The sequence below is a fragment of the Colias croceus genome, chromosome 21 (genome assembly GCF_905220415.1).
Source record: "Colias croceus chromosome 21, ilColCroc2.1".
NCBI classification, from domain to species: domain Eukaryota; kingdom Metazoa; phylum Arthropoda; class Insecta; order Lepidoptera; family Pieridae; genus Colias; species Colias croceus.
This window is the reverse complement of record NC_059557.1, coordinates 4,773,415-4,884,183: the sequence shown is the minus strand read 5'-3', so window position 1 is coordinate 4,884,183 and position 110,769 is coordinate 4,773,415. Positions and strand designations below refer to the sequence as shown.

The 110,769-nt window shown below is 34.6% G+C and overlaps 6 protein-coding genes across 8 annotated transcripts; 3 read left to right on the top strand and 3 right to left on the bottom strand.

Moving 5' to 3' along the window:
* The first annotated feature begins 3,925 nt into the window (after nucleotides 1-3,925).
* On the top strand, nucleotides 3,926-12,350 carry LOC123701287 (probable pyruvate dehydrogenase E1 component subunit alpha, mitochondrial). Its single transcript, XM_045648709.1, has 8 exons — nucleotides 3,926-4,123; nucleotides 4,207-4,281; nucleotides 4,596-4,764; nucleotides 5,364-5,587; nucleotides 7,263-7,434; nucleotides 8,854-9,003; nucleotides 9,497-9,672; nucleotides 11,206-12,350. The coding sequence occupies exons 1-8, from the start codon at nucleotides 4,070-4,072 to the stop codon at nucleotides 11,383-11,385; spliced, it is 1,200 nt and encodes a 399-aa protein (XP_045504665.1). The 5' UTR covers nucleotides 3,926-4,069; the 3' UTR covers nucleotides 11,386-12,350.
* A 2,601-nt stretch (nucleotides 12,351-14,951) lies between these two features.
* LOC123701220 (multidrug resistance protein homolog 49-like) lies at nucleotides 14,952-44,694 on the bottom strand. 2 transcript variants are annotated; one of them, XM_045648620.1, is made up of 24 exons: nucleotides 44,485-44,694; nucleotides 31,944-32,123; nucleotides 31,310-31,355; nucleotides 30,017-30,210; nucleotides 29,467-29,611; nucleotides 29,058-29,158; nucleotides 28,581-28,752; nucleotides 28,083-28,207; nucleotides 27,609-27,798; nucleotides 27,021-27,242; nucleotides 26,426-26,667; nucleotides 25,917-26,004; nucleotides 25,342-25,550; nucleotides 24,715-24,887; nucleotides 23,837-24,117; nucleotides 22,982-23,133; nucleotides 22,333-22,447; nucleotides 21,922-22,171; nucleotides 21,188-21,383; nucleotides 20,283-20,445; nucleotides 19,364-19,558; nucleotides 17,738-17,947; nucleotides 16,998-17,144; nucleotides 14,952-16,588 (listed from the first exon to the last, which is right to left on the bottom strand). In XM_045648620.1, the coding sequence occupies exons 2-24, from the start codon at nucleotides 32,105-32,107 to the stop codon at nucleotides 16,349-16,351; spliced, it is 4,020 nt and encodes a 1,339-aa protein (XP_045504576.1). In that variant the 5' UTR covers nucleotides 32,108-32,123; nucleotides 44,485-44,694; the 3' UTR covers nucleotides 14,952-16,348. The 2 variants fall into 2 exon arrangements, with proteins under 2 accessions (XP_045504576.1, XP_045504578.1); XM_045648622.1 differs by having other exon boundaries at nucleotides 23,837-24,096.
* A 4,544-nt stretch (nucleotides 44,695-49,238) lies between these two features.
* Nucleotides 49,239-56,084, bottom strand: LOC123701219 (NEDD4 family-interacting protein 2). Its single transcript, XM_045648619.1, has 6 exons — nucleotides 55,878-56,084; nucleotides 55,679-55,778; nucleotides 54,368-54,498; nucleotides 53,782-53,911; nucleotides 51,167-51,352; nucleotides 49,239-49,442 (listed from the first exon to the last, which is right to left on the bottom strand). Exons 1-6 carry the CDS (start codon nucleotides 55,878-55,880, stop codon nucleotides 49,339-49,341), a joined length of 654 nt encoding a protein of 217 aa, XP_045504575.1. The 5' UTR covers nucleotides 55,881-56,084; the 3' UTR covers nucleotides 49,239-49,338.
* An 831-nt stretch (nucleotides 56,085-56,915) lies between these two features.
* On the top strand, nucleotides 56,916-67,647 carry LOC123701365 (DNA topoisomerase 3-beta-1). 2 transcript variants are annotated; one of them, XR_006752734.1, is made up of 15 exons: nucleotides 56,916-57,138; nucleotides 57,225-57,514; nucleotides 57,770-57,989; nucleotides 58,721-58,967; nucleotides 59,638-59,755; nucleotides 60,218-60,300; nucleotides 60,506-60,642; nucleotides 61,022-61,209; nucleotides 61,731-61,847; nucleotides 62,382-62,537; nucleotides 63,168-63,422; nucleotides 64,302-64,489; nucleotides 64,772-64,921; nucleotides 65,928-66,804; nucleotides 67,146-67,647. XR_006752734.1 is itself a non-coding variant. In XM_045648801.1 (14 exons), the coding sequence occupies exons 1-14, from the start codon at nucleotides 57,048-57,050 to the stop codon at nucleotides 66,124-66,126; spliced, it is 2,439 nt and encodes an 812-aa protein (XP_045504757.1). In that variant the 5' UTR covers nucleotides 56,916-57,047; the 3' UTR covers nucleotides 66,127-67,180. The 2 variants fall into 2 exon arrangements, 1 of the variants encoding a protein (XP_045504757.1); XM_045648801.1 differs by having other exon boundaries at nucleotides 65,928-67,180.
* On the top strand, nucleotides 66,183-67,277 carry LOC123701560 (DNA topoisomerase 3-beta-1-like). Its single transcript, XM_045649070.1, has 3 exons — nucleotides 66,183-66,229; nucleotides 66,591-66,804; nucleotides 67,146-67,277. Exons 1-3 carry the CDS (start codon nucleotides 66,183-66,185, stop codon nucleotides 67,275-67,277), a joined length of 393 nt encoding a protein of 130 aa, XP_045505026.1.
* Nucleotides 67,648-79,568: 11,921 nt separating the features above from the next.
* LOC123701427 lies at nucleotides 79,569-108,318 on the bottom strand. The gene is made up of 8 exons (XM_045648902.1): nucleotides 108,255-108,318; nucleotides 105,558-105,736; nucleotides 87,007-87,216; nucleotides 85,991-86,094; nucleotides 85,080-85,283; nucleotides 84,773-84,855; nucleotides 82,656-84,643; nucleotides 79,569-82,484 (listed from the first exon to the last, which is right to left on the bottom strand). Exons 3-8 carry the CDS (start codon nucleotides 87,191-87,193, stop codon nucleotides 80,617-80,619), a joined length of 4,434 nt encoding a protein of 1,477 aa, XP_045504858.1. The 5' UTR covers nucleotides 87,194-87,216; nucleotides 105,558-105,736; nucleotides 108,255-108,318; the 3' UTR covers nucleotides 79,569-80,616.
* Between the last annotated feature and the right edge of the window lie 2,451 nt (nucleotides 108,319-110,769).

Genomic DNA, 110,769 nt, shown 5'->3' with positions numbered 1-110,769 from the left:
TTCGTTTCAAGGCAGTTCCCGGAACCCGTACAAGGTCATCACTCCAACTTGTAGGATATAATAATAGTGGTGCCTAGATGAAAAAAAGTATGAAATAAAAGAAAGGATGAAGTATAAGCCTTTTTTATCTAAAACACAAATAAAATGTATGTTCAATAGCTATTTACAGAAAAGCAAATAGCATTTTTCGTCAGTAGCGATAATCTTTTCTTTAATGTATACGTATATTCAACATCATTTTTGCAAACAAACATTTTTGCCATCACGATTTCATTGTATATAATAAATATATATATTTGTTAATTACATGCACTGTGAGGATTTAAATATAAAAATAATCAAGTATTTACCCAAATCGAAATTAATAAAATAGCCGTTCTATTTTCAATAATCCTATCTACATGATAATCTTTGAACACAGTGTGCGCTAGCTTTGTCACACTAGTGATTGAAGAAATGTTTTATCCCTTTCATTATTTCAATACAAGTGTCAAGCAAGTGTCATTCATTAATAATTGCAAAATGTTATTTTTGCTCTAAAATTATAATATTTTAATACATTTACCTGTGATATGATATTCCTCTATCTTTCTTTATTTTACTATCGTAATTTGTGCACTTTCTGAACACACAAGAAGGCATTATTGATAATTTTAACGTTTATATCAGCATGTACGTTCGCTGTCACAAGTCACAATCTGACTGATTCCACTGGTCCCAATTAGGACCAATTCACGGTTTACGTTTTGGTGCGTTGGTAACGTATCTACCTCTTGTTTCTATATATAATATCATTGTTTGTAAGTATTTTTTTATTTTTATTTTTTTACGTAAATATCTATTCAAATGCAATTTCTAATAATCGTCGATGTATCGTTTAGCGATATGAACAAGACAAATAATCGAGTCATGTTTACTCGATTATTGATGCGGCCCCACGAGACTATCATGGAAAGAAAATATACAAATTTAATCTTTTTTGATCTAAGAGATAAAGTTGAATTTAAAACGCGACAATGAACCGCATTATTTACGAGACTATCTTGTAAAGAAATACAAATTTAATCTTTATGCTCTAAGAGATAAAGTTGAATTTAGAATGCGATATTGAACCGCACTCTCACGAGACTATCTTGGAATGAAATACAAATTTAATCTTTATGGACTTAGTGATAGAGTTGAATTTAAAAACACGTCGCTTAAAAGGTCGTAAATTTTTACGACTTTCGTGACACAAACTATTTTTGTGAATGTGTGATTGTGTTTCATTCTAAGAGCAATAAACCTATAGAGTACTTGTATCGAGCGTATACAATTTACATATATTTGTTTCTCTCTATCTAAAGAAAACGTCGTATGAAAGAATGAGACAGCTATAGACAACAAGCTACGTTTCAACATAGTCATGGCACCATTTTTACTATAGGTACGTATTTAGATAGATAGAAGGTGATAGTGATGGATGTGCTTCAATCGATAAAATCGTGAATGTATTTTGCATTTACGGTTTCGTGAAATAATAAATAATAAAAAAACAAAACTTATAATTAATTTCAGTTGAATACATTATTTGTTTAATCCTACGTATATAATAAATGCCAAATTATGCGAGAAGGGATGTTACTCTTTCACTGCGGAACCGATTACAATGAAATTTTGTACATACACACATAGGTTAGGTTTTATCCCGGAAATCCCACGTGAACGGGAACTGTGCAGGATTTTCTTTAAAAACGCGGGCGAAAAGCTAGTATATTATAAAAGAAATTTTAAAACTTGAAATGTAATTTAAAATAAAGAAGGAAATGATGATAAAGTTAAAGGAGTGAGGAGAAAGGCACAGTCAGCATGAAGGAATCATGCAGCATTTTAACAAGTTAATAAAAGGACAGTCTTAATGAAAACATTTTCCTAACATCCTACTAATAAAGCGAAAGTTTGTGAGGATGGATGTTTGTTACTCTTTCACGCGAATACTACTAAACCGATTACAATGAAATTTGGAAAATTACTTTTGATCCCGTAAATCCAACAGGAATGGGAACTATGCGGGTTTTTCTTTGAAAACGCATGTATATTAAGTATGTATTTCAATAGTAGTTTCTCATCTATGAGAACTGTCATTTAATCAACCGTTTAATTTTCACATAGTTACACATTTAAAGTAACTTATGTGTAAAAAATTTCAAAATAAAAATTCACTCTCTTTAATCAAATGTATTTATTATCTACAGGAACAAAAAAAAAAACGTAAGCGTAAGATTGCACAATTCTTCTAGAGTATCCATCTTGATAACACGCAGGCTCGAAATGCAGTGAACACAATATAGCAAATTGTGGCGGCGTTCAATCAACTCATGTCTCATGTTTTATACCCATTTTTTATTTAGCTCTGGAAATCTAAAACAAAATGAATTTATTAATAATCTGAAAGAGAAATTAATAAACAACAAACGAAAACTAAAACACATAAGGCAAATAAAACAACCAACAACAACGTGCTATGTTTTATTTTCCTGCGGTAAAAAATTTACATCTATTATTTGCAACAACAACTACATATAAATCTGATATAAGAAACAAAATAAATAAATCAACGTTAATATGAAATAGATTTTTTGTCATAAATCGATAATATACGCTAGATGTGTTACAACACTACGGTGGTAAACAAAATGCCAAACGTGATATTATTGTGACATTTTTTAAAAATTATTTCATTATTTTATATTCCACAACCCCATAAAGTGGATAAATGTTACAGTTACAACATAAAATTACAAAAAAGCGCTTGATAAAACATTCAAATAGGTTTAAAACATAAATATTTATCAATTTGCTGAAAATCACTTACCGACGGAAAGATATTTTTACATTGTTTTTATCCAAAACTTCCATTCGACTAGTGATAGCCGGTTGCTAAACATACAATAGTTATTTTAGCACACTGACAAATAAAAAGAAACACTGTACACTTTATATTTTCTAAATATTTCGTTAAAAACACTTGACGCACTGAGCCCACCAGCTGGTTGGAAAACAAACTGACTGCCGGCGCGCTACGTTTGAAGACAGTGCAAATACTCTATCGCTATCTCAATCTGGCTTATGCTGTTATTGACTAAGAGTAAGTAGATTAGAAAATATGTATTTTGTTCTGTCTCAATATAAGAACTCTATAGGTTTATTGCTCTTAGGTTTCATTAGTGTGAGTTACCCTCCCCGCACCAAAATCAGCAGAAAGTTTAAAGGAAGGCCAACGAGAAGCGATACGAAAAGTCATTCACCTTAAAAACAACTGTGGCGTTGACAAACTAATATCTATCTCTTTCCATCTTGTGCAGTTGCCGTAATGTCTCGTTCTCCCGGTTGTTCACATGACAAGTCAAGACGGGTTCGCCAACATTCGACCGGCCATTTAAAAAAAAAATATTTTGTTTCGGAACGCGCTCGTGGTGATACAAATTATTTGTTAAAGTTTTGTTATTGTTTGTTGTTTATTTAATTATTGTTATTATTATTAATTTGTTAAAATTATTATCTAGTTATGTATTTATCGATGAAAGTTATTCCTTTGCACTTTTCCGTATTATTTGTGCAATATCGTAACACACACGAAGGCACATTTGATGCGTTTCACTTTAAAACAAATAAAAAATGAGCGTGCAGTTACGCCATATGGCGTATGTTGAGCGGAACATAAGTGATGTAGGCGGTGTCGTCTCCATAATATGTATATCTCAATATTAAAAACAAGATTTTTTTAAATAAATACTAAGCAGAAAAGACATTGTTTACCTTTTTCAATATTTTTTATTTTGTATTATCATAAGGAATCTATCAATTTATTTATTTTTTATATTTCAAAACGTTTGTAAATGACCTCTAAATGACAAAAATGACATTAACAAGTGTCAAAGCAATGTTGACCGTCACTTCATGTCATTAACGAACAGCGATACTGGGGTTGGTTTTTAAATATCTTGATTTTTAAACAAAATTTAACGAAGGTGATCCTTTACTGGATCACTTAATAAATCTGGGCTTCATAGAAACCATAATAGAAAAAATGAGTAAGCTAATTCCCTCCGCTGCAAAGTTTATAACTGGCTCTACGGTTACGGTAGGTTAAAAAGTTGCCCAAAAATTTGTTTGGTTCCATATGTTTGATAAATTTGTAAAATCATATTACTTTTAACTTTTTAGAAAACAGCCGCCCCAGCTTTTGTTGCTTCAAAACAAAATTATAGTACGAAATCGGAATCTACATTCGAAATCAAGGTACCGGATTTATTTCGTTATATTTTAGGTTTATGATAGTGAAGGGATGATTGTGTTGAAGTTTTTGTTATATAAATCCGAACACAACTGTTTGCTTTAATATTTAATTAAATTGGTTGCTATATAACATTATGTAACATAACCTTCAAAATGTCAAGTTTGTCATGTTTTCCTTTGAACTTGTTTTGATAAAATTCTTAGCCTACAAGATTTTCAGTATAGTTAAGTATTTCAAAAAGTTGTATTCGAAAATTATCCAGAAATAAATAGTTTTGATTGTGAAATTATAAGCTTTTTTATTATATTTTTTCCAGCCTTATAAACTCCATAAATTGGATAAAGGCCCAGCAACATCAGCAACACTCACAGCGGAAGATGCACTTAAATTGTATGAGAAATTGGCCGTCCTCCGCAGGATTGAAACTGCTTCCGGCAATCTGTACAAGGAAAAGATCATCCGTGGATTCTGTCACTTATACTCAGGTATTTTATGAGTCTCCTTTTTAATTTACTTTTTATCACTACATAGTATAAAACAAAGTTGCTTTCTCTGACCCTATGTCCCTTTGTTTGCTTAAATCTTTAAAACTATGCAATGGATTTTGAACGGATTAAATTTCTCAAAGGATTAAATTACTAAAAAAGTTTTTATTTTTTGTAATCTATAATTTTTTAGCTTTTTAGTACATAAATTCTAATGTTTGGTAGAAAATAGCAGATTTCTTTTATATTTTCTTTGATTTATCTTACGCAGTGAGTTATTGTTGGTAATCAAAAATATCTTATTTACAATATTGTGATATGTGCTGATAAGCCAGATTTTTAAGACATGGCAAAGATAAGATATATCAATTGTGAAGACAAATTAATAAGATTAAAAATTTTTACTGATAGATGAAATTAAATCATGATGAAATTTGATGAAATTTTACAAATTTCTTATTTTTTTAAATGAAACTTTTTAGATCTACCCAACAAGCACACAGATTGTCACGAGAAATTGTCCAGTCGTTTTGTAGGAGTATTGTAACTATCATTGTGACAATAACAAATAAATAGATGTTTTAATCAATCGCTTTCAGGACAAGAAGCGGTAGCAGTAGGCATGCGAGCGGCCATGCGGGACGTGGACACAGTGATAACAGCCTACCGTTGCCACGGCTGGACCCACTTGATGGGCGTGAGCGTGCTCGGCGTGCTGTCCGAGCTGACGGGGCGAAGGACCGGGTGCTCGAGGGGCAAGGGCGGTTCCATGCATCTGTATGGGAGGAACTTCTTTGGTGGCAACGGGATTGTTGGTGCGCAGGTGTGTGGATGTCGGTTTAAGTATATTTTGATAAAGAAATTTATCAATTAGTTAGTGTCGAAGTTGCAAGCGAATATTTTGTGTTGACCAACTTCAATTATAGCTCAGCCTCTTTATTAAGCAATACATAGATATACATTGATATTAATAACACAGCAAATGTATGCAAATCATTTAAACTATAGTCCTTTTCAACTAGGATGATTCCTGTGACACATCGATTGTTGACACGTGTAGAGATTGCCTTTACTGAAATCGTATCAATTGTTTCCGATAATCGATAATATTTTATATGGAAATGAAATCGATTTGAATAAAGGACCAAAATCAGTTATTTCGGCATTTCGCCAACAATTAACTAAGGAATCTTAGCAAACAACAGCGACAAAAAGTGAACAATTACAATTAGTAATAATAACACAATACCACGTAAAGTATCAATATACAAGTGATAACTGCGTTAAAAACAACCGACTTCAAACTTGCACTTGCAAAATTTACAAATACCTACAGACAAAAATGCTCATAAAATAAAAACTACTGGGCCTATCCGAATAAAATTTTTATGGGACCAATTCGACACCATCCCGCATCGAACAAAAAAAGAATCACGTAAATCGGTTCAGAAACCTCGGAGTAATCGGTGTACATACATAAAAAAAAAAAAAAATTATACCGGCCGAATTGATAACCTCCTCCTTTTTTTTTGAAGTCGGTTAAAAAATGCAACTTGTATACAAAGCTGACGGACTCGTACAGACGATTGACGCGATTGACAAACGATCACAAGATGGGCGTCGATTATATGATTTTCCAACTCTATAATTTTTCAACGCTCGATTTCACGTACACGAATTGCGTAGGTATTATTTTTTTGTGTTATTTTATTTTATTTTTCGTTATATTAAACTAAACAATACTGTTTTTGTTTTAGTAGCTTAAGATGTTTAATTTTTATATTTTTGGTAATAATGCCGCCTTAAAATAAAAATATTATGCATTAAAATTATTTTTGCTTTCTAAACATAAAATACGTAATTCGGAACACAATGAAGTGTCACAGGAATCATCCTAGCTGAAAAGGACTATAGTGAACGAAGTGTTGAAATTACAGTAGTGAATTGACAGTTGTTTTTGAATTATTTATCCATTACAAACACAACATTTATTTATAGATTCCCATCTATTCATTTAATTTCATTTTAACTTAAAAAAAAGGGCGCGTGCGCTGTAGTGTTAAGAATCAACAAGTGATAACTGCGTTAAAAACAACCGACTTCAAACTTGCACTTGCAAAAATGCCCATAAAATAAAAACTACTGGGCCTATCCGAATATAATTTTTATGGGACCAATTCGACACCATACCGCATCGAACAAAAAAAGAATCATGTAAATCGGTTCAGAAACCTCGGAGTAATCGGTGTACATACATAAAAAAAAAAAACATACCGGCCGAATTGATAACCTCCTCATTTTTTGAAGTCGGTTAATTAGAAAAATCTCATCCTTTTTGATTCACTATGTATTCTCTCTTTTCTCACATTTTTTTTTATAATCTGTGCTTACAGTCTATTTGACACTTCATTTTTTTCTATAATCTGTACTTACAATCTGACATTGACATTTACTTTTGACATTGACATTGACATTTATTATTTCTTATCTGTGGCCAGGTGCCGCTCGGCGCGGGTCTAGCGTTCGCGCACAAGTACCGCGGTGACGGCGGTGTTGCGTTCGCGCTGTACGGAGACGGCGCGGCCAATCAGGGACAGCTGTTCGAAGCGTACAACATGGCGAAGCTGTGGGACTTGCCTTGCGTGTTTGTGTGCGAGAATAATGGATACGGTTAGTGTGATATTGATTTATTTTCTTTTTTGTTTTTGCATAATTAGTTAAAATACTAACTACTAACTAACTTCTCTCATGGGGTCCCTGGTTACATTCTTTTTATAGTTGTTCTAATCTAAGTGACCAAATAGATCATAGATGGTTTATGGTATGTGATTTTGATGTTGAATTATGTGTAACAATGCAGATCTTGCTAATTATTATAATAACTATTAATTAAATAGGAAATCAATTGGGCACATGAAATCTATACATATACATACATCTATATCTATACATATAATAAATCTGTAGAAGGGTCAATTCTGTACATTGAAAATATTGAAAAAATAAATATCAGGGGCTGGTACTGGATCGACACCAAACCCAAATATGTGATTAAATAAATTTTTGTCTGTCTTTCTGTCTGTCTGTCTGTATGTGAAGGCATCACGTAAAAACTAACGGTTCGATTTCGATGAAACTTGGTATAATTATACCTTATTATCCTGGGCATAAAATAGGATACTTTTTATCCCGGAAAAATACGTAGAAAATAAATAAATCTTAATTTTTCTTCGCGGAAGGAGTTGCGGGCGGAAGCTAGTAATAATATAATAAATCTGTAGAAGGGTTAATTCTATACATTGAAAATATTGAAAAAATAAATAACAGGGGGTGTTACTGGATCGATACCAAACCCAAATATGTGATTAAAAAAATTTTTGTCTGCCTGTCTGTCTGTCCGTCTGTCTGTCTGTCTGTATGTGAAGGCATCACGTGAAAACTAACGCTTCGATTTCGATGAAACTTGGTACAATTATACCTTATTATCCTGGGCATAAAATAGGATACTTTTTATGGCGGAAAACTATGTAGAAAAAAAATCTTAATGTTTTTTTAATTTTTCCGCGCGGATGGAGTCGCGGGCGGAAGCTAGTTAAGGATAAAAACAGTTACACATTTGCATATAAAAATACTTATTTTATTAAAAGTTTATAATTATTGAGGGCTGATTTTTCAATCCTTGGTTAAAACTTATTCATCGAATATCGTATTAAACTACCATTTCAAAAATGTATTCTAATTGTCCGTATATGACAGTTTACTGGTGACATTTTAAAATGTTCGTGTAATACTTTATTGGGCGGATAAATTTTAACCAAGGATTGAAAAATCGGCCCTTAAAGACGTAATTATTTATTTCTTAGAATATTCCTTATATTCTTATTCCTGTATTGGAACATTTTTCATTATTGCTCTAATCCTATTGATCATAATGTACTGTGTAATGTTAATAGGTACTATAATCTGAATGATTTTTTTTTAAATTTAATCTTAAGTACTTGAAAGAAGATCTTTTATATCCAAATAAATATTTTTTTCAATTTTTAAATGAGCCATTGCTATAAGCTAATAAAATATTAATTTATCAAGGTATGGGCACAAGCGTGGACCGTTCGTCAGCTAGCACTGAGTACTATTCGCGAGGCGACTACATTCCCGGCATCTGGGTTGACGGTATGGATGTCATCGCTACACGGGAAGCAACTAGATACGCTATCGACTATTGTACTAGCGGGAAAGGTTTGTTTCTATGTTTATTGTAATTATTGCTTATTTTCAAAAAGGTTTATCAAGAGATTTTGTTGAATGTACATAAATGGAAATTTAATTTGTATATTATATGTTTTAATTTACTTACATTTGAGTTGCCTGGTAGAGATCACTCTTATTGATATTGGCAGTCATGCCTTCTCTGGCATGATCATAAATTTAATATATGTATTATGTATTAGTATGTAATTTTATTTATTTATTTATTTTACATTGTTATGCTTTTAAAAGAGCATCTAAGGAGTTCCTTGCCAGTTCTTCTCTACTGTATCCGAACTGGTGGTAAATTATTATTTTTCTGTATTTTGACGATTCAAATGCTCCTAAACAAAGTCTAGTTTTATAAATAAAAGTTTGCATTTGAGTATTGTTTATATGTAGCTTAGCTACAATATTTTTAAATCATGTCCAATCGTATGCAATACATAATTTTTTTTCATTCAATACTTTTTCGCATCTCCAGGACCACTAGTAATGGAGATGGAAACATACCGTTACTCGGGTCACTCTATGTCTGACCCGGGCACGTCGTACAGAACCCGCGACGAGGTGCAGGAGGTGCGACAGACGAGGGATCCCATCACTTCGTTCAAGGAGAAGATTGTGTCCAACGAACTGGTCACTCCGGATCAACTTAAGGTGAACTTTAGTAACTTAACAAGGACTCAGAATGGCTAGGGTGTACAGAATACGCTTTTCTCCTTGAAGCGGCCTAATGTGATCAAATTGAAGTCCATACGGCTTCGATTTGATCACATTAGGCCGCTTCAAGGAGAAAAGCATAGTCTGTTGGAAGTAAAGTAAATCTCGTGCAGACACCTCATCTGCTTATAGTCTTACTAGCTTTCCGCGCGCGGCTTCGCTTGCGTTTTTCAAAGAAAAACCCGCCAAATAAAACCTATCCTATGTGATAATCCAAGTTACCCTCTATATGTGTGCTTAATTTCATTGTAATCGGTTGTAGTAATATTTGCGTGAAAGAGTAACAAACACACACACATCCTCACAAACTTTCGCATTTATAATATTAGTAGGATAGGATGACTGATTGCAGATAATGATGGCAAAAAAAGGTGGTTGATTCGTATTTAAAATATTTAGAAATCACACAAATGCTACAAACATATTTATTAAGATAATATATTATTCCGTCATTGGTTTCATGAATGTTATGTCAATCACTACATAGTATAAAACAAAGTCGCTTTCTCTGTCCCTATGTCCCTTTTTATGCTTAAATCTTTAAAACTACGCAACGGATTTTGATGCGGTTTTTTTAATAGATAGAGTGATTCAAGAGGAAGGTTTTAGTATATAATTTACTAGCTGTCCGCCCGCGGCTTCGCCCGCGTTTTGAAAGAAAGAGTTTTCCCGTTCCCTCAATATGTAGAATTATTATCAAGCGTAAATTCCGCACACGTCCATCACGTAGGGAGCCGACCGCGCGAGTAAGCCGCGCGGCAAGTTTATTTCGTGATCTTAACCCCCCTCCCGTACCCCTGCCCGAGTGACGCCTACAACGCATAGCTAGCCGAATACAGTTTATTTTTTAATTTTTTTTTAACTCGTGATATCTTTTGAATGGATTGTCAGAATCGAATAATTCAAAAAGTAATATAAAGATATTGAAGCAGTCTTAAATAATACATCGTTTATTTTGATAAGGGTTAATACCAAGGTACAAATAAAGAGCTTTTTGTAGCGGTGGTATTTTAATTTCTTTTTTTCAATAAAAAAACGCTTATTGTGACATGACTGTAATAGTTAGAGATATGCTGCCGCTGATTTTTTGTAGATAATGGTGTGTTCTAAAAAAATGTAGTATATCATTTTGTTCTATCATCAATAGTTTTCGCAGCGCACGCGATGTAAGGTAGTTTTTTGATATTTTTTTCACACCTTGGATTACGTTATCGTAATTTTAGTAAGGATGCCTATTTTTTTTGAAAATGAAATATAGCCTATGTCACTCAGAAATGATGTAGCTTTCCAACAGTGAAAGAATTTTTCAAATCTGCCAAGTAGTTTCGGAGCCTATTCAATTCATACAAACAAACAAACAAAAAATCAAACCTTTCCTCTTTATAATATTAGTATAGATTAGGTTTTAGACAAAGCGGGCGAAGCCGCGGGCGGTAAGCTAGTTTAATATAAAATCTATTTCGTTCACAGGAAATCGACGCAAAAGTACGCAAAGAGGTAGATGACGCGACGAAACAGGCGAAAACCGAGGCTGAAGTTGGCAATGAGGAGCTTTCCGGCGATATCTACTATAATAACTTGGAACATGTCATCAGAGGCATCCACCCGGCCGCTCCTTTACAACATGTTGAAGTTGTACCACGGAATTAAGTTTAAAACCTAGAGCGGAGACAAACTCGATAGTAACTCGCAAGAAACTCGACGGTGACTCGATTGTAACTCGATAGTGAAAATGGTTATTGTGGAGCGAGTGTATAACTTTAAGGCCTATTCTCCTGTTATTATTTTCGTCTTTTCCACCAGTTAAGTTAGTGAGGGATCGTTTTTATAAAGATTTTAATGTGAAAAACGTGATGATATTAATTTCTGTTTTTGAATGTCGATGGGAAAAGAATTGTTAAATTCTACGTGATTTTACTCCACTGTGAAATTTGTTAATATAATCGTATAGTAAATATATCAATTGGACATTTGTACCATAGCGACGTAAGGATAAACAGTTTCTTGTTATAAAAATAAGAAAGCTTTATCTATGTTTAAGTGCTGGAATCTTATTGGTTGTTTCATCTCCGCTCCGCTCTTATACATACCGGCTGTATGCATACGTACTTTCCTGTTAGGTTAATGACATCTGTCAAATAAAAATAAAGCATTCATTTCTTCAAATTAAAAAAAAAATCTTTTTATACGTTGAATAAAATGAACACATTCAATGTGTTCGAAAAATAATTTGAGTTGAAAATTATTTGGTTCAAAATCGATATATTATGTAGTAATAAAAACATACGTAATTCCTTTTGTAAAAAGTGTCCGTTTTTATTTTTGTATCTGGCAACTTTGTGCGTATTTCTCTATTTATTCAATATTATGTTGTTTGAATGTAACTAGGAAAGTATGAGAGATATATTAAAAATGAGTTTAAGAGTCAATTTTTACGTTACCTACTTTTTAGTTGAATGGCCACTTTTTACAAAGAATAATTTCTTAAATCATCATAGACAATGAATCTTGTGAATTTATAATTTTCTGAAAAGTTGCAATTGGACAATACCAGAAAATATACATTTTTAAATTTGAGACGGAATAAAACTAGCATATAGTAATTTTGAAATGGTTGTAGTTTTCAATTTCTGTTTGCCTTGCACTATTCTTTTACTTTTTTTTGTTGAGGGTAATATTGTATTAAAATTAAAATGATAAGTATTAGAGGGAATATAGTATCTTTTAAATTGTAAAAAAAATGTTGAATTGGAAATATTTATCATGTTACCATTATCAATACATATTTTAGTAAATGTTACTTTTACACTCCCTAAATAAGATATACATTTTATTTGAGATTATCATTTATTTTTATTCTTTTTGTTTTTATTCTTTTTGTTTTAGTTATATGTACATTTATTTTGTTATATGTTCATGTGTACTGCCAACATTTTAAATATTGTATCGTTTCGCACATTTTAGTTGTATGTAATAGGTAATTATTTATTTAAAATAAATATATAGAATTAATATTTTGTTTTATTTCTAAACCCTGTCATGGATGATTTGGAAGGTATTCTTGTAAAACTTTAAAATCACAAAATTAGGAAAACTTGATTCTGTAATATATCTAATATTAATATTTATTTATATAGCTTACATATGATTTTATAAATGAGATTTATTTAAAGAATAGAAAACATCGGTCAAGTATTAAAAAAATATTTAATTAATAAATTCTACAACGCCAACGCCACGACCCATTGATAAAATGAATTGATTGATTGTAATGTGTAATTATTGGTAAAGTAGAGCCATTTTAATAGGCAACATTTGACAGTTCAACAAAATTCAACAACGTAACCTAGTAACGACGACATAGAATAACATGATATTTAGTTTTGTTAGAACTGCATATTTGCTTAACTTTTTTCAATTATGATTACATATTAATAATAATGACCGATACAAGTAATTTTAAGATTTCATTTTACTGATAAACCCTACTAAACACAATAAATAATATCTGAATTCAAGAACTAACGTCGCTACAATTTTGTGTCAATAAACCTTTTTTCTTTTTAAATACCAGAGACGTTACTCTAAAAATCGAAATCTGACATCTAGAATCGAATGCATTGATTACTTGTGAATAAAAATCATCATAAATTAATAAATTCGATTGACAAATGTTTCAAATCCGTATCGATTAATTCACTTTAATCGATGTTTTTAAGCAGGTTACCTCTCTTCGAAGATAAAATTGATAGACGTCAAATGTTGCCTATAATTGGCTCGACTATAATAATTATAGTTGCCAATTATTGGCATAATGATTCGGTTGGTTGATAAATCATGTCAATAGATGGCGTGGGGTCTGGGTGTCCCAGGAAACAAAGCAATCCCAGAAAATGTCGCCTTTTTATTTTCTGGCGGTCATTAACCAAACTTTGTTTTTGTTAAATATAAAATACTGAAATAAACCAATCTTACTATGATATGTATAGTGTATACACTTTACATAATGAACACAGTCTGAACGATGCGATAATTAGAAGCACCACCAATTTTTATTTAATAAAACCAACGATTTACTGAAAACGCATTCCATTCTATGTATCTAAAATGTAAAACATAAAATAGCAAACTTCCAAAGTTCTACATGTCATAGTAAGTTTTGTTTATAAGTTATAACAGTTTTTTTTATATAAAAAAAACAAGGTTTGGTCGATGGCTGCCCCAAAAATAAAAAGACACCACTTGCATTTCCAATACTAAGGGCGTGCTAAGGGTGGTTTCCTACCAGTGCTATGCTACGATACGGATGCATTTGTAATTTGATATTCATATTGTGTTATCCACCAATCATATATTTTATCCATGCAGCATCTTCTACGCGCAGCTTCTTTGCGGCGACGCATTGTCCTAGTACCTACCTTACTCGCACCGCTACATAGCATAGCATCAGTATAAACGGTCACATAGTTTCTAAATAATTTCTCGTAGCATAGCTGCATAAGGGTGCTTTTCCACCAGAGATGTGCTACGAAAATGTAATATCTATAAACTTTGTGAACGTTTCTATCAAACTTGTAGAACAACTCTCGGTTCAAACTCACCAGTTTTTCGCTTATTGAGAACCTACAATGAATACCTCACTAAAGTTCCGAACCTTGATATTTTTCACGATAGTTTGCCAATGTTTAAACGAAAAGTGCACGGATCATATCACATCAAGTTTTAGAATTAAGCAATATTGAATTAGGTAATATACTTACTTTAGTTGTATAAAACATCCTCATTGACTACATTTATCTTTAGTTTTTCTTGTAATGCTGTGTACATCTATAATAGGGTCAAGCATTAGAATATTCTTACTTTGTATTTATTATTAAGGAATGATGTATGCGTGATCTGTCGATGTACCCTAATAAATAAATAAATAAATAAATAAATAAATGCTAAGCTATGTAGCGGTGTGAGTAAGATGCTCCGCTGGAAAGTAGCTGTGCGAGGAAGATGCGTAACTCAAGCTGTATCAATACATTGTCCTTTGCTTGCCAGGATCACGGAGGCTAGGCGTTGCCCTGGTATGGCGAAAGACGCGGGACAACGCCTGCCACGTGATCGAATTTTCTTTGCTTTAAAAATTTCTCATTTTTAATCTTACAGAATTTTTCAAATTTTATGGATTTGGTTGGTAAGTAGGTTCAGAGAATAAAATAAAACAACAGTTGATACTTAGGATTTTAATATATTTATTTACAAATAACTATTAAACTAATCAAAAACAGATTATTTACGTATAATATAAAAATATTCTTTACAAATACTGTTATTGAGCACGATTTTAAACATTCTCCTAACACTAGAAATGCTAATTACACGCATATAACTTTTAAAGCAAATGTTTTTTTATTGTTTTTACCAACAGTTAATGGACAAATTTTTTCCTAATCTATTTAGGCATTAATTAAGACACATGATTAAATGAAAGGCACGATATGATTAAAGCATTCGCTACAAACTTTATATTACATTTTTTATATAAAATATTATTTGAAATACAAAAGTATATAGCCTATATTTAATTATTTAGTAAGCTTGATATTCATTAAGGTTTCTGAAATCCTTAAGAACTTGCAGTTTTGGCTTCGGCGTATTGAAATGTAGGTACAAATTTACTACCTATAGGTACTTACTACTTAAATTTATTCTAATGTTGCAAATTTTTAATGTAGATTTTGTATTTCCCTTTTATGCTTTTATTACCTCTTATTTTTTAACCTACATTTAGGTAGGTAGTAAACTCAGGACTAAACGATCAAAAGCATTCTTCTAGTCTGAGTATTTATTTTAAAAGAAACTCTGAAATTAAAAGTTTATGCAATAAAAGGCATTAAAATATTGTCTCATTATGAAATTTTAAAGTGCATAGAAAACGTTAATAATGTTTCATAGGTTCTTTATTATCTTTAATGTTATACAAAATAATTTTGACTAGACAATATTGAAACAAATACAATTTCGCAAGTTTTATTTCGAGTTGAGACGCGACAAGAAAAATTTTAGTATTATTTCCGCTTGGTATCCTTTTTTTTCATCATAGGTACTGTGTTTGTTATATAGTTATATTCTTACCTAGTATAAAATGTATGCATTGGGAAATTTACAGATTAGGACTTAATTAAAATATATTTCTATTGCAGTCAAATCCAAATCTTTAACACAACTGACCATAGTTTCTGACAAGTTTGGGTTTTTCCCAAGTTTGAAATTATCCTGAAATATTAATTTTTAGTGTTCTACAATTATTGTCATATTGTGTAAAAAACTTATTCAAGCTTAATAAAAACAAGTCATCTCGATGCAACAACCTCGGATATTACCCGAAATACCCAAATATTGTTAACTTAAGTTTAAACATCGCAAATGTCATGGAAAAATCTAAAATATGTAAGACGCATGTTTGCTTGAACTTGAGCTTGAACGTTGATATTGCAATGGGGAAATTTTCAGTGCATACAGAGAAAAGGATATGGGTTTTTTGGGCAGATAATGTTCATATAAGAGGATATTTGCGGGGAGTATATAATATGTGAAAGTTTTTCTTTGTGAGAATATAGGAAATTCAGTTTTCAGCTTCCTCGCGTAGATTTTCTTCACTTTCTTCCACAAAACCGCATTGTAATTCATATAATCGTGCGTATATTCTCTTCAGGGCCATGAGCTCTTGATGCGTTCCCATCTCACTGACCACGCCTCTATCGATGACACAGATCATATCTGCGTTTTGTATGGTCGCTAGACGATGGGCTATTATGAGACAGGTTCGCCCTTCGCTAGCGCGGTCTAAAGCTTCTTGTACCACCTGTGGGTGGAAAAAGTAAGGTTTATGACAGCTGATGTATGACGATTTTTTGACATAGTGTTTTATGTTTTTATGGTTCGTACTACATTTTAACTTCTTAATAAAACAGGGGTGGTCCCAAAAATATTATTGGAATATTTAAATTACAACCAGTATGTCTGTTTACGTAAGTATTTATGTGTAAGCAATAAACTTCCCTTTCTCGTTTTATAAGTCTGTTGATTGTGTGTTGTCTTGCTGTTTTGCTTCTGTCTATATTATGTCTGTGTATTAATGTACAAATCTATGTGAAAATCTGTGTGTATATCTTCTATGTGTATGTATATTTGTGTGTACGTCTGTGTACATATATCTGTGTGCATATATCTGTGTGCATATCTCTGTGTATATCTGTGTGTGTGTGTGTCACCTTCTCGCTGTGCGTGTCGAGCGCAGATGTGGCCTCGTCCAGCAGCAGCACGCGCGGGTTGCGCACGAGCGCACGCGCGATGGCGATGCGCTGCTTCTGCCCGCCCGACAGCTGGGATGCGCGGGCGCCGATACGTGTGTCGTAGCCCTGGATGTAAACGGATCATTTACAATTTCGTTATTTTCTATTGTGTCTGTGGTTCCGGGGCCTGAGTTATTGACCACCGTATAGGATAGAAATTAAAAGTTAAATATTTATATTGAGGTCGCCTTATTAAATATTTATAATTTAAAATGCACAGGAGGTCGCCTTATCGATCTACACCAGGGAACTCAACTTAGGAGATGCATTGAATATAGGAGCATCTTTAAAACATATCGTTTTAGTGCAAGTATTAAATTTTTACTTTTATAAAGGGCGGAATAGCACAACAACCAGGCAACTCAACCGACAGGATTATTTTTGCACGTAGAAAAAAATAAAAAAAATACTATAGATTTTAATTTATTTTTATTTTACACTCACTACTACTACTATCATTACATAGTATAAAGCAAAGTCGCTTTCTCTGTCCCTATGTATGCTTAAAATTTTAAAACTACGCAACGAATTTTTATGCGGTTTTATAAGAGATAGATAATTCAAAAGGAAGATTTTAGTATATAATTTATTAGGTATTAATCAAAGCGGGCGAAGCCGCGGGTGGAAAGCTAGTAAATAATAAAAAAAACAGTGCTCACGCTTGGCAACGCAGCAATGAACGTGTGCACATTAGCCGCCATGGCCGCCTTGACCACCTCCTCTATAGGCACGTCCCGGGAATTGTCCCCGTACGCGATGTTCTCTGCTATCGTGCGGTCGAACAGCACGGGCTCCTGGGAGACAATGCCGAGGTTCGCGCGTAGTGTTGATAGACGCATGTCGCCCACTATGCTGTGCTCGTCCAGGTACTGCAAGTAGAAAAGTGAGTATATTTTAGTAACTTAGTAGTGAATTGGTTTACGACACGTCACTTACCGTTTGATGAATCAGCGAATTTACAGCAAGTTGACAGTGTCGCATGTTCGCACTTTTGATTCTTGGAAGTGCAGTTTACCTCACTGTCTTTCTGATTGCAGCAGTTATATTTTTACATTACCGGGTCGTAGAGCCGCTGCAGCGCTACACACTCACCACGGCACCGTCCGGGTCGTAGAGCCGCTGCAGCGCTGCACACTGACCACGGCACCGTCCGGGTCGTAGAGCCGCTGCAGCGCTGCACACTCACCACGGCACCGTCCGGGTCGTAGAGCCGCTGCAGCGCTGCACACTCACCACGGCGCCGTCGTCCGGGTCGTAGAGCCGCTGCAGCGCTGCACACTCACCACGGCACCGTCCGAGTCGTAGAGCCGCTGCAGCGCTGCACACTCACCACGGCACCGTCCGGGTCGTAGAGCCGCTGCAGCGCTGCACACTCACCACGGCGCCGTCGTCCGGGTCGTAGAGCCGCTGCAGCGCTGCACACTCACCACGGCACCGTCCGGGTCGTAGAGCCGCTGCAGCGCTGCACACTCACCACGGCACCGTCCGGGTCGTAGAGCCGCTGCAGCGCTGCACACTCACCACGGCGCCGTCCGGGTCGTAGAGCCGCTGCAGCGCTGCACACTCACCACGGCGCCGTCCGGGTCGTAGAGCCGCTGCAGCGCTGCACACTCACCACGGCACCGTCCGGGTCGTAGAGCCGCTGCAGCGCTGCACACTCACCACGGCGCCGTCGTCCGGGTCGTAGAGCCGCTGCAGCGCTGCACACTCACCACGGCACCGTCCGGGTCGTAGAGCCGCTGCAGCGCTGCACACTCACCACGGCACCGTCCGGGTCGTAGAGCCGCTGCAGCGCTGCACACTCACCACGGCGCCGTCGTCCGGGTCGTAGAGCCGCTGCAGCGCTGCACACTCACCACGGCACCGTCCGGGTCGTAGAGCCGCTGCAGCGCTGCACACTCACCACGGCACCGTCCGGGTCGTAGAGCCGCTGCAGCGCTGCACACTCACCACGGCGCCGTCGTCCGGGTCGTAGAGCCGCTGCAGCGCTGCACACTCACCACGGCACCGTCCGGGTCGTAGAGCCGCTGCAGCGCTGCACACTCACCACGGCACCGTCCGGGTCGTAGAGCCGCTGCAGCGCTGCACACTCACCACGGCGCCGTCGTCCGGGTCGTAGAGCCGCTGCAGCGCTGCACACTCACCACGGCACCGTCCGGGTCGTAGAGCCGCTGCAGCGCTGCACACTCACCACGGCACCGTCCGGGTCGTAGAGCCGCTGCAGCGCTGCACACTCACCACGGCACCGTCCGGGTCGTAGAGCCGCTGCAGCGCTGCACACTCACCACGGCGCCGTCGTCCGGGTCGTAGAGCCGCTGCAGCAGCTGCAGCAGCGTGGACTTGCCGCAGCCGCTGGGCCCCACGAGCGCGACCCGCTTGCCGCGCGGGATCACCAGCGACAGCCCGCGCAGCACCTCCACCTCGCGCCGCGTCGGGTAGCGGAACTTTATGTGCTTGTACTGGATCTTGCCCTCGGCTACCTGGTGTCGGATACGTCATAATTAGTATTGTTAGTAGTTTTCATATAATTTAGTTTTGAAGAAACGCATACGTTCGCACGCAAATACGTACGTAAACACGAACATATACACGCAAGTACACGCACGAATATATGCATGCACATATACATCACGTACAGACCAAATTAAAAAAAAATACTTCAAAACCAACAAGGGTTTTCGTACGTTTGTGCTTTCATGTTTGTGTCTTATGAAATTATTGTATTCTGTTATTCTCTGTTTGGTATTCATGTACAATAAAGTATATAATATGTTACAGTCAAAACTTAACCAGTCGATAACCTTATTGACCGGTACAATTAGTCAATAAAGTTATTGACTAAGGGCCTGATTTTAAATCAGTCAAGACCCTTAGTCAATAACCTTATTGACTAATTTTACCGGTCAATAAGGTTATTGACTGGTTCAGGGTTTTGACTGTAGCATATCCTACTACTAGATATTATAAAGGCGAAAGTTTGTATGGATGTATGGATATTTGTTACTCTTTCACGTAAAAACTACTGAATGGATTTGAATGAAATTTAGCACACATATAGAGGGTAACTTGGATTAACACATTGGATAGGTTTTATCCCGGAAATCTCACGGTAACGGGAACTATGCGGGTTTTTCTTTGAAAACGCGGGCGAAGCCGCGGGCGGAAAGCTAGTATAGAAATAAATAAGGTATGCATCGCACTCACAAAGTTCTCGGGCACAGAAGGCGCATGCGTGGTCTCCACTCTTGGCCTGCGCGCGAGCAGCGTCATGACTCGTCCCGCGGCGAGCACGGCCGCGCCGAAGTTGGGCGCGAACGCGAGCGCCTGCCCCATCATCCACGCGCCGAACACTAGCGCTTCCGACACCCTGTATTATGTACTACGTTATATTTCAAGAATTCAGCGTTAATACATGGAAGATGAAAATCTATGGAAGACTGTCGCGTAAGAACCACAGAACAGTTCTTTGGCATATTATGATATATTATGTAATTAGATATAAGTCACATATTATGTAAAATAAAACTGTAATATTAACATGATTTTAAAAGAGCAATGGAGTTTTTTGCCGGTTTTTCTCCATAGTTACTGCTTTCCGAATCGGTGGTAAATGTATGTGTATATGTAATAACGATCCGAAAATGCTTCTAAAAGATGTTTGAGTTTGAGTTTAAATAGTATATGAAGAAAAATTTTACTAAAGTGAAACTTGTAAATTTAAAAAAAAAGTACTGAATGGATTTCGATGGCACTTGGAAGCGTATTTCAAAGATACATAGCACTTAATATTTTTTAACTTTTAACTGTCATACATGCTTTCATATTAAAAAGTTTTAGTTTTCAACGCATAGGCCGATTGCAGAGCTTCAACGGTCATTAGTGCGTACGTCAGTCGCACTTGTCATATGTATGGAAATTAATAAAACCGTTCATAGCTAGACCGACCATACGCACGCGTATTTCCATACATATGACAAGCGCGACTGACGTACGCACTGATGGTCGGTGAAGCTCTGCAACCGGCCTAAGACCCGCGCGCTGCTGCGTTTGCACTAACGCCAGCTGCTTGCCAGCAACAACGTTACAACCCACACGGCCATATTACTTACTTGATGACATCCTTGTAGGGCACCTCCTTGTTGGCGACCTGCACGCCGCCGTACCACAGCGACAGCGCGTAGCCGGCGACGGGCGCGGTCTGCCCGAACGAGAACACGGCGCCGCGCCAGCGCATCGACCCGCGCGCTGCTGCGCTCGCGCTGGCGCCCGCCGCTTGGTACCGGGCTAGCACGCCTTCCTCTCCACCTGTACAGGTATATTACAACTTAATGACTTGCCTAGGCAAATTGTTAAATGTTTCAAATCTTCATCTATTTGTTTCATTTGTAGGTGCTGTGCTGACGCAGGATTTTCGGCCGCGTCGCACAGTCACATAGCGTCGCCCCCAGTTGTCCCGTAACTCTCGCCACCGACCCACGTATTGTAGTAGTAAATTAGAATAGTATATTTTTGTGTAATTTAGAAGAAATATAAAATTTAATTGGCCGCTATCTTTAATTTCATCTCCCTACACAGCTACACTAAACATTTTAAGATATGTATTTATAATGCTTTTAGTGGAAAATAGTATATTATTACGTTACAAAATATGTATATTCACAGACAGTTAATCTATAAGGACAAAAACTAATATAAAAAGTGCTAGTTGCACCACTTATAATTCAAGAATGGCTTTTAATGTTTTCAAGTGTATTGAGTCTTACTTAGATAAAGATAATTTGTTTAAAAAATACCCAGGTAAAAGCAAGTGATAAACTAGTTAACTATAAATACAAATACTTACAGAACGCAGACACAGTCCGTATATTCGTAATCGCCTCAGTCGCTATCGTGTTCGCGCGATTGCTCGCCTCGCGAACAGTAGCTATCCCCTCAGCTAACACTCTACTCTCAAGTACTACAGCCGCTATCACCATCGGCACCGACACCAATGACACGAGTGTCATCTTCCACGTGTAGTACAGTGAGAGGGAGATGCCGATGAATATGGTCGCTGTGGCTTGCATTAGCGCGCCGATGCGTGTGCCCGTCGCCTGTGTGTTATGAAAAGCAAGAAAATTGTTTGCAAAATTTTTAGAGAATAGAAAAAATTCAATTACGTGGCGGGATTGTGTATAATTGTTCACCTGTATTAAAACAAGACACAATAAATATAATATATTTATTTATAACATTATAATAAATAAATACTAACCCCCTGCACAGCAGCAGCATCAGCAGCCAATCTCCCACAGAGCGCACCGACACCATTGACCGAGTCGTCGAACCAGCCCATCTCTTGCTTCAGCATCGCACGGAACGCGCCCACCCTTGTACATGCGAATATGACATTTATTGTTATTGATATAACATAACATAACATAACACACATTTATTGATCAAAAACAAAACCACACAGATACAAAACAAAACATACATACTTAAAGAAAGAAAACTTAAAAACTAATAAAACTTAAAACAACACAAAACAAATGAAATAATATAAAAAACCTTGTATCTACACTTAAAAATAAATAAAGATATAGAGGTGGGATTCGAACTAAAGAACATCATGACACCAGAACTTAGCAGTAGGCTAAAGACTACGTCGTTCTGAACGTTAGAAAAAGGTATAATATAAATTTAATATAAGTTAGTTTATAGAAATACCTATTGTATAAAAAACAGACTGCCATATTACCGAAAAAATACAGAAACAGTAAAAAGAACGGTACAGGAACGGGATGGGGAAAATAAGAGAAAGGATAATGATAAGTAAAGGATAAGTTTGTAACTTAAAAAAAACACTTAACATATTTTATATATATTATTACCATTATATTGTTGAAAAAAAAATATATTACCTGAGTCGTGCAGTAAGTCTAACGCCTGTCAAATTGAATATGAATATCTGGAAGAAGATACCGAAGCCCGTGTACACACCGACGAGGAGGAAAAGCACCGCTATCACGTTCGTTCCTGAACGAACGTAGTCCTCGTCTTTACTTTCTAGAAGCTGGAAAAAGATATTGTAATTAGTAAACTTTTTGTTTGCTGAGAAAATTAATGTTATTTGAAAATTTATTATTTTAATTGTGGACAAAATCTACTAAGTGATAAATTCTGCAAAAATTATGCGACCCATTTCGAAGATCCTAATATTATAAATGCGAAAGTTTGTGAGGATGTGTGTGTGTTTGTTACTTTTTCACGCAAACACTACTGAACCGATTACAATGAAATTTAGCACACATATAGAGGGTAGCTTGAATTAACACATAGGATAGCTTTTATCCCGGAAATCCCACGGGAACGGGAATTATGCGGGTTTTCCTTTGAAAACGCGGGCGAAGCCGCAGGCGGAAATCTAGTTTTCACATATAAAAACTTAATGACATTCAATTCGATACACATTATTTTACAATTAATTATAAAGGTGCGGTTTTGATATTCTATGCTGGATAACCTGCATTGCAAAACATATACATATTCTTGTAGTTAATAATTAATAATTATTCTTTTTCTGTTCTCATCCCGCCAATTAGTGATTATTTTGCTTGTTTACCTTTTACCGCGGTTGCCTGGAAGAGATCACTATTAAGTGATAAGGCCGCCAAAATAGTTGTACTCTGCTCTATGTGTAAGCAGTTATAGGGTTTCTTAACTGTACAACTATTAAAGAGTTAAATAAATAAATAAATACACAGAATAGCACTTACACCATAAGTTTCACCGAACAGCACAGCGAAGCACGGAAACGACGAGCCCACAGCAACGGCCGCCAACACACCAATAAGCATCAACCACTTCTCAGGCTCACATAACTTCAATATCTGCCAAGTTGTTGGTTCGAAGTCCTTTTGCGGTGCTTCATCAACAACAACACTGTCTTCCGAACCAGAATCGTCATCAGCTGACGAACTCTTGATGGAATCAACAGACTCCAGCTTCTGAAGTTTCGCTCTACGAAACTTCGTATCTGCGGTTGGATCAAAGTTAGCTGCAAGGTTATAGAGAGTTAGTTCTACTGTTGGGTGCAAGAAAACCACAAATGTGCCATCGGGTTGAGGTTCACTTTTCCCTTGTGTATTCTGGACTCTGGTAGTAGAAGGATTGAGGACGGGAAAGGAAATTTCGCGGTATCTTGGTTCTTCTTGATTGCATGTGCATTTGTTCTTCTGGCTTTCTTTCCAAAAGAATCTATTGTATACGCTGTAATTATTGTTTAAAACTACAAACTAACGCGCAATACCTACTTAAAATTCGAAAAATATGATTAATCTTAGTCAAGATACGATTGACGTTTTTTAACATTTTCAGCTACAATTACAAAACTGCATTGTATATAATTATAAAACAAAGCAAACGAACTCAGTTTACAGTTTTTGCAACTAACAATGAACTCTCTGTACATAGAGTTGGTCAATTGCTAAATTTAAAGTGCGTATAATACTGTGACTCAAATAGTATCGTACTACACAAAACAATCAAATCGTCTATACATACAAAACGACATTACTTTGGGAAAGTAACTAAGGATAAGGTAGTGTATTAGTTAGGAAAAAGGAGATGGCATTTCAATATGTACTTCACTCACGTTTCTTTTGTTCTTCAGGCGCGTTGGGATTGGGTGCAATGCTTGGTTCGTTTTGCAATACAAGCTGGTAGTAGCGCCCTCTTAGGTCTAGTAGTTCTTCGTGAGTCCCTTCTTCTACTACTTCTCCCTTCTCGATAAATACTATACGATTTGCGTTAAGTACTGTTGCTAACCTAAAATTAGCATCATCGATCAAGAGAAAAATAAAATATAAAATGATATTCAGAAGAACAAATGGTTTGTATATGTAAAAAATGCTCAATTTATAAAGGAAAGAAAATATATTTGTAGTTATAACCTTATTTCTGATAAGTCTGATCAGGTGCCTGTTTATCATCTTATGAATTTATATTTTAAAAATACGTATGTAACAGCATCAATAGCTGATGAAGTGATGAGATTATATGCTTGATCGTGACATGAATGTTAGAGCGTGATTGTATGACGTTATAAAATACTGATACAATATTTCTTAGACATCTTTACTCGACCAAAGTTATCGATAGAAAAATGTGGTCGTTAAATTAAACGCGTTATAATTTCTTTTTATCATGTCTGCTAACTTAGCAGAGCACATCATACATCATATTCCTCGATGTCTGACCACATAGTATACCTATACATTACCTATGGCTGACCATAATCGTAGTCCGACCATGTGAAGCAGCATCCAAAGCCCTTTGTACTTTAGCCTCACTGTGCGAATCAAGCGCAGAAGTCGCTTCATCGAGTATAAGTATCTTGGGACGACGAACTAGAGCACGTGCGATAGCGATGCGTTGTTTCTGCCCGCCAGAGAGTTGGGCACCGCGCTCGCCTATCATTGTTTCGTAGCCCTGTATCGTATTATTATTTTCATTGAAATTAATGTGCTCATTACCACCATTGTAATCTCAACCACTAACATCATTATTATCACAATCATCATCTTCGTCAATATAATCATAATCAACATGGTCTATATCGTCATTATCAAGTTGCAGATTAATTTTGGAAAAATGATTTAAACGTTGTTTTTATTCAGTCAGAAATGAATGTATGAATGCAGAACGCTGCTTCTGTCCGCCAAAGAGCCTTTTATCTTTATCGTCAAAATAATTATTCAGCATAATCGTTACCGTCTTCTTAACATTACACATTTTTTTAATTTAAGTTACAGATTACATTTACACGGATAAAATTCTCGACACAAAGTTACTTACATTAGGTAAATTCTTGATAAAGCTATGACAGTATGCTTGCTTAGCTGCTACTATTATTTCTTCATCAGTACAAGACGGGTTACTCATTCTGGAAAAAATATCACGTTATAAATCCTCAATTAAAACTTGCAGACGCTCACTTATTTTTTTTATTTTCAAACTCAAACATTTATTTATTCAATTAGACTTCTTCGAGAAGCACTTTTGAAACGTCAATACATATTTTTAACATTTACCACCGATTCGGAAAGCAGTATCTATGGAGAAGAATCGGCAAAAAACTCCATAGTTGCTCTTTTAAATCATTTCAGTATTACAATTTAATTTTACAAAATATGTAAGTAACTGTACGTAATACATGTCTTAAAAGAATATTCCTTTCTTTTTTGAAGATAAACTTTTTTAGCTGCATTCGCATTCGCGTGATGTGCGTGACTGACATTCTTATATTATGAAATTTGATATTAAGACGGTTTCGTTCCGGTTACATCTCTTATTTGTTCACTCACCGTATATTCTCCTTAATGCTGCCCGCGAACAGCACCGGCTCCTGCCCCACGACGGCGATGTGCCCCCGGTAGTGCCTCACGTTCACGTTGCGCAGGTCGTGCCCCGACGCGGTCACTGCCCCCGCGTCCGGGTCGTACATGCGCTGGAGCAGCTGCAGTACTGTGGACTTGCCGCTGCCGCTAGATCCCACTAGGGCCACTGTTTCGTTCCGGTTTATTTTGAGGGATAGGCCGTTTAGCACCTGGAATTGTGTAATTTGGGTTTTAACGGTGTTTAAAAGTACTGGTCTATATCGAAAAATAATATAAGATAGCTGTCATTTTTTGTTTCTGTCACTCAATACTTATAGTAAAAAAAAACAGAAACTGCTAAATGTTAAGTATCTCTTCAATTAATTTTGGAAGATGTGATGTGTGATGTCATGTATAAAGCAATAGTGATTATTATTTGTGTACAATTATCGAGTATTATCATCTTTTTCCATTCACACACCTAACCTGAATGAATGCTTACACTTCAATTGTCTTTTCAGCAGCTTTTTTAGTACTAAGACAAAATCCCACACTAATTTAATCTCGATATGTCCAACCTTACCTGAACATCCGGTCTCGCCGGATACTTGAAGTACACGTCCTTTAACTCTAAATCCCCATTAAGTTCAGGTCTAGTGCCTTCAGTGGAAAGGCTATCGATTCGAGGCTTTCTATCTAGTACAGCAAAGATGGAAGCAGCAGAGGCTCTTGCACAGGCCATTGCTTCTAAGTGGGGAGCTGTTAACCCAACGTTTTGAGCACCTTGTAGGACGCTGAAGAATATCTGTGAATATATCGATTGTTTGGGTTGTGGAATGTAAATATGGTAATAAAATATGAACTAAACACTTCTGATTTGCATGGTATTTGCAGCAAGATGATAGCTTGAATTGACATAGATTTTTTTAAATCGGCAGCAGTGCGAGTAAATTAATAGTTGAAGACTAGTTGAAATCAAAAAGCTTTATTTAGTAATAATGTTTACAGTTTCTTTATTAATTGAAACATAATGCGCGTTCTTGGGAGATTATTTTAAAATCGAATTTGCTAATTTTTCTTTCGGGCATCTTAACTATAATTGAGATTCCACAAAACAATACAACTTTTTTTATCACAGATAATAAAAATACAGTAGATTTTAAATACATACGATCATCAGAACAGCTGGTGTATATACAGGCTGTTCCTCTTGCCGACTCTCCAAGATTAACCCGACCCCGTACCAAAAGGAGAGTGCGTATGTCGCGTAGATGATAAACCACATCACTCCACTTCCTATCCCGGAGAAGACACCTTTTCGAACACCCATGGATTGGGTTGGGTGCAGCCGTTTCGAATATCTATTGTAATAAAAAGTAATTTGGTAAAAATTTGCATTCTTAACTTTAGCAAAACAGGTGTCCTCAAAATTATATAATATATAATTCGATAAATATTCCTGTGCTACCAAATGAGACAGTAAATAGTGCATCATAAGTAAATAGTGCATTTTTCCGTAACGCGACAGCTAATTAACGGAAAAGTTACACGCAATCTAGTTTTTCACAGGCTTAGATAAGTTTAGAATTAATTCGTTTCATGCAAAATATCAAGAAATGGTTATATCTTTTTCACAAGAACATACCTTTCAATTTCCTTCTCTTCACCGCCAAACGCGACCACAGTTCTTATGGATGATAATACTTCTTCTGCGATGACTCCGGCTACGCTGTACGCTTTTAGCTCTTGGGTTGTTAGTGACGATTGAATCTAGTGAATAGAAATAAATATAAATATTACTGTTAATTATTTCTCTTGGGTTGTTAGTGACGATTGAATCTAGTGAATAGAAATAAATATGTATAAATATTATTGTTAATTATTTTGATTTTATTTATACAGACCGGCAATTTAATCTTTTTATATGGTCTATTTAATGACGAGTGTCAGTTCGGCGTAGTAGCAAGGCATAGGTGAATGATTTATTTTCATTTTTTCTTTCTTATATTATGACGACCGTCACGAATGACATCACGAGATACACCAGCATTGGCACTTTCTCGCTTATAACCCGGGTATTTCTCACATATTTATACAATAAAAGTTATTTTTTAAAGAAAACCAATATATATCAACTATTTACCTTAGCAACAACAGCAGTAGTGGCTATAATGACGGGCGCGCATGACAGAATGACGAGCGTCAGTTCCCAGCCATACGCGAACGATATTATGACGGCCGTCACGAATGACATCACGAGATACACCAGCATTGGCACTTTCTCGCTTATACCCTCGCGGTATTTTTCTACGTCACTGGAGGGAAAAAAATAATGACTTAAAATTTTTATTTTTCAATGCTTTATAATTATTTATAAAATATCTAATAAAAAGTAGGTAAGTATGCTCTATATAATATGACAAAGAAGAAACTTTTAAACTTAAGTACAGAAATGAGAATCTCCAAGAATATTTTTATGAGTAAATTTTTCTACTATCTAGTAGCTACATGATATCTTTAATCCTTACAGAGAAAAAAAATGACGAAGAGATTTTTTTACAGATAAGTTAAATAAATAGAATAATACAAAATGCATGCAAATACTTAAAGTGTTACTTACTCTGATACTTTTGTTGCAAAATTCATGGAAGTGTTCAGGTCGTACCATGTGATGTCTTGTCTTATTACAGCTTGCAAGAACTTCTCTTTTAGCCTATTGATCTAATATAAATAAAGAATTAAGAATAGTAGTATTATAGGTAAGTATTAAAAAGACATTATCAAAAGATATTAAATAAATAAAAATAAAAAAAGTCACAGGGTTTTTTGTTTATGGTCATGATCTAATTGCGACCACCTCTAGTAATTATTAAATACATGATAGAAATAGCAATTTTTTATCTAGAATAAACAAACTGAATCCTCCTTTTCAAAAAGATATTACTGAATACAATAATATCTGATTTCACAAAAAAAGCAAATGATCAACTAGTTTTTATCTCAATTTTACATATTATATAGATTTTTACCTGTTTTAAAGCGACATAATTAAACAGATCGACGCTGATAGCCCCGACTATGAACTGGATGACAGAGAAGGCGAAGCACCCGAGGCCGAAAGCTGCGGAATCCTCAATCAACGCTAATCTGTTCTCTTCGGCGCTTGCGTTCGTTCTAGAGATTCAATTATTATTATAAATGCCTGTACAATAGTTTAAAAGACTATATGATAACATAATGCTGCATGGAGATATCGATATGCATATTTAAAACTATGCTGATTCATACAAAATATTAAACTCTACTTCTACCCAAATTATTAATTTATCTGTTATATCATTTCCCACATTAATCCCAATCATTAAATTCAACGACTACTCTAATTAACAACAATTTCACAGCAAATAGTATTCTTCTTCATAATATTACTATTTCTACTACTACCCTCACATATAATACTACACATCAATCTACCAACTACCACTAAACTACTACATTCTGATCCGTTAAAATCTTTAAATACTAAATGTCCGTAAAATCAAACACAAGAAAGTACTACTACATTCTACTAATACTTACAACTGCTTTCCACCTCCGAACCACGATATAAGCAGCACGGGGGTAGAAGTCCCAGTCATCACAGTCCGGTCTATCAGTAGCGATGTGAACTCGCCGTATACGATCACGCCGACCGGCACCATCAGGCCATTGAGAGACGCAAAGATCAAGCCGAACAGGAGTATTAAGAGCTCCCATGGTTTCGCGAATCGAAACTGTTATAGAAAATACTAAATAGTGTAGACGTTTATTTTAAGTGGAGGATACTGGGTTAAAGCGAACCTTTTTAATAAAGGTCAAGGTATAGGGACAAGGGATTAGGGAATGGTACATTTTAGTCGCGATTTCCAAGCACTTTTTATAGTTAGGGAACTTGCTACACAATCACATCGACCGGCACCATCAGGCCATTGAGAGACGCAAAGATCAAGCCGAACAGGAGTATTAAGAGCTCCCATGGTTTTGCGAATCGAAACTGTCATAGAAAATACTAAATAGTGAAGACGTTTATTTTAAGTGGAGGATACTGGGTTAAAGCGAACCTTTTTAATAAAGGTCAAGGTATAGGGACAAGGGATTAGGGAATGGTACATTTTAGTCGCGATTTCCAAGCACTTTTTATAGTTAGGGAACTTGCTACACAATCACATCGACCGGCACGATCAGGCCATTGAGAGACGCAAAGATCAAGCCGAACAGGAGTAGTAATAGCTCCCATGGTTTCACGAAACGACACTGTCGTAGAAAGCGGTTTATAAGTTCTTCTTTATTGAAGATAGAGGGTTAATTCGGACTATTTTAATGACAAGAACAGAAGGGTAGATTTTAAGGTGTGATTTTTAAGTAGGTACTTTTCGCAGTGTGGTGAATAACAAGAAAATCACGCTGACCCCCACCAACAGCCCGTTGAGAGATGCAAAGATTAGAAAGTAGTTTAGTAGATTTTAATATGATGTATAGTTTAAAAGGAGGAATAGTTAAGTTAATTATGGTAAATTAAACCCCTATTGTTGAGGAAGAAATTATAAGGTGTGTCGAGATGAAGGAAATTAAAAGATGATTACGGAGAAATTTGGAGTGGATAATTATTTCAGATCTTAAATTGACCTTAAATTTTTACCTCTCTTATTATGCGAAATATGAGCAGAAAAAGCTCTTAATACAAGTAGAAAAAACATTAAATTTTTCTTTGATGATTAATATTCTAAATAAGTCTTTATATCTATTACTACCTACTAAATTGATCATGTGTACAAGTTTTATATTTTTTATTTTCACAAGCATATTCTGTAAGACAATCAAACGAATACTCACAAGTCTAAACCAAGAAGTAGGCGGTGCTTGTTGATTGGGATCCCCGCTGAAAACGATCATGAGACAATAAAAACATTATAATGCTACCAAATAACGATGTAACGCAAATGAATGTTCATTACATGAGGCATGGTTGCAAGCTAAGCTGGTCGCGGTGCGTACCGTTTGGTAGCCTTTCCCATGGCTATATGGTATCCTTGAGCAGCTAAACAAATATGTTTGTTTTATTATTTCCTAATACTTGTGTTTAAAATATATTTTATTAAAGGGATGTAGGAAAAGCTTATTTACTTCATATACTTTCGCGTGAGTAGATAGATAATATCAGAAGTTACTTAGAATTTAATAATTTCTGGATATTTTTATAAACACATTAATGTTGATAGAAAAACTATTCATAATCCCATGCTTTTATTTACACTCCATATAAATGTATAAGTAATAAAATTATAAACATATTTTAATAACAATAATTGACCTTAGCACAAATAATTGTAGTTATTCTTAATTAATTTCGAAAGAATACATACATAACTTTATTTTTCACATTCAAAACTACTATATTAAGAAACGAACTTAAACTATTTGATAAATAATAATGCCTACTTACATAAATAAAAATTATTTTACTCACGCTTCTGTTTGCCGAGCCTTTTCAGCTAAATAAGCCGCTTGCTGCGCGAGTGTGCTGATAGTCAGCGAATTCTGTCGGAGGCCGAGCGTCAACGCCGGCCGTTGCTCGCTGCGGCGGGTCGACGAAAACCTTGTTATGCTCTTTATAGATTCATCGCGTCTCATTCTCGACTCAACAGTTCTGGAAATAAATATTTTTATATAATTTGTTTTTTTCTTTAGTTTGCCATTTCAAGCCGCTACATTAATTGAAAATAAATTAAAACTACTCGTTGGCTCTTTCAATCTTCTTCTAATAGTAAGTTATTTTACAAATAAAAAATATTACCTTTATTGTTCATGAATAATTAACAAAATCACAGTACACTTTCCAGAATACGCTATAAATGTATATGAAACTCTTTTATTTCTAATCTGCATTATTTATATTTATTATCAATACATTTAAAAGAAAACACAAAAGTTTTAAAAACTAAAAATATTCCTCTGTTCAATTATTTTTTTTTTAATCCAAACTCCAAAGATTTCCCAATTCCCGCGAAAAAATCCAAGTTACTCATTGGTCAATCAACGCTTTTGGCGGGAATATTCTGATTGGCCAACATCATATTTAACACAGATAATAAATGATTATCACGAACACAGATCACGAATCATAAAAATAACTAGTACAAAATACAAATACCTAGAACAAAAATATTAATAGATAATATTCAAAGTATATAATTTTATTTTAGCGCAATTTTGAAGAGTGAAGTTAAAAATGATAAATAATATATTATCAAGGCATCGTTGAAAGGAGTCAAGTGGTCAGTGGAGTTGTAAAGCTTTTAAATATTTGTGATTTTGGAAGAACTTTTACTATTATAAGTAATACAACCTTAGATTACAAATACAACATTTCAAAACATGCTTCAACAACCCGGAAATTATATAAATCACCTAATTTTTATACCAAATGTAAAAGTTATTATTATGTGTTGCAACCAATGTGCTCAACTCTTCCCTATAAAAAAGATTGGATTGTATTCGATAAGCAAAAAAGCTGCTCGATGAAAACGGTTTTCCCTAATGACCTAGAGTGAAATTGCTTCGAAAAACTGCTTTTATGTATTTACCTTATTCAGTTTACATAATAAATAATTGATTGTTGTGAAGCTGTTCACATTCACTTCGAAATTTCTCTACATAATATATTTTAATTTCTCTCATTTTATCGCCCAAAAGCCGTCAATGCCAGAAAATATAAATAAAGAAGAGGCAGTGTTGTGAACCGTGACACATAGTGTTAATTTTGACATATTTTCTTATCTATAGTTTTAATTATTAGCGAAAATAAAGTTGTGATATAATAATAAGTATCCTCTATATCTGCTCTCTTCTATAAGATCGTGAGCTTTGTTTACAAGGGTAACATGGGTAAAACATCCTTTAGAAGGGACTTTACTTGCTCAAAGGAAGTACCTAAGGGAAAAATGCAATTTAAAATAAGAGAATATTATATTATGTATTTCTAATAAAAATCAAATCAAGTTAATGTCAAATATGTAGATAATGTGGCACAATTATTATTCTTTTAATAATAAAATAACTTTGTAAAAATAATTTTGTATTGTACTCTTAAGAAATAGCTCTGTATAATTGGCGCATGCTGTGTTAACCTCTAATTGTTTGTTACTTTATCGCAAGAACTATATGTTATGTAATAATAAATATACTAAAGAATCATTGTAAACAAATGTTGGTTAACCAAATAAATAAATAAATAAATAAACAATAATACAGTATTATTGAAGTGGCTCTTACAATATAGGAAGTTCTATAACGCCTACGATTTCCAGATATAGCCTATGTACAAAAATATCACTCAAAAGATCTATCTTTTCATGAAAATACAAAAGAATTTTCAGTAGACGAGCATTAGTCCGAGGCTTTATTGTTTCATGGTAAATTATGTCTTAGCTAGCTGTCTGAAAAATGATTAAATACCTAAGTGTATCATTAAATGAAATTTAGGAAAATTTTACCTAATAAATCTCTAAAAACTGCGAATGATTTCATGGAGTAGACTTACGAGCTACTTTTTTTTGAAATGTTCAGACAACTCCTTAATTACAGCGATTTAATTACAAGTTATTGGTAAGTTTAATCAACATTATTAATTTAATAATGTACTTGATTTTTATCTGTATAACTTTGTTTTAAGAATCGATTGTCGTGACTCTATCTGTTTCAGTCGTAGCTGCAATGCGGTACCAAGCCTAGTATGCCACATTAATAAACTTCACCTATTCTTACTATGACTATAGGATAATTACTTATATTATCCGTGGTATAACCACTAACACAGATAATGATCTACACCACAGATCTACACTAACTATAACTATACATTGAAACTCTATTTATAATATATCGTTATTTAGGAGGGTGTTCATAACACAAAATACTATAAAAGTTAGGTCAATTATTGAGTAGTGTGATTCGCAGCAAATATTCTATATCTAGTAGAGTTTTCGTTTGAACTCACTAATCTCAGGAACTACTGGACCGATTTCAAATATTCTTTCGACATTGGATATGTAGGCTATCCCTGAGTGCTGTATCAGTTCGAAGTCGGGGAGGACCCCATGTAAAAAATAAAAATATTTTATCCAGCTTTATACTTTTATACGATTTATGATTTCATTCAATAAGTTATATAATTCTAATCACAACGTCCATTGGGTAGATGTATTGTTTTAATCAGTGTAAATATATTAGATAAAATTACGACCGACACTTGTTAACATTATTATCGGTCAAATCGTATTAGAAAACAATGTCAAGTACGTTATATTCCATTGATACGATATTATAGAATTACTTAGCATTTTTAACGCTTTAAATCTCTTCCATCGCAAATGAATTGAAAAATTACATTAACTTCAATCCCAAGGAAATGCAAACATTTCTTTCTTTTCTGAAGTATAACGCAAATAAACGAAATTGTCTTCTTGCATCCACTCTAAATACGGAAGAAGTGCGAGTAACTTCATGTCATATTTCACGCAGAGTTAGGGCGGCCGTACACGGACCGCTTCAAGCAGTTGAGACCGACCGCTTGAAACCGCGACCGCGCGGTGAACTATAGGCATTCATTCACCGCCGTACGGTGTCGGTCAACAACCGACGGCTCGAGCAGTTGACGCCGACCGCTCGAGCCGTCCGTATACGTCGCTCAGCCGTTAACTGCTCGAGCGGTCCGTGTACGGCCGCCCTTAGTGCTACGAAATTCTCCAGCCGGCTCTTGGACTATTCCAAGTTGAAATTGATTCAAGATCATATTTTACTAAACTAAATATGCCTATTTATAATGTCCATAACTCAAGTAGGTACATATGAATTCATTCAGTAAATATCGTGAAAGGCCATAAGCACAGATACGCCATGAAATATCATGTCAAGTTGTAGGAAATGATTTTTTTAAAAGTATAGAATACGTCACCCGTGCGCGCGTGAATACGCGAAAAGATCACAATTAGGATCTCTTTACCCCATTCGGCGAAAAGCGATACCTACCACTGTGATTGTGACGTCTCGGTTGGCGATTTTGAATTGGTTTTGAGAAAGTTGTTTTCACAAGACGTAATGTCGTGATTTGAATGCAGTGCCGTGAAATCTGTGTGAAAATCTCTGTGTGAAAATGTCTGTGTGAAAAACTCTGCGTGAAAATCTCTGTGAAAATCTGTGTGAAAATCTGTGTGAAAATCTCTGAGTGAAAATCTCTGAGTGAAAATCTCTGTGTTAAAATCTCTGTGTGAAAATTTCTATGTGAAAATCTGTGTGAAAATCTGTGTGAAAATCAGTGTGTGAAAATCTCTGTGTGAAAAACTATGTGAAAATCTCTGTGTGAAAATCTGTGTGAAAATCTCTGTGTGAAAAACTGTGTGAAAATCTCTGAGTGAAAATCTCTGTGTGAAAATCTGTGTGAAAATCTCTGTGAAAATCTCTGTATGAAAATCCCTGTGAAAATCTCTGTGTGAAAATCTGTGTGTGAATCTCTGTGAAAATCTGTGTGAAAATCTCTGTGTGAAAATGTCTGTGAAAATCTGTGTGAAAATCTGTGTAAAAATCTGTGTAAAAAACTGTGTGAAAATCTCTGTGAAAATCTGTGTGAAAATCTGTGTGAAAATCTCTGTGAAAATCTCTGTGTGAAAATGTCTGCGTGAAAATCTCTGTGAAAATCTGTGTGAAAATCTGTGTGAAAATCTCTGTGAAAATCTCTGTGTGAAAATCTCTGTGTGAAAATCTGTGTGTGAATCTCAGTGAAAATCTCTGTGTGAAAATCTCTGTGTGAAAATCTGTGTGTGAATCTCTGTGAAAATCTGTGTGAAAATCTCTGTGTGAAAATCTCTGTGTGAAAATGTCTGTGAAAATCTGTGTGAATATCTGTGTGAAAAACTGTGTGAAAATCTCTGAGTGAAAATCTCTATGTGAAAATCTCTGTGTGAAAATCTGTGTGAAAATCTCTGTGTGAAAATCTCTGTGAAAATCTCTGTGTGAAAATGTCTGTGTGAAAAACGTGAAAATCTCTGAAAATCTGTGTGAAAATCTGTGTGAAAAACTGTGTGAAAATCTCTGTGTGAAAAACTCTGCGTGAAAATCTCTGTGAAAATCTGTGTGAAAATCTGTGTGAAAATGTCTGTGTGAAAATCTGTGTGTGAAATAGGGTTCAGAACCGGGAAATCCCGGAACCGAAAATCCCGGGAATTCCCGGTTCTTTTGTTAGTAAAATGGAACCGGGAAATAAATTTTGATTCCCGGTTCTTTCGGTTCTTTCGGGAATATTATTTAATACTACTAGTTTATCTATTACTCTTTCAAACTTCTATTCCTACTATCTAATTCATTATTTTTCTTCACTGTAAAACTCTTATTCACTAAACTTAACTCTTGTTCAAAAGTTCAAAACTTTAATGTAAATAGCTCCGAGATTATAGAAAAAACGCGCGAAATACATGGTCGCTCTGTCCCTGCTTCGTGGAAGACTGCCTCTGTACACCCGATCCCTAAAAAAGGCGATCGTTCTGATCCATCTAACTACAGACCTATCGCGATTACCTCTTTACTCTCAAAAGTGATGGAAAGCATCATTAACGGCCAACTCTTGGGTTATTTGGAGGAAAACCAGTTGATTAGTGACCGACAGTATGGCTTTCGCCATGGACGGTCAGCTGGTGATCTCCTAGTTCTCTTAACCCATCGTTGGGCTACGGCAATCGAGAGTAAAGGGGAGGCCTTAGCGGTTAGTCTGGACGTTGCAAAAGCCTTCGATCGGGTGTGGCATCGGGCTCTTCTCTCGAAACTTCCAGCCTATGGACTCCCAAAGAAATTATGTAAGTGGATTGCCAGCTTTCTTACATCTCGTAGTATCCGGGTGTTGGTCGACGGTTCGAGCTCTGTACTACTGCCCGTGAACGCTGGCGTCCCTCAAGGCTGCGTCCATTCACCCACACTGTTCTTACTGCATATCAATAACATGTTAAAAAATCAGTAACATTCATTGCTATGCAGATGACAGTACTGGAGATGCTATATATACCAGCCGCCCAAATATTTCTCGAGAACACGTCAATACAAACCGAAACATACTTGTGTCCAATATTGAGGCTCTCCTTGGTGAAGTCTCTGAGTGGGGTCGACAAAATCTTATCCGATTTAACCCTGACAAGACGCAAGTATGTACATTCACAGCCAAGAAAACCCCATTTCTCACAGCTACCTTATTTGAGAACACTCCCCTAAGCATAAAGCCTAGTATCGGAATTCTTGGTGTCGATATATCTGATGCCGTTCAGTTCCGCTATCATTTGGAAGGCAAAGCTACTTTAGCTTCTAAAAAAATGGGCGTCCTTAATAGAGCGAAGCAGTATTTCAGGCCAGGTCATCTCTTGTTTGTTACTTTATAAAGCGCAAATACGGCCTCATATGGAATACTGCTCTCATCTCTGGGCCGGCGCCCCACAATATCAACTCCTTCCACTCGATAGCGTGCAACGAAGAGCCGTCAGAGTTATCGGCAACCGAGAACTTACCGATCGGCTGGATTCACTAGCTTTACGAAGAGACGTGGCATCTTTATGTGTATTCTATCGTCTGTACAATGAGGAGTGTTCTGATGAGTTGTTTGAACTGTTACCTGCCGAAGAATTCCACCATTGTTCTGCCCGACACAAGGCAAAGTTTCATGCTCACCACTTGTTGGATGACATTTATTTTTGCTAGTTATTAATTTATTAGTCTAATAACTTTTATTTGAGGATTCAAAAGTGTGCCCTAAGGATTTTTAGATAAGTAGCTGCCTATTTTTTGCCATTTCATTGATAGTAGGTACCTAAATGCTTATTTACTTACATATAAATGACACGGCTGATTGATGGTGATTTTTATTTAATTAATTAAGAAGACTGATGATTAAAGTCTGATAAATGCTTATGTTATTTTTTTAGATTTCTTTAAATTTACAATAAAAATTCTTGAATATTTGATTGTAGTTTACTTTTGACTTGTTTTTAACACACATAACACTTGTTTAAAATTTTATAATACAAAAAATTCCCAAGTCCCGAAAATCCCGAAAGAACCGGGAAATCCCGGTTCCTTTAAGGAAAAGTACCGAAATTCCCGGTTCTCAAAAAAGAGACCGGTTCCGGAAACCCTAGTGTGAAAATCTCTGTGTGAAAATCTGTGTGAAAATCTCTGTGTGAAAATGTCTGTCAAAATCTGTGTGAAAATCTCTGTGTGAAAATCTCTGTGAAAATGTCTGCGTGAAAATCTCTGTGAAAATCTGTGTGAAAAACTGTGTGAAAATGTCTGTGTGAAAATCTGTGTGTGAAAATCTCTGTGTGAAAATCTGTGTGAAAATCTCTGTGTGAAAATGTCTGTGAAAATCTGTGTGAAAATCTCTGCGTGAAAATCTGTGTGTGAATCTCTGTGAAAATCTGTGTGAAAATCTCTGTGTGAAAATCTCTGTGTGAAAATGTCTGCGAAAATCTGTGTGAAAATCTGTGTGAAAATCTCTGAGTGAAAATCTCTGTGAAAATCTGTGTGAAAATCTGTGTGAAAATCTCTGTGTGAAAATGTCTGTGAAAAACGTGAAAATCTCTGTGAAAATCTCTGTGTGAAAATCTCTGTGTGAAAATCTGTGTGTGAATCTCTGTGAAAATCTCTGTGTGAAAATCTCTGTGTGAAAATCTGTGTGTGAATCTCTGAAAATCTGTGTGAAAATCTCTGTGTGAAAATCTCTGTGTGAAAATGTCTGTGAAAATCTGTGTGAATATCTGTGTGAAAAACTGTGTGAAAATCTCTGAGTGAAAATCTCTATGTGAAAATCTCTGTGTGAAAATCTGTGTGAAAATCTCTGTGTGAAAATCTCTGTGAAAATCTCTGTGTGAAAATGTCTGTGTGAAAAACGTGAAAATCTCTGAAAATCTGTGTGAAAATCTGTGTGTGAAAATCTGTGTGTGAAAATCTCTGTGTGAAAATCTGTGTGAAAATCTCTGTGTGAAAATGTCTGTGAAAATCTGTGTGAAAATCTCTGTGTGAAAATCTCTGTGAAAATGTCTGCGTGAAAATGTCTGTGAAAATCTGTGTGAAAATGTCTGTGTGAAAATCTGTGTGTGAAAATCTCTGTGTGAAAATCTGTGTGAAAATCTGTGTGAAAATGTCTGTGAAAATCTGTGTGAAAATCTCTGTGTGAAAATCTCTGTGAAAATGTCTGCGTGAAAATCTCTGTGAAAATCTGTGTGAAAATCTGTGTGAAAAACTGTGTGAAAATTTGTGTGAAAATCTGTGTGATAAACTGTGTGAAAATCTCTGTGTGAAAATCTCTGTGTGAAAATCTGTGTATGAAAATCTCTGTGAAAATCTCTGTGTGAAAATCTGCGTGAAAATCTCTGTGAAAATCTGTGTGAAAATCTCTGCGTGGAATTCTCTGCGTGAAAATCTCTGAGTGAATCTCTGTGAAAATCTGTGTGAAAATCTCTGGGTGAAAATCTCTGTGTGAAAATGTCTGTGTGAAAAACTGCGTGAAAATCTCTGTGAAAATCTTTGTGAAAATCTCTGTGTGAAAATCTCTGAGTGAAAATCTCTGTGTGAAAATCTGTGTGAAAATCTCTGTGTGAAAATCTGTGTGAAAATCTGTATGAAAATCTCTGTGTGAAAATCTGTGTGGGAAAATCTCTGTGTGAAAATCTCTGTGTGAAAATGTCTGTGTGAAAATGTCTGTGTGAAAAACTCTGCGTGAAAATCTCTGTGAAAATCTGTGTGAAAATCTCTGTGTGAAAACTGAAAAACTGTGTGAAAATCTCTGAGTGAAAATCTCTGTGTGAAAATCTCTGTGTGAAAATCTCTGTGTGAAAATATCTGTGTGAAAATCTCTGTGTGAAAATCTCTGTGTGAAAATCTCTGTGTGAAAATCTCTGTGTGAAAATCTCTGTGTGAAAATCTGCGCCTGTCACTCGCGACTGCGCTCGCGACAGTCACAGATTTTCACGCGATTTGCGTGTAGCGTATCTATTAGGTACTTTAAAGAAAATCATTGCCTGTAGGTATATTTTTGGTAGCTTTGCAAAAAATATGATTGAGTGTTTTGAAGAGCGTGGGAGAAGAGTTAACACCAACGCCAAATATTTCAAAAGAAACGATGATATAAAGTTTCGAAAACACATTACAAGAGGGATGAGCCCTTACCTTTTATTAGGTTCATAAATCAACTTAAAATATAATATAAGTATGTAACTATATTAGAAACTTTATTTATAAACGTTCATTATTGAGATGATTGGCGTACATCATGTAGGAAGTACCTACTATAAGGAAACCTACTATACCTTTATACCTTCAACAATTGAAATGAGATAAAAATGAAGATAATCTATCTTTACTGACTTTACATAACATGGCAGATCAATGAAATAGTCTCAAAGGTATTAATATCGTATATACTTCATCAAGCACGAAGACAGCTCGCAATGCCATACCAAACAACGAGACAGTAGACGTATTATTTTAGTTAACTTTGAATTAGCTCAAGGGCCTGCCAATTCGGAGTGTCTCGATATAATAGGACACTGTCACAAGCCAAATAGATGCCAGTGCATTATCTATTATTATAATTAATTTGCCGTACAATAATGTTCTCTATTACAAAGGGTTGGTCTGCAAAGATATAGACAGGTGTGGGTTGTGCAACGTCCGCTGACGCGACTGTTATATAAGATTTTGTTTTTGTTGTGACGTCAGCATTGCGCAGGGTGGCTTTGGACCGGAAGCGCGTCTTGTGTCTTTATAAACAGTCGCGTCATACAATTTGTATAAACTCGCTGACCGAAGTTGGACTGAAGAATTTTTTATGATTCAGACAAAGGTATGAAATATATTTTAAGCACGGCGCCTAAAAGTAAATGCTATGAATTCCATGAAAGTTGGCTTATGTCGAATATTTTTAATTCCTGAATCATTTTTTTTTATTTATAGCTCTGAATCCATACTATTATTATATATAAATAAATTTATATCTTAAATTACAATCAAGCAAAAATAATCTAATTACCGCTGATATTTATCGCTAAGACCGTGCATAAATCATGGAGATTTGACTTCATGATGCAATGGCTTTTAAAATGAAGTCGTTATAAACCCTTTAAGAAGATGCATGAACTCATGAATTTTAATAACGTGAAGTTAAAATGCTAACCTATTGGAATTTAAATAAAGTCTTATTCAGATTATAACTAGATTACTTAGTAATATTTTATTTTAAGCCATTATGGAGGTAGGATTTTTTTATGGACATAGGAACATATTTCATTTCCTCATAACGAGTAACTAAGTATCTAGATGATGATAACTATGTATGAACCATTACAATAGATATCTGGAATTTCCAATTTAATTGCATGAAAAGTTCATATGTGTGGGTAAAAGTGTAGGTATCTGTTAATATAAATTTCAACCATTCTGGTTGGATCTAAGTTCGGAAGCTTTATAGATAAGGCTAATTTATACTATTATTATTAAGCTGAAGAATTTGTTTGTTTGAACGCGGAACGCGCTAATCTCAGGAACTACTGGTCCAATTTGAAAAATTATTTCTTTGTGTTAGATAGCCCATTTATCGAGGAAGGCTATATTATATCATCACGCTTAGACCAACAGGAGCGGAACCATGCGGGTGAAACCGCGAGGTGTAAGAATAATTATTGTAATTATAACGCAAATAACTAGGTACCTAAAACCTCTTAGCCCATTGCTTGTCTATGCTTATCAAAAGAGAGTTAAAGCCTCACAAGACACAAACTGGAGACATGAATATAAGAAATGATTAGAAATACAATGAATATTCCGTGTTCACACTTAGTATAAAGTACACTGATCAATATGACATAATATTCGGTCGTAAACAGGGCGCCAGGCGACACGACGCGACGCCAGACTGTAGTCAAGCGGAGTAGGTTCACCCCGAATGCAAATTGTATTAACTTTATGGTGAAAAAAGCGATTAGTTGAACTGCTGGTGGTAAACAATTTAAGGATAAATAACGAAAAGATTATTGGTTACTAAGTTTTCAATAATAAATAAATAAATAAATAAAATTCATTTAATTCAGGCCACATAGCCCATAAAGTGTTAGTAAAATCTTATCCTAGTGTTAGTATTACAATTACCTATTACCTACATACGTTTATTACTACAGCTTAATTTACATATCCAATGCTTACTAATGATATTATCCGAATAATTTAACACCTTTAACACAATATTTGAATTTTTACGTATACGGTCTCTAATAGAAAAAATCTTTTTTCTCATAATTGCATAAAAGTCATTTACTCTATATAATGCAAACATTAAGGAAGCACTACAGTAACGCGGCAGGCCCATAAACATCCTAAAAGCATTGTTATATTGAACTCTTAGAATGTTCATGGTCCTACGCGTATAATTAACCCAGAGGTTGCTCGTATAAAAAGACTGACAATACGAGGTAAAAAGAAGCTTTTTAACATTTCTACTGCACTGCTTAAATCTTCTTATAATCATATTAGATCGTACAGCTAAACCTCGCCTTTCTCTCTCTATGTCAACTTCGTCGCTTAGAGTACTGGTGACAAAGTGACCTAAATATTTAAAATTTTCTACAATTGCTAGTTTCGTTCCGTTCAAATAAATAGGTGGGATGTTATCGGGACCCTTTCCTGAGCGAAATACCAAGACATTACTTTTCTTCTCATTGTACATTAACCCGTGTTCGCTAGCAAAATTTTGACATATATCTACCAGTACTCTAAGACCCTTGATCGAGGGGCTAAGGAGCACCATGTCGTCCGCGTAACTTAATGAAGGAATCATGCAAACGGAGTGCTGGTTGAAATTTGTAGAAATTGAAGACTGTCGAATTAAGATGAAAAGGAAAAATAAAAAACCACATCAATTAAGAATATGAAAATAAATTAATCATAATAAGTATAATTTTATGAAAGTAAAATAGACCGTATAACCTGTGATATAACTACGAATAAGTTGAATGAACTTTCAGTAGTGGAAGTGCAGTTCAATTCATATTCTTCATCAATGGGAAGTTCTATTGACTGATTTAATTTGCAGTAACTACGTAAATAATATTTACTTTGAATATAAAGTAAAAGTTTTATTTTGCATATTAGTTTAACACAATAAAATTAGAACGATATTTCAGGAAATTCATGGTAAAAATTGAATGCCAAAAAGTCGCCTGAAAGAGCCCTTTAGTAATATTAAGCCATTTTTGTCGACTTTTTGTATGTACAGTAAAACAATTAAATAAATACACGTAACTGAAATATATTATGTGTTAAATCCCTTTGGAAGTTTGGAGTGACATAATCACGAGTTTTAATTACTGCAGATGCATTTTCCGAGACGCTATTTTCATTTTCCACTCATCGCGTAGCTTTTCACCGTTTACGTGAATGAAATTAATTAAATTGTTAAGTTTGAAGGTTCTTGGACCATTTTTTTTTAATTAGTATTTTTAAGACTTTGATCGCAATAGAACAATATTTTAACAAGCATTTGTATTGTATTTTATTGGTTTGTATTAAATTTTTATAACAGTAAAACGGAGGAACTGTATAACATTGAAATTACCTAAGTTATTAAACTTTACGTTGTGTTTAGTTGCAAACGGTTTAGTTAGGAATTGGCAAGACCAAACGGGCAGTCTTAAAAGATAGATAAGAACTTTTGATTGAGACCACAGTCCAAGATAATTTTGTGTACCTAGTGGTATTATTCTCTACATAAATCGATGCTTTTCATATATGAGCAATATCTTTCATCCCTTGGATTTGTGCCAATCGTTGAGAATCGTTGACTTTAATAGCTTAAGCGAACCACTTAACTATAGAACACCCACATAAAGTGTCCACTAAAAATATTGTTCACTCGAATTTCGTTTAAAAATTAAAACAATTAACAACAAATTAGTAACTTGAATATAATAAAATTCAAAAATTACCTAGTATACTGTAGAAATTATTGTCCCCAAAAAACAAATTTGTAGTATGATGAAAACAGAGTTTCGTAGTTACTTCCTTCATAAGGACCGCTGCTACTATCCGAACGTGTTGCGCGCGAAAATTTTACGGAAACGGGAAAACGGGGTGAATATGGCGGACGTAGGGGACGTCAACCCTGCGCGAAACTTGGCAGCTTACTGCTGGGTAGTTTTTGGCAACCGAGATACTTGTAAGCAATGCGGTATGTGCTAGTACACGATATTATCTGGGTGATATACTCAAGTTTTCCTATACTTACGACTGACCTACTAACAATGTAAGATGAAAAATATTTTCAGCGGTCTAGAATTAATTAAATTTAGAAAGAGGCTTTCAGAGTCATTTCAGAGTGAGACATTTTAATCGGTTGTCATGTATTACACTGAATGCACGTGAAAATTGAAATGTATGTGGTTTTATTTCTTAGTTAATGATTTCTCAAATAGTAATTTTTTTACAAAAATTTAAGTATTTTTTTGCCTGGTATACTTACAACTTGTATAACTTCTGAAATCTGAGTATTTCTTGATATTTTTTTGTGATAGGTACCTAGGCTTACATTTTCGCTTATCGACAAATAAATTTACAGTTTTATTTATAAAATACGTTGACTGCTTTCAATAAACTATGTATTTCTAAATATGAGGTAAACGTTTGTCCATGTTAAATTTCAGTTAATTTAAATAATCTTTCACACGTTTAATAACTGGTTAAACCGCTATAAGCAGTTAGAACTGGTTCAGTTGACTATTTCACTGCCAAGGAGAGAAATCTATGAAAAGCCGCGTGATAGATATATGAATTATGAATGTGAGCCAATTTATAGGGAGTTATTTGGTTTCTTATTTAGAGCAATTCCGTTCCATGTTCTTCGAAATGCATGCTACGCCTACGCCTATGTTCTTACGTAGGTGTCTCATGTCTGGTTCGAATAAGTGCAGCGATGTGCTAAATTTTGAACGAAGGAATTCTCGTTTTATTAAAGAGCTTTTTAAGCTATTGCATAGCTTCTATCGCGGGCCTTGAGCGCGGGGACCGAATCGAGAAATTTCGTAACGAAAAAACCTCACGCTCCCCACTCCGACGGGTGGAGGTGTGGCTTGAAGGCATAGCATGCAATAGCTTAACCGCGGCAGTCCCCGAGTGCCACACGTCGTTTTTTATGAATTAGATCTATTTATATCCTGGTTTCATGAGGTAAAAGTATTGAAACTTTTTAGGTTTAACATAGAGTGGTCTAGTTACATCACTTGTAACTCAAGTACGGCTGTCCAGATTTCGATTATTTTCTGCTTCGTGGGATTTGTCTTCGCTTAGTTTACGATATCGAAGATATCTTAAAACATGTAAAAGTTAAAAAAGTTTTTGAACTTTTGCGAGGCGATCAGCAGCTAGTAACATAAAACGTAGACATACCTATTACCTAAGTAGGTACCATACCATTTTAATAAATCTTTCCAAGCTGTATTATATTTTTAATAAATTTAATAGCATTTTTGTATAAGTACGATAAACGGTCCCACGAGATTTGGGTATACATGTAAAAGTGATTTACTGTGTAGTAAATAAGCACATTAACTTAGTAAATTGAAATGAGCTAAAACTTTCAAATATGGATAAACTTACAAACGTAAGTTTGTAAGGTTGGATGAATGTTTGTTACTCCAACAAGCAATTACAGCTGACCAACCTGGTAAAATTTTACATTTTTAACCGACTTCAAAAAAAAAGGAGGAGGTTCTCAATTCGGCCGGTATATTTTTGTTGTAGTCTGATTAGTATACAAGTTACTTACACAATAAGAGTAAACCGTGGGACTTCAACTAGTTTCAAACAAAGTAATGTCTTGAACGAGCTTAAATACCATACAGTCTACAGCTGTACTCAATTTATAATAATATATGAACATTATTTTATATCTTGGAGCAGATGTTTAGCCTTGTCAATAAAAACACACGTGTAATTATAATTAAAATTTATTTCCAGTCAAGTACGACCTGTATTTATATAAAATAATATTACAGACGGCAAAATATTATAGAAATTTCGCAAACTCTCATCAGTCATCACAGCATGTACTTCACACTTACCTAAAGACTTACATTGTTGGAATCTCAATTTCACACACATTTTGCAGATTACAAAAATCACAACAAGTCAACAAATATAAGAAAAACTATTCACACTTACATCATCTTTATTATGGAAGAAATACATTGGAATTTGAAAATATTTTTCGTTGTAATAATTATTACAAAACAATATTTGAATTAAAGGTTTAATGTACCTTAATATTTTAATGAAAAATAACAGCGAACTTTACACAAACAATGTACAAAATAATAGAACAATGTAAGCTTTAGATTCACAAGAAAATCACTTAAAACTAAGCATTAACCACGCTTTTGCGTGAGGAAGTACTAACATCCACATTTTGTGCTAAATCTAGACCTTATGTTACAAAAAGATATATTAAGCACTAAATTATATATTAATTAGAATATATGAGATGGTTACGAAACGTTCACTATTAGACTGGTAAAGAAATTTTATTGAAATATAAAATATATTATTTTATCATACATTTTTTTTAAACATCGATAGTGTTGAAAAATCTCAAAATTTTAACAACAAATATAGCCTCAGTGGCTTTATCCAATGTTATACATTCTCAAATCATAGTATTCGATATTTAAAAAAAAACGTAAGTATTTTTTGGGTTAATGTAAATAAAAATGATATAATTACATACTGAGAAGTAGGCGTAGCTTAGGCATTTTATATGGTACAAGAAAAAATGGTTTATCATTACAAGTTTTATGAACTTACTCTATGTAGTAAAAATAAAAAAAATCAAGAATTATATTAGGCAAACCAAATTATATTTATTCAAACATACAAACACATAATATTATAAAATAGTACAAATTTTAAACAAGTCTTGCATATTACACAAATGATATTATATGAAATTAAACCTATTGATACATACTGAATACAAAAAGCCATGTACAAAACAATACAAAAATAAACTAATAAAATTTATTAAAAACACAATGAACACTAGAAATTTTATTGCACTTAAATAATAAATATTTGGACGTTATTACAATAAAGTAACAAATTTTTGGTGCGCGAAGATAAAACCGCATCTCCTTATACATTTTATCTTATCTTATAGTTGGGACATTTAAAGCTAAAAAATCGATAAGTTTTGTGCATTTTACGAGATTTTCTTAACGGAATGTTGACTTTTAAGATTTTATTTTTCCTTTGAATTGAAGAGAACACTAAATTTGACGAATTTCAAATAGAATACGTAAATAATGAAGTTATTACGCCATATTTATTATTGAGAAATATATATTCAGAATGATGAAACATACACTGAAGCTTTTTGACGTGACAACGTCTTATAATTCGATAGAGCCGGCTGCACGCACGAAAAAACATGACTCATGCGGCGTTACCTCGCTCTGAGGCGTTCCATGTAAGGCTTGAAGTGCGAGCGAGAGCGCGGAACGAACGACAAAGAAGCACAAACGGACGTTGTCACGTTCAACTATCGTCAGTAAACCGACTTTACAGACAACCAATTTTTTAACAATTTATTTATTATACAAACAATGACCCAACTATATATCATAGATCTAAAGATCTACAACAACGATATTACAATTCAAAAGTACACAGATTTTACATTCTACATACAATAACACGATCAAATTGTTTTTTTTTTTGGAATCATGGAATTAAACTAATTAATATTTAACACTAGCCCAGTGGAATATATACAAATAAATCTAAAATAATATTTACATAACTAAATAAATATAATTTTGCCAATTTATCATATTATAATGAAAAAAAAATTAATTTGGTTGAATGAAACAATCCCAAGATCTAACAAAATATGACACAAATATTTTACCAACATAACATATCGTCCCCTTACTGGTAAAACTGACTAACTGCACATTTTTACAAAATTAAGTTATATACACCAATCGATTCGTCTCGTCAAGATCTATCTTCAGGTAAAACCCGTTATCTTCTACGGTGCGTAATTACAAAGTTAGCTTGGGCTAAAACAGACTTTCTTGCATGATTCTCCACTATTGCTTCTATAAAAAACGATTAAATTGCTTTAGGATATTATTTAAAAAAATGTATACTGTTAAGACAATGTTTCGCGTTTTAACACGTTTTCGTTTATTGACACTTGTATTCATCATACACAGAAACGATTCATTTAAAACCGGTTATCCTACAGTACTTAGTTGGTAGTGGTGCTTTAAATTTTACAAAATTATTGATTAACACTTCATAAAATAAAAGTTAAAAAGCTTTAGTTACTTTTTCTTGAATATTAGTTAGCGTATTTGCCTTTTTTGAGGCAAGTAAAATAAATTATCCGATTGTAGTACATTATTACTGAATTACATTACTTTCACGCTTTTTAAATTACTTCAGATAAAACAAACTGCAAGCGCCCTCTCAGCTTATTCTTCATTTTTCTTGAAATTCTTCTGCAATTTCTTAGATTATTTTCTGATAAAACATTCCCTGAATAATGGGCCTTTCATAACAAACCACTAATAACCTAGATTACTGATGTCTACACATCTTAAAATGTTGTCATACTTTCAAATGCTTATAACTCCAGTTTATGTTTTGTGCAGATAATCACTTTTACCAGTAAGGGGACGATATTATATTTTACATCACCTGAGATGTCTATCTTTCATCTCTTTCTCGCATTGTTCGCGTGACGTGCGAGTGCGAGCGAGACAGAGGATGCGCATTTCATTAATTTAGTAGAAGAACAGCAGTCGCTCTTGAGCCGTGCCCGAGAGCAGACGCCAGCCGCGCTTTATGTTCAGGTATTGGATTATCGCGCGCACGCAGATGAGGATCCCTGAAACAAATTAACGTTGCAATTTTATATACATACTTACTTAATGTTTTACTTATTATTTTTATAGTTTTTATTTTTTTTATTTTCATCAAGTTGTGGCCAAGGCGATACTTACTAATTACTTGCATAGTATAGTTTTTATACTTACACGTTTTTACTAAATAAATGTCTCCTATAACACAGGTCATTTCCAAGCATCATAGTATTTGATATTTAAAATACTATGATGCTAGGACATTGTTCAAATATCTCAATTAATTGTCTCTGAGTTGTATGTAGGTAAGTAATTCCATAATTGCAAGTACATAATATGTTTTATGTAGTCAAATAAAAAATATTTGTTTATTTATTTATACATAACAAGCGGTCCGCCTCGGCTTCGTCTGTGGTACATATTCACGTTTTCTCTACATAAGAACCATCCTCGTACTTCAAGGAATATAATAAAAAAAGAATTAAAGAAATCGGTTCAGCTGTTCTAAAGTTATGCGCTTACCAACACATTTTAGGATTCATTTTTATATTAAAGATATGCTGTCGTATAACAAAACACGTAATAGCTAAAAACTGCTGTTAAATGTATAAAAAACCGTGGTCTAAATAAAAGCCTTATTACAAAACTAGCTGTTGCCCGCAGCTTCGCCTACGTGGAGAAAATGATACAAACTTTCATCCCCTATTTTATCCCCTTGGAGGTAAAATTGATCAAAATCCTTTCTTAGGGGATGCCTACGTTATGACATCTACCTGCAATCTGCATGCCAAATTTTAACCCGATACGTCGAGTAGTTTGGGCTGTGCGTTGATAGATCACTATATCAGTCACCTTTGAGTTTTATATATAATATATAGATATGTTTAAGCTTTAAAACATAGATAAGGACCAGTTTAAACCTCTGTCTCTTCAGCCCTTTTCCGTCTACTGTTGGACATAGGCCTCTCCTAAGGCACGCCATAGAACAACCTCTGTATGAAAATTAAACCATGACTTTATAGTCTGAGTTTAAACCAGGTCTATTTAAAATTTTGTAATAAGTCGGTTAATATTCTAAGTTCAAGTTATACATAACTAAAATTATTATTATGGAAATGGCAAATCTTTGGTCTATTCATTTATACACAAAGGTAAGCCGATAAAAACTGTAGAGTTGCGTGTACACATTGAACGTCGCATTTATAATCCGTTATCAATATGTAACTTTTCTAATTTAAGACCATTTTCAATTAAAAAACATTATCATGTCAGTCATTACTACGTAACCGGCATGACACACATGATAATATTTTATTATTCATTTCTATGAGGTCTTGTTATTTAATGTTTTGATTGTTAATAATCGACATTGTTTTTTTTGGTTGTTTATTTATAGATGTTTTTCTTTTATTTATACGTTTCTGTTAGATCTTGTATTTTTAATACATTTTATTTTGTGTATACTATTAAAAATCCATTTGTAACTGTACTACGCCTCGTAAGCTTACTAACTGCGCCGCGTGGTTGCACTCACGAAATATCTGCGGGTAAATTAAGTGTTACTATACCATATGTAATAATCTACATATTCAATTACACTAACATTCGCGTCAAAAAACCGTTAACTGATTTGAGAATTGATTTGATTAACGTTTGAAAAAGCATATGTAGGTACTAGAAAGTATTCAAGCAGTAGCAGCAGCTTTGTGTCTTGAATAAATGAATGAATGAATAAATAAATAACACTCACCAAAAGCCATAATAAGCCACCACAGCCACGAGTTCTCGTGCGAGGCCAGTTCAGTGGAGTGCTTCACTATGAGCGTCCACTTGGCTAGGGACAGGCCGAAGCCAGCAAGCGCCCCGTAGCGGCTAGCCACCGTGTGGCAGAAGCACATCAGTAGCAGGAAACCGATCCAGTTGAATAGGAATGCCACTGGAAAGTGGATTTTTTGATTATTCTAGAGGAATGCGAATGCTTTAATAAGATAAATTCGTGAGATTGTTGTATTGTTCCCTATTTGTAGATGAACAATATTTTGCAGTTTGCTTCTGTGAAATTAGCTCTATTCAAACGACTTCAGTATTTATATTTTCGAAAAAAAAAATATACCTACGGAGAAAAATCATTTTCATCAGTTAATTTGATAATAAATCGATACAAATTGCTATTTAGTAACTTGGTTAGTTTCTTAGGTGATTTGTAGGAGCGACACGTAAAATAAGAGAAAAATTAATCATACACAATTGTTTAAATTTTTCTTAAACATCATAAAATACTGTTGTTTGAAATCATAGATAATGGTTAATGCTTTCCATGTATCCCTACGTTTATAATAATACTGCTCTTTTATAATATTTACATAGTATTAAGTTGATTCACATTTAATTGGAGTAGACTGAGTGCAGACTATTATATTTTTCTGCATTGTCACAGTGGATGATAATATACAATGTGTGATTCACACCCTATTTCCTCATTCCTGCTATCTGATAAGCTATGTAGAAGATAATAGATTATCTTGGACATCCTTTGTCTTTAGAGTAAGTAATTCGACTTGTTCGAGTATTTGTGTTTATAAAAACATTGTATTTATCAGTCAGATTTGAGATTGCTACAGATTTGAGCAACTGAAATAAATCGTATCACTATTTTTAAAGTTGCTTTAAAATGATTTGTATAGGATAAGTAGGGACGATTTTGGGTATTTATGATTTATCCTTCTAGAAATTTGATCAATTCCATACTCAAATCAGTTGCCAATTCAATCTTTGCAATTTTAATCGAAACGTGTGTTGTGTAGCATTTAGTTTGACAAAAGCTCTATAAATAACAATATTGAATTGAGCGCATTCTAATCAACATGCAAGGCTCTATCGATCGGGCGTACCAGGGATATACGCAAGGGCAAAGGTCAAACGTCATTTAGTGTAGTGTTATTTAGATTCATTGTTACTTCGTTCTGTTGATCGAAGGCGGGGCTGCGGCCTTGTATGGAAATGGAATGTGATCTAGATACTGCTGGTTACAATAAAATGTTGTTGGCAACTAAATCCGGGGTCACATTGGTTGATGACCCCTATTCGAGATTTCGCACTACGTTAAAAACATTCCTGTTTTTTAATTTTTTGTCGTCTAGGTTTTCCCTTTGAGATAAAGTTTTGATTTCAAATAATAACGTGAGCTGTGATGTCACGTGCCCAATTATACCATTTCCTTGTGCCTGTGATTTTTTTCCTCAACACGTAAGGCTTCAGTTGCCCAATCATTAAAAATAAACATTTTATCCTTGTAACTTATAAACGAAAAGATTCATGTAGATATTAAATATGAACATTTTTTGTAGGTTTGTCATACGGTACTATAAATTCAGAGGGAAAAAAGTTCTAGTTAGGAACGGAAAGAGGTCTGCATTATAATTAACTGGAGGCGGCGCTAAGAATAAATCTGGATCAATACATTTCAGTTATATATTTAATTTGCCCGGTTTCACAGCTGAATATGTTCTGTTTAGCCATGTTTTCATACAACAATTATTTTCTACTAGCTTTCCACCCGCGGCTTCGCCCGCGCAGTGAAAGAAAAACCCGCATAGTTCCTGTTCCCGTGGGATTTCCGGGATAAAACCTATCCTATGTCCCGGGGTAAAAAGTAGCCTATGTCCTTTCTCGGGTATCAAAATATCTCTATTACAAATTTCATGCAAATTGGTTCAGTAGTTAAGGCGTGATTGAGTAACAGACAGACAGACAGAGTTACTTTCGCATTTATAATATTAAGTATGGATATATACATACATATTAAGTATGGATATATACATATAAATATAATCATATCTTTTTAGTAAAAGGTAACACCGTTCAGACATCTCTAGGATAATCCTGTTTTAAAACATTCCCTCTTGTTGCTATTTTTAAATACTATCTCAAAACATAAGGTATCGAAATTCACCCATACCTACATTGCGTGGCCTATGTAAGAACGTTCTATAGCTACACATATAATGAAAATAAAACGTAATTTTTTTTCTAATATTTTTGGTATCATTTTCGTGAGTATTTTTGCCGCATTTTTGAAAATGTAGAGTATTTTCAAGAAATATAACTACGTTAATATATTATAGCAAAAAACTATTCTCAATCATTATAATATCTTCAATTTTGAGTGATTTAAACGATTTTTTTAAAGAATAAAAAATATCAATCACAAAGCAGAATTCGAACCCGCGTCTTTTTGCCATACCGGGGCTACGTCTAGCCACCCGTGAATCCACCTCAGCAATCAACTTTCCACTCTTAAAATTTTAATTGACCTTTATTTTCTACCCTTTAAAAAATAGACGTGAAGTAGTCTACAATACATACCAAAGAAAGACGTCAAGAACATGATATCAGTGCCGAGCAGGTTGTTCTCAGGGTCCAACTGTTCAGCGCTGCCCTCCCGCGGCTCCACCGTGACGAACGCCGCGATCGTCGGGTGAGACGTCGGCGGTAGCTGTACACAAACATACATATTAAAAAACATATGAAAAAGTTTGCTAAGTTGGTTGAACTGAGATAAATATAAAAATGAAACATATAAATATCTTTATTTAAAAAAATGATGTTTATAAAATATCAGGTTTATGTTATTTAAGATTAGATGGTGATGATGTTTACAACATCGGTTCAGTTTTTCAGTTCGTCTATAATTATCAAACTTATACTACTATATTACTTCCTCCTCCCAATAATGGTTTGCATCATATCTTTTCAAATAATATTTAAATTTAAGTTCCAAAAGACAGACATTATAACTTTATAATATGAAAATATGCCTCACTCAATATAAATAACTTATCCTAATATACTTCCCTAAAAATGTGAACAAAATTATATTTTAATTATTATGTTATTGTAATAATTTCCCTAAAACTTTTAAAAATTTATGCTGTAATGATAAATAACTTACTTGAGGTCCCTCCCCTTCCATTTGCTTCTCACGCTGGACCTCTTCATAAGTCGGCAGCTTAGAATTAGCCGCCACATCGTAGGGAGGGGGCGCCGAGAAGTCTGGCTGAGGTGGGGGGATATCCAGGTTATCTAGAAAGATATGTGCTTTCTAAAAAATCTATCTATTATAATATGTAGCTAGTAAGTACTGACTATTTTCTACTAACTTCAAAAAAAGAGTTCACACACTTTTACGATAAATGTACTTAAAAAATGAAGTAAATGTTAATTAATTGTTTTGAAGTTAGTTGTACATATTATATCAAGTACCAATGTTGTTTAGAAGTCTAATTTTAGGCCATAATAAGATGAGCACATGATTATTTGCCTTATCTTTCATATTCCTACTTATATCTCTCATTTTACAACCAATTCACATGAGATATATTTTATACCGAATCTACCAACATATAAATAAATGCACGCAAAATGACACATTTTTTAAATTAAAAGAAATTTAAAATATTTTTACACTTATTTGTATGTCTGGTATATTTTTTCAAGAAACCAATAGAACTGGATTTGTTTACATTTAAAATTTAACCATTACAAACAATAAGTATGTATATGAGAAGCATTGATTGAGATTTATTTATTATTTTTAATAACATATACACTGCATTTGCGACAACAAATGTGTTAATCTATACTAATATTATAAAGCTGAAGAGTTTGTTTGTTTGAATGTGCTAATCTCGGCAACTACTGATCCGATTTGAAAAATTCTTTTGGTGTTAGCCCATTTATCGAGGAAGGTTATAGGCTATATATCATCACGCTATGACCAGCAGGAGTGGAGCCACGGTGGTGAAACCGCGCGGAGCAGCTAGTGTTAACATAATTTGTAAATATACTAATTTGAAATATGAATATTCCATATTATTCAAATACTAAAGTATGTTATCATGAATTCACTTTATTCAGATTTTCCTTACATAACTGGAACATGTGATTCATAAATATTTTATACCTAATCAAATACATGTTACAATAGAAAATGTATAGGTATTTTATTGCTTTCAAAACAACAATGGTTACATAAATTCAATATAACATTGATGTGTGTTTCATAAAATAAACATGACCTTATAGAAATAGGAAGTATGACAGTGAACATTGTACCTCGTATTTATATAGAAAATAATTTAGAAGGAAGTACAGCATGTATGAAATTTACAACCATTCAAGTCTCCAAATGTGGCATGACCAATAGCATTAGAGCGTTAAATGAATAATTCACAAACTATGATAAGTATTAGCAAGTACATACTGATATCGATGTAAGTTGGAGGCATATTTGATTCCAATGATGTAGGCAACATCACCCGAAGGTGCGTCGGGGGACACATATTCTCCATACGAGGTTGACTCTGTAACAATAGTTTCACACTTTCACACATGAAATAACTCACTAAACGCAAACATACTTAACAAACAAACGTTTACGTAAAACTCACAATGCCACATACCATTTTCACGAAGTTCAAAATAATACAACACTTTTATTCAATAATATGATCGAAGATAAGCTGAGCAACCACAGCGCATTATACGAATTTCTAATTTTTCACGGAGCAATGAGCACTATTATCTATTACAAGTTCAACAAATCCAAATACGACTAATTTGCAAAAATTATTGATTTATTCCACAGAACCAATTATCAGACGCGATAAGCCTTGACATTTACTGATTTGAATTTTGACATTATTGACATTTCCATTTCTGAACTGAAAAAATTTTAAGAAAATTTTGTAATATCTAAGAATACCACTAATTAACAAAAACTTATGCATTTGTCTATAAATTATGTGATAAATTACCTTAAAATTTTATTCAACTTATTAGCTATTCATTAAAGGTGCCTATACACAGGGCATTTCAATAGTAAGGGAACATCGAGCACTCTCCATTTTAAAATATTAAAAAAAAATCCGAAGTTTACGTATTTCGCTAACATTTTACTGCACAAAAGTGAATGCAAGGTACAATGAAATGGTATGACCGTATGAAGTAAATACTACTTCATACGGTACTACTACTACTACTTCATACTATTTCGGTTAGAAAGTAAATACACATTTGCCGAGCACATCGCATCGTACATTCGTATAATAGGAACGTTGGCTGTACGACCACTTCAAGCAGTTAAGACCGGCGGTTTGAAGGCGCGGTCGCGGCGCGCGGTGAACTATGGACAGTCATTCTCTGCCGTACTGCGTACACGGACTGCTCGAGCCGTCACGACCGCTTCAAGCCGTCAACTTCGAGGTTTGTAGCGACAGCTCGAGCAGTCAACGACCGACCGCTCGAGCAGTTCATGTACGTCGCTCAGCTGTTAAATGCTCGAGCCGCATGTGTATGACCGCTCTTACACGAGCATTACACATGCATGCTCGAGAAAATGTTCCAGTGCAACAAAAAAGGGTTTTTCATGCTGTCACCTGTGGCTGTCACTTGTCAGAGTCAGTTGTCAGTTGTCACGACACGGTCACTTGTCAAATAATCAAATTGGATTTTGGATTGGGAGCACGACCGCAAGAAAGTGCATCGATAATCATAATTCATAATTATAAACAATTTAAAAGATTTTTCTTCTCAAGGAATGATAGCAGAATTACAATATAAAGGCTAACACGATGAAATCCGCTTTGATGGTGGCTGAAAAGCCATCGTTAGCACAAAGTCTTGCTAACATACTTAGCAATGGCAAATGCACGACTAATAAAGGTTTTATTTAATAAAATACAATAATATGTAATGTTTATTTTCTTTTGTACCAGTGCAGGTATTATATTTCTAATTACATATTTCAGGTTCTAACTCGGCTTGTTCCGTTCATGAATGGACGGGAACATTCAAAAATGAGCCGGTGAAATATAAGATGACGTCTGTTTGCGGGCATGTTATGAGCTTGGACTTTACTGGAAAATACAACAATTGGGACAAAGTGGATCCTATAGAGTTGTTCAGTTGTCCAACTGAGAAGAAGGAGGCAATGCCGCGTTTACGCATACCGGCGTTTCTGGCTCAGGAAGCAAGGGGATGTGATTATTTGATTCTATGGCTGGATTGTGATAAAGAAGGAGAAAATATTTGTTTTGAGGTATGTATTTTTTTATTTAATTATTATTATGTACAGTAATGTACACTAAACAGTTTACATTATACACTGTAAACTATTGTTGAACTTAAACATTTTGTCTGGTTGCTCTCAACATTGGAGATGATTAGATTTAGTTAGAGATGGCTCTGGCTGCTAGCTATATATATGCCTGATTAAACAAGTTGACTGTGACACATAATATTCAACAAAAATAGTTTTGTGTCACATTACTTTTATCTGTAATGTTATTTGCAGGTAATGACATGTGTTGGACCGTACATGAAAGCCGATGTGTACTCCCCATTAGTGACCTTCAGGGCCCGCTTCTCTGCTATCACAGAGAAGGATATTAAAGCTGCAATGCTGAATTTAGTAAGGCCAAATGAGAATGAATCTCGCAGTGTGGACGCTAGGCAGGAACTGGATTTGAGAATTGGATGCGCTTTTACTAGATATCAGACAAAGTATTTTCAAGGTTAGATATGTTTTGCATTTGGTTTGGTTATTGAAGCAATAGGACTTTAATAATAATGTGAACCATGGCTTAGCGAATGTATAGAAAATCTTATTATTACAAATCTATAGTAATATTATGAAGCTGAAGAGTTTTTTTTGTATGAACATGCTAATCTCAGGAACTACTGGTCCGATTTGAAAAATTCTATCGGTGTTAGATAGCCCGTTCATTGAGAAAGGCTGTAAATCTTTTCCAATATATATAGTCATATATCATCGTGGTAAGACCAACAAGAGTGGAGCTATGCGGGTGAAACCCGGAGCGCTAGTGTTGCAATAAGAATGAAAAATTCTAATAATATATCATGTCTCCGTATTTATTTGTATATTTATTTATATGTTGTGGCTAAACTTTTATAGGTACCAATATTAAATACTTTTATACCAATTTTAAATACTTTTTCACTTGTTGGTATGCAATATTTTAACAAGCAACATGAAATCTATTAATAAAGCAAGTTACAAGTACATGAAATGTTATAATATACTCTGACATGTAAACTTGCATGACAAAGTTTCTATTGCATGAGCAATAAATACAAATCACAAGTAGTTTCACTTATAGTGCAAAACATGTATACGATTTTAATTTTTTATGATGCTTAACATTCATCATTTTAATTTTAACACCATCTTCATTAAAAAATTATACAAATCTTTTTTTGGCAAATTTTTTTTCATTTTTCATAGGACGATATGGAGACCTCGATTCGTCACTCATATCATACGGGCCGTGTCAAACACCAACTCTAGGATTCTGTGTCCAACGTCACGACGACATCCAAACCTTCAAGCCGGAGACTTACTGGGTGTTAAGAGTCACCGCGTCGACAAGTGAAGGCAGAGAATTGCCGCTTGAGTGGAAGAGGGTCCGCGTGTTCGAGAAAGACATTGCCAATATGTTCCTTGCTGGTATCAAGGAAATAAAGGAGGCTGTGTATGTATTTAATTATTTCTCATATTTAGGTTATTTTTTTGTGCTTTTTGCTCAATCATATCAAACTATTTAAACAGCCTGAGGTTTATTTAAAACTTTAATGAGTGTTTATTATGTGTTAGTTGATAAATAATATAGTTTTATTTTACATATAAGAAAATTCACAAGTAACAGCTGAATAGCTTCAGCAACTTACTTCAAAGAAATCTTTTCTAAAAAGTTATATTTGAAATCAGTGTTAAATGGATAAAAACTGATTCAATTTCATAAAGTTAGTTAAATGGTAGTGGGTTGTGCGTTTAGTTTTTAATTTAGGACAAGACAAGGGCATAATTTAAAAAATATATTCCCTAAGCACTGAGAGTATATTAAACAATCATTATAAAATACTAGTTATCCGCCCGCGGCTTCACCTGCGTTTTTAGGGAAAAGCCCGCACAGTTCCCATTTCCGTGGAATTTCCGGAATAAAACCTATCCTATGTGTTAATCCAAGTAACACTCTATATATGTGTGTTAAGTTTCATTGTAATCGGTTAAGTAATATTTGCGTGAAAGAGTAAACATACACACACACATCCATCCTCAGAAACTTTCGCATTTATAATATTATTATAGTAGGATAGGATAGGATAGTAGGATCTAAACTAATTTTCTTAACTATTTTACAGTGTTATCAACATTCAAGCTAAAGAAAAGGTGAAAGCTCGTCCAGTTGCGTTAAACACAGTGGAGCTGATGAGAGTGGCTAGTGCCGGATTGGGTATTGGACCCCATAGTGCTATGCAGGTATGAGTAACTAGTTGTGGCATGCGGGTTTACTTCTATCTGTATGTGTATACTGTATACAAAGTAGTCAAAGTGCTTATCCAGACCATACATATTTTGGAGCAAATTTTTGTCTCATCACTTAAATATAGCAAAAATTATCATGATGTCCACTGGTTAATTTTATAATTTACCTAGTACCTAGTAATAATTCTTTATTAATATTACATTATTATCCATACTAATATTATAAATGCGAAAGTAACTCTGTCTGTCTGTTACTCAATCACGCCTTAACTACTGAACCAATTTGCATGAAATTTGGTATAGATATATTTTGATACCCGAGAAAGGACATAGGATAGGTTTTATCCCGGAAATCCCACGGGAACGGGAACTATGCGGGTTTTTCTTTCACTGCGCGGGCGATGCCGCGGGTGGAAAGCAATAAAAAATGAATGCTGATATTCTGAAATCTTTCAGATTGCAGAACGTCTTTACACGCAAGGTTACATTTCGTATCCTCGTACCGAAACAACCAGTTATCCTGAAAATTATGATTTAATGTAAGTACAGAAGGCAATTTTTGGATTTGCCAAAAAACAGATATTTTTGTGATTTTTACATTTAAAGTAGTCTAGTTTGTTTAGCTTTAGTTACTATGTGTAAATATTCAATCTGTGTTATAAATGTTAGTTATCTACTAAAAGTTCTATTTTAGAATTTACCAATTAATTTTTATTTTGATACATGTCATAATAATTATTTCAGGGGAACCCTTCGTCAGCAACAGAACTCAAATAAATGGGGCACGGAAGTTAAAGCCTTAATAGCAAATGGTATTAATAAGCCAAAGAAAGGCAAGGATGTAGGCGACCATCCTCCTATTACACCTATGAAGCCAGCAAGTAAGTATTTATGTATAGTGCTTTCTATTTCTTATGTAATCTACCCTAATTTGTGACTGATTCTCTCATTAAAAAAAAAAGAAATGAACTATATTTCTTGACAATTATATTTTATTTTTATCTGTTTCGCTTATTTTGTGTAACTGTTTTTATTCCTTCAGTCCTACCTAACACTACACAAATATAAATTTATTTTCTCTATTGTTTCTGTGGAGGAAGGAATTCCTCTATCCAAACAACATACGAAAACATCGCTTACGCAAACCACAGCCTGGTGTCGCTACATTTTCTTTGTTTCTTGATGATTTATTATAACATAGGTATATTGTTGTTTCTATGATGAATTAAGTTATTAACAGCTTATTTATGAACATTACAGCTGAATCAGAACTAGACGGTGACATGTGGCGTATATACGACTATGTGACGAGACATTTTATAGCAACACTGAGTCGAGATTGCAAATATCTATCTACTGTTATCACTTTCCAAGTGGGCACGGAGACGTTTCACTATACTGGCAACACTCTTGTCGATCCTGGTTATACGGAGATTATGCATTGGCAGGTAAGATTTTTGGTATCACATATTGCAACACTGGGTTGTGAACTTGTTTTAAAGTGTTAGATTTAGTTGTGTTAAGTAAAAAAAAAAAAATTATATTGGTTTATATCTAGTATACAAAACTGGTTGTAACACAGGTAGATTTCATTATCTATCAATAAAATTATGTGTGTATTCAAAAGAAATACCTTCTTTATTGAATTTTAGATTTTTTATTTTATGGCATTCAAATGCTTTATATAAATATAAATTTATAAAGAATAGATCAAATTCAATCACGAGGCGGGACTCGAACCCGCATCCTTTCGCGCCAAACCGGGGCGGATGCCTGACCAATTCAGCCACTCGTGACCCGCCAGAGCGATCGAATTTATTCTATTCTTTCAATTTTTTATGTCTAAGGGACGCACCGCGCGCCATCTATTGAGATGATTAACAATCATCTCAACCAATATTAAACACTTAGACACAATTTTATGAATTTGTATAACTTGTAATATAAATAACATCTCATTATTTTTCAGGCTTTCGGTAAAGACGAATTCGTACCAATTCTGAATGTAGGCGAAGAACTGCGTGCTCATGATCACAGACTGGTCGAGTGTCAAACATCACCACCTGATTATCTGACGGAAGCTGAGGTATATGTTTATTTTATTTTACAGTTTAAGTAGATTTAATTTAGTATATCTATACTTATATTATGAAGCTGAAGAGTTTGTTTCTTTGTTTGTTTGTTTGAACGCGCTCAGGAACTACTCGTCCGATTTGAAAAATTCTTTCGGTGTTAGATATAGCCCAATTATCGAGGAAGGCTATCCATACTAATATTATAAATGCGAAAGTAACTCTGTCTGTCTGTCTGTTACTCAATCACGTATAACTACTGAACCAATTTCCATGAAGAGAAGAAGATAATTTGATACTCGAGAAAGGACATAGGCTACTTTTTATCCCGGGAAAATGACGCAATCCCGAAAATCGGAACGGGAACTATGCGGGTTTTTCTTTGACTGCGCGGGCGAAGCCGCGGGCGGAAACCTAGTAGGCTATATATCATCACGCTTAGACCAACAGGAGCGGAGCAATGCGGGTGAAACCGCGGAGCGCAGCTAGTAATCTATATACAACAAAACAAAAGCCACTAACCTAACATACTTAATAATAAATTTCAGTTGATCACACTAATGGAGAAGCATGGTATAGGCACAGACGCGTCTATACCAGTACATATAAACAACATCTGCCAGCGGAACTATGTGAATGTTGGCAGCGGCAGGCGGTTGGTGCCAACCAGCTTGGGCGTGGTTCTTGTACATGGGTATCAGAAGGTGTGTTGTATGAATTATTGTTTGCTCTGTTACATTCTTAGTCGAAAATTTCGTAGTTTTTATTTTAATTGAGTCTGTTGCGTAATCTATTTTACATTTGTTGTGTAATAGAAATAAAACAAAACGTAAAAGATCATATAAAAATCAAATTCAAATTCAACTAAAAAATCATTTTCTTTTTACTGGTTAATTTCAAAATAAATTATGTAAGTATTTATGTCGTTCATGTCATTAATAATCATGTTACTATAACATGTATAGATTATAATCCATACTAATATTATAAATGCGAAAGTAACTCTGTCTGTCTGTCTGTTACTCAATCACGCCTTATAACCACTGAACCAATTTGCATGAAATTTGGTATAGAGATATTTTGATACCCGAGAAAGGACATAGGATAGGTTTTATCCCGGAAATCCTACGGGAACGGGTTTTTCTTTGAAAACGCCGGGCGAAGCCGCGGCCGGTAAGCTAGTTACTTATAAATGTTTGGTTTGAGAAATAAGGTTTATAATAAAAGTACTGTATTAAATAAAATATCTGTTTATTTGAAAAATTCTTCAGCTCTTTTATTGACAGAGTAATTAATATTAAAATTTCATACAAAAAGTTTGAAATATTTTTCAGATTGACCCTGAGCTAGTATTGCCAACGATGCGTTCAGCTGTTGAAGAACAATTGAACCTTATCGCCATTGGTCGAGCAGATTTCCACGCTGTATTATCGCACACGACAGAAATATTCCGTAGAAAGTTCCAGTACTTTGTGAGGAGTATGGAGGCGATGGATCAGCTGTTCGAAGTGAGCTTCTCGTCGCTTAAAACTAGCGGAAAAGCGTTGTCCAGGTGTGGCAAGTGTCGACGGTATATGAGATACATTCAGGTAATTGGAATGCTTGTTTTTATATTTGTTGTTATATTTATTTAGGGTATAGAGATTAACTTTTACATAATTATAAGTAGAAAAATAAGAAATGACATTTTATACATTGTGTGTAGATTTATACAACTTGTCAAAAGATTAGTTTATATCTTGATAACAATATGCTTGGACGCTCAAGTAAGTGGGAGCGGGTCAGTTATAATATTTTTTTTCGAATACAAGCACACTAGCCTAGAGGTAATTGGAAAACGAAGACGATAGAAAAAAAAAATGTATTAAATAAGTAGTGTCGCGGTGCCAGACATGGCAAGAGCGCGCGTGATCCTAGAAATCTAAAAACTTAAACTTAAACTTCTCAACGTTATAGCTTTGGACATAATGCATGTATTAAAGTGACATAAAACTATTGTGAGAAATTGCATTTTTTAAAGGTAATTTAGGAATACCGTTATTAGGGAACACATTGAACGAAAAAAATCGGAATTAGGACGCAAACTGCCTATTTGATTTTTCTTAATTTTATAAGAAATGGCGTAGACCGCGAACCCTTGTTGCGGGATGCGGGGCGATCCCATCTCCCCATCCTGACACGCTAGTACTAGATAATCCACTACTACAACCCTTTTTTTTATAGTGGGGATATCTTCCAAAGATACCCACGGCCCCCGGGGAAGGAGCCGTGGGATATGTCGGATTCTTACCGACTAAAACCCCACTGTGTTCCGTCGAGCCGCTTTAATGAGGGGGCCGCGGGTATTTGTTAGAATTCTTCCGCAACACTACTACAACCCTGTAAATTTATGTATTATTTTGCGTGTACAATATTCGAATATTCATTCGTTCATTAATTCGTACATTCCGATTGGTATGTGTGTCCAGGCGAAGCCCGCGCGGCTGCACTGCTCGCACTGCGACGACACGTACACGCTGCCGCAGCAGGGCGCGGTGCGCATCTACCGCGAGCTCAAGTGCCCGCTCGACGACTTCGAGCTGCTCTCCTGGTCCACCGGCTCCAAGGGCAAGAGCTTCCCGCTCTGCCCCTACTGCTACAACCACCCGCCGTTCAGGTAATGCCCCTACAGGTGCCGTCTGCCCCTTTTGCTATAATCGGTACAGGCACATTTTATGTAAAAAGCGTGTTGCCCTGTAAATAATAATATGTGCCTGAAGATAGTCTTTCCCTTCTACTATATAACTAATGGTTGCTCAGGTAAATATGTCCTTACTAGCTAGGTCTGGGTGCCCGTACAGCTGCAAATAATTATTTTTTTTTGCTTTCCATAACCTATTAAAGCGTGATGGAATGTGTAAAAAAGTATTTCATTAGTAAATACATTATTTTCCTCCAGGGATATGAAAAAAGGCTTTGGTTGTAACTCGTGCACGCACCCGACGTGCCCGTACGGTGTGAACTCTACGGGCGTGTCCGGTTGTTTGGACTGTGACGGTGTGTTGGTTCTCGACCCGTCCGCTCCTAAATGGAAATTGGCCTGTAATAGGTATGTATGCGTTTATTAAGTGTGTTTTTTTATGTGTTTGTGTCCTCAATTAGTTGAGAAAATATCGTAATGTATATGTTTTTGTGGCGTGTATTTAAAACGTTTCTTTAGCTTGTCATGCTTAATTACCTTTTATAGTATTTAATTAATATTCGTGGATTGTCTTTATTTTAAAAATTATGTGCGGAAAGGTAATGCCCTTTCAGAAAATTTCGGCTTGACTTCGACTTCTGGGACACCCTGTATATTGATCCGGCTTGAAGGACCAATATTTAATTATTCAAAAATTACTATACAAAGTTTTAAAGCACGCTCAAGCTCACGCTACATTTATGTCCAGATGCGACATGATGAAAAAAGTTCTGTCGAATGTCATAGAATTATACAATCCGGTTCGAAGGACCAATATTTTATGCGCAAAAAAACTAGATACATTTAATTTCAAAATTAAATTTCAACCGTCTACCACCATTGATCTATAGACGCGCGATTTCAATTTTATTTCTACTATTCGGCTCGAAGAATTAATAGTTATTATGCAAAAAAAAAAATCGCCAATACAACAATTATTCGAAAGCTGATTTTTACATGTGATGGGATAATAAATGTTAATATGTTGAATCGCCTATTATTCATATCATCCGGCTCGATGGACCAATATTTTAATAGCAAAAAATAAGGTACACTTAATTCCACAAGCACATTTTAACCGTCTATTACAACGCGACGTGATAATTATCGTAGTTGAATCCTATTTTATAATAATATTAAAAAGGTGAAGAGTTTGTTTCTTTGAACACGCTAATCTCGGGAGCTACCGGTCCGATTTGAAAAATTTTTACGGTGTTAAATAGCCCATTTATCGAGGAAGGCTATAGGCTATATAATATCATCTCGCTAAAACCAATAGGAGCGGAGCACTGCTAGTCTTTAATATCCGGCTCGAAGGACCAATATTTAAACGTTTAAAAAGCACGCTTAACCGTATAATTTGATGGTTTTTCAGATGCGACGTGATAATAAACGTGTTCGAGGACGCATCCCGCGTGACGGTCAGCGAGCAGGCGTGCGGTGACTGCGGCGCGCAGCTCGTGAGCGTGGAGTATCGGGCCGAGCGCACGCGCCTGCCCGCCGCGCTCACCGACATGACCGCGTGCCTGTACTGCGAGCCGGCGTTCACCGCGCTGGTACTGTGCCCTCACTAGCTCGTCACGTGGAGTATCGGGCCGAGCGCACGCGCCTGCCCGCCGCGCTCACCGACATGACCGCGTGCCTGTACTGCGAGCCGGCGTTCACCGCGCTGGTACTGTGCCCTCACTAGCTCGTCACGTGGAGTATCGGGCCGAGCGCACGCGCCTGCCCGCCGCGCTCACCGACATGACCGCGTGCCTGTACTGCGAGCCGGCGTTCACCGCGCTGGTACTGTGCCCTCACTAGCTCGTCACGTGGAGTATCGGGCCGAGCGCACGCGCCTGCCCGCCGCGCTCACCGACATGACCGCGTGCCTGTACTGCGAGCCGGCGTTCACCGCGCTGGTACTGTGCCCTCACTAGCTCGTCACGTGGAGTATCGGGCCGAGCGCACGCGCCTGCCCGCCGCGCTCACCGACATGACCGCGTGCCTGTACTGCGAGCCGGCGTTCACCGCGCTGGTACTGTGCCCTCACTAGCTCGTCACGTGGAGTATCGGGCCGAGCGCACGCGCCTGCCCGCCGCGCTCACCGACATGACCGCGTGCCTGTACTGCGAGCCGGCGTTCACCGCGCTGGTACTGTGCCCTCACTAGCTCGTCACGTGGAGTATCGGGCCGAGCGCACGCGCCTGCCCGCCGCGCTCACCGACATGACCGCGTGCCTGTACTGCGAGCCGGCGTTCACCGCGCTGGTACTGTGCCCTCACTAGCTCGTCACGTGGAGTATCGGGCCGAGCGCACGCGCCTGTTTACCGTTATAAAAATAGCAATACCTTGCAAATAACATAACCTTGACAGATTTAAATCCATAAAAATTATCTTTATGCCTTTGATAATAACCCCCTTTTACCGCAGACGGAGGTGACTGTATAACTCTACGAAAATAAACATATCACAAACACATTTAACTGTACAAAAATGAACTCTATGTCCATAAAAATAAGACTTTCCTCTATGCACTTGTAATCTAAGAATCACCGCAAATAAAAATGAACTCTATCACCATAGTAATAAGGCCCATTTCCCCTTGCAGGTGGAGAAGCACCGTGCGGTGACGTCACGCGGTGGGGGGGCGCGCGGGCGGGGAGGGAGGGCGCGAAACAACAAACACCGCAACAAGCAGCCCAAGGACAAGATGGCGCAACTCGCTGCGTACTTCGTGTGAACATTATTTATTTAAAAAATCGTATGAGAAAATGGTTCTATAATCGACTATGTTTTTGTTTCGTCAAATCTTTCGCCTGTATGTAACGTTGTTTGTTTTTCAAATGTTTTATAAATTAATTACTGTCGTATATCTACCTACGTTTATTTAGATATCTACAGCTGTAGTCATAAAAGCGAGCTATTAAGTACATGAATCAAATTAATAATTTCTATTTATTCTATTTTATTTACATACATAACGGAATCGGTATATGTAATTATTGGCGATCCGCCCGAGGTTTTTGCATCAAAATACGCCGCGTAATTTTAAAAGATTATTTATTAGATTATAAAGGCATTTATAGGGACAATCAACTTTTTTATACTATGTGGAGCGTTAAAAAAAATTATTTATTAGATTATAGAGGCATTTGTAGGGACAATCAACTTTTTTTATTAAGGACGAACGAAAAGTTATGTTAAGAACGTTTTGACGCTTGCTAAATGGTTTTAAATTTATTGATGTTCTATAAATAAACAGACTCAATAATAATAACCTAAACGTCAAAATAGTAAAAAAAATCTTTAAGAGTGGCTGGATCGCTTCTTATTATATTTATTACTAACTAACATCATCCCATTTGGTTTTACTTTGATTGTAGAACTATGTATGTCGTGTTTATGTGCATTTTTGTCAGTAATATTTAAGCTAAGTAATGCATTTTGTTGTAAAATTTATACTAAAAGAAAATAAACTTTTAACATTTAAGAATATCTTTGTTTTATTTTATACTAGCCATCCGCCCCGGCTTCGCCCGTGGTACATTTTTACGTTTTCTCTCCACAAGAACCATCCTCGTACTTCAAGAAATGTAATAAAAAAAGAATTAACGAAATCGGTTCAGTTGTTCTCGAGTTATGCGCTTACCAACACATTTTGCGATTCATTTTTATATTATAGATTTTCCTGTACTTTTTATAAGTCAAATTAAAACAGTATTTTTTTGCAAGAAATTGTGATAGATTAGGATTTGAAATAATTTTCAATTATGGCAACATTTTTATAAATATATTTCGTGTAATGCTTATAATCAGAGTGTTATCAATAGCATCGAAATAAAGATTAACAAAAACGTTTGCAGTTATAAAAAAATGGTAGTATAACTGTCTTGACCGCAGTGGCTGTACCGCAGTATAGGGATGTGCGCGGCGAGGCGGGGAGAGTACCGATCGTTTCGTTTCTTTCTAACTCATAACTCGTGCTCTTTCTTACCCGCTCCCCGCCTCACCGCACATACCTAGGGCGCGGTACAGCGGTTGCGGTCAAACTGTAGTTTGTATTACACTAAAAATTCAACACATTACTGCGTACTAATGTCATAAGTTTCTCCAGCGTGAAGTTATAGGTTTCTGTAAATCTCATTAAGTTGGACTAATATGGCTAGCAAACACCAGTATGGTACTTTATTTCTAGAAACACTTAGTAAGGTAATAAGGTACCTACCTATGTATCTATACTAATATTATAAAGCTGAAGGAGGAGGAGTTTGTTTGTTTGTTTTGACACGCTAATCTCAGAAACAATTGGTCCGATTAATGCCCGGTTCCTATATTCAACGGATCGTCATAGTATCAAAGCTACTATCCGTTTTTCTAGAACTAACTACGAGTCGTTAATACCGTTCCACAATTTTATTTCTTGACGTGCTATCGACGGACATCCGTTGGTCATAAAAATACCGAGCCCTCTTCACTCACAGATGTGCGTTTCGTTATAAGCCAAATTGAAATGAAAATAACACAAAATTCAGGACAAAATAAGTTAAATATACAGCCGAATTATAAACTTTAAGAATAAAGTTTCTTATTAATAAAGAACTAATACTAAAGAACTATATATTTGTAGACATCTGCGTGATAATTTTCCTTCTAAACAACCTAATGCGTTACACAGAAAGCAAAAACGGAACGTTTTTCTCGCGCATGCGTGCATTGCTTGTCAGTTGTCAAATTATTGTCATTCATTGTTGATTGATGATTCATTGTCAAGTTTTATAATTATAGAATAACAATACAACGACCACTGTTTATATATTTATTAAAAATGGATATTACGCCGGTAAGTACGCCTTTATATTTCTTCTTTAAAATCGTCTGCCGCTTACTTTTTGCTTCGGACACTTTTAAAGTCAAACATATATTTCTGTTACAGAAATCGAAGAAGGCTATGAGTAAAGACGAGATTGCTCAATTATTATAACCAGTAAGGAGACTAATGCTTCTACGAATAAATTAAAGGATGAATGTTGGACTTCGTTGACCAACACATTTAATGCAAAAATTGGTCAAATACCTACCAGGAAAACTTTTTATTTTCAACCAAAAAATTCAAACATAATAAGGATGATGGACAAATATTATGAAGAAATAATTGAAATACTGAACACACAATAATTGAAATACTGAACACACAATAACTAATTAATTTTTGTATATTATTAAGCAATATATCTAGACATACGGTAGAAAAAGAATTTGTTAGGTAGTGCTAAATGTAAATCTTATGTAAAAAATGTATTTAGTTCAGAGAGCCTATTACAGCGTTAAGGAATATAATATAGAAGATGATAATCGATGGAGGGTTGTCGTGTAAGAATCACAGGACAGTTCTTTGGCATATATTATGTAGTTACATATTACTATGTAAAATTAAACTGTAATAAAGAAATAAAACTTTTATTCCATTTTATTATGTACTTTTATTTATTTTTTATTATTTACAATACAATGTTTAAAAAATTGATTTCTACATTGCAAACATAGACATACATATATATATACTAGTGGTCCGCCCCGGCTTCGCCCTTGAAATACTGAACACACAATAACTAATTAATTTTTGTATATTATTAAGCAATATATCTAGACACACGGTAGAAAAAGAATTTGTTAGTGCTAAATGTAAATCTTATGTAAAAAATGTATTTAGTTCAGAGAGCTTATTACAGCGTTAAGGAATATAATATAGAAGATGATAATCGATGGAGGGTTGTCGGGTAAGAATCACAGGACAGTTCTTTGGCATATATTATGTAGTTACATATTACTATGTAAAATTAAACTGTAATAAAGAAATAAAACTTTTATTCCATTTTATTATGTACTTTTATTTATTTTTTATTATTTACAATACAATGTTTAAAAAATTGATTTCTACATTGCAAACATAGACATATATATATATACTAGTGGTCCGCCCCGGCTTCGCCCTTGGTACATGTTTATGTTTTCTTTCCATAATAACCATCCTCGTACTTCAAGGAACATTATAAAAAAATAATTATCGAAATCGGTCCACCCGTTCACGCGTGATGCCGTGACCAAGGGAAATAGGTCTGCCACTGATATCGATATTGTGCCTAAAGCATAGAACCTCAGCGTCAACAGTAATTGATGTTATGGAGATACCCCATGATTCCTGAAATGACAACATAAATAAGGTATGTTATTACATAGGTTAGACGTGTTTGGTATAATATTAATGCCTCCATTAAACTAACCTGGCTCCTTTTATTCGTACGTCTGGATAAATTTCAAGAAGTAAGTGTTCAACAGATTCTTTATCAAGTCGAAATCTCAATTGAAATTCGTGAGAATCCAGGGTCGCAAAAAAATCCACTCCTTCTCTATAATATATACTCTTTCACGCCCACTATCTTCTTCCGAAATTCGATATAATATTAAACACTTTTCTATCACTATCTGAACTCCACATTTCGATATTGAAGCGGAAACAATGAAATAGTAAGAATTTAACCGCCCGAAATCGACGAGTAATGCCCGGTTCCTATATTTGAAAAACGATCCGTTTTAGTTACGAATAGTAGTATAATTAACCAAGCGTAAGCGAAAATCGTTCCTATAAAAAACGTCTCGTCAAGCAACTTACCGACGGCTTCCTACTGACGGATGGGAGGGTTACTATTAACGAACGGTAAGCATATTGTATGGAGAAGACAGTTTATCGCGTTCCTATAAATATTTTTAATGTCATTATGCTGTCAAAGTTACTATTCGTATAGCATTTTGTTTACCCGTCGATTTCGGGCGGTTAAATTCTTACTATTTCATTGTTTCTGCTTCAATATCGAAATGTGGAGTTCAGATAGTGATAGAGAAGTGTTTAATATTATATCGAATTTCGGAAGAAGATAGTGGGCGTGAAAGAGTATATATTATAGAGAAGGAGTGGATTTTTTTGCGACCCTGGATTCTTACGAATTTCAATTGAGATTTCGACTTGATAAAGAATCTGTTGAACAATTACTTCTTGAAATTTATCCAGACGTACGAATAAAAGGAGCCAGGTTAGTTTAATGGAGGCATTAATATTATACCAAACACGTCTAACCTTATTAGTTACATACCTAATTTATGTTGTCATTTCAGGAATCATGGGGTATCTCCATAACATCAATTACTGTTGACGCTGAGGTTCTATGCTTTAGGCACAATATCGATATCAGTGGCAGACCTATTTCCCTTGGTCACGGCATCACGCGTGAACGGGTGGACCGATTTCTATAATTATTTTTTTATAATGTTCCTTGAAGTACGAGGATGGTTATTATGGAAAGAAAACATAAACATGTACCAAGGGCGAAGCCGGGGCGGACCACTAGTATATATATGTGTCTATGTTTGCAATGTAGAAATCAATTTTTTAAACATTGTATTGTAAATAATAAAAAATAAATAAAAGTACATAATAAAATGGAATAAAAGTTTTATTTCTTTATAACTATGTTTAATTTTACATAGTAATATGTAACTACATAATATATGCCAAAGAACTGTCCTGTGATTCTTACGCGACAACCCTCCATCGATTATCATCTTCTATATTATATTCCTTAACGCTGTAATAGGCTCTCTGAACTAAATACATTTTTTACATAAGATTTACATTTAGCACTAACAAATTCTTTTTCTACCGTGTGTCTAGATATATTGCTTAATAATATACAAAAATTAATTAGTTATTGTGTGTTCAGTATTTCAAGGGTGAAGCCGGGGCGGACCACTAGTATATTTATATGTATGTCTATGTTTGCAATGTAGAAATCAATTTTTTAAACATTGTATTGTAAATAATAAAAAATAAATAAAAGTACATAATAAAATGGAATAAAAGTTTTATTTCTTTATTACAGTTTAATTTTACATAGTAATATGTAACTACATAATATATTATGCCAAAGAACTGTCCTGTGATTCTTACACGACAACCCTCCATCGATTATCATCTTCTATATTATATTCCTTAACGCTGTAATAGGCTCTCTGAACTAAATACATTTTTTACATAAGATTTACATTTAGCACTACCTAACAAATTCTTTTTCTACCGTATGTCTAGATATATTGCTTAATAATATACAAAAATTAATTAGTTATTGTGTGTTCAGTATTTCAATTATTGTGTGTTCAGTATTTCAATTATTTCTTCATAATATTTGTCCATCATCCTTATTATGTTTGAATTTTTTGGCTGAAAATAAAAAGTTTTCCTGGTAGGTATTTGACCAATTTTTGCATTAAATGTGTTGGTCAACGAAGTCCAACATTCATCCTTTAATTTATTCGTAGAAGCATTAGTCTCCTTACTGGTTATAATAATTGAGCAATCTCGTCTTTACTCATAGCCTTCTTCGATTTCTGTAACAGAAATATATGTTTGACTTTAAAAGTGTCCGAAGCAAAAAGTAAGCGGCAGACGATTTTAAAGAAGAAATATAAAGGCGTACTTACCGGCGTAATATCCATTTTTAATAAATATATAAACAGTGGTCGTTGTATTGTTATTCTTTAATTATAAAACTTGACAATGAATCATCAATCAACAATGAATGACAATAATTTGACAACTGACAAGCAATGCACGCGTGCGCGAGAAAAACGTTCCGTTTTTGCTTTCTGTGTAACGCATTAGGTTGTTTAGAAGGAAAATTATCACGCAGATGTCTACAAATATATAGTTCTTTAGTATTAGTTCTTTATTAATAAGAAACTTTATTCTTAAAGTTTATAATTCGGCTGTATATTTAACTTATTTTGTCCTGAATTTTGTGTTATTTTAATTTCAATTTGGCTTATAACGAAACGCACATCTGTGAGTGAAGAGGGCTCGGTATTTTTATGACCAACGGATGTCCGTCGATAGCACGTCAAGAAATAAAATTGTGGAACGGTAATAACGACTCGTAGTTAGTTCTAGAAAAACGGATAGTAGCTTTGATACTATGACGATCCGTTGAATATAGGAACCGGGCATAAACAAAATGCTATACGAATAGTAACTTTGACAGCATAATGACATTAAAAATATTTGCCCGGTTCCTATATTTGAAAAACGATCCGTTTTAGTTACGAATAGTAGTATAATTAACCAAGCGTAAGCAAAAATCGTTCCTATAAAAAACGTCTCGTCAAGCAACTTACCGACGGCTTCCTACTGACGGATGGGAGGGTTACTATTAACGAACGGTAAGCATATTGTATGGAGAAGACAGTTTATCGCGTTCCTATAAATATTTTTAACGTCATTATGCTGTCAAAGTTACTATTCGTATAGCATTTTGTTTACCCGTCGATTTCGGGCGGTTAAATTCTTACTATTTCATTGTTTCCGCTTCAATATCGAAATGTGGAGTTCAGATAGTGATAGAGAAGTGTTTAATATTATATCGAATTTCGGAAGAAGATAGTGGGCGTGAAAGAGTATATATTATAGAGAAGGAGTGGATTTTTTTGCGACCCTGGATTCTCACGAATTTCAATTGAGATTTCGACTTGATAAAGATAAAGAACCTGTTGAACAATTACTTCTTCAAATTTATCCAGACGTACGAATAAAAGGAGCCAGGTTAGTTTAATGGAGGCATTAATATTATACCAAACACGTCTAACCTTATTACATACCTAATTTATGTTGTCATTTCAGGAATCATGGGGTATCTCCATAACATCAATTACTGTTGACGCTGAGGTTCTATGCTTTAGGCACAAAATCGATATCAGTGGCAGACCTATTTCCCTTGGTCACGGCATCACGCGTGAACGGGTGGACCGATTTCGATCATTATTTTTTTATAATATTCCTTGAAGTACGAGGATGGTTATTATGGAAAGAAAACATAAACATGTACCAAGGGCGAAGCCGGGGCGGACCACTAGTATATATATATATTATATGTCTATGTTTGCAATGTAGAAATCAATTTTTTAAACATTGTATTGTAAATAATAAAAAATAAATAAAAGTACATAATAAAATGGAATAAAAGTTTTATTTCTTTATTACAGTTTAATTTTACATAATAATATGTAACTACATAATATATGCCAAAGAACTGTCCTGTGATTCTTACGCGACAACCCTCCATCGATTATCATCTTCTATATTATATTCCTTAACGCTGTAATAGGCTCTCTGAATTAAATACATTTTTTACATAAGATTTACATTTAGCACTAACAAATTCTTTTTCTACCGTATGTCTAGATATATTGCTTAATAATATACAAAAATTAATTAGTTATTGTGTGTTCAGTATTTCAATTATTTCTTCATAATATTTGTCCATCATCCTTATTATGTTTGAATTTTTTGGCTGAAAATAAAAAGTTTTCCTGGTATTTGACCACTTTTTGCATTAAATGTGTTGGTCAACGAAGACCAACATTCATCCTTTAATTTATTCGTAGAAGCATTAGTCTCCTTACTGGTTATAATTGAGCAACCTCGTCTTTACTCATAGCCTTCTTCGATTTCTGTAACAGAAATAGCAATGTTTGACTTAAGAGTGTCCGAAGCAAAAAGTAAGCGGCAGACGATTTTAAAGAAGAAATATAAAGGCGTACTTACCGGCGTAATATCCATTTTTAATAAATATATAAACAGTCGTCGTTGTATTGTTATTCTTTAATTATAAAACTTGACAATGAATCAACAATGAATGACAATAATTTGACAACTGACAAGCAATGCACGCGTGCGCGAGAAAAACGTTCCGTTTTTGCTTTCTGTGTAACGCATTAGGTTGTTTAGAAGGAAAATTATCACGCAGATGTCTACAAATATATAGTTCTTTAGTATTAGTTCTTTATTAATAAGAAACTTTATTCTTAAAGTTTATAATTCGGCTGTATATTTAACTTATTTTGTCCTGAATTTTGTGTAATTTTAATTTCAATTTGGCTTATAACGAAACGCACATCTGTGAGTGAAGAGGGCTCGGTATTTTTATGACCAACGGATGTCCGTCGACAGCACGTCAAGAAATAAAATTGTGGAACGGTAATAACGACTCGTAGTTAGTTCTAGAAAAACGGATAGTAGCTTTGATACTATGACGATCCGTTGAATATAGGAACCGGGCATAGGAACGCGATAAACTGTCTTCTCCATACAATATGCTTACCGTTCGTTAATAGTAACCCTCCCATCCGTCAGTAGGAAGCCGTCGGTAAGTTGCTTGACGAGACGTTTTTTATAGGAACGATTTTCGCTTACGCTTGGTTAATTATACTACTATTCGTAACTAAAACGGATCGTTTTTAAAATATAGGAACCGGGCATTAAAAAATTCTTTCGGTGTTAGATAGCTCATTTATCGAGGAAGGCTATGTATAATCACGCTAAGATCATCAGCAGCGGAGTAATGCGAGTGAAACCGCGGGGAGCAGCTAGTGACTAAATAAAACTTCAAGTTCATTATTTGAGTCTTCATTTTATTGTGAATGTTGTCACCTAATGTATAGATACAGTATAATAAGCTTACAATTTATTACTGTATATTTGTTGAACGAATTTTGTTTCGTAAAAGATCGATTCTATGTATTTATTGAAACCTAATTTGCTATCTGTTAACATCGTGAGGAAAATTTTTAATCATTATAAATTTATTATTTTAAATTGTGCATTAACATGGATTAATGTTTCAAAATAAACTAATAATATATCACAATGTAATTTTCGATTTCGTTACATTGAGATATACATATGGAGACGACACCGCCTACATCACTTATGTTCCGCTCAACATACGCCATATGGCGTAACTGCACGCTCATTTTTTATTTGTTTTAAAGTGAAACGCATCAAATATGCCTTCGTGTGTGTTACGATATTGCACAAATAATACAAATAATACGGAAAAGTGCAAAGGAATTACTTTCATCGGTAAGTACCTAACTAGATAATAATTTTTAAAACTTAGTTAGAGCAAAAAAATGGCGCACAGATTTTGTTCGTGGTGTCTCCTCCATACGAAGCAATATTATCTCAATGTTTCGTTATAATAATTTTAGCGTCTATGATAGTAAATGAAGAGCTAGGTACTATGTATTTCTAAAATCCATTTATCTATGTGTAAGAAAATCATTTGAATATGTTGCCACTTTACAGTGATATTATATAAAAACATCATAAACTTTTCTATAAAATTTTCTCCCACTCATAGTGCTAATATGAACAGGACAATGCATGTATATTATGTGTTTTTAAAATACTGCAAACCATAGTTTTGTAATAAAAAATCTTTAATTTTAAAGTTTAAGAAATATTCTGAAACCCTTTGTTTTAATCGGTATTTCTACAATATAACTATAAAATGGCAACATTTACATTCTGCTGGATAAAACAAAGTAGGTATTTGAGTAATCGCGGTATTGTGCCAATATTATAACAATATTTTTATCACAGACAAGCCAATATGTAATGATCAGCAACTGCATGTTATTACGTACTGCATAAACTATATTTACAAATGTATGTAGCGATACGAAAAAATAAATTTATGGATACTCTTACCCTTTTCCAAAACGTTTAATCACTAATAGGAATAATCTATTTTCTTATTAAGTAAGGCTGATATTGGTCTAGTGTAGACAAAGTTTTATTTTGAGAATAATTTATGTATAATATTTATAGTTTTATAATTTGTATCTTAATCTGTCATTAATGGATAAGATCTTAGATTTTTGTTTACAATTAATTACATTTTTAATGGAAAAGAGTATCTATACCATAGATAAAATATACTTCAATAGATAACAACAGAAAATATATAGCGATTTGGTCACATGGAGAAAAGGATATTAATTACCTAATTATTTCTACGTGCCTTTAACTAAATTTTAAATTGTAATTACAAAGCATCACCCTGTATGAATCATTTAAATGAATATTAATGATCGAAAAGAAACTCGCGAAAGAAAGTCGATTTGATATGCGTTGATAAAACATTGTAATATTAGGTAGGTATGTGATTTTGTTAATCGATTACTGTTTATTATAGCATAAATTGCATGCTTAATTTCTTATTAGATTGTTCTACATTACGCTCTATAGTCAAATATATATTATTATAGATACTTATAAATTATAAACAATGCATTTTTCTTATGAATGCAGTCTCGTAAACTTCGATCCAAATTTCCTTAGCCAACATTGCTATTTTAAAATATGACCGATTAAGTATTTTTCTCTATTCACAAGAAATATGCACATATTAATAAAAAAATGTTTATATTGTCTGAAAAGAATATGAAACTAATTATTTGTATCAAAATATTATTTTGTAATGTCGTTAGGTGACGACTGAGAATTATTGGACATTTATAATTATATTGTGCATAAACTTTGTCCTATTCACTATAGTATTGTATTTATTTTCTAAAATTACTCTAGTGTAAGTAGACACAGCTGTACATTTAATATTTACGCCTTGAGATTCTTTCATTGTATTTTTTTTTACCTTAGCCCAATCGTAAATGCTTTGTTAAATAGTTAATTATAATCAAGTCAAGCAATGAAATAACAAGTTGAGTAACGAAAAAAAGGTAAATGGTACTCAAAATTTAAATCATAAATCATGTAGATCATATTTGTGAATTGACATAGGTATTCCATTTATTAAATTGTTCTTTCTGTAAAAGATTAAAGGTACAGCTTCATTATTTATCTATACTATGTTAATGATAATCTCACTGATTCTGATAATATTACTCTAATAGCTTCATGTACTTATAGCGATTATTTACATTATCAACAAATATTCAGGCAATATTATAGACTAATGCGAAGCGACTGCCATTTTATTTTTTGGTTATATCGAATGTCGTAACGTGTTTAGATATTTATAATGCATTAATTACAAATAAACTTATCTAATTATTAATAATTAAAATAAAATATATAATTCGTTTTGTCTTATTCAATTATTTGGAAAAAAATAAGAAAATTGTCTAAGTAAATATTTGTATCAAAACGAATGTTATTCTTGTAACAGCGCAAAGTACACTTAAAAGTAGGTACATATTGAGTATTTTGTACTTTCAAGTATTATATAAGGTAAAGATAATTTGCAATAACGATTTGTAGAGCAGTTATAAATAATTTAAAGTAAATATTAAGTTATTGTAAAGGTAATTTTTTCTATACGTAAAAGTTAAAACAATTAATTATTGTGGGTACAATATACAAGCAAGTCGACACGAAAACATTTAAAAGGAAAATAAAAAATTAACTGCTCTATAAGTAATGGAAATATATTGACAGCTATAAATAAGTATTACAATTAGGGTGCTTTTTTGAGAATATGGCTATAATAAGAATATAAGTAGTGTCGTATCATGAGAAATTCTTTTGTTTTTACTTTTGTTTAAAGTAATATAAATTATGAGGAAATAAACTAACTTAACTAGTTAACAAAAAAACTAACAATTAATTAGTTAATAAATCCATACTATAATATTATAAATGCGAAAGTAACTCTGTCTGTCTGTCTGTCTGTTACTCAATCACGCCTAAACTACTGAACCAATTTTCATGAAATTTGGTATAGAGATATTTTAATGCCCGATAAAGGACATAGGCTACTTTTTATACCGGGAAAATTACGCAATCCCGGAAATCCCACGGGAACGGGAACTATGCGGGGTTTTCTTTGACTGCGCGGGCGAAGCCGCGGGCGGAAACCTAGTATCTAATAAAAAATCGCAAAATTAATGTAAGCTAATAAGTGGCACGAGTAGAAATTTAAATGTTATTAGGTTATTAGGTACCATTTCAAAAATAAATATAAAAGTCTCGTTATAATTGTAGGGAACATATTATACAAGGTGAAAGGTAAGACGTTTGACAAATTTAGACAGGAGCTTCTACAGAAAAAAATTTGGACTTTGTATGGAAATCTGTCAGCTGATTAGCGAAGTTTCCGTACAAAGTCCAATTTTTTTTCTACGAATTCAGCAAAGTTGTAGAACAAAAGTTGTTGAGTTTCATGAGTAAAAGCTCCTGTCTAAATTTGTCTAACGTCTTACCTTTCACCTTGTTTAGGTTGATGTAATAATATAATCACTGGATAACGCGTGCTTAAGATTTTGCCCACACGATCGCATAATATTCTTATTATAATCAAGTTCCAATAGATAACAGCACAAAATATTACGTATTTTCAAACAGCTGTTGTACTGTACATGCAATCTTAAATTTAAATTGTTCAGATTAACTACACCAACAAAGTAAAATACGATACGCAGATAACATACTTTTTACAAAACTTCAACAGCGAGGCCAGCTCTTTGGTATTATAATACTGAAAATAATTTACATTTTATTAAAATACGATTAAAATTTTAAATGTTTATACCATTGTTCAAAACTTAAAATAAAAATTCCACAAGTAATTCGTTCGGATATTATGTTACACAATATTAAATATTTTAAGCAATGAAATCGTGTTATTGTCATAGAATACCTAAGCACAGTTGAATGGACCTTAACAGTTTCGTGTTGAATAACGGTATAAACGTAATTAGATGTCTACGAAATATTACAGCAGGTATACGTTCGGTAGATTACAATAAATAAGCTATGTGTAGCTTATATTATTTGAGCCTCTGAAGTATATAGTATATTATAATTAATATTTTCACTATTTAAAGCTCTTAGTTTTCTTTTTATGCGAGTTCTATAATCGCATAGAACACCGAAGGCCCTTCTTTAAACAGGGGTGTTATCCTCCGTAGTGGGCGAGTAAATACGATTACATAGAGATAACAATTATTATAGTATAGTGACTAGAATATTTTTAAAAACAAAAGCTTCGCTTTGGCATTTGCGTAGTTTTACACACGGTAAAGATCCGAATATCCCGAACGGTCCTCGTCACTCGGTAAGCGTTTATAAGAAAGGTCACTTGGAAATATTCGTCACTAATGTGTCTAACGTAGCAATGGTTATTTTAGAATGTTGATCATCGAAAATAAATGACGTTCGTAAGACACCACACTTAAATAGTCCACACTTGAACTTTTTCAGCTATAACGCACCAACTCGCTTGATCGTAGTACGAGGATACCACGTGTAGGCTCTCCACATACTTCTCGATTAACTGATCGAGTTCTCCCTTCTTGAATACGTGGTAGTAACGATGGTAGGTCACCGCTCCTCCTTCTGAGGGCAGGCTGTCCGACCCGTCGCTCAGTGAAGGCAGCAGCGGTGCGTGGGGTAGCCGGGGTGGTGCGACAGGCATGGTTGCAGTGTCTTCTGACGAAGATCGCGTTTCCAGGAATTTTCTGTCTTTAGAACATTCACTGCACGAAGGCAACGATGCCAAACTCGCACACCCCAGAGACGCAGTACTTCCCGTTTTATCTCTTCGACTCCAGTCGCTTCCAGCAGATGTGTCGCTGGATTCTATTGAAAACCCTGATTTTAATGGCGCCGTGCTCGTGCTGGAACGGGAAGTCATCGATTCCGGACTAATCTCCATTTTGTCCAAATCGCTTGAGTCAGTAGATTGTCCTACTTTTAATGATGATCGTTTATCCGTGCTTGTACATAATGAGTCTACACTTATTTCTGACTCTAATGAATATCCAGTTTCGAGAGATTGACTTGTATCATACGCGCCCGAATCGATCGTTATTTCTGGATTTCCGTTACTCGATGATATTGCACTGTCTTCATCTGGGTTTTTTATATCCGTCAATTCGGGCGTCTTATCATCTGTAATTGTCTTTACGTTATATTGAATATTGGCACAATTATTTAAGAAAATATCTTCTTCGCTAGTTACTTTCATAGTTTTCTTGAGTTCCCTGTATTTATTAATAATCGGATCGACGTCTTTTGATCTTTTCTTGGTCTTTGTCTTAGTGCTGCACTTAGGAAATAATTTATTTATATCCATTTCTTGAGAGTCTTGTAGGCACGTCACGTATTTTGTTTTGTCGCTAAATTTACCGAAATTATTTCCATCATTTCCGCCTTTGGTTAAGTATGGGTCCTCGAGGTGTTGCAGACTATCAGATAGTTCATCTAATATTTTTTGTGTATTTCTGTCCTCTTCTTCTCGCTTCAATCGCAGTGAAATACTCTTTTCACTACTACTGCTACTTGGAAGATCGAAGTCTTCTTCGTTTATTCGTTTGGAATATTGGTCTATTTCTTGCAGTAACTTTTCGCTCAATTTTTCAGCAAACTCTGTAAGATGTTGACCACGATTTTGATCAACCCATTCTTCGTCCTTTGCAATCATATCTGATTTACACGTTACTAGAGGTTCATTCGCTTGGATTCGGTTGAAACTTTCAGATTTCGAAATTGATTTCTCCGAGTCTGTACTTGATATTGAGATAGAATCGTACGGTAAGCGTGTCGGACTTCGATGATTTTTGGTATAGTTTTCATCTAAAGAACGTCCTTCTGGTCGGTTTGGTGACAACCTATTTAAGCTCCATGTTGAGTTGCTGGTACTTCCTTGTTTCGGGGACCTGTCCTTAGATCGTCGTCCTGGGGACAGACGTTCTAAGCTCGAAGAACTTCCACTTGAACTCGTATGAGACTGGGACCTCGATTTATCCTCCAATATTCTTAAATCACCAGGCGAAAGCTTATTAAGGCTCCAGTTACTGCTGCTACTGCTACTAGAAGCTCCTTGTACAATTGCCATGGCCTCTGAGCTTTCAATTTTATCTAAATTTTTCCTTTTGGATCTTGGACTTGACTGTATAACAGTTTCACATGTTTCATCAAGTGTTTGTGCAACTTCCGCAACTGCTTCTATGAGGTTTTGCGGAGTATTTAATATCAAAGGCGTTTTTTCTTCAGTAGTAGTTTCCTCCTTCTTGGTTTGCAATTCAGATGCTGACAAATCTGAAATAAAAAATATCACTTGAATACAAATGAAGAAATATTTTGTTTTTATAGTTTTAAATGTACAAAAATTCAGTCAATTATTTATTTTAATTATTCATCTACCTCTATTATATCTACTCGCTGCATAAATTTAGAAAGTTGCAATAATGAATGAAAAAAGAAAATTACCTTTTTCAACTGCAGTCTTGCGTAATTCCTCTGGCACTACGCTTATCACGCTATCGACAGAATCCGGTGAAGAAACTCCACTAGAGTCACTATCCATATCGTCTATAGCTGGGTTGAATAGTTCCAATGACATGAGCTTTGGATGGGTTTTAGCAATGGGTTCAGATTTGCCTGTTGTACGAACAATGGGAAACGGTGGTCGACGACTTGTATTTATTGAAGGAATTCCTTTATTCAACATTTCTTTTATTTGTCGTATTCTTTCTTTTCGTCTTTTGTCCGCCAATCTAGAATCTAAATTATCCGAGACAGGGGATTTGTTGCTTTCTTTAGGCTTGAATTGAGGTATTTCTGGTAATTCAGCCACAGTTTGAAGTGTTATTTTTGGATACGGCTTCGTGTCTTGAAGTATTCGAGGTTCTAAATCATTAGTTTCCAATGTGAGCTTATGAATTTCTTCAATGTCTTTGTTTATTTCTGCAATAAGCTCATTTGTAACGTCCGTTGAAGTTTCTTCTTCTTCTTGTATAGGTGATATTGTGTCAATTTCTTCCAATATTTCAGGAACAGGAATGGGTTTAGTTTTGTTTATAATAGGCAGGTTTTCAATTGGAGGTATTATCATTTTCACTTGTTCTTCAGGCTTTGGCGGAGAATTAGGTTGACTCTTTGATTGAGGCTTTAAAGGTACAACAGGGACGTTATTTGTTGTGGAATAGTTTTTAAGACTGTATTGTGCGACGAGTATTTTGTTAAAATTCGCAGCAGCTTGTACTGCATTGGGTGAAGATGGTGGTCGAATCAGTGGAAATGCTTGCTTTATTCTTGGAGATGGTAATCCTGGTGAGCTTTTCATACGTGGTGAAGTAGGTACCGATGATACTTTTAATCGAGGGGAAGTAGGACCTGGTGATAATGGAGTCGGCGATAAAGGATCACCACTGCCGTCCGCTTTAGGTACATATATTACTGAAGCGAAACTGTCTTCCGAATCGACACTAGTATCACTTTGTAAACTACTATCTTTAGATGAATCGGAACCATCTTCTCTAGAATGTCGTCGCTCAGGACAGCTTTTTTCATTAGTTGTATTATTGTCACTTGGTGTAGGAACTTCCGGTACAGGACCATGATTTTTCCAACCTTGCAGCATTCGTACAAATACCGTAACCTTATCTATATTCGTTGTGGAAGTTTTGAACTTGTTTGTGAGGCCGTTTTTTAGGGACTGAAATTTTTTAGCAGTTGTAGCCGATGTTGAGAAAATCGAGTCACGTATTGAATCGAGAGTTCCTGGTCGTCTATATAAATACTCTTCATTGAGGGACGCTTGTTTTTGTATATTTTTTCTTAATCGCTCCTTTTCTCTTAACCTTTCTGCTGACATGAGTTCCTCGTTTAACGAAGTTTGTTTAAATACCCCAGGCTTTCTTGATTGCATTTTATATGTATGAACCTTAAAATTGGGCATTTCTTCGACTAGACTTTTCATGTCAGTAGGTTTATCGAGATCTTCTTCCGCGTCATCTTCGTTAATAGATTTCTTTTGTTTAACTAATTTGGGTTTCTTACGTTCCGTAGTTTCAACGGGTGGAGGTTCGGAAGGCGGTGGTTCGCGTTCTTCAGCACCAAGACTGGGTAAACTGGACCTCGATCGCACCATCGCGTGACGTTCTATGTCAGCAATGTCCGTGAGACTTCTTGATTTTAAAGTGGTTGAGTCAGATGGTTGTGCAATTAATCTAGGAGGTAGAACTTCGTCTAATCTTCGTAATTCGATTGGAAGATCTGCTGCTGGTGGTTCTGGTTGACCGCGAGGACACGGTCTAGTGTTAACCCTAGTCCCTAGGTTCCACGAAGGCAGGAAGGATCGCCGGCCAGCTAACCGCTGTAACGCTCGTCTTACAAATGAATAGCACGTTTCATTTGGTGAAGACAAGGACGACGATCCTGGTGAGCCATCCCGGCTTTTCCATGGTTCCGCTGTCCTGTAAAAACATTTAATATTATGATATTAGACTAAAAAAACAATTTAATATAGTGTTTTTATTATATTTTGTGCATATTTTTAGGTTTTATCGCGTTAATTACTTTTCGTTATAAAATTAGATACTTACTGCTCATTTTCAACAGACAGGAATCGCGGACCAGGCGGAGGCGGACAGAGCGTCACTGGTCTGTGCCATGGAATCAGGACGTCCTGAAAAAAATATTCAAAATTAGGATGTATTTTAGAGTATCTAATTAAAAATAGAATTATCTAAACGTATGAATTTACTTTTAAATAACTTAGTACTATTTTAATTACTAAAATCTCCTATATAGGCTCCACCTTTGCAAATGTTCATGGACGGCTGTGATCCCCTACCACGAGGCGAACTACTAGCCACTGCTCTAACATAAAACTGCACAAAATCCACCCACCTGCGAATGAAAGTTCCGTCCCTCATGTTCCATGGCCCACACGGTGAGCAGCAGCCGGCCGCCGATCCGCGTGATCCGCGCGAGCTCCCGCAGCGCCATCGCGCGGCGCTCCACCGTCGCGAAGTGGTGCACCACCGCGATAGAGAGCACTGCGTCGAACGACTCGTCGCGGAACGGGAGGCTGAGGTTGTCGCATACGACCACCTGGTGATTGGTATACGTGTGTTATAGTTTTCTAGTGTTTGGGTGGCTACAATGATAGTAGAAATGTGTCGAATAATTCGTCTTCCGACGGGAGGCTGAGGTTGTCGCATACGACCTGAATATTTTTTTTAGTTTTGAGTGGTCTTGTAACTGTTGCATTCCACAATTCGGTGAAATACAGATAAATCTGATTCGCAAGCGTGTGAAAGCAATAAAATGATTCGTCGCGAAATGGGAGCAGGTTGTCGCAGAATAAATCACAGTTTTTCAACTTTTGTATTAGTGTGTATTGTATATAACCTTTAAATTACCATTTATACGAGCAAATAAACATTTGATTTTTTAAATATTTCATTTATAGTGCAGTGAGAGTTATTCAATGTCATCCCAAGATTGTTTCCAGGGCTAGATTAGTAATAATTAATGATAGATGATGATAGATAGAGTACATAGTATTTTTAGGGAACCTATAGTCATTACAGAGCACTATGAATATGTTCAGTCAAGGCACTACCTACTAGGATCAACAGTAAATATGATTTATAAACTTAAAGTTAAATCTATACTGTCTATAGTAATATTATAAAGCTGAGTTTGTTTGTTTGAACGCGCTAATCTCGGGACCTACTGATCCGATTCGAAAAATTCTTTCGGTTTTAGATAGTCCATTCATCGAGGAAGCGCTATTATGATTGAGTATTATTTACCTCATTATTGTTCTGGTGGGCTTGCGCTGATAGCCTCGAGCACCTGTCGCCGCCGACCGCGAACACGGAAGGATTCACACTCAAGTATTTTCCATTTCCGCACCCTGGAATATTATATTTAATTGTAAAAATAGACTTGTCTTTTAATTTACATATAAATTATTAATATGTTGGATGAAACCAATTATCAAAATATTAAATATTCTATAGAAGCCCCTGGAAAAATCTAATAATTGACGACCAAGAACTGAATAATAAAGATATAGAATAAATAAAGCCATGTGATAACACAGATATAAATAAATTATGTGAGACTTCTGGATGAGGTATGATGATAAGTACTATTATTTCTTGGCCGTATAGAGCAATGAATGAATCATACAAAAACAAACTTGTTAAAATAATAAACAAACAATAAATATAATTGGAACCAATCAATTAATTTTTATCACGTTCATCATTCAATCGTAACTACTTAACAATCCTAATTTTAGCATGAAAATACATTTTTATTCATTCACGAGGCCACTCCCACGTTTTGACATTTGCCTGTACTGCTGAAATGCTAATTATCCGTTGTTATTACATATTTACCAAAGTGAGTGGGAAGATGATATTAACGCGCCCACTTATTCACAATACCTACGAGAATTAGACATTAATGGCCAAGACAAGTGAGATTAGCGACTTAAGACTATGTAGAGCATCGTTAAATATCTACTGTTAATTCGTTGAGGGTGAAAAAGAGTTAAATAGATGGAAACGTCATATATAGAATTGATTATAAGGTTGCTTTTAAGCCAATAATGTGCGAGGGTGTGTAGGAGGTATTAGTTCTATAATTATTTTAAGCAATAGAAGACATTCCACAGCCTCGCAACGCATCCTTGCACAGCTTTGGTGGAAACCCCCACACATTAAGACAGCTCAGCTAGATATCCTCCCAAGGCAAGAACACAAGTCACAAATAAAGCGCGGTGTATGTAAACTATAATCAAATAAACAGGGAGACATACCGACGTCGCACACGAGGCTGCCCGGGTCCAGGTCGGAGAGGAAGGCGCGCACGGCGGGCGCCGGCGCGCTGGGCGCGTCGTCCTCGCCCGCCTGCTCGTACACGTCGTGCACGTAGGCGCGCTCGAGCGCCGCGCCGCGCGCCGCGCACTCGCCTGCGCCCGCCACCGCGCCCGCGCCATCTGCCATCACCGCACCGCCATTGCTACGCGCTGCAAAGAGTTTATTACAGTTAATTGTTAGAAAATAGATAAATATACTATATACTGTAGATGTGCTCCGCGGTTTTGCTCCGCTCCTGTTGGTAGAGCCTTCCTCGATAAATGAATTATCTAACACCGAAAGAATTTTTCAAATCAGACCAGTAGATTATTAGCGCGTTCAAACAAATTATAATATTAGTATAGATTAATTAAAATGTAATCAGCATTATTCTTTACTCGTTCATTTATTAAGAGATGATAATAATCCTAATAAATAGTTACATTCGGACAAGTTGTAGCAAATAAAATATTATAATGCAGCATACCTAGTACCTATTTATACCTTTCTATTAAAAGCTATGTTTAACACATAATTATTTAATTCACCTTTTGACAAAGCTAGTTAATCATACGTGGCGAACTTTGTTTGTGAAAAAACCCAAATACCTAGTTATAAATTTATAATACCTACAATCTTTATGTAATGCAGTTTTATTTAATTCTATTGCATTAGCATAAGCTATAGATAAACCGTTCCCATTGCAATTGGTAGAATTTAGTTAGAACCGCAACAGTAAAGTATGGACAATAGGTCGCCTAAATAGCATTTGCATCGGAAACATGCGCTTTTGTGACCAGTCTCAAATTATAGCCAGTTCTATTTTAAGCTACGGATACACGGATTCGCATTGATTTTGTAAAACCAATAAGAACACAAAAATTGCAATGTTTGATGAAAATAATGAAAATTGCCGATAATTTCACGTATGGTTGATTTTACACTGCTTTGATAAATAGCATATTATGAACGTACTAGATTTCCGCCCGCGGCTTCGCCCGCGTTTGCAAAGGAAAACCCGCATAGTTCCCGTTCCCGTGGGATTTCCGGGATAAAAACTATCCTATGTGTTAATCCAAGTTACCCTCTATATGTGTGCTAAATTTCATTGTAATCGGTTCAGTAATTTTTACGTGAAAGAGTAACAAACATCCATACATCCATACAAACTTTCGCCTTTATAATATATTGAACGTATAAGGTTATTTAAAATGCTTTTATTGTAACACAGATAACAATTAGAAAATAAATGGTAATAATTTTCAGTTATTTGTTGAATTTTCAAAATCGGTAAATTAGTAAAATACATTTTCGGTCTTTACAAACAATTTAATATTATAAGTATAGATAAACATTTTTACTTTATTCCGTTAAAGCTCTATGGATATACAAGGACGAAGCCGCAGTCACAAATAGAATCGATTCTATATTGAAATGGAAAACTGCATTATTCAACGCAGTAACGGTGTTCCGACGAAGGTGACTGAAAATAGTGATCGCTATGCAACTTTCTGGATTCACGAGATAAAAGATATGGATTGTATGTTTTGTTGATTATTTTAAATAGAATATAAGTATATAGTAATGAAGGTTTAAAAATAAATAAACAGGCTTTTTAATTTATTTGTGTACTTTTTCTTCCTTTAAAAATGGTCGCGTAGACAAGGTAGTCCTCACACGTCACTTTTAGATACGCGACTACTGTAGGGTTTAGGAGGCTAGAAAATAGTGATAATAACTTATTGCCGCGGTTAAACACATCATAAGTTCCTTTGACTACGCGGGCGAAGCCGTGGGCAGATAGTATTATGTATTTCGATTATACTAATAAGTAATAAGTTAATAATATGAACTGACGAGCTTGTTTGTTCGACCACTGTCATCTCAGGAAATATTTCAAGCAATCTTTCATCACTGGATATGTATGACGTACGTGTTCCCTAAGCGCAATAGGCTATTTATGTACCACGGGTGAATCCGGGGCAAACAATTTACAACAATGCAATGCTGTCGCGAATTCAAATGACCGTATTCTCGATTTAGTTTTAGCCAGCGAGCCGTCGCATGTCAACGTCTATAACGCTGATTTACCTTTAGTTTCGATTGATGCGCATCATCCCGCTCTTAAAATTATTATAGAAAATCCTTCTCAACGTCATTTGAAACCAAATAGCGACATTGTTTTATATGATTTTTATAAGTGCAATTATGAAGTCTTAAATTTCGAACTGGAACAAGTTGACTGGACTTCCCAATGGATAAACGCCTCCAACGTTGACGAAATGGTCACAACTTTCTATGATATTGTATTAAATATTATTAAAAGTAATACTCCAGTACGCAAACTACGCAATGAAAAATATCCAACATGGTTTAGTCGCCCCTTAATAAAATCTCTTAAAGAAAAAGCTAAGTTTCATTCAAAATACCTAAAATATGGGAATCTCAGAGACAAGCTCCAGTTTGATTTGCTTCGAAGGCGATGTAAGGACATGCTAGACCACTGCTACTCAGAATTTAAAAATCACGCGGCTGATCATTTACGTCATCGTCCTAAGCATTTTTGGAAATTCTTTAAGGATAAAATGAGCAACTGCACAAATTTACCACATGAAATGGTTTTTAATAATACGGTTGTTAAAGGTGGTCAAGAAATATGTAATGCTTTCTCAGATTTTTTTCAATCAGTATATTCTTATTCATCGAATTCAACGTCTTTTTCCATAAATATGCATGATGCAGATACAGACAGTGGTGTCGCCCCTTTTAGCACGTTGGTAATATCTGAAAAAGAAGTGTTAAATCGCTTAAAACTCTTAGATGCCAATAAAGGCCCAAGACCCGATGCAATACCACCAATATTCTATAAAAATTGTGCCAAAGGCCTATATGTACCACTTACTCTAATCTTTAACGAATCATTAAAATTAAGCTTCTTCCCATCTACTTGGAAACTCGCACACTTAACTCCGATTCACAAAGCAGGCTCATTAAACGAGATTGCCCAATACCGACCTATCTCGATTCTAAGTACACCTGGAAAAGTTCTAGAAGACATAGTAAATATTAAACTTTTGGCCCACATTAAATGTAAAATTGATCAAAACCAGCACGGGTTTCTGCCCCGTAAATCAACAAACACAAATTTTGAGGTTATATATCTGATATAGCTGAAGCTCTTGATAAGAATCTCGAGGTGCATGCTGTGTACACCGATTTCAGAAAGGCGTTCGACTTAGTAAATCATGATCTTCTATTACATAAGCTCTCAAATATGGGGATACACGGATCCTTATTAAGATGGTGCGAGTCATATTTACGAAACCGCTCCCAGCTTGTCTCAATCCGAGGTTTTAAATCCACCCCCTATACTATTCCATCGGGAATACCGCAGGGCTCCCATCTCGGTCCGCTCTTCTTTTTAATCTTTGTTAACGACCTCCCGCGTGTAATACAATCCAACTATAGAATGTACGCTGATGATTTAAAAGTTTATAGAACGATTAAGGATAAAACAGATGTTAACATACTTCAATCAGATCTTAATAATATACAAAAATGGTGTACAAATAATCACATGTGCTTAAATATCAATAAATGCTATCACATAAAATTTTCTAGAAAGAAAATTCGAACACCTGTTACTTACCTTATCAATAATTTACCACTCACGGAAGTGAGCTTTATCCGTGACCTAGGCGTTATCATGGATAGTTCTTTAAGTTTTAGAATCCATTACGATCATATTGTCAAAAAAGCTTCACAATTATCGGGCTTCGTCACGAGACAAATGAGATTCCTGAAACAACCTCAACTTACCATTTTAATTTATAGCACCCTCGTTCGTGGAATACTAGAGTATTGTTCAGCTGTCTGGAGCCCTAGTTACCAAGTCCATTCCGATAGAATTGAAAGAGTCCAGAAACGTTTTTTGTACCATCTTAGTTACTCAGACCATAAATGTAGGGTTTTAACTTCCTATGAACAGCGTCTGTCTTACTTTAACTTGAGTGGTTTACATACACGCAGGAAAGTAGCGGATATATTATTTCTTTATAAGGTTCTACATGGGGAAGCAGATTGTCCTGATGTCTTGGAGCGCATTTGTCTCTCAATTCCGCGTATCACTACTCGTTTACATAACAGATTATGTTTTCTGCCACCTTTAAGTAAAACTAATCTTGGTCAACATGCACCTCTGTTTCGAATGTGCACCTATGCAAATAGTATCCGATCAGAAATAGATATATTTAGTGGTTCTCTGGTCTCAATTAGGAATAAATTATTAAATTTAATCAAATAAATACATAGTTATCATAATTATTGTTACATAGATAAGGTATCCAATTAAAATTTGTAAATTTGCATGCTGTGTCTACATCCAGAAGGTTATAAATCAACTGCATGATAGTACATAATTAATAGAATAAATCACAAACATTTGTAACCAGTTTTGTAGACCAATAAAAAAAAAAAAAAAAAAAAACCGCTAGTTATATATAAGGTAAAAGTACCGTTTTGTGCGAACGCGATCACGTCCGTGGATTTATGACTCCACTGTATCTCACTTGGTGACCTGGTTTACTGGTATTCCCGGAACTCCAAGAGATCACGGATTATCTAATGTATTGGAAAATTGATATCGTTGAAGATTTTAAATTTACAGGAAATTAAAATTACTTTTTTTTCAAATGATAAGTTGTAAAATGAGGTTAAACTGTATTGTGTTTTTAAAGATATTTTAAGGTCTACAACAATATCTTATTAAGCAAACATCGAAAAAACAAAATGATAGGTAATATGTTTGTAAATACATATAATATTATATATTGCGTATATTGTTAAGTCACTTAAAATTAATTATAAATACAGTAATAATCTATCAAATTCTAACATAGACTAAATCAAATTACTTAATATACTTTTGTCATTATAAAAAAAAAAAACACAAAAATCTAGCATTATCCACGAACAAAATCGAAATAAAACAAACTATAGTGTACCTATAGCTGCAGAAATCCATCACAATGAGAGAATCAAATACACGTCCTATTTAAAAGATTGAAATAATGTAGGCAATTTCAGAAGCCATTCATATCATCTTTTGTGTTTCAACAATAACGTAGGTAAAATTTTATTATGCGAGAAACGCTGATGCGAACAGCTCGAGTCGTGGACAGGATTGTTGGCCATCTGCTGCTTTTATAGATTTACTTTATTTATATTTTATACGCCCTCGAGGACAGGACTTAAATAAGAATTAAGTTTTATTTCTCATGCGTATTCGAATTGTAAAGTTGCGTGAATGGTGAACTTTGTAAAGCAGTAACTCAAAATTGGATCAGCAGTTTCTTTATAATAAAGTATAAACAACATACAAAAAGGCAGAAAATGTGATAGAAAGTTTACTTTTTTGTTTATTTTGTTTATGTTAACAAATTCTTTAGACATTCAACTCTATAAAATAACGTTTTTAAATTCTATGTTGCTATAAAAATGGGTGTATTTTTTGCGTGCTAGAATAATTCTTTTTATAGCACAGCATTGTATAATGTTGCAAAGATTCAATGCTATTTTTGGATGGCTATAAATTTTATGGTTACAAGAAGAGAATTCAGTAATGACAATATTTCCTTTATTTTGTTTCCATATAATTATATTTTGTCTTGTTTAGTATTCGTTAATCTTATATTAATACGAATAACGAAATACAAATGATGACCTACATCTTCCTATATGTACTTACATCAGGAAAATACTCTACATACACGGTTTTCCCTGTGGAATTAGTAGTTGCGGTCATTCCACTATTGTCCTACTTATGAATAATATACTATTTATTCACGATATAAAACCTACCAAAATACTCTCCTACGAACATGTATACAATTTTGTTTATGTAATACTTTAAAAAACACGTTTTAAATCTTATACAGTATGTATGTATGGTACACATTTTGATATCAGAGTAGTCTAATGGACCTTCTTTACAATGGGCAGCGTTGGTCGAGTAGACTTACGGTACGAAACGGTAGAGTAAACTTGTAGAGGGACTATAATCCATACTATAATATTATAAATGCGAAAGTAACTCTGTCTGTCTGTCTGTCTGTTACTCAATCACGCCTAAACTACTGAACCAATTTTCATGAAATTTGGTATGGAGATATTTTGATAACCGAGAAAGGACATAGGCTACTTTTTATCCCGGAAAAATGACGCAATCCCGGAAATCCCACGGGAACGGGAACTATGCGGGTTTTTCTTTGACTGCGCGGGCGAAGCCGCGGGCGGAAACCTAGTATGTCTATAATCGAGTTAATCGACTATCATTGTTTATTCATAATCACCGCAATGGCGGCAAACATCCATCATATTATGTTGGGATAACGCTGCCCATCGTGAAGAGGGCCCATAATACGTTTAAAGGGGAGGGGTTTTGTCGCGGCAACGCATCTAGGACGAATTCAGGTCGGAACCTTCACCTCTTAACGGTGGCTGATGTATGCGCTGATAACGTTAGCTTATACCTCGCATAGTGGAAGTTATCTAGTTAATGTGTCGTGTTAATATGAATATAATAGGGCATTACTTTTAGTTTTGTAGCATTAAAATACATTTTATTTATTATGGTTCGGATTTATAAACAAGTGCTTATTATTTCAATTGTAATGTTTCACAGCCGGTAAATTCGCTAGTTCTAAAGAATCCAATTACACACAAATATTTACGAAATGCGACCATAGTAATAAAAGCTACAATTTAGTTTTAAACAACTGTTAAACCTTTAAAAAGTATAACAAAAACCGTCCTGCCTCCGTTCGATAAATATTCGATAGAATCCGTGACATTTTATGCAAGTCAATGAATCAATCCACAATTTGCTTGACGTTTATATCGATGCTATTAAACTGAGATTACTCCAAAAAGCATCGAGTTCAAATCAAAACGATGAATAATCGATCACGGGTATTTAAATAGCGTTCGGCTGCAGTGATAGGCTGTGTAAAAATAAACTGCGTTTTCATAGACCTAGTTTTTGTTATTTTATATGGTGCAAAATAGTTATTCAATTGATTGCGGTTGTTAGATAGTTTGTGATTTATCTGAATAATGAAGATGAAGATCATTTCATGCAATGAGATATCAGTAGTTAGTTCAGAATTCTGTTAGAATCATAGTATAGAACTACCAAAGGAAAACATTTCAAGTAATAAGTTATCAATTTGTCAAGTTCTTGTGAAAGCTCATATAAAAGTTTCCGTATGCATTCAGTGTTAATTCTTACGTGTTATTCGTATTTTGTCAACATATCAATCTACCCCTAATGCTATCTTCTACTAAGCTAATAAGTCTGAGTGACTGTATAATGATCAATATATATAAATAAACGTAAACTTTATATAAGAAAGCGTTAAAGTTTAACCTATAAGCATTTTAAAAGAAGCTTGTACATATTTCTATTATCTATTATAGTCAACATTGTATAAATGTTATTGTATAACCTATGAATTAGGTCCCCCGCAATTATTAACATGCATAGTTAAGATATGATCAAATCCAAATAAGTTGCAACGATTGATTGTAGCTAATAATAAGTACCCTAGTACCTTACGTAAACTCAGGTTTTACATCGTCATTGCTACGGTGGTCTACGCAACTGCATATGTAATATTTAATAACAGCATAAGTAATATTTATTATCTATATAAGTACTTATTTAAAAATTATATATGTATGAGTATCAGCCATTCGGTTTCCATAACACAAGCGAAAGCTTACTACGGGAGTTCGTGCCGTGTGTGAAAAATGTCCTGAAATATTTATTTATTTATTAAAATATCTTGTTTATCGTAAAGGATTTAAATAATGTGATAATATAAGCATATAAAAGAATATTTCTGGATCTTTCACACAATGCTATTCTAGGAATCTATTCATAAACTATGCTTAGCTTGAACTTTGATAACTATCCATTCTTAACCATATTTTATAAATACACAACACCCACACGATAAACACAAAGTTAGTCGTACAATATTTTCCAGAATTTAAGAATAAAGTTCCTTTTTAGTTCAAAATGGGATATCAAAGACGGGGAAGTTAATATGAAACTAATGTGTCCTTTTCGAGGCTAAAATTATATCGACCCTATTATTATGAAGCTACCTTGATTCAATACAAACATGGATAATTAGGGAAATACAAAGTGATTTATGATACACGTGCAATAAAAATACCACAATATTATTGTGTAACTGGAGCGCCACGTGTTTGTTACATTTGAGCTTTGCCGATAATTGATGTGGGATTTACAATGTTGGTGTTTATGTGATCTATTTACTTTTATTTTATAAATTAAATGTCTTGTTACTAGTGAACATACGGAACGTAAAACAATCCTTTTTCCCATTTGCCCTCAAAAGGCCTTTTACGCTAAAAAAAGAAACTATTTTTTCGCTTTTGTCAATAAACACAAAAATAATTTTTGAGTAGGTACTTATTTTGCAGTACGTAAAACAGTGTAGAGGTGACATTTCGTAGGTAATGCAAAAATTTTCACGATTGTTATCAGTTTCTAATTATATTAGAAACTGATTAGCTTTCTAGTTTCATTCGTTATTTGTGTATATATAAGGCCATTTATTTTTATAAATATAAAATCACAATACATAACATAATACTAATATAAAAACTAGCTACTGTGTCGAATTATTTATACCCTTGTAACTATACTCTATCTTTCAACAGTTTTTAAGCCAATATGAGATAGCATAGTGCAATTTCCCGTTTTAATCCGCCTGGAAAATGAAGGGAATTGAATAAAGACTGAGTCCCTCAGGTCGGATATACAATCGAATCGAATTATGGCTTCAAGGGATTATGAGTCATCGAACCTGTGTTCTAGTTAGGTATCTGTATTAATGAATCTATACTGTGTGTTTGAAGTGTGTACCGCAATAAGGTAATACAGGAGGTTATTTAAATTAGAATTTACGGGGTTTATTTACATTGCAAGTTTTATTTTCTTATGATATAACCTCCGCATTATATATCGGAAACTATTTTATCAAATGAAAAGCTTCACCTTAATAAAACTTCAAAATTCATCTTAACTTATTTTCGTTTTTCATAAAGCATTCAAGGATTCCATAGTTTCCCGAGCATAACGTTATGTAAGGAGGTGAGAGGTGTTTTCAGTGTAAAGAATTTTAAAACATCCTGCAGTGATGCGACTAGTGGGGTCAATGACCCCAGTGCACGCGCAATGCGACGATATTTTTGAGTTTTAAATCTAAATTAATATTATAAAGCTGAAAGTTTGGTTGGTTGGTTGAACGCGGTAATCTCAGGGAACCATGGGCCCGATTTTTTTAAATATTTCTCTGTTGGATAATCCATTCATCGAGGAAGGCTATAAATATATCATCACGCTAAGACCAATAGCAGCAGAGCAATGCGAGTAAAACCGCGGGGCACAGCTAGTATATTATAGAGAATGTAAACCTAGTATAATATTACATTATCTATGGTATTACACATTATATTATATAGAGGAGTAGAAATTGGATTGTTGTATGAAACAGAAAAAATAATGAAATTGTTATTTCATGCATTGAGTATTTGATCAAAACATTGAAGAAAAAACTACTCATTTTGGTATGGTATGAGGGCTTCTTGAGCATGTTCTATTTAAACAATGTTGATTTGATTTAAAATAACATAGATTGATATTGTTTAAAAAAATCTACTGTAAAACATGTAATGTGTAACATCAATTATTAAGAAAACACTATCTAGCTACGGAAAAAACGTAGACTGACGCTACGGCGTAGCCATATACGCGTTGAGTTTTAACGTTAAATTTTATTAAAAATAAATAAATCAGTGGTAGTACCTTGATTTATTTCTTTTCGAGTGTTTATTTATTTTCCAATTTTCAAGTTATATATTTTTATACAATATTGTGTGTGTCTGTGTACATTAGGTATAGAATTTATCACGAATGGCTCTGAATCAACATAATTTTAATATAATTATTTGTTTGTCCTGCACATTTTGTTATAAAATTTTCATTATCCAGAATAAAAGTTTTCGGTGTAAAAACGACAAAAAATATTATCTTTGGCCACGTGTGTCTGGGAGGCAGTGCCAACATTAATTAAAAGTTACAAAGTTCTTAAAATAAGGCTTGGCTTCGGAATACGGTGTAAGTTTGGCAACGTATATTATTGAATCTGTATTATTAAATATTATGTTATTATAATTTATAGTGTTTTAGTTATTAATTATATATTTTTAATGTTACATTATTTGTATATACAAATAATATTTGATTAATTAGCGTATTCTCTGTTACAAAACTGTTCGTAAAGATTTAACGCGCATAATTTTTTAAGAATTATATTACTTCAATTGTTCGTTGCTGACATACTTTTTAATTATTATTAGTTTAAATGTTCAATATTACATCAGATGAACCGATTAAAATGAATTTTGAATATTTTCAATTTAACTGTTACAATTAATTTCCAATTAGTAGAAAAATACGATTACTTCCATAATATTATTGAAACCGTAACAATTGTGTTAAGTTTATTAATGGCACATTTATGAATTCGATGTAAATACAGAAAATATTTCGTAAAACTCGCATTCTGAGAAATATATTTGGAGCATTGAATCATAAAAAAAATCGAAGCTGTGTGTAAGAGGTTGTTCTCATCTATACTAATATTATAAAGCTGAAGAGTTGTTTGTTTGTTTGTTTGAACGCGCTAATCTCAGGAACTACTGGTCCAATTTGTAAAATTCTTTCAGGGTTAGATAGCCCATTTATCGAGAAAAGCTATGGGCTATATATGCGGGTAAAACCGCGGGGCGCAGCTAGTTAAATGACGTGTGTTCAATGAGTAAGCCTCTTTTAAGAAGTAAATAACTTTAGCGTTACTACAGACCGGTTACCTACCAGATTTTTCTGCATATCAATAGAGGAAGGAATAAAAAAAAAAAATCAGACGTGATTCTTTATTTAACACCAAATAATTTGAAAAAATCTTAATCAGGATAAGAGCCGTAATTTTTCTTCAAAGTTATGCATCGCCCACACGCATCTATATAATAACAATTTATTGAGCTTTTAAAAGAATTGAAGGATAGAGTGAGATAGAAGGAGTGAGTGAGAGAAACAATCTATTATCAGCTTTTCGCACTACCAACTACCAAGTTCCAAGTTAATGGACGGCTAGAGTAGCGCATATAGCATCCTCGCTTACCACCCCAATTAATAGTATAGAAATTACTACTTCTATACTATAAATATAAATAGGTCGGTTACGATCCACATATTACTACACTTGTTATATTAAACGATATTTAAATACTTATAAGCTGCCAGCCCGCTCTTCATATTTGATCGAGCGTATCGATTCCACACCGCCCTATTAAAACCAAGGAAGTTATCGCATTGTTGTGACAACACTGTTAAGGCAATATGTACCTGAATGGACCCTAAATGATAATGTTTCGTACACGTGCATTGATGCGGTGCACTGATGCAGATGGGTTGAACGAACCGAGCCAGGCACGCGCAATGCGGTGACCTCATTGAGTCTACTGATCTACATTCAGTTCTTGTTTTTATTGATTGTTTAATGCTTAGCACAGGTCAGAGTGGTATCCTGGGGGTATGTTGCACCTTTGTGTGTGGCTTCACTATTAGACGCAGTCGATTGGATCTAGAATTGTTCTTCTTTTTATTGATTGTCTAAAGCGTAGCACGGGTCAGTAAAGGTACCCTGGAGGTGCATCATTGTGTGTCACCTTTGGAGGTGGTGGTCTTCAGCCAGGCCAATTTGGGTCTAAAGTTGAGAAACAGAAGATAGATTCTTCTGTGCTCTGGACGAGATTCTGGTAGCCAAGAATTGATCTGTGGTAGTCGTAACGCTAATGAGATAGAAAAAGAAGATGGCAAGAGAAAGATAAGCAAAGATGTTTTAAGCAACTTCTGTTTCTACATTTACATTTAAAAATTAAGATTATAAAAGCTTCACATAATTGTTAATAACCACTTACAGGCAATACAGGTGCCTCGTTCTAAATAACCGTTCTTGTTTTCAGCATTTGAAAATTTATTAAAATATAATGTATATTACACAGGTATATTATTATATAACTTTTTTTACAATTGCAATTTTTGTTTTATATATAAACACTGTTGGGTCAAAACAGAACGATGGGTATGTAAAACAATATGTATTTATATAATGAAGAGTATTAAACACCATACAATTTCGACATATATTTATTAAAACTTTAAAAACTAAACGCACTATTTAATGGTCAAAGTTCGCTGGTACATCCGCTTCACGAACGCCGCTGTATTATCATTTACTAGTTATTTTACAATATGTAGATTAGTTTTGTGTTTGGAAACCTTCCAGAAATCTGAATAAAGTTTGTGCAGATCGTACTTTACCATATTTAGGTCATTTTGAATTATTTGTGACTTATTGTTGTTTATGGTTCAAGTTACTTGCATAATATTAATCGTTGTATTGCAGATGTTTACTCGTGTAAAAGTTGGAAGTTTTTAATAGAAATTAAACTCTAGTTCTTGAAGTTGGATGATTAAATTGTTAATTGGTTCCCTTTGAATGATAGTAACTGAAATCATAATTTGATTATCGAGTCACACATAAATTGCATGTCATAGTTAAAATTAAAAGGGTACGGTAAGGGTATGGTGGTATTAAAATACTACTTTAAACACACTAAAGCTCTAACTAAGATATACATTTTAATATTTTAAGTAAACCTGAATTGAAATCGGTTTATTCGTTAGCTAAACTAGCTCTCCACCCGCGGCATCGCCCGCGCAGAAGAAAGAAAAACCCGCATAGTTCCCGTTACCGTGGGATTTCCGGGATAAAATCTATCCTATGAACTTTCTCGGGTATCAAAATATCTCTATACCAAATTTCATGCAAATTGGTTCAGTAGTTAAGGCGTGATTGAGACAGAGTTACTTTCGCATTTATAATATTAAGAATGGATATACATCTCTTGTTTACGTTACAGGGCACAATGATATAGAAAATGTATAATTAAACTAAAAATTAGAAATAACTAGAAATATGTTCTGACATACACTTGCGTGATCTGTAATGCTACACGTGTAACAAAAAATAATTATCATTCATAAAACTTGCTCATATTTACTGGTAAGGTAGAAATTGACTGTGACTAAACATTGTATTCATTTTTCTATGTACCGTTAGTATAATTTCTGTTATTGAAAAAAATTAAAATAATTATGGAAAAGGACATCTCATATCGTGTTTGCAGAGTTCTTGTAATAAATTCAGCTCTCTACGATTATATTTGCGAATGTATTACAAAAAAAAAGTGCAATACGATACTTAGGTATTATTATTAGAACGAAGAATTCGTAGTATTAATATTAGCCTCGATTTTTTCCTGCCAATGCCGTGAATATCGAACAAAAAATAACATATTATAAGAAACTAGAGGTTTCACCCCCGTGGCTCCACCCCTGTTGGTCGTAGCGTGATGACACATAGCCTATAACCTTCCTCGATAAATGGGCTATCTAACACCGAAAGAATTTTTCAAATCGGACCAGTGTAGACCCGAGATTAGCGCGTTCAAACAAACAAACAAACAAACAAACAAACAAACAAACATACAAACAAACAAACAAACTCTTCAGCTTTATAATATTAGTATAGATAATAAAAACAATGATAACTTGGTAAAAGACTTTTCGATTTTATCTCTCTATAAACCTTTGCTCTACATACGGTAAGCTTTTAACCGTAACTAGTTTCTGGCTTTCCTACTTCTTAATGAATATAATCTATACTAGAATTATAAAGCTGAAGAGTTTGTTTGTTTGTTTATTTGAACGCACTAATCTCAAGAACTACTGGTCCGATTTGAAAAATTCTTTCGGTGTTAGATAGCTCATTTATCGAGGCTATAAATCATTACGCTTCGACCAACATGAGAGGAGCCACGGGGGTGAAACCGCTCGGAGCGGCTAGTAATTAATAAATACAATAATTGGGATACGGAACATATTCATAACATCGGTTGTTTCATGTATTTGTTACTAAAATTAACGTTAATGGTGGTAACTATATTATTGTATTAATTTAAATAGCTGTTTAGTTAATTGATTGATTGATAGTTGATACTTCAATAAATTATATTCCATACTATTATAAGAACACGCCCGTTCTTTAACCTTTGAAAAATCCATTCATGCTTGCATAGTATCGACTTTGAGTATCATCGGTCACCTTGAATTTATATTTTTTTTGTTTTTATGGCATTCAAATGCTTTATAAATATAAATTTATAAAGGATAGAAAAAATTCGATCACGAGGCGGGACTTGAACCCGCATCCTTCGCGCCATTCCGGGGACTCGTGAATCTCCCCGGAATGGCGCGAAGGATGCGGGTTCAAGTCCCGCCTCGTGATCGAATTTTTTCTATCCTTTATAAATTTATATTTATAAAGCATTTGAATGCCATAAAAACAAAAAAAAATATAAATTCAAGAAAAGGTCGTGTTCCATCGTTACAATATTGTATTCACTGAAAAGTGCTTCATATTGGTTGAAATGGTTGTTGAATCATCTCAATAGATGGCGCGCGGTGTGTCCCTTAAGACACATAAAACTGAAAGGATAGAATAAATTCGATTGCTCAGGCGGGTCACGAGTGGCTGAGTTGGTTAGGCATCCGCCCCGGAATGGCGCCAAGGATGCGGGTTCAAGTCCCGCCTCGTGATCGAATTTTTTCTATCCTTTATAAATTTATACATCGGTCACCTTATCAATGAAGGTGTGTTATGACGTCATCCCAGAGTAAAGTAAGTTACGACATTAGTATTAAGTTACATTAAGTTGGCCGATATAAAGTATTGGAAATGTTACACCGTTATAAAAAGTTTGAGGTGAATATAGAAATAGAAAATCTAGTACAGGAGATGACGGACGAAGGATAATATTAATTTAATGCATAATTTATTGAATGATTCTAATAAAATGCATATTTTTTACGAAATATTTTGATCGCCATAGCTTCATAGCAATTAGAGTAATATGTAATAACATTTGAACAATTTGGTTAAGATGCAGAAGTAAGCTCTTAAAAACCTTCCCATAGTTTTTTCTCATTATTCGTCACTCTCACAAACATTTGTACAATTTAGTTTGGATGCAAAAGTAAGCAGTTTAAAAACGTTTTCTTAGTTTTTGCTCATCTTCAAACGTCATTCTAAAAAATTAAACTTTACCAAAACACTTCTAGATTTGAAAACCTAACCTATAAACGTAGACATGGTGGTAGATGAAAATGTCCAACCACGAATTACAACTCAGACACTGGTAAAGTTTGCTTTGTGACTGTCAGCTTTAGCGAAGCTTTTACATTACATAAAAAAGCTTGGAGGCCGAGCCAAGGTTGTCTTTATACTGTAGGCTTTATACTCTTTACGTTTACCGTATTTGGGAAATGAGCTACTCGTCATTGGGTAAATGATTTCAATTTTGATACGATTGAGGTCGTGCAATCAATTATATGAATCTTTTGTTGAATAATTTTTGAAGGTGGCTGTAAATTGGAAAGATCAGGCGAAATAAAGTAGTAGTAGTAGTAGTAGTATTTTTAAATAAGTTAAGACTTCACTAATGACGACGCGGTTGGCGCAGTGGTAAAGTAACTGCCTACTGAGCCGACGGTCCCGGGTTCGATCCCCGGTCAGGGCAAATATTTGTGTGATGAACTCAATTATTTGTTCTTGGGTCTGGGTGTTATTATCTATATATGTATTTATTAAATATTATATTTATCGTCGCCTAGTACCCACAACACAAGCCTTAATTGAGCTTACTGTGGGACTAGGTCGATTTGTGTAATAATGTCCTATAATATTTATTTATTTATTTATTTATTTATTTTTATATACTTCTACGAGCTTTCCGCCCGCGGCTTAGCCTGTTTTATCCAAAACCTAATAAATTATATACTAAAACCTTCCTCTGAATCACTATCTACTAAATAAACGCAAAAACGCATCAAAATCCATTGCGTAGTTTTAAAGATTTAAACATACATAGGGACTGTGTGCATTAACAGCTGTATATACCATCTAGGTCACTATAATACGTTGCTATAATATTATGACACTAGAAATAATTGGTAAAGTTTGGACACGCTCCAATAGCTATAGGTGCATTTCGTAGCTATGTTATCTTTTGCAAATGACAACTTAAAATGGTATTTTTAGTATATTTTTGTAAATTCTCTGTACGTATATTACTGTCTTTAATGTTTTAGAGATGCATCTGCCCTGTACCCCACTTGGGGACACGGGACTTCACTAATGTTTTAGAGAATAACGTGTAAATTTGTCGTTACAAGAATGATTTAATAAGAAATAATTCATTTTAATATAACTTTTTATTTGGTAATCTATTCAAATATTAAGTTCATTTTGTATTTTTTGTTAGCAGCACAATAAAGTATTTAAATAAATTATAAATCAATCAAAAGTCATATAGTCCTTATCTGTATTTTCTAGAAAGAAGTTTCCACAAAGTTTCATTGTTATCCAATAGCAAATAAAACTTCTACCTTGTATCAATGTTTGTTATCAAGCTCAATTAAACCAATAAAATAGGCGTCCATATCAATTAAATGCTAGTTGATAAAATATGTAGACACGGTTATTTGTAGTCAATATTTCGTACTGTATCGAATTTAATTATGAACTCTATTTTAGAATAGTCGGTAATTTATATAAGTTTATTAATACGTGTTCCTGATATTGTTGAATGAATTGTTTTCTATGAATCTGGTACTATCGAATGAGGGAACATGTTTTTTCGTTTACTAGAATTTACATGAATCAAAATGAAATGTTTATTTGTAGTTGAAGTGTGTGAAATGGAAATACATACAAAATTTACATGCAATATTTAGTAGGTAGCTAGATAAAAATTGTGATGGTCATTATGATGAGAGTTATCGATTATTCGCAACTCAACGTATTAATTCTTACATAAAATAGCTCAGGTATTTACATGCTTCATCCTATCCTAATATTTGTATTTGTAATATTATAGAAGCGAAAGTTTATAAGGACGTATGAATGTTTGTTATTCTTTCACGCGAAAACCAGCTAACGATTTTTTATGATACTTGTTCATGAAGTAGTTTATATACCAGAATAACACATACCCAAAGAAATAATAGCATTTCGTGAGTGAAACCGCGCGGCATAACTAATATACATTATAAATTCCATATTCTCAGTATCCTATAAAGTAAAGTTACCGTAAAATTTCGCAGAATATATTACAATTTCCAAGAAAAAGTTTGCATTACAGTTTGGTAAATATTTTATGAAAACTGTATGCAACGATGCGTTCGCAACAGAAGTGGCCCGCATCTTGGGTGAGAGAGGTTAGAGAGAGGGTAAACAGCCTATTAGGGAACCCCTAATAGGCTGTTTATTTTTTACACTAGTTTCTTGGTGACGTCAAAGAAAAACATTTTTAGGTGTGAAAATGTATGATAACTCGTTATTAAAGGTAATATTATCAAAATGAACGTAATTTACTTAAAATGTATTCTTAAATTAAAGAAAAAGAGCTTAAGTTTACAACTTTAAATTTTGTAGAGGGTAATATTTGGAAGCACTGATCTGATCATGAAAATTTCACAAACAAAAAGCAGAGTATTTAGTCACTTATAACTCTTGAAACCATGTAGAGCTATTTTTCTTATAACGGGTCAAGCGAATTTTTGCATTTTTTCTGAATTCTTAATAGTTACTAGTACAGAAAGGAATCCACATCTTTTTTTTATAATTCTAAATTTGAATGTTAAATGTTAAACGTGCCAGAACATTCTGAACGTTCCAAAAGAAAAAAATCTAGCTTTTGAAAGTTACAAGTATTGTAAGAAACGAAATTTGGCGGTTTCGCCTGCCTCTGACAGGGTTGGCTGAGCGCCCGGTCCACGACCTAGATGTTTGGCATATGCTACACTATAATGTAACTGCCTTGTTTCTTGGAGTTTATCCATTAAGTAAATAATTAATTTTCTGTACGTATTTTCGTGACACGTTATGGAATATGCAGTCTTTGGATATAGTAAATACTTACTTAGTTCACAGATGATGTGGTGGATTTTAAAGATCACCTTTTTTGATTTTAATAAATCTTTTATTTGCTTTCAACTTTCAACGCATACATTATAACGTGGAATTCTACATACTCTATTGTATCTGTCCTTATATTTAGTAAACTACATATCCGATCCCTATAACGTATCAAAATTTTAATTCATCTTATCAAACTCTTATTTAAATTCGCTGAATATTGTAAGCTAAAAGTAACGGAATAAAATACTCCACAGACCACAACAAAATTTTAAATATTTCACGAAATTAATATGTTAATAAACAAAACATACCTTTATCATATTCTGAGGTCGTGATGTTGTAACGAGCGTGTCATAGTGTGCACCAGGCACGATGGTGCTTGACCAGGCGCATTTGTTATCGTCAACTGAATTTAAACCGTATCGACTTATGCAATAGGGTTTACATTTCAAACGTGGCTCGTTTGAATATTCAGGGAGGTTCTGTGGATCTGAAAGAGAGAGATTTTATTAGTGTTTATAATATTTTAGTATTAACGAGGGAAACTACGTATACTAATTGCATGCATGCATACTTTTTTAGGGTAGATGCTTTATTCATTAAGTAAATAAAAAAGAGCGTGTGTGCCAAGCACAAGTGTCAGAAGTGTGTCAACTTCTTTAGCAAGATTCTAAGAAATCAAAATCGTCGCATTACTACATGACGTGACGGTATTGCCATGACGCGACTTGAAATATTACTCATAACACGCCTAAAGAAGTTTATATGTCATTATCTATATTAGTAACAAATAAACATAAACATGTTGAGGATCCATTCCTATCTTAGATTCCTTTAATAAGTTAAGTTATTATTGGAATGCATCCATTCTATTATAATGTAAATAAGAATGTAATATATCTATAGAAATTCGAACAGAGTTAGATAGAGCTTACTAGAAGGGGTAAGATATATTTATATAAAATGCATAATGTATAGTGGATCAAACCCTGCTTTTTATACTACATTCGTTTTTTTTTTCAAGCCAAAAGGCTAGCATATGAAAACTCATATAGTTTTAATTTCATACATTCACTTAATTTTAACAGAAACGTGATTTGAACGTCATACATAAAATTTAATTCCATTTATAGAAATAAGGGATAGATTAAATGAGATTTAGAGGCTTCAAATAGATTACTCTGTATAAATGCGGATTCACAGTACTGCATTCTATGTACTACATTATTGTAATACCTATGTTAGAGCTTTTAAAAGTAGTTAACTTATATTTGGTCAAGTTTCGTTGCATTGTTTTGACCCGATTTTTTTTCTTGTATTGTTTTTTATTAACTAAACAAATTTAATGAAAATTAACGGGTTGATGGCATAATTGTTTAGTGTATAAAGAAAATATTAGCTTGGCATTATCCATAACAATAAAGTATACGTACTTTGCAAATATTTACTAGTATGTTTCGGTAAGTGTTTGAATGTATACCTAAAATTTGAAATTCGTTAAACGAGTGTCTCTATATGATATTCAGAAAAATGAAGTGTATTTCAACGTAGTAACAAGGTAGTAAGTAGATAGAGCCCGTATTTTAAAAAGTAATTCTTCTACATCGTAAGTAATGCTTCCCATGTGCATACAGAAGCAATAAATAAATTTACAAGGGATCAACATAATATTATGAGAATACTCGCTCAGGCTCGCGGTTTCACCCGCGAATAGAAACATGGACAGCAAGTGACCTTTGACCCTTTCTTCAAATAGTTTTATTCCATATTCAAATCGATGCTGTGTTGACGGACGGACAGAAAGTCAACTTTTGTCATTATAAGTTTAGGAGAGTTTAATACAGTTGATTAACGTGCAATTATAATTAAATATTTCGCAAAAAAAAATCTATTGCACAATTTATAGTAAATGTACTTATAAGTACAATGTAATTTTTTGAATATCCTTTATCCAACAGTAATAATTATTATTAAAGGTTCCAGCTATCAATATAAAACAGATTGGATTCTCCTAGTTTTTATTACGAATGCCTTAAATAAAGTTCCCCATCCGTTTCAATTTAACAAACGTTTATGGCCACGGATTTAAAGGGACAGAAATAAATCGCGTGTTAAAATCGTCATAAATGCAAACAGACTATCTGAATACAAGGCTGCAATATTGATTCTAAGTTACTACTTGGTGTGACATTGTGTTTATAAATGTTGCTTCAAGCCGATTTGCATATACAACATGGAATGGAAAAATATTGGATCTTATAAAAAGCCGTGTATACTAGGATTTATTTATAAAAAGATGATAAAAACTTTGAGAATTTTTTAGAATTGGCTAACTGTAACGTAATATTTCAAATTAATTTAAGAAGGTAGTGAATGATTAACTTGATTGATTGAATAGTTACAATTAGAATAGAAAGTATGTTTCATATTATGTATATGCAAGTGTAAACAATTTGTTTCGATCTGAACGTGCCCCAAAACACGCAAATTCACAATCATACAGAGTCATCTAAATAGAAATGGTACATTAAATAACTACCTATAGACTATACTTATGTATCCCAAAATAATAACGCGGCTCGCCACAGAAGCTTAATCTATTTTTAAAGACTTCACAGAATTTCCATTAAGTCATCATTTACACAGAGACAGGGATAGTGAGGTGTATTAAAGCGATATAAGAAGGCGAAATTGATCTAATAATAGTTCAGAAGGCTAGAGTGTCCGATAACCGTGCAGTTATCAAACATACATTAGCCGCCCGCACGTCATTTCCATTCATTCAATTCGATCGCACGCACACTCGCGCACCGCACGCTTCGCCACGCCCGCTGCCTCGCCTGACCACCACCTTACACCGAAAACCCAAAAAAATCCCAACAACCACTACGCTGGTCTACGACGGTCATAAAACTCGACGGCGACGCCACCTCCGCGATCGCGCATAGCCGTCCACCATCTTAAATTCATTCACAAAAATCGCTACAGCACAGAACCTATTTGTTTACCGTTTTCCGCCTCCCTGGTCGCTCCTGCGAGCTAATTTGAACACGATCGACTTCTGTTCCGTCTCCTCTTGCTTTTAACACAAATTTTGGTGTACAATTTGCTGTTTAAAAAACACTTTTTGGTGGTGAAACGGTTGGTGGAAAACGCGTGAAACCGATACGTTCTCTCGCGAAGGAGGTCGGTATGCAACTAAAGAATGGTGGCAGGACTGCGGACGGCCGCGGATCACGCATGCGAACTGACTACCCGCCAAAATACACCTACGCGCATGTATGTACGGACATAAGCTGAGCCTTCCGTTCAAAACTTCCATACATTTTGCCATTACCTGATAAACCATGACCTGCCGTATTACGTCATTTGGGCTAATTATTGAGATTTAAAAAATTCCACATGTTAAATAAATTAAAACAATCAAATGTGGTGACTCAAATAGCGGAGGTTAGCTTGGATGACATCAATTATCTATTTTTAACTATCGTAGCGTGCTACGGGAGCTACGACGTAGCCTTACTAAAAATATTTGCCCTTACGAAGAAAGGCATTATTGACACATAAAGGTTTATTTGTAAAACTGGAGCGGAGGTTTTTGTAAACTATTTTCGTGCTGTATCATAAGCAAGTTTTTATTATAAGGTATATGAAGGTATTTTTAGCCGATAATAATATTAGTGATGGTATTTATTCAGTCTACGCAGAAGCTCAATACAGAGTTTATAATATTGATAATTATGAGGATGATTTATTTTATATGATCATTTTACTAATGCATTTCATTATTTATTTTCTTCTCAAATTTTGTTCTTAATTTGTTTCATGTATGTGTGGTTAGTTAGTAGTAAGTTTAGTATTACCCTTCTTATATTTACGTTTTGATTTTGATTTGATATTGATACTTGACATTCACGAATAAGAAAAAAATTAAAGTTTTAAAGGATAACAACATAATTGAAAATCTAAAAACAGGTTCATATCAATAACAATTCTTGGATATTATTGGATTATGTGTGTTTGTTTTTCTTAAGATTAGCTTTGAATAAGTACATTATGCAATATTTACGTCATGCGCGTGAATCGTGTTAAGTTGCACAATACTTAATCCTTACTTAACTCTTGTTTTTGCTCTACAATAATATTTTTCCATAAACCTGTCTGTTCACTTGAGTGGGTACAACAACTGGTACTTACAGTCTACAAATGTTCAATGTTACTATTTAAAATATACCTGAAAGGAGGAGTGCTTTTTAAAAGCTTTCTAAATATAATGAGCTACTTTTGAAAACAAACAATCGAGAACATAATTATTTCAAAATTCAAATTTCATAACTAAATCTAGTACATGAAAAAACTGCGTGTAAATTCACTTATTTTAAAAGAAACTTGAATTATTTCTTTTTAGGGATTTATTTTCCACTAGCTTTTCATTAAGGAATTGCTGCAAAGGTACCAACATCAACGCATGTCATCACTTTCGTCAATAAGTCGCAATGTCACAGATAAGCCAGGAATAGACACTCTGGCGCCGGTCTGGCTAGACCGAGGTTAGACGCAACTTGCTGGAGCCAAAAAATAGCTCGCACTTGCAGGGCTGCTACAATTAGAATTCAACTGGAATACATAGAATACATAGTAATAGATACAACCACAACTTACAACTAGAATACAACTGAAATACAAACAATAGAATACATAGAATAGGTACATAGTAATAGATACAACCACAACTTACAACTAGAATACATCTGGAATACATTTAAGTGTAAATAATAGTCCTTACAGCTGGAATACAACTGGTATAACTTGAAATTGTAGAGCAAATTATACGTATAAACTTAAAAGAAGAATAGCTGATGATGAACTGACCATTTGTATTATAGAAATATTAATGCTTCAGTTTTTTCTTCAAAACAATTGCTCATTTGCTTTAATTTTACGTGTGACTAAAAAGTATCGCTCTTCATATGCATTATATTAGTAGCGAAGAGTTTCGATAGTTAATATTTTTATAATAACCTACACTTTTTTGATTCATTATTCTATTGATTGCTCAATCTTTAAATATCAAGTCCTACTCATAGATGCTTCGCTAGATTTTTATTAAGTTGACTATAGGTATCGGCCAAATATCAAAAGTTAACGCCTACTACGTTCATTGAATCGGATAAGTCGGTGAATAAAGGTTAAAATTATAATTTATATAAAACTAGCTTAATATTATAAACAATATTTATTTATTTATTTATCCATACTAATATTATAAATGCGAAAGTAACTCTGTCTGTCTGTCTGTTACTTAATCACGCCTTAACTACTGAACCAATTTGCATGAAATTTGGTATAGAGATATTTTGATACCCGAGAAAGGACATAGGATAGGTTTTATCCCGGAAATCCCACGGGAACGGGAACTATGCGGGATTTTTTGAGACTGCGCGGGCGATGCCGGGGATGGAAAGCTAGTTTAGCATAAAATTCGGATGTCGCAGATCCATTTCTGATAAGTGATGTAATGTA

What these genes read in the sequence shown, in the direction of transcription:
- LOC123701287 (XM_045648709.1), top strand. Translation starts at nt 4,070, where the DNA reads ATGAGTAAGCTAATTCCCTCCGCTGCAAAGTTTATAACTGGCTCTACG. An exon ending in AATCTACATTCGAAATCAAG is followed by an intron (nt 4,282 to 4,595) that starts GTACCGGATTTA and finishes TATTTTTTCCAG; the next exon opens with CCTTATAAACTCCATAAATT. An exon ending in CTATTGTACTAGCGGGAAAG is followed by an intron (nt 9,004 to 9,496) that starts GTTTGTTTCTAT and finishes TCGCATCTCCAG; the next exon opens with GACCACTAGTAATGGAGATG.
- LOC123701219 (XM_045648619.1), bottom strand. An exon ending in GTTCTTGACGTCTTTCTTTG is followed by an intron (nt 51,353 to 53,781) that starts GTATGTATTGTA and finishes TCCACTTTCCAG; the next exon opens with TGGCATTCCTATTCAACTGG. An exon ending in GTGGCTTATTATGGCTTTTG is followed by an intron (nt 49,443 to 51,166) that starts GTGAGTGTTATT and finishes AATTTGTTTCAG; the next exon opens with GGATCCTCATCTGCGTGCGC.
- LOC123701560 (XM_045649070.1), top strand. Translation starts at nt 66,183, where the DNA reads ATGACCGCGTGCCTGTACTGCGAGCCGGCGTTCACCGCGCTGGTACT. An exon ending in GCGTTCACCGCGCTGGTACT is followed by an intron (nt 66,230 to 66,590) that starts GTGCCCTCACTA and finishes TGCCCTCACTAG; the next exon opens with CTCGTCACGTGGAGTATCGG. An exon ending in AGCCGGCGTTCACCGCGCTG is followed by an intron (nt 66,805 to 67,145) that starts GTACTGTGCCCT and finishes TTCCCCTTGCAG; the next exon opens with GTGGAGAAGCACCGTGCGGT.
- LOC123701365 (XM_045648801.1), top strand. Translation starts at nt 57,048, where the DNA reads ATGAAATCCGCTTTGATGGTGGCTGAAAAGCCATCGTTAGCACAAAGT. An exon ending in TACACCTATGAAGCCAGCAA is followed by an intron (nt 60,643 to 61,021) that starts GTAAGTATTTAT and finishes TGAACATTACAG; the next exon opens with CTGAATCAGAACTAGACGGT. An exon ending in TGGAAATTGGCCTGTAATAG is followed by an intron (nt 64,922 to 65,927) that starts GTATGTATGCGT and finishes ATGGTTTTTCAG; the next exon opens with ATGCGACGTGATAATAAACG.
- LOC123701427 (XM_045648902.1), bottom strand. Translation starts at nt 87,193, where the DNA reads ATGGCAGATGGCGCGGGCGCGGTGGCGGGCGCAGGCGAGTGCGCGGCG. An exon ending in GACGGAACTTTCATTCGCAG is followed by an intron (nt 84,856 to 85,079) that starts GTGGGTGGATTT and finishes TATTTTTTTCAG; the next exon opens with GACGTCCTGATTCCATGGCA. An exon ending in CTGTCTGTTGAAAATGAGCA is followed by an intron (nt 84,644 to 84,772) that starts GTAAGTATCTAA and finishes ATGTTTTTACAG; the next exon opens with GACAGCGGAACCATGGAAAA.
- LOC123701220 (XM_045648620.1), bottom strand. Translation starts at nt 32,107, where the DNA reads ATGAGACGCGATGAATCTATAAAGAGCATAACAAGGTTTTCGTCGACC. An exon ending in GCCTGAAGAACAAAAGAAAC is followed by an intron (nt 24,118 to 24,714) that starts GTGAGTGAAGTA and finishes ATAACCTTGCAG; the next exon opens with CTAACTTTGATCCAACCGCA. An exon ending in TGTTCGGTGAAACTTATGGT is followed by an intron (nt 23,134 to 23,836) that starts GTAAGTGCTATT and finishes ATCTTTTTCCAG; the next exon opens with CTTCTAGAAAGTAAAGACGA.